At 63.3% G+C, this 110,489-nt stretch overlaps 13 protein-coding genes across 15 annotated transcripts; 9 read left to right on the forward strand and 4 right to left on the reverse strand.

Annotated features, from left to right (window-relative positions):
• The first annotated feature begins 21,944 nt into the window (after positions 1–21,944).
• On the forward strand, positions 21,945–23,153 carry SCGB1C1 (secretoglobin family 1C member 1). The gene is made up of 3 exons (XM_037518236.1): positions 21,945–21,999; positions 22,508–22,707; positions 23,121–23,153. The coding sequence occupies exons 1-3, from the start codon at positions 21,945–21,947 to the stop codon at positions 23,151–23,153; spliced, it is 288 nt and encodes a 95-aa protein (XP_037374133.1).
• An 854-nt stretch (positions 23,154–24,007) lies between these two features.
• On the forward strand, positions 24,008–26,820 carry ODF3 (outer dense fiber of sperm tails 3). Its single transcript, XM_037517306.2, is given in 8 exon segments — positions 24,008–24,117; positions 24,454–24,564; positions 24,726–24,926; positions 25,228–25,329; positions 25,495–25,616; positions 26,181–26,271; positions 26,274–26,320; positions 26,542–26,820. Coding segments are annotated over 7 exon segments (762 nt in total). The 5' UTR covers positions 24,008–24,117; positions 24,454–24,455; the 3' UTR covers positions 26,632–26,820.
• A 585-nt stretch (positions 26,821–27,405) lies between these two features.
• On the reverse strand, positions 27,406–30,292 carry BET1L (Bet1 golgi vesicular membrane trafficking protein like). Its single transcript, XM_037517307.2, has 4 exons — positions 30,237–30,292; positions 29,404–29,495; positions 29,137–29,193; positions 27,406–29,052 (listed from the first exon to the last, which is right to left on the reverse strand). Exons 1-4 carry the CDS (start codon positions 30,253–30,255, stop codon positions 28,885–28,887), a joined length of 336 nt encoding a protein of 111 aa, XP_037373204.1. The 5' UTR covers positions 30,256–30,292; the 3' UTR covers positions 27,406–28,884.
• A 256-nt stretch (positions 30,293–30,548) lies between these two features.
• On the forward strand, positions 30,549–35,253 carry RIC8A (RIC8 guanine nucleotide exchange factor A). The gene is made up of 10 exons (XM_037517308.2): positions 30,549–30,638; positions 30,766–30,813; positions 30,913–31,503; positions 31,813–31,904; positions 32,340–32,490; positions 33,226–33,321; positions 33,399–33,543; positions 33,615–33,759; positions 34,115–34,234; positions 34,504–35,253. Exons 1-10 carry the CDS (start codon positions 30,555–30,557, stop codon positions 34,619–34,621), a joined length of 1,590 nt encoding a protein of 529 aa, XP_037373205.1. The 5' UTR covers positions 30,549–30,554; the 3' UTR covers positions 34,622–35,253.
• SIRT3 (sirtuin 3) lies at positions 33,533–39,160 on the reverse strand. 3 transcript variants are annotated; one of them, XM_037517311.2, is made up of 6 exons: positions 39,028–39,143; positions 38,721–38,856; positions 37,570–37,670; positions 37,266–37,427; positions 36,963–37,172; positions 33,534–35,916 (listed from the first exon to the last, which is right to left on the reverse strand). In XM_037517311.2, exons 4-6 carry the CDS (start codon positions 37,416–37,418, stop codon positions 35,896–35,898), a joined length of 384 nt encoding a protein of 127 aa, XP_037373208.1. In that variant the 5' UTR covers positions 37,419–37,427; positions 37,570–37,670; positions 38,721–38,856; positions 39,028–39,143; the 3' UTR covers positions 33,534–35,895. The 3 variants fall into 3 exon arrangements, with proteins under 3 accessions (XP_037373206.1, XP_037373208.1, XP_037373207.1); XM_037517310.2 differs by having other exon boundaries at positions 33,538–35,916; positions 38,721–38,953; positions 39,028–39,160; XM_037517309.2 differs by lacking the exons at positions 37,570–37,670; positions 39,028–39,143 and having other exon boundaries at positions 33,533–35,916; positions 38,721–38,755.
• Positions 39,161–40,537: 1,377 nt separating this feature from the next.
• PSMD13 (proteasome 26S subunit, non-ATPase 13) lies at positions 40,538–49,973 on the forward strand. Its single transcript, XM_037517312.2, has 13 exons — positions 40,538–40,678; positions 41,591–41,669; positions 44,844–44,878; positions 45,223–45,278; positions 45,505–45,548; positions 45,664–45,750; positions 47,254–47,425; positions 48,119–48,198; positions 48,268–48,393; positions 48,495–48,557; positions 48,757–48,837; positions 48,981–49,097; positions 49,635–49,973. The coding sequence occupies exons 1-13, from the start codon at positions 40,584–40,586 to the stop codon at positions 49,728–49,730; spliced, it is 1,131 nt and encodes a 376-aa protein (XP_037373209.1). The 5' UTR covers positions 40,538–40,583; the 3' UTR covers positions 49,731–49,973.
• Positions 49,974–62,656: 12,683 nt separating this feature from the next.
• Positions 62,657–69,643, forward strand: NLRP6 (NLR family pyrin domain containing 6). Its single transcript, XM_037515648.2, has 10 exons — positions 62,657–62,778; positions 63,438–63,533; positions 63,997–64,277; positions 64,484–64,522; positions 64,727–66,168; positions 66,247–66,545; positions 67,235–67,330; positions 68,004–68,174; positions 68,239–68,406; positions 68,828–69,643. The coding sequence occupies exons 1-10, from the start codon at positions 62,657–62,659 to the stop codon at positions 68,964–68,966; spliced, it is 2,853 nt and encodes a 950-aa protein (XP_037371545.1). The 3' UTR covers positions 68,967–69,643.
• A 1,169-nt stretch (positions 69,644–70,812) lies between these two features.
• PGGHG (protein-glucosylgalactosylhydroxylysine glucosidase) lies at positions 70,813–76,229 on the forward strand. The gene is made up of 13 exons (XM_037517313.2): positions 70,813–71,267; positions 71,533–71,743; positions 71,813–72,248; positions 72,824–72,943; positions 73,277–73,408; positions 73,527–73,638; positions 73,849–73,921; positions 74,063–74,199; positions 74,279–74,412; positions 74,498–74,593; positions 74,683–74,780; positions 74,878–75,089; positions 75,174–76,229. Exons 1-13 carry the CDS (start codon positions 71,009–71,011, stop codon positions 75,269–75,271), a joined length of 2,118 nt encoding a protein of 705 aa, XP_037373210.1. The 5' UTR covers positions 70,813–71,008; the 3' UTR covers positions 75,272–76,229.
• Positions 76,230–77,064: 835 nt separating this feature from the next.
• Positions 77,065–78,098, reverse strand: IFITM5 (interferon induced transmembrane protein 5). The gene is made up of 2 exons (XM_037515649.2): positions 77,853–78,098; positions 77,065–77,388 (listed from the first exon to the last, which is right to left on the reverse strand). The coding sequence occupies exons 1-2, from the start codon at positions 78,096–78,098 to the stop codon at positions 77,176–77,178; spliced, it is 459 nt and encodes a 152-aa protein (XP_037371546.1). The 3' UTR covers positions 77,065–77,175.
• Positions 78,099–80,497: 2,399 nt separating this feature from the next.
• On the forward strand, positions 80,498–81,293 carry LOC119249820 (interferon-induced transmembrane protein 1-like). Its single transcript, XM_037517314.2, has 2 exons — positions 80,498–80,780; positions 81,067–81,293. The coding sequence occupies exons 1-2, from the start codon at positions 80,535–80,537 to the stop codon at positions 81,244–81,246; spliced, it is 426 nt and encodes a 141-aa protein (XP_037373211.1). The 5' UTR covers positions 80,498–80,534; the 3' UTR covers positions 81,247–81,293.
• A 1,274-nt stretch (positions 81,294–82,567) lies between these two features.
• Positions 82,568–83,760, reverse strand: LOC119250498 (interferon-induced transmembrane protein 1-like). Its single transcript, XM_037518237.2, has 2 exons — positions 83,435–83,760; positions 82,568–83,183 (listed from the first exon to the last, which is right to left on the reverse strand). The coding sequence occupies exons 1-2, from the start codon at positions 83,672–83,674 to the stop codon at positions 83,004–83,006; spliced, it is 420 nt and encodes a 139-aa protein (XP_037374134.1). The 5' UTR covers positions 83,675–83,760; the 3' UTR covers positions 82,568–83,003.
• Positions 83,761–91,724: 7,964 nt separating this feature from the next.
• On the forward strand, positions 91,725–93,743 carry LOC119250499 (interferon-induced transmembrane protein 1-like). The gene is made up of 2 exons (XM_037518238.2): positions 91,725–92,109; positions 92,391–93,743. The coding sequence occupies exons 1-2, from the start codon at positions 91,864–91,866 to the stop codon at positions 92,568–92,570; spliced, it is 426 nt and encodes a 141-aa protein (XP_037374135.1). The 5' UTR covers positions 91,725–91,863; the 3' UTR covers positions 92,571–93,743.
• Positions 93,744–100,361: 6,618 nt separating this feature from the next.
• On the forward strand, positions 100,362–109,959 carry B4GALNT4 (beta-1,4-N-acetyl-galactosaminyltransferase 4). The gene is given in 21 exon segments (XM_037515650.1): positions 100,362–100,512; positions 102,382–102,485; positions 102,632–102,679; positions 102,682–102,726; positions 102,790–102,885; positions 102,964–103,054; positions 103,146–103,246; positions 103,498–103,565; positions 104,279–104,357; positions 105,312–105,378; positions 105,458–105,592; positions 105,680–105,789; positions 105,866–105,966; positions 106,029–106,132; positions 106,216–107,113; positions 108,342–108,631; positions 108,705–108,858; positions 108,961–109,033; positions 109,105–109,258; positions 109,468–109,594; positions 109,839–109,959. Coding segments are annotated over 21 exon segments (3,117 nt in total).
• Positions 109,960–110,489: the final 530 nt, after the last annotated feature.

Genomic DNA, 110,489 nt, shown 5'->3' on the forward strand with positions numbered 1-110,489 from the left:
CAGCACTATCACCACAATGGCCCACAATAATACGGCCTAAGTTAGATCCCCAGCCAGGGAGCTAACCCACAAAGGGCACAGCAGACCTCTCCTGTATTACCACTGCTCTCCTGAGCAGTGTATTTCAGTAGATCTGTCTGCTCTGCTCCCCACTCTGTCTCTGGTAAATCCTCTCATCACCTCACACCTCTGGCCTGCACGCCAGGTCTTCTACACAAAAATAAATAAAATCTTTAAACAAAAAGAAAAACAAACTTTGAATTAGAAATTGGTAGAGTTCTTGTATGCATAAATAAATACAAATGCATAAATAAATAAAAATAAATCTTAAAAAATACCAATGATTCAAAGCAATAAAGCACAGCAATGTTACCATGATCCCAAATGTGGACAGTAATGTCCAGTTTGGGGAGCAAAGGGATCAGAGTGTGGTGGCAGGGAGTACTGGCTACTTCAATGCAGACACACAGATTTACAGCCTGGGGAAGAATTTCTCCAGAAGCCAAGTCATATGTGTTTCCTGTGCAGCTGTTCAATAGCATAATAAGAACTAAACTCCCTATTTTCTACTTACAACTGAGATTCAACCAATGGTATTTATAAGTTTTTTACATTTTTAAATGACCACAATAAATTTTAAAGATGCTGTGTGTATAGCCCAGTCCCTGGCAGACCGCAGGCACTTACCTAACCCTTGTTCACTACCTTGAGTATTCATAGCACTTTCTATGATGGAAAATAATATACACCCTACCAGGCCTCCCTGGTGGCACAGGGTTGAGACACAGACTATGAGGCTCTCCGCAGCCACTGCAGCACAAGTTTGATTCCCCCCGCCTGCCAGGGAGTGGCCCATATGGCGTGGCAACCTCTCCTGGCTCGCTCGCTGCTCCCCTCAGCAGTGTGTTTCAGTTGGTGTGCCTGTTCTGTTCCCTGCCCTGCTCTGGTGGGTCCTCTCACCCTCTTCACATCTGGACTGTGCCCAAGTTCTTGTATGCATAAATGAGTAAATCTTTAAAAAAATACACACCCTCCCATGCTGACATAACTGCTGAAAAAATAGTTATGTACAGACATCATCATTAAATTGAAGTCCACTTATCCAGATGTGTATTCTTTATTAAAACCCAAAGGATCATTCTCAGAAGTGTCTATAAAGGCACACCCCATCCTGCTTGCTTTGCTTTATCAGATACTGCTTTTCACAGATTGAAGGTGTGTGGCAACCTGGACTGGAGCAAGTCCAGCAGCACTATTTTCCCAAAAGTATATGCTCACCTCATGTCTCAGTGATATCTAATTAGGGTATTTTCTCGTTAGACAAAATACTATTGCACACTTAATAGACTACACTATAGAGCAAACAATTTTTATTCATACCAGGAAACCAACAAAAATGTTGTGACTTGATTTATGCAATATTAGGTTTGTTGTGGTATTCTGGATTTGAACCAACAATATCTTCAAGGTGTGCCTGTACCACCTTTTATTTGGTGCAGTGTAAGTACACCTATTAAAGCAAAGAAATTTATTTTGCTAAGACTGCTGTTTGGAGCTGGCCCTATGTCCACTATGGCAAACCGAATAAAGATGGGAGGCGATCACAGCCTGTGCTTGGATAGAGAAACGCTTGTCACAAAATGCTTAAGAACATGTGTCACGATGAAATAGACCTATTTTAACTCCATAGAATGTTTTTGTGTTTAGTTTATATCCAAAGGACAATATACCAAACATTTAAAGTGAAGGTAAGGGCCTCCCCGGTGGCGCAGCAGTTGAGCACTGGGCTGCGAAGCTGCCCGAAGCCTCTGCAGCGCCAGTTCGATCCCCAGCCACCGGCAAGGGTCCCACATGGCGCGCAGACCTCTCCTGCCATGCCCACTGCTCCCCTCAGCAGTGTACTTTGTCAGTCTGCCTGTTCTGTTCCCCGCTCTGGCTCTGGGGAATTCTCTCACCCTCCCGCATTTCTGACTGTACCCAGTGCTTGCATAAATAAATAAATCTTTAAAAAAATAAAAATAAAAGTGAAGGTAAGTAAAGGACAGTGCACAGACACCAGCTGGCAGAAAGAGCTGCAAACGCAAAAGGTTTGTGAAAAGAAACACCTGCACAGTCACAGGCAAGCAAGAGAGCTGCCTCGATCTCCAGGGCATTTTTTAAGTAGGACATACATCTTTACACTCAACTTTACATTTGGTCCATTGTAATGACAAAAATAATCAAAATCATTTCAGAGAATGGATGTGCGCTCTTCAATACTGAAAAAGAATTACTAAGAATGATATGCAAGAATCTAAACTTTATAACTATGTAAATAACTTTTTTAAATCTATTCACAAAATGACACAAGTTCACTTGTCACACAAGTTCACAATTGAGAAAATTGTCAACAGAAAAAACATGAATAACAAAACAATCACCATGAATACCAACATCCTGAGGACACTAGTCACTGCTTCTAGTATATTTCCCACTTGTATAGATGAGATAGATCTAAACATTAATAATTAAAGGGGGGCTTATCCTGAATAATACTGCAGGCACTGCTGAGGCATCACTTTCTTATCAATTGTTCTAGATATTCAGGAATTCCCTCTGGTAGGTACAGCACAGCAGCTAAGCCTGCTGTATAGGAATAATTACAGAAAAGTCTATTTTGAAATGCAGTGTCTTAAAAGTAGCAATCACTTTTGGGATTAGAGCTAGTTCTAAAACAATTTAGTAAATTATGTGCAACATTAAAGACAGCATCTGCATGTAACACAATGATACATTAAACTTTTGTTTTAACCTGAGGCTCCTTCCTTATGAAGGAGGAAACCCAACATCCATGGAGCTGTTCTGAGGATGGCCAGAGTCACCCACACTCCTCCCCTCCGCCTGGGCTTGAGGGGGTTTACAGTTTAGCCTCATTTGACAATCTCCGACTCGGACAAAAATATGGAGTCCAAAATCCCTGATCTTTCTCCATATTTGAATGATCTTAACACAAGTTCCTTGTCTCTTTTGGATCTTAGGATTTTCAACTATGGAGTAGGAATAATATCTCTATAGTGCCATCAATGAGATCACATAACTTAACTAATGAACTTGTTGCACAGGGTCAGGTAATGTCCAGCAGGTGCTCAACAAACATCGATTTCTTTCTCCTACCCTGAAGAGTTCAAAGCAAGCATAAAAGGTTTACAACGGAGCAGGTAATATCAGTTTAACAGATTCTAAATATTAAAAAGTAAGTAGATTATCCACAAAATGTCCACTTTGCAGGTGAATGAGTGATTGTGGCTTATTCACTCTTTAAAATAGGAGGGATCCTCTTAGTGCCAGGTATCAGTAGAGAAAAAATCTCAAGAGCTTAGGAAAGGGCCCTTCAGTGTCTCAGATGATTCCCCACAGAGAAACTTTCTGTCCCCATTGGTGATAGCACCCAGTTGACCCTGCTGTGGGAATCTCGGGGGTGTCCTTTAGTGATACAGAGATGGTCACAGGTTTCAATATACTGAACTGGTGAATACAAACCCATTTTTGAAAACCAAACATTGTAGACAGAGTGTGGCAGCCGTGTAGCTCTTGGTCATTCAACGCTCAGGAAAGTCTGGATTCTATTCAAGGAGTCTAAAGTTGCCTCCTGAGGCAGTTTCCAGGTGTCAAAGTTCCCTCTTCCAGGTTCTACATGGCCACATCGGCTGCACAACAGTAAGTGACGCCTCAGCCCTCAGATGTGGGCCCAGGACCAACATGGGCAGCCCCTCAGACCCCATGAGATATACAGAGCCCCAGGCACCATGCAACCCACTGGGTCAGAAACTTCACCCCAGGGAGACTGGGACACGACACTGCCCTCCTGCCTGCTAGATGGGGAAGGGAAGAGGATGTCAGCCCCAGAAAAGTTTACAATACGTCCCCCAAATTATAAGTCTACAGAAATAAAACACACAGATCAATGGAACAGAGTGGAGAACCCAGAAAACCCACCCCAGGGGTTGATCAGTGTAGCAGGGAGGAGCCAGGAGCAAACACGGGGGACACACTTTCATTCAGGGGTGCTGGGCACCCACGGGGTCACACTCAGGAATGACCTGACCCCCATGTTCCTCCAAGACACAAAATGACCCAAGCAGAGTTCTCCACAGCCAGCCCGCCCAGCCCTGGGTCCTCTCACTCACCGCTCTGCAGTCAGCCACCTGCAGGGAGATGTCCTCACCTTCCCCTCGCTTTGGGGTGGTTCCTGAAGAAACCAGGTTCCCCTAGGCAAGAACTTCATCCTGAGCCCCAAGCAAGTGTCAAGGCAAGCCCAGCAGCTGAAGAGGCAGGAGCCACGCGTAGGCGAGGGCTGCAGGGGCGGGGAGCAGGGCTGCAGGTGCAGGGGCGGGGAGCAGCAGCAGGTGCGTGGGGTGGGGCTGCAGGTGGTTGGAGCAGGGCTGCAGGAAGGGTGAGTAGGGCTGTAGGTGCGGGTGTACAGGGTGGGGATGTGGGGGCAGAAGCAAGCGGAAAAGCCCCGGGGTGCTCACGGGCCACGCCCGCCCGTCCTGCTGCAGCTGAAGTTTAGAAAATCAAACTGAAATACAGGTGAATATCCCACATCTCTGAAAATACTAACCTAAAATTTCCACGTCATTAAAACAGCAAATCGTGTCCATGTGCTTTAAAAACATGCTCAAGAATATTGACCCGCAACCACAGAGGGCCCCCAAAGCCCGCTGCTCACCCCACAGTGAGAGAAGGGGCGTCCTGCTCCGCCTGCCCGGCCTTTCCCGCCCCAGCGCCTCCTCAGGATTCCCCGCGAAGCCGCATTTCCCCGCCTCGCCACCAGGCGGCGCGCGCTCCCCTCACTCCTGTGCTTTGCCCCCGGGGCTTCTCCTTCCTCGGCCAGCGGGCCCGCTCCGCTGGGGTGGGCATTCCTGGCTTCCGTCTCTGCCACTTCCGCCCCCACCCCACGCGTCAGCGCGCAGCCCCGTGACGTCAACACGCAGGGGGTGTGGCGAGTCTGAGGAAGGAGAGGCTCGCGGGGGAAACCAGGGCCGGAGCTGCGGCGCGCGCCGCCTGGTGGCGCGGAGGGGCGGTGCGGCTGAGGCGGGGTAATGGCGGGCGGAGGCTCCAGGGCCCACACTGGGGGCCAGAGCCACGGCCGAGGGGCGGGTCAGCCGGGCGAGGGGAGACGCAGCCGCGGAGAGTGGGGGGGAGGCCCACGCAGAAGGGGAGCAGGAAGCAGGAGTGTGTGCTGGTGTGACGTCAGAGCCTTGAAGATGGGGAGACAGAATGACGTGGAGGCAAGAACCCGCTGAAATCGGGATTCTCGCTCTTTCGGAGAAGAGAACAAATTGGAATCACCCTTCTGCTGGGGAACTTTGAATTTAGATATTAGAATTTGGAATATTATCTATATGTGTATGTATTAAAAGAAATAGTAATTCAGGGCCTCCCCCGGTGGTGCAGCGGTTGAGCGCTGGGCTGCGAAGCTGCCCGCAGCCTCTGCAGCGCCGGTTCGATCCCTGGCCACCACGAGGGTCCCACATGGCACGACAGACCTCTCCTGGCACCCGCTGCTCCCCTCAGCAGTGTACTTCGTCAGTTTGCCTGTTCTGCTCCCGCTCTGGCTCTGGTGAATTCTTTCACCCTCCCATGCTTCTGACTGTACCCAGTGCTTGTATAAATAAATAACTAAATCTTTAAAAAAAAAAAAAAAGAAATAGTAATTCAATAGTAATTCCCAATAGTAATTGGGAAATGACCTAAGGAAATGATTTTGTTAGGGGGAAAGGATGTCCTAAGCTAATTCCATGCAGGCTTTGTGGACTCCACCCCCACTCCAGACCAAAGCCAAAAGACATTGGGAAAGACAAATCCTGTCACCACCAAAGGGAAGGTGGCTGGGACCTGAGGGTGGAGTTAAGCAGCCAGGTTTGGTAAAAAAAAACAAACACGTGGGCCTTGAGGGGCTCGCTCTCTCCCTCGCCTCCTGCCTTCACAGCTCCTGGCTTGCGGCCAGCTCTCAGAGTGCAATTTGGGATTCCAGATCGGCGGATCAGGTAGGATGCATTTAAAACTTTGTCTTCCACTTTTCTCTCTGAGTTGTACATTTCCTCATTTGCCCTTCCCTTGTAAATAAACCTTTTATTAACCTTTCGTGTGTGACAGCAGTAGCGTATTAATAAATCCTTTTAAGCGCATGGGTGAGGACCCACAGTCAGGCAACCTGTTTTGTATCGGGGCTGCCCTGTAACAGTTTGAACACAAATAAAAATCTTTATTTGTAAAATGCTAACCAGCATTTTCTTATACTAACAAATACTGGGAACACTCTAAACAAAACTCCAGGAATCACTAAAATATATTACACTATATACATAAAGCAAATGTAGAAATTAGGTACAATAATTCTGAATAGTTTTCAATAACTTGAAAAATATGTATGTTATAATGTTAAATAAAGGAAGAAAGATATAAAATTGTAGGCATAGTGTTATTCCAGATATAAAATAAACATAATATAATTTATTCAAATCTTAAATACCAGACAAAATTAAAATCGTGTGTTAAGTATGCATTTATTGATACACACTTATGATGAATTGTTAAGTATGCATTTATTGATACACACTTATGATGAATTGTCATGAAGGGCAAGGAAAATAATTATAATGACAGACACACATTCGTGCTTAATTAGTTAGGAAGATAATGATATAGTGTGGTTGTACATTTCCTCACTCAGCTAATGCGAGTTTATTTTGTAATTCTACAATTTCACGTTTATAGTCTTGGCCCATACACATGGGTCTTATAGTTCACAGTTCAAAATACTGAAAATTATGAGGAAAAAAGTAAGCTAACTCACAAAACTATCTCTTTTAAAAAGATTTATTTATTTATGCATACAAATGCTGGGGTGTAGGCCAAAGGTACAGCGTGTGAGAGGACTCACCAGACACAGAGTGGGGAGTACAACAGGTAGATCCACTGAAATCCACTGCTGAGGGGAGCAGCAGGGAGACAGAAGAGGTCTGCTCTGCCTTGGGAGTCAACTCCATGGCCGGGGATCAAACTCACATCACAGTAGTTGGCAATAGCTTGACAGCGCTGAGACTTTAACCCCTGTACCACCAGGCAAGCACGAAAAGTATTTCTCTTTTGATGAAAAATCACAGCTCACTGTTCCTCAGTGTATTTTATTCTAATGTTCAGATTTTCCACAATGTACACAACTCCTTTTCAGTTTCAGACCCAGCCAACCAAAACTAATTAAAAAATTAGTGCAATCAGTGGTTCAATTAGCCCCCTGTTCCTTGGCAGGTGAAAAGTAACCATAGAATATTTTTTAAAAACAGTCTTAAGAATTCTGTTGTGGTGGGCCTCCCTGGTTAGGACGCAGCCTGTGGAGCTGTCCACAGCCACTGTAGCACAAGTTCAATCCCCAGCCAGGGAGCTACCCACGTGGCAAGCAGACCTCTCCTGGTTCCCCACTGCTCCCCACAGCAGTGTATTTCAGTCAATCTACCTGTTCTGTTCCCCACTCTGTCTCTGGTGAATCCTCTCCCCCCACACACACACACTACTGGCCTGTACCCCAGACCTTATATGCATAAATAAATAAACCTTTAAAAAAAAGCATTCTGTTGTGGTTATGTGGCATGGTGGTGCCCAGGAAAGGGGGAGTTCCAGGTCTTGCCCCACCCAAGGGAGGGTGGAGCTGAGCAGTGAGGACAAAAGCTGGACAGGAGACTGGAGAAGGAAGGAAGCAGTGTGGAGAGCAAGATGGAGACCTGGAGGAGACACATGGAGCAAGGAGACATGTGAAAAACTGTGCTTGCCTTTTGGTCGTGGACTGGGTGAAACAGATGAGGGTGAGAGACCCGTGGGGAGGTGACAATGGCGGTTTTTGTCTTGATTTTGATTTTGTTCTTTTCCTCCCAGACTTGTCTGGCTATTTCTGACTCTTTCCTATGCGTCCCCCTGGAAGGTGCTTTGTGGCAGCTTTTGGGCCTTGCTCTGGGCCAATCCCATTTGGCTGGACTTTTGCCCAGAGGGGATGGGTAACTTTGGGTGATTAATTTAGAAATTATATTCTTTGTCTTTTCTGTATTGTTTACTAATTGTATTAAATTTCCTTTCCATTAAAGGTGTTATTTTTGTCTTGATGTGGCAGATGGCAGAACCTATGTAGAGCAGGCAGATTTGGGGGTTCTGGGGTACCCCTCTCCCTGCCCTGTAACAGTTATAAAAAATTTAAGGGTGAAAATATGGCATTCCTGATAGTAAAGCAGGGGTGGACAGAGCAGCTGCATGTCAGTTAATGTCAAGCTCACCTCGTTTTTGTTTGTGTTTTGTTTTCTGTTTTATTACTGAGGGGTGATGGATTATTGGAATATAAAAATTTAGAAAGGAAGATACTGTAAGGACAATTTATAAATCTTTATTAACCCAACCAGGGAACGTTCCAGCAATCTAAGGTGGGGTCAGAAAAGATGATCAGCCAGAGGTGGGAGCAGAGAGGATTATCAAACTTAGAAGACCAATCCATTCTGACACGAAGGCAATAATTTCCACAATAATTCCATCAAGGAACCTTATGAAAGAACGCCCTGTACCCTGGTAAAATGCGGCTTTTTTTCTTTCAGAAGCCTGTGTCTATGCAGACATCTCTCTTTGCTGTTCTCTTTTCTCAATAAACTTGATGCGTGCTAATGAAAAGGAACATTATTCAATTATTTGTCAGAGGGATCCAAGAAACCCCCCTATACTGAGCCCTATCACCTGAATTCCATCAAGGGTTTTCAATTTTTAGTTTGAACTGAGGCTCCTACTCATTTGTTGGTCCAAATGAACACATTTTACCCTTTTTCAATTTTTAAAATATTCATTGTGCTTAGTCAACAAGCTTCATATAGTTATAGGTAAAAATAAAAAAACGGTGAGAATAATAAGGCACTAATTCAAAGTCCAGAACCTTCCAGCTTTTGATACAAGATGCCTGGGGCCTCTCTCATGGCGCAAGGGGGTAAGTCTCAGCACTATCAAGCTCCTGGCAGCCACTGTGGCATGAGTTCCATGCCCAGCCTGGGAGCTGGCCCACATGCTGCACTATACCTCTCCAGTCTCGCCCACTGCCAACCTCAGCAGAGTGTCTCTGCATCTATGGCCTACAACCCCATCTTGTATGCATAAATAAATAAAAATTTTACAAAATAAACAAGTACAAGAGGCCTGAAACTTGTACAAAATTATGGGAAGAAAAAGACAAAATTTTGAATGGAGCAATGACATTTCATAAAACAAAATTTGAAATAACTAATAAAACCTTCCTGTGACTAGTTCATTGCCTTTAGAAAAAGAAATACAGAACATAATAGAATGAAATTCCTGTCTTCCAAGTCAACTTGTCACAGATCAATATAAATATTGTGTCCTACTGTAACAGGGTGGTCCCCAGGAAAGGGGGAGTTTCCAGGTTTCCTGTCCCACCCAAAGGAGGGTGGAGCTGAGCAGGGAGTAAAGAAGCTGCACAGGAGACTGAGGAAAGAAGGAAGCAGGATGGAGCCACAAGACCTGGAGGAGACGCAGGGAGCCAAGAGACACGTGAAGAAACTGTGTTTGCCTTTTGGTCGTGGACTGATTGACACACATGTGGGTGAGACCCATGGGGTGGTGACAATGGCAGTTTTTGTCTTAATTTTGATTTTGCTCTTTTCCTCCCAGACGTGTCTGGTTGTTTCTGATACTTTTCTGTGGGTCCCCACTGGAAGATGCTTTAGACTTGTGGCAGCTTTAGGGCCATGCTCTAGGCCAATCCTGCTTGGGTTGACTTTTACCCAAGAGGGAATGGGTAACTTTGGGTGTTTGATTTAGAAACTATAATCTTTGTCTCTCCTGTATTGTTTACTAATTGTATTAAAGTTCCTTTTCATTAAAGTCTCATATGTTTTGTGTTGATGTGGCGGATGGCAGAACATATTTAGAGCAAGCAGGTTTGCAGGGTCTGGGGTGCCCCTCTCCCTGGTAGGCAACACTACCAAACAGAGCACTTTCATTTTCTGTCTCATTCTAGAACTGAAAACCTGATTATTTCAGTGGAGGTTCCATAATAGACAAGAAATACGGTGATATCAAAATTTATATTGATTCATCCGTGAGTTCAACAGTGAGCCTATTTCTGGGTAAGCCTGCAAACCATACAAGGTCAGAAGCATCATAAATGAAGAGGGTGCTAAGGCTCAAGGAAAAGAAAGAAAAAATACTGGGGGGCCTCCCCAGTGGCTCAATGGTGGAGCACTGGGCTGCGAACCTGCCTGCAGCCTCTGCTGCACCGATTCAATCCCCGGCCACCGGCGAGGGTCCCACATGGCACAGCAGACCTCTCCTGTCTCACCTGCTGTTCCCCTCAGCAGTGCATTTCAGTCAGTCTGCCTGTTCTGCTCCCCGCTCTGGCTCTGGTGAATCCTCTCACCCTCCCGCGCTTCTGTGCTTGCATAAATAAATAAATAAATCTTTAAAAAAAAAACAACACTGGGAATAGCAAGAGTCATATGAGGAACCAAAGAATGCCAACAATATTTAAATCCCATTTTTTAAAAAGGAAATTTTATTTTTGCTAAAAAGCTACCCTATAAATGAATTTTGTCAACTGTCAATGAAAGTAAGTCACTAATACATAGCAGACAACTATTGCAATGTCTATCCGTGACTTTTACTATTTTTGACGGGGTGACTTTCAAAGTGGCAATGATAGCAACAAATGTTGTAGTCTCAACCCATTTGAGCAATGTGGAAATGGAATTGTGTACCGACCCACAACATGGACATCCTCATCAACATTTCCACCCAAGACGTAAAGACACTCGAGTCTTCCCCATCTATCTTAGAATTTTTAGATTGTCACCATCTTCGGAGGAAACGTGGGCTATTTACCTGTATCTCACTTTGAATTTCCACACCGTTATGATGCAGCAAGATCATCGGGTGGGTGTCGCCACCGTGAGTCCTGTCCTCCTTTGTCAGGGCTCTCCTAAGAATTGGAGTGAAGTCCCGACCTGGGCCACGGGTGCGTGAAGGTCTGATTGTTATAGGACAGGGAGAGGGTCAGCCCAAACCCCGCAAACCTGCCTATTCTAAATGGGTTCTGCCATCCGCCGCATCAACACAAAACATATAAGACTTTAATGGGAAGGAACTTTAATAAAACTAGGAAACAATACAGGTAAGGCAAAGAGTCTAGTTTCTAAATGAAGCACCCAAAGTTACCCGTCCCCTCGTGGGTAAAAGTCCATCCAAATGGGATTGGCCCAGAGCAAAGCCCCAAAGCCTGCCACAAGTCTAAAGCATCTTCCAGTGGGGACCCACAGAAAAGGGTCAGAAACAAGCAGACAAGCCCGGAAGGAAAAGAGCAAAATCAACATCAAGATAAAAGCTGCCATTGTCACCTCCCCATGGGTCTCACCCACATCTGTGTCACCCAGTCCACGACCAAAAGACAAGCGCAGTTTCTTCACATGTCTCTAGGCTCCATGCGCCTCCTCCAGGTCTCCTGGCTCCATCCTGCCTCCTTCCTCAGTCTCTTCTGCAGCTTCTCCTCTTCCTGCTCAGCTCCACCCTCCCTTGGGTGGGGCAGGGAACCTCCCCCTTTCCTGGGGACCACCCTGTTACAATCCCCCCTTTTAATTTTTATTCCACCATATCTATGGTGGCACAGATTTTATGGTGCAATTTTAGGAGACAGTGTTTTTTAGGGTTACAATGTGTGTAAGAGAAGCAACAATTAGTCAGCAGCATTGTCCATGAATGTCCAGTATGACAGTTTTTTATTACTTGAAAATAGTCCATTATTGGAGCCAAAAGAAAAAAAAATCTGGAGCATATCACTGTTGTGCTTTGAGTGCTCTGAGCAGAGGACTCAATGGAACAAGGTAAAAATGCACCATGGTCCACCCAGGAGCTCGCCCTGCAGCTATGTCCATCACACTATGGGTCCCGCTGGAGCTGGTCGCTGCCTGTGACAGAAGCTGCACAGACTCTCTGAGCACCTTCATCCTCCCCGTAGCCAGAAGCTCTGCCCTGGGGGTGCAACAACCACACCATCTCCTCACTGGCCACGAGGGATTAGCGCCTGCCTGGCAGTGTCATTCCAGGCATGGAGGCCCCTGACAGTTGAAAGAGAGGTGGGTAGGGCTGCTCCAGCACTTCCCCCTGCCCAAGAAGATGCCAGGTCTGTGCTTCCATCTACACTGAATAAGGAGAGAGAGGAGCTGACTGGCAGGGGCACCAAGACTACCCCCTCTTGTCCCGACCCGCGGGATACGTAGGCACGTAAGAGAAGGGCTGAGGATTGAAATGAGGGCCTTGAGACAACTTGATGCTAGCGCATGCTTCTTTATTTTCCCTTTTCCTTCTCTTACTTTTCCATGTCTTTCTTTTCCCTGTCTTTCTTACTTCCCTGGCCTTCTCTCTGCTCCTCTCGCAGCACTCTCCTCTCTCATGGTTCTCCTCTTAAATCTCTTTTCTTCTCCCGCTCTCTCCCGCGTTCTCCTCTTATATCCTGGTAGCTCCTCCCCCGGTACCTCCCAGTCTCATGTAATTTACAGGAAAAACCTGTGGTTCTCCGAAAGCGAAACGTAAAGCGAAACTTAACTCATGGCATGCATACGCAACACGGCGCATGCTCCGGACGGCTCCGGACACCCTCTGCTGAAATGGAAGGTTCTAGGCTCAGGCAGGCCCAGGGGGTGTAGGTTTTTCTTTTTGTGGCTCCAATACCTGAGCCACAGTTTCCTCATCTGTACAAAGGAAAGTATCTCCTCAACTCTAGAGGTGGACACAACCCCTTCACCTGTTGTTGCTGAGCGCCCACTGTCTGCTAGGTGCCTAGGACACGAGCTGAGCTGAACCCACAGCTCAGGACACCCTCACAAGCAATCGGGGACACAGGGAACTTCAACAGACACACAAGAATTCTGACGGGAAATTTGAGATACCACAATCTTCCCTGGAAGGGGCACCTGACACGCTCCTGGCCAAGGGGGCATCATGCAGGGCTCCAGCGGAATGACCCTTGAAGTGGACTCGGTCAGGTGAATGGGGTGGGGGAGAGAGAAGGAGGCTGTCAGAGAGGGGCCGCGGGCCTGAGACAGCAGGAGCAGATGGCAAGACTCTCATAAGCTTGTCTGGAGGCTTGGACTTTAGCCTGAGTGAGGACATGGGAGTCACTGAAGAGCTCTTTGAGGCTGTAAATAAATGACGTGACCCACAGGTTGTCTTGTGAGGGCAGCGAGGACCGAGGGAAGGACTGAGACAGCCCTCGGGAAACATCTGGTTCCTCCCTTTCCTCTCCCCAGGGAGGCAAAGATAGGAGGACGGGAACCAACCCACCCAAGACAGCAGCAAAGTGCCCTTGCTCGCCAGGTACAAATTCAGACCCCAGGCCCAGCTTCAGAAAGGACCATCCACGGATCAGTGGGTCTGGCCCTGCCTTGTCCAGTGGCGGGTGACCAGCCCGCAATCGAGGACTGTGGATTTTACAGACACACGTGACCAGAGACGTGGCTCTAACTTCATTATCAACTTCATGTTTTCCAGTTTCACGTTTTGAATTTCCTGACTTAATTCCTCTCCTTGATTCCTTTATAAAGCGTGCAAGTAAGTCACTTAAGTGCAGCAATTTCTCTGGTGGCTCCATGAAGCAGATGACAAAGGGATGATCTTACTGAGCGTTCCATCAGCAGAAATGTGGATTAATATCCTCATATTATACGATCAACAACTGGTCACCTATTCTATGATAAAATGCCTTCGCCTTTCCATCTGAAACATCCTTTCTTCATGTCTAGAGAACAGACCTACTTTGTCTGTTTCAGAAGTTATAGAAAATAGGGCCTCCCCGGTGGCGCAGCGGTTGAGCGCTGGGTTGCGAAGCTGCCCGCAGCCTCTGCGACGCCGGTTCGATCCCCAGCTGCTCCCCGGCCACCGGAGGAGGGTCCCACATGGCGCGCAGACCTCTCCTGCCGCCCGCTGCTCCCCTCAGCAGTGTACTTCGGTCCTTCTGCCTGCTCTGCTCCCCGCTCTGCCTCTGGTGAATTCTCTCACCCTCCCGTGCTTCTGACTGTACCCAGTGCATGTATAAACAAACAAACAAATAAATAAATAAATAAATCTTAAAAAAAAAAAAAACTAGATAAGCAGAATAAAATAAAAATTCATGCCTTGTGTTTAAAAAAAAAAAAAAGAAGTTATAGAAAATAACACCTTTTTAGAAATTACAGAAAATAACACCTACATTTTTTATTAACACTCGTTTTATGAATGTTCCATAATTGGAAAAATGTAACAAACCTAGATGCGACTTCCTATTTGTATGCAATTTACAGATTCCATGCAATTCCAACACAAATCACCATGGTGTTCTTCAATGAAATGGAACCAATAGGGCTCAAATTCATATGGCATCACAGCAACCTCTAGTAGCGAAAATTCTTCTGACTAAAAGGGTGGAGGAGAAAGGAGCTATTGTTGCGTTGGGCAACACCACGCTGATAAAGAAACGGGAGTCGGGAGTCGTGGAGCAGGCTACATAATGCAGGATGCTGCTGAAGCACAAGATCCTGGCCTTCTTATTGATCCACAGCATCGATTATAAGTGCGAGGAGCAAAAGGAAAGGGGAAGGAGATTAAGGGATAGGAGATGAAAGAAAGGGGAAGAATGTAGAAGATCAGGGATTGTGAGTCTGCCCTCCAGGCACTTCTCCTCTGCTGGATGACTCGGTATTGTCATGGAGGTCACTCCCCAATCCCCAGCCATGGTTCTAATCTTATCAACAAGGCTTCCACTGATCAGCTTCTGGGGTCCTTTGTTATACATCAGTCCTCAGCACCCCGTTCCCGGTCATACCTTGGTGATGTATAAGTCGGGAGTACATGTTATACATTGGTCCTCAGCCCCTGGGTGTTCCCAGTCATACCTCGTGATGCATAGCCTTCCCAGCGTGATCCAGCTTTGTGCTGTTGTTTGATTTGAAAGGGCACCTTGAAGGGTTGGGCTCTGCACCTAACTGACTGGGCCATCTTGACCTTGCTTAAAACTATAGGTGATAAAAACAATCCGTTTAGGAGTAGCAGACCCACAAGGTATTACACTCCCAGACATCAAAGAATACTACAAAGCTATTATAATGAAAACATTATTGGAATAAAAACAGACACAGAGACCATTGGTGAACTAACCTATGTCACAGGAGCTAAGACTATACATTGGAACAAGAATAGCCTTGTCCATAAATGGTGCTGGGGAAACTGGATTGCAACGTGCACAAGAATGCAACTAGACCACTACCTCACACCATACACAAACCAACTCCAGTGGATGAAAGGCTTGCATGTGAAACCTGGCACCGTAGAATACACAGAAGAGAACATAGGCAAACACTCCATGACATGATGCTCAGAAACGTCTTTGAGGTTTCTTCTCCAGAAGCAAGGAGACCAGGGAGAATGTACACAACTGGGGATACAGCTAGAGACGGTCATCAACACAGAGACACCCGCCGAATGGGGGAAAATAGCAGCACACCTATGACAGATAAGGGACTGATACCAAAGATCTACAAAGAGCTTACATGACTCAACAAAAACAAACAACCCAGTCCAAAAATGGAAATGCAAATCAAAACCACAATGATATACCACCTCACTCCAGTGAGAATGCCCCACGTTAAAAAAGAAAAACTGGAAACAAGAAATGCTGGAGAAGCAGAGGAGACAAAGGAGCCTCTGACAGTGCTGGTGGGAGCACAAACTGGTCCAGCCACTATGGGCAGATGTGTGGAGGGTCCTCAGAACACTGAAAACAGGTCTACATATGATCCAGCGTTCCACTCCTAGGAATCTACCCAAGGACAGAAAAAAACAGGAAACCTGAACTCCTGTGTTTATTGCAGCACTATTTACAGTAGCCATGGTATGGAAACAACTCAAATGCCACAAAACAGATGAATGGATGAAAATGTTGAGGTATAGTTACACCACGGAATATTACTCTGCAATCAAAAAGACAAATTCATGCCACTTGTGGTGATATGGATGGAGCTGGAAGGGATGATGCTAGCCACAATAAGGCAGGAGAAAGATAAATATCAGATTGGTGCAAGCCGGGCTACCCATGCTGTTTGACAGGGTCCAGGCAGGGGGGAAATTCCTGAAAGGTTGGGAAGCTCCGCAGCCAGCTCCAGCTACTTCCTTTCATTTGTTTATGGCAGTTTTCACAATCATGGAAATTTTCTATAAAGCTTTAAAATGACATTATAAGTATTGACGTTAATGCTTGTTTTGGTAACGCGCACTACAGCAGTTTAAAAAATGTACATTCCAATTGTATGGGGAATATAAAAATAAAATTTATTATTTTTTAAAAAAGCTAACTAAAAAAAATTAAAAAATAAAAAAATTTGAGTGTTTTGAGAGTATAAATAAATAAATAAATAATGTACATTCCAACATAATTGATAATGTGACGATTTCCAGTATTTCTCCATGTCCCCTGATTTGTAAATCACCTACCATGAGCAATGCTAAAATCTTCAACAAATCATGCTTGAAGGAACTATTGGAACCAAACCTGGTAGAAGTCCTCACAAGAGGAGGCACTGAGGCGCCCCAGAGACAAATTGGCCTGAAAAAAATGCACCACATACTGTTCCCACAGTAGGGGGACCCACTGTCCCAGCAAACTAGGAAGCTGCCTTCTGATCTTACAATGCCCGCTTGACCTTTATGTAGTTAACTAGCTTGGCCACATTAGTCATACTCTGTCTAGCTCTTGTTTCTAGTTCTGAGAAATTTACTTCACTTAAAGAAAAACTGTAATCAGGTTAATCATAGACGAGGAAATTTGAGTAAAGATTGTGCACAGTTAATAATTTAAAAATAACCTCTAGAGAATGTAAAAATAAAATCGCATGATTGCATGATTGCATGATAAAATAACAAATTTCCGATGCATAAATAAAACTCCGCTGAGGCTATCAGGAGGAGATACTTGTCACCTGATCAAGTGTCAGTGTCTCCTCATTCCCTCATTCCCGCTGACGCCTTCCTTACCTTCGTGGACCCTGCCTTGGCTGCAGTTGGACTCCAGCATCAGATGGTTTCACTTACCTGTGAAATATAGAGAAACAGAACAAAAGGTAAAGAAAAAGGCAACCCTAGCAGGCTGACCAAGAGCTGAGGCATTCAGGAGGGAGGGGGAGGGAGGGGGGTGAACAGAGGGGAGGGAAGAGCACAAGGTGATGGGTCATGGGTGCTAGGGTGGTGGGAGAACTATGGGGACCACCCCTGAGGGGAGAAACCAATAACTAGACAAAAATGAACTACTATGTAAGCAAAGATGAAAAGGGCCTCCTGGTGGTGCAGGCAGTTGAGCGCAGTGCTGTGAAGCTGTCCGCAGCCTCTGCAGTGGCGGTTCGATCCCCGCCAGCCGCAGATGCCCACATGGCGCGGCAGATCTCTCCTGTCTCCCCTGCTGCTCCCCTCAGCAGTGTATTTCAGTCAATCTGCCTGTTCTGCTCCCTGCTCTGTCTGGTGAGTCCTCTCACTCTCCCACATATCTGGCCTGTACCCTAGTTCTTGTATAAATAAATAAATCTTTAAAAAAAAAAAAAAAGAAGAAAAAAGAGAGATGCTCTTTAAGGACAGGGAAGACCCTAAGACAATATAAATAAATGAATGCTCCTAAAGGGGGTCTCATCCTGAATAATGCTGCAGGCACTGCCGAGGCATCCCCTCCTCACCAATTGTTCTAGATCTCCAGGAATTTTCTCTGGTAGGAGCAGCAATTAAGCCTGCTTTGTGGAAATAATTGGAAAAAGGCTGTTTTCAACTGCAGTCTCTTGCAAGCAGCAATCACGTTTGGGATGAGAGCCATTCTAAAACTATGAAGTCATTCACGTTCAATATTAATGACAGCATCTTCACGCAGTGGAATGAAACTTGAAAGTTTTGTTCTATCTTGTTTTAAGCTGAAGCTCCTTCCTTATGGAGGAGGACGCCCAGCACCCAAGGACCTGTTCCGAGGATGGGTGGGGGTGCCCAGATTCCTTCCCTCCCCCTGGCCTCCAAGAGGGTTACAATTTACCCTCATTTTATTTATTTTTTTAAAGATTTATTTACTTATTTATCCAAGCACTGGGTACAGTCAGAAGCGCGGGAGGGCGAGAGAATTCACCAGAGCCAGACCGGGGAGCAGAGCAGGCAGAAGGACCAAAGTACACTGCTGAGGGGAGCAGCGCGTGGCAAGGTCTGCGCACCATGTGGGACCCTCGCCCTGAGGCCAGGGATAGAACTGGCGCTGCAGAGGCTGCGGGTAGCTTCGCCACCCAGCGCTCAACCGCTGCGCCACTGGGGAGGCCCTACCCTCATTTTAAAACCTCCAGTTCAGTACAAAACACAGATTTGGGAATCCAAATATATCTGGCCTTTGATCTCAGAGAAGTTACTGATCCATTTTGGACCTCAGGGTCCACGACTACAGGGTAGGAATAATATCTCTATGGCATCATTAATGGAGATCACATAACTAAAGCAACGAACTTGTTGCTCCAGCAGGTGCTCAGTAAATGCTGATTCCTTTCTCCTATCCAGAGAAATTCAACTTCTCTCCAAAACAAGCATAACAGAGGGATTGGCAAGGAAGGAGGTAACATCATTTTAACACAGTAAAAGGTAAAGTGCAGCCTCCCCCCTGCCCAGTGGCCTAGGGGTTAAATCTCAGTGCTGTCACCACAATGGTCTGAGTTCAAGCCTGGCTGGGGAGCTACCCACATGGTGCAGCAGACCTCTCCTGTCTCGCCTGATGCTCCCTTCAGCAGTGTATCTCAGTAGATCCGCCTGTTCTACTCCCTACTCTGTCTCTGGTGAATCCTCTCACCCTCCCACACCCCTGGCCTGCACCCCAGTTCTTCTATGAAAAAATAAACAAAAACTTTTTTTGAAAAAAGATAAAATGGAGTATCTCCAAAATGTCCAGTTCCCACATGAGTCACTGTGGTTTACACAATCCCTGAAATAGGAGGAATCCTCTTAGCACCATCTATAGAGAAAAGATCTCAAGAGCTTAGAAAAGGGCCCTTCAGTGTCTCACATACTCCCCGTGAAGAAACTTTCCACCCTGATTGGTGACGGTGCCCAGCTGTCACTGCTGTGGGGTTTCTCGGATGCAGAGAGGGCCACTGCTTTCAATACACTGAATTGGTTAATAATAACCCACATCAGAAAACCAAAGACTTGTAGCCAGAGTGTGGCAGGCCGTGTGGCTCCTGGTCACTCAAGGCTCAGGAAAGCCTGGATTCTATTCAAGGGTTATTGTAAAGTCACCTCATGAGGCAGTTTCCAGGGTCAAAGCCCCCTTCAAGGCTCTGAATGGCCACATCACCTGCACGACAGGTAGTGATGCCTTGGCCCCCAGGCGTGGGCCCGGGCCCAGCACAGGTGGCATCTCAGACCCCATGAGAAATGCACAGCTCCAGGCGCCATGCAACCCACTGGGTCAGAACCTGCACCCCGGGAGACTAGCACTCGACTCTGCCCTCCTGCCTGCTGGACCTGGCGTAGGGGGGGGTGTCAGGCCCCCGAAAAGTTTACAATACATTCCCCAAATTATATCCTAAGTCCACAGAAATAAAATAAGTCCACACGCTGTTCAATGGAACAGCGTGGAGAGCCCAGAAAACCCACCCGGGGGTTGATCAGTGCAGCAAAGAGCAGCTGGCAGCAAACACGGGGGATGCGCCTTCATTCAGGGGCGCTGGGCACCCACAGGGTCACACTCGGGAATGTCCTGATCCCCATGTTCCTCCAGGACCCAAAGTGACCCACGCAGAACTCCCCACAGCCAGCCCGCCCCGCCCTGGGCCCCTGACGCGCCGCTCTGCATCAGCCACCGGCAGGGAGACGTCCTCACCTCCCTCGCTCTGGGGCCACTCCTGAAGAAACCGTGTTCCCACAGGCAAGGACTTCACCCCAAGTCCCGGGAAGTGAGTGCCACGGCGAGCCAGGCTGCTGGGGAGGTGGGAGCCGGGCACAGGGGCGGGGCTGCAGGTGCTGGTGTAGGGGGCGCTCCAGGACCGGGGTCGGGCTGACCCTGACCCTGAACCTAACCCTACCCTTGACCCTGACCCTGACCCGACCCTGACCTGGATCCTGACCCTAACCCGACCCTTAACCTCTAACCCCTACCCTAACCCCTAACCCAAACCCTAACCCCTAACCCTGACCTTGACCCTAAACCCTAAACTCTGACCCTGACCCCTAACCCTGACCCTAAACCCTGACCCTAACCCTAACCCTAACCCTAACCCTAACCCTAACCCTAACCCTAACCCTAACCCTAACCCTAACCCTAACCCTAACCCTAACCCTAACCCTAACCCTAACCCTAACCCTAACCCTAACTGAACCCTGACTTATTCTTAAATGGCTCCAGTTGTAGCTCTCATGGGTCCGGGAATTGTCTGGAAACTGGTGAATTGACAGGAATGCAAAAAAAAAAAAAAAAAGCTCACTTTGTAGCTTGCACCAAAACTCAAATTGTCCGCAGGGAATTTAAATGCAACGTCATAAGATGTGATACTCGATGTGCACATTCTTGAATTCACTATGATGAGTAACACATGACGCCAAATGTCGAGCCATAAAAGAAAACGTTATGGCCCTCCTGGTGCGCAGGGGTTGAGCCCCGAGCGTGATTCTGTCCACAGCCTTGGCCAGGGAGTGACCACAGGGCACAGCAGACCTCTCCTGACTCGCCCGCTGCTCCCCTCAGCAGTGGATTCCAGTGGGTCCGCCTGTTCTGCTCCCCACTCTGTCTCTGGGGAGTCCTCACTCCCGCGCCTCTGGCCTGCGCCCCAGTTCTTGTGTGCATAAATAAATTTTTAAAAAGAGAAAACATTATAGCAATGCTTTATAACTTAAAAGTATCTATTCTGCAAGACCGTCCAGAAAAGCAAAGGTAAGTCACAAGCGTCTCCACGGTGTCTACGGCGCTTTCCCTGAGGGCCGCCCTTTAACTGCTTCTCTCAATTTTTTTTTACTTTCACATTTAGGGTGATGGCGAGTTATAGGGTGTTACTGTGTCTTCCTGGGAACCTGCCATGTACAAGGGACTGGGGTCTGTGATAAACAGGGCCAGGTGGAGGCGAGTGAGGGACAGGGTGACACAGGCCGTGGAGACAAGCCCATGTGAAGCTGCCAGGGTGGGGTGCATGTCAGTGCCCAGTGAGGACTCCCCAGTGCAGCGCTGGGTGGGGCTGAGCCCTGTCCTCAGGGGACCCTGTGGGTGAGCAGCCAGGCCCTAGGATGCGATCAGCCACCAGGTGGCAGCAGGGGACAAGAGACCGGCAGGGCCATGGGGAGGGAGTCCAGCAGCAGTTACCACAGAAACCCTGCCATGCCCAGGGGTGGCCCAGCTCTTGGCTCCTCAGGTCCACGTTCCATCCCCTGGGCCGCGGCTGCCCATCGCAGGCCTAGCCCATCTCCCACCACCCAGATCCGCAGACCCCAGGAAGCCCCTGCCTGCTGCCCTGCTCCTGCCCCAGCAGTAGCTGCTGGGACCAGCCCCAGTGCTCAGAGCCCAGGGCAGACCCACGGGCACTGGGGGGTGGGGGTGAGCCTGCCCAGCAGCCACAGCCCAGCAGCTTGGCCGGGGCCTTGGAGCTCATCCCCGGTCCAGCCATCCATGCCCCAGGTGTGTCCACCCTACGCTGCCTGCCAGCTGGCCCTCCCACAGCACCCAAGCCTGCGTCCAGTTGGCACCCACCTGGCAGGCCAGGGGTGAGGACACACCCTCAGCTGCTCCACCTGCGCGCTCACCTGCCAGGTCCTGATGGGCAGGTCAGACCTGCCCTGGGGCCAGGTGAGGCCCCAGGGGTATAAAGCAGGCTGAGGCGGCTCCGAGTCCCATTGCTGCGGCCATGAAGGGGACCAGCACCCTCCTCCTGGCGACGCTCGCCCTACTCTGCGCCTGCGGTGAGTCTGAGCACCGACGGGTTTCCAGCACTCTCAGGGCGGGGTGGGGGGGGCAAGGCCCCGAGCCCCTGGCAGTGAGCAGAGCCTGCTCCATCTGCCACCCCTAAGGCCCTGCTGACCCCAGCCCCAGGCGGCCACCCTGGCCAGCAGCCAAGACCAGCAGAGCCCAGCCCCAGCCCAGCCCCAGCCCAGGCAGCCGGGCCCACCCTTGATGCCCAGGTCAGCCCGGCTGCACGGCAGCCGGAAGCCCCCACCACGCCAGGGGCTTGCCATCCCCAGCCCCCCGCGATCTCGGGGAGCCAGAGTGGACAGAGACAGACGAGGGTGGGGTGACGGGAGGGCCGGGGCAGGCAGCTGCAGGGTGCTCTGGAGGAAGACCTGGGCAGGGTGGAGGGTGGCAAAAGGGCCACCAGGCAGGCTGGGCAGTCTGGAGGCCAGTGGCTGGGGCTGGGGGGGCCTAGGGCCGGCTGGGACGGGCCCGCCCTGGGTCATCTTGTCCACCGTGCAGGGCTGGCCACAGGACAGGACACCAATGACTTTTTCATGGACTTCCTGCAAACGCTGCTGGTGGGGACCTCAGAGGAGCTCTACGAGGGGCCCCTGGGCAAGTTTGACATCAACGACGAAGCCAGGGCTGCGCTGACCGAGCTCAAGTCCTGCATCGACGGCCTGCAGCCCATGCACAAGGCAGAGCTGGTCAAGCTGCTGGTAGGGCGGCTGGGGGGCCCTGCTCCCTTCAAGACCTCGGCCCTAGCAGGACATAAGCCCTACTGCCCAGGCCTCTACCGAACAACCAGGGCAGCACCCCCCAGTTACCCCGCAGCCGCCCAGTCACCCAGAGTCACCCGCAGCAGCCTACAGCCACCCAGTGGCCCACAGCGGCCCCAGTCAGCCTACAGCCACCCCAGTCACCCACAGCTACCCAGTCCCCCACAGTGACCCAGTCACCCGCAGCCGCCCCACAGCTGCCCACAGTCACCCGCAGCCACCCGTCGCCCAGCCTGCCAAGCCAGCAAAGGCAGCCTGGCAGGGTCCCGGGCAGCTGTCTGCCTGCAGCTGGGCCTTCTTGCTGCCCCGGGCACGGCGCCCCAGCTGCTGGCCCACACACGTCCACTTTCCAGGTGCAAGTGCTGGGCACCCTGGATAGCTCCTAGCGCCCTGGGCGCCGCCGCCAGCCAGCACAGCACAGCCAGGACGGCCGACCGCCGCGGTTGCTCCCCAGACTGTTGGATCAATAAAGCCTCCTGCAGCTCAGGCTCAGCTCCTGTCTCCCGCACGCGCCCCCACCCCGCAGGGGCCCCGCAGAGCCCCTCCCCACGGCTGGCGCGGCGATGTGGCAGGGCAGGGCCCAGGGTGGCCAGAGGCCAGGTCCGCGGGGTGGCACGAGGGTGGCCGGCTCAGGGACGGTGGGACGGACAGGAGGGACGGCTGCCATGGCACTGAGGGTGCTCAGGTAGGGGAGCCTGCTCACCTGCAGGTCAAGGCCAGGAGAAGGGCAGCGCTGGGCGCCCGGGCCTGGGGGTGGGGGCTGCGGGGAGAGCAGCCTGAGAAAGGCCGGGCTGGCAGCTCCCCATGTCCCGCCAGACCTCCGCCTGAACCCAGAACCCAGCCAGCCAAGCCGGCCTGCACCTCAGTTTCCCCAGCGCGCCGGTCTCCACTGGGCAGGGCTGAGGTCAGCTCCGCCCACCCCACTCTCGCATGGCACCCCCCAGAGCAGCCCCTCAGCCTCCCACCCCGCTCCTCTGCCACCCTGTGGGAAGCCAAGCAGGTGCATCTCAGGTGGGAAGCCAAGCAGGTGCGGGGGTGGGGCCCAGGCAGAGCCCATTGTCCGTCTCACAGATCTAGAAGCCTCCTCCACACCTGGCATTCTAGAGCTGGGGCGCCCCTCCCAATTCCAGAATCCCCCAGGGAAAAGGACAGGGAGCGAGGGAGGAAGAGAGAGGGAGGAAGGGGGGGGAGAGAGAGAGAGGGGGGTAGAGAGAGAGAGAGGGAGGGAGGGAGGCAGGAGGGGAGGCCCTCTCCTCTCCCCTGTTCCAGACCCCCTAGCACCAAGGCCGGGGGCGCCTCTGAGGAGCTTGGTCCGCAGGGTGCTCTGGGGGCTGCAGCTGGACCCGAGAGGTGAGGCCCCTCCACGCAGCCCCTCCCTGCACCCCCAGCACAGCCTCAGCCAAGGAAGGGCCCCACCGGCCACTGCCCCCATCCTCTGAGCCCCTAGAGCCGAAGGCGTGGTCAGCGAGGGCGGAAGGGACAGATGTGCCAGGCGGGCCTCACGCCACCAGGGCAGGGGCCAGGGCAGAGCGGAGCCAGGCAGGAGCCCTCTGCCCCTAGACCCCCAGCGCCAGACCCCACTGTGGAGGGTGTGGCTGCAGTGCTGCCTGCCGGGGGCAAAGGCAAGGATGGGCTGGGGGGCTGGGCCCCGGCACCCGGTCACCTGCCCACCTGTGCACGTACCAGCCATGGCGGAGGATGTGTGGGTGGGCACCTGGAGGCCGCACCGCCCCAGGGGGCCCATCATGGCCCTCTACAGCAGCCCGGGGCCCAAGTACCTGATCCCGCCCTCCACGGGTAAGTGCCCGAGGCCGGGCGGGGCTCTGGGGCCTGGGCTGGCCTGTTGAACTTGGGGTGGGCGGGAGGGTGTGGAGACCCTGAGGGGCCCCAACTCCCAGCCGCGGGCCCTGGGCGGTGGGATGGGGTGCTCCAGGCCGCTCAGAGGCCCTGCCCCACAGGTTTTGTGAAGCACACGCCCACCAAGTGGCGGGCGCCAGCCTACAGCTTCCGGGGGGCCCCCATGCTGCTGGCAGAGAACTGCTCCCCGGGGCCCCGCTACAGCGTGAACCCCAAGATCCTGAGGACTGGCAATGACCTCGGCCCCGCCTACTCCATCCTGGGGCGCTACCACACCAAGACCCTGCTGACCCCTGGCCCCGGTGAGCAACTGGTGGGCCTCCGCGCTGCCCAGCCCCGCCGGCGCCACCGCACACCCCCCGGGGGTCCGGGCCCCCTCCCCCACGCAGGGGTCCCCAGTCGTCCCAGCTCAGCCTTGAGACCCTCGGCCTGGGTCAGCCCCGGGTCCATCCCCGCCAGCGGCCTGGGGCCAGGCCATGTCAGGCCCTTCCTTCCGTCTGGAGAGTAGCTGCGGCCCCACCCCCGTGTTTCCACACGGGTGTCCTCGGACCAGTCTCGGCCGCCATTCCTGGGGGCCTGAGGCGCCCCGCTCTCTCATCCCAGGGGACTACTTTCCGGAGAGATCGGCCAAGCACGTGCTCGACGCAGCGCCCAGCCACTCCATTTCCGCCCGGACCAAGACCTTCCGTGTGGACAGCACCCCAGGTCCACAGCGACGCTGGCGGGCCCCCCGCCAATGGTTGGGGTCCCAGCTGGGGCGGGAGAGGTGGGCAGCGAGACGCCTGGCCTCCCAGACGGGAAGGCCCCGAGGGAGGAGCGGGGGAGGGGGGGTGCCGCCCAGCATGAGACTCAGTGCCCACGCGCCCACAGGCCCCGCCGCCTACATGCTGCCCGTGGTGATGGGGCCCCGCGCGGTGGGGAAGGCCTCCCAGCCCTCCTTCTCCATCAAGGGCCGCAGCAAGCTGGGCAGCTTCAGCGATGACCTGCACAAGGCAAGGGCCACTGAGCCAGAGACGGCACCCCAGCCTGGGACCGCCAGCTTTACCCCCCTCCCCAGAGGCCACTCCTCACCGTGGGGCAGCCTTCGGGCGCCCAGCCCCCACCGGGCTACTGTCCTGTGGGGGGCAGGCAGTGGACAGGACAAGGAGGCCCCGGCCTGGGCGGGTGAGGGCCCGGGCGGGGCCGGGAGCCGGAGCAGAGCAGGGCAGGTGTGGGCGGGAGAAGACAGCGCAGCCACGACGGGAGACACGACGGGAGACGCGGGCTCTGCTGGGAACTGCCCTGTGAAGGTCCAGAGGCAGCCGTGTGCCCAGGGCCCGGAGAGTGGGGAGGCTGGCAAGCCAGGGCCACAGCCCCCCTCCTTGCCAGAGCAGCCAGCCCACAGGCCGGACACCCACCGGGCTGACCTCCCTACCTCTGGAGGAGTGAGCAGGGCCATGGAAGAGCAAGGGCGGAGTGGCCCCCAGCCCCGTGCAGCCCCCAGGCCCTGGTGCAGGACCAGGCCCAGGCCCGCCTCGGACCCAGCAGGCCCCATCTGAGCCCCTCTCATGCCGCAGACGCCGGGCCCCGCGGCCTACCGCCAGACCGACGTGCAGGTGACCAAGCACAAGGCGCCACAGTACACCATGGCCGCCCGGGTGGAGCCCCCGGAGACAAGACCCTCAAGCCAGGGCCGGGCGCCCACAGCCCCGAGAAGGTCTGGAGGATCATGGGGCGGGGGGGAAGCAGCAGAGGACGGGTCGGCCCAGGGGGGGCACAGCCGGGAGCGCAACCCCAGGGCTGGGGAGGTCTGGGAGGGGACGGCAGAGGGGGCACAGCCTGGCGGGGTGGGAAGGGTCTGAGCCCAGAGGCCGCACTGGCCAGATGCCTGACCTAACCGGGAGCAGCAGGCGGCTCCTCAGAGCCTCTCCTTCCCAGGTAACTGTCACCAAGCCCTGGGCCCCCGTCGTCACCTTCGGCATCAAGCACTCCGACTACATGGCACCCCTGGTTGTGGATGTGGAGTAGGTCCCGCTGGTCCTCCGCACGTCCCCGGGGCCTTCCCGGCCAGCAGGAGGCCCCGCTGGCCTGGCTGCAGGGCAGGGCACCTGCTGGGACACCGGGAGCAATTATTTTTTTCTACAAGGTTTTCCCACTTGCTAAGCTTCTTCCCTTCTGTGCCGACAGTCAATAAACCATGGACTCCATTGGTCTGGGGTGGGGGCCGAGCTTTTCCAGAAAGGGCGGCTGTGGGATTCCTGCTCCCCTGCCGGGCCCTGCCCTCTGCGTCCTGCGGACTCCAGGTCACTCCTGCCCCAGCGCTCCCTGGGGCCTGTGACCACACCAGGGCCACAACACAGCAAGCGGACGTGCCCCTCACCCCTATGTGAGGGCCCCACAGGAGGCGGGCGCGGCTGCCCACCAGGCCCACGGCCTGAGTGCACCCACAGGTCATCACAGCTGCCGTGAGGGTACTGGTCACATGTCAGGGGAAGCCCGGCAAACACCAGACACCATGGGCACCTGCACTGGCCTCAAGACGGGGTTACCCAAAAGCTGCGCTGGGCTCCACAGCAGGCCGAGCAGGGACTGAGCCTCAGCTCAGCCTTGGTGAGCGCTGGCCACAGGCAGGGCAGGCCAGGCCAGCAGCCACGGGGGTGGGTTATCAACACCCATTACCCACTGAGCCCCGAGACCACGTCACTCTCATGTCCGTCTGCATCCCAGACACGCGGCACGGGCAGGCAGGGGGCAGGCTGTGACCATGGCCGCCCGCACCCCGGCCGGCGGGGCCCCAGGGCCTAGGCCACCTCAGACAGGCTCTCCCGGCCCCAAGGGAACCAACACACCGCAGACCGTGTTTCTTTCATCCTTTCATCATGAGATTGTTTATTCCAAAGGCTTAAGTGTCTCACCCTCGGCCCTGGGGGTGATGCCTGGCAATCAGTCCCACTAGGCACGGGGCAGGCCCGGGGGCATCAAAGCATGCAAGGCAAGCTGGGTGCGGGCCCCACAGCACTGCTCAGCATGGAGGCGCAGGTGTTCTGCCCGTGCCTGAGGATGGGCTGAAGCCGGGTGGGCTGCATGAGCGGTGGAGGCGGGAGCAGAGGACACTCGGGTTGTGGCAACCCAAGCATTGCAGGGTGTGGGTGGCAAGCTGGGTTTCTGGGAAATGCTGGCCAACAGGCCTCAGCGGGCGAAGGAGCACGGGAAATGGGGTGGCTGCGCCCCCGCAGGGGCCGGGCCCACGGAGGTCCCCATGCGAAGTACTTCGCGCTGGAGCCTGTGTGTGAGCCCAGGGGAGAGGTGGGAGAAGGCACCGCCCATGGGGTGCGGGTGGTTGGCCCTCAGTGAGGAAGGGGCGTGCACGGAGGCAGATGACAGTCGCAAAAGCAGAGTTGAGGCCTCACTTCCACGGGAGTTTCAGGCAATGGGAGCGGACCACGGAGGGAGCCTCTGGTGGGCCCAGATGAGCTACCCGGCCCACGGTGCATGGGAGCAGCTGGGCGGGCCAAGGGCCAGGGAGGGGTGAGTGGGGACAGGCTCAGGACCCCCATGGGGTGGCTTGCTGTGGGAGGAGGGGCGAGGCCTGGTGGGGGTAAAGGCCCTTGCAGGAAAGCCCCACCTGCACGACAGCCCCCACCCCACTGACCGTGAAGTGGGTGGGCTTGTCCCTGCTGATCTGGCCCCCATCCGCCCTCCCCGGGGCATAGCTGCTTCCTGGGAAAACCCAAGTCTGTTCCTGGGTACGAGGCCACACGACCCAGAGGACAGGGCGAGGCCGCAGGCCACTCACCACATCCCTCGTCTCAGCCACAGGACAGAGGACACAGATCTCGGGGCCTTCAGGGGGCACCCAAGGGCTCTGGGTCAAAGGAATCGGCACTGCTTTGAACTTCAGAGCCACATCTGCATCCTGTGTCCACACCAGTCACCTCGGATACCGAAAGTGGCCTTTCCTAGACAAGGATGGCAGAGCCGCAAGGACCAGGAGAAGGACTGGCGGTCACACGCAGGCGGCCACGTCCAGGGCCCCCAGCTGCTCCACTCAGATCTGGCCCCGCTGATGCCTCTGCACCCAGCATGGCAGAAGGGGGCGGACCTGGCTTCCGGCCCAGCCAGCATGAGTGCACTGGGTCAGAGGCAGCCGAGGGCTCCCAGCCACGCAGGAAGAAGGCTCCTGAGCCACGACTGGTGTTTCAAAGGAGTATTTCGTAGCAGGTCCTTGGAACCCAACACACCAGGGAGGGGAGGGGCCCTCCGGAGCCCAGTCCCTGTGGCTCACGTCCGTGTCCTGGACACGAGATAGGAGAGGATGAAGAAGGCCACGATCAGGCCCACGGCCATACCACAAAGGAGTCTTCGGTTGTCACGTCCAGACCGTGCCATTGAAGAAAAGCGCTTTACGCTCCCGGTGAGCAGGCCCGTCACACTCGAGAAGTCCGAGTCCTGAGGGGACCAGCGGGGTCACATGGGGGCAGTCCCTCCAGGGTCCACGCGCTGACAGGGGGCGGGGGCAGAGCTGGCCCTTACCATGCCGTCCAGGTACCGGTTCTGGTCCTCTGCGTCTCTGTCGATGTCCAGGGCCAGCTGGTAGGGACAGAGAACTTGGGGTCAGGAACCCTGGGCAGCACAGCACCCCCACCTGGCGGCATCAGGGGCCCAGCCACCACCTGGCTCCATGCAGGCGAGCACGGCCGTGGGGACAGGGATAAGAACCACGCAGAGCCCTCCAGGCCTCTCCCCTCCCTCTGACCCCCACGCTGGGGAGCAAAGAAGCGGTGAGTGGACCCCACTGACCGACTTGAGCCTGGTGACCTTGGAGGCCAGGCTGTCGGCCATGCGCTTGTTCTCCCGGTCGAGGATCTCCTCAACAGCGCCAGGGCTCTGAGCTGCAAGAGGAGAGAAAGGCTGGGGGTGGAGCGGGGTACATCCCCAGGGACCACACACCAGGAGCCCCCCCTTTCTGGCTTCGGGATTGTCAGTCCAGCCCCACCTGGCCAAGGTGGCCCTCTAGGGGCCGGGCCCACGGAGGTCCCAGTGCGAAGTACTTCGCGCAGGAGCCTGTGTGTGAGCCCAGGCCCGCGTGCCGCCGGCAGGGGCAAAGCACCCCCGAGGGGTTCAGTTCAGCCTCCACCTGCTGACACCCCGGACAAAGCACACGCCTGCGCCGCGGAAGCCCAGCCTGGCCGGAGGGCAGCAAGCCTCCCACGGGGGTGGACAAACCCTGGAGGGCCGGGGCGGGAGAACTGGGCCCTGCAGGGCGACGGCCCCAGAAGGCGGGCGGAGGAGGCCCGCGGACAAGCCCCCAGACTGTTCCCGCCCCACAAAGCGCCTCCAGCGGCGCCCGCGCCGGCGAGCGCGGAGGCCCGGCCCGTGACTGGACACGCCCGGCGAGCTGGGGCTGAAGTCCTGAGCGGCCCCCCGGCGTCCCCGCTCACGCCTCAGGGCGCACAGCGGCCCAGGGCGCCGGGCACGGGCGTCCCGGGGGGCGGACCGCGGCGGGGCGCGTCCGGCGCGGCCACCCCTGCCGGCGCGGGCCGCGAGGCTCCAGCGACCGCACCGGCCCAGCCCGGCCGCCGCCGCCGCCCTCCCGGGGAGCGCCCCGCTCCGGGCGCGCGGCCCGCGCTCACCCCGCGCCCAGTCGGCCATCGCGGCCCGGCCCTGCCCGTCTCCGGCCGCCGCGGCGCCTCAGACGTGGCGCGTCGCGCAGGACTTCCGGCGCCCGGGCCCGCCCCTTCCGGCCGCGCAGGCGCGTCAGCCCAGGGAGGCCGCGCAGGCGCGTCACCGAGGAAGGCCGCGCCCCGCGGCCGGCGCCCCAGGCGGGGCGGGGCGGGGCGGGGCGAGCGGGGCGGGGCGAGCGGGGCGGGGCGGGGCGGGCGCGCGGCGGGGCCCGGAACCGGGAGCCGCGCGAGGACCCGCCCTTTCTCCGGCGCCGTCCCGGGGGCGCCATGGAGCCCCGGGCGGTGGCGGACGCCGTGGAGGCGGGCGAGCAGGACGCGGTCCTGGCGGCGCTGCGCGCGTACAACCGGGAGGTGAGGCCGCCGGGGGCGCCGGGGGGCGGGCGGGCGGGCGGGCGGGGGCGCCGCGGGCCGGGCCGGGCCGGGCCGGGCCGGGCCGGGCCGGGCCCGAGCGCCCGCTGAGCCGCCGGCCTCTCCGCAGAACTCGCAGAGCTTCACGTTCGACGCCGCCCAGCAGGAGGACAGGAAGGTGGGCGCCGGCGGGCGCGGGCGGGCGGGCGGGCGGGCGGGCGGGCGCGCGCGCGCGGCCCGGCCCGGCCCGGCGAGACACCCTGTCCCCTGCCCGCAGAGGCTGGCGGAGCTGCTGGCCTCGGTCCTGGAGCGGGGGCTGCCGCCCGCCTGCCGCGTCGCCTGGCTGCAGAGCGTGCGCATCCTGTCCCGGGACCGCGGCTGCCTGGCCCGCTTCGCCGGCCGCCGGAGCCTGCAGGCGCTGGCCCGCCACGCCGGCCTCTCCGCGCCCGAGGGCCCGGGCCTCGAGGCCCCCGACATGGACGTGGCGCTGGAGGCGCTCAAGTGCCTGTGCAACCTCGTGCTCAGCAGCCCCGCGGCGCAGGTGCTGGCGGCCGAGGCGCGCCTGGTGGTGCGGCTGGCCGAGCGCGTGGGCCGGAGCGGCCGGGGCGGGCTCCCGCACGACGTCCGCTTCTTCGACCTGCGCCTGCTCTTCTTGCTCACCGCGCTGCGCACCGACGTGCGGCAGCAGCTGTTCCGGGAGCTGCAGGGCGTGCCCCTGCTGACCGACGCGCTGGAGCTGACGCTGGGAGTGACCCCCAGAGAGAGCCCCCCCGAGCTCCTTCCCCCTCAGGAGACTGAGCGGGTCATGGAGATCCTCAAGGTGCTCTTCAACATCACCTTTGACTCTGTCAAGAGAGAGGTGGATGAGGTGAGCGCTCACCCGCCGGTGGTAGGTGGGGCTTAACGCAGCGCAGTTCCTGGCCCTGCACCCCCAGGGCTCCTCCGCTCTCCTGGGGAAGGGCCTGCGAGGGCTCCCCTGGTCCACGGCTCAGCGTGCGCGTGGAGGCCATGTGCCACACCCCACCGCGAGGTGGCCGCCAGCAGAGTGTTCCCTCACCCTGGGATCTCAAAGGTGGGAGGGATGGGAGGGCCAGGTGCGTCCGTGGGGCTGCCCAGCGGGCCTTGTTCCTCAATGGGCACCTGTGGGCCTCTCACCGGAGCCCTTCTCTCTGGTCAGGAAGACGCTGCCCTTTACCGGCACCTGGGGATCCTGCTGCGCCACTGCGTGATGGTGGCAGCCGCCGGGGACCGCACAGAGGAGCTCCGCGGGTGAGGGTGGGCTGGGGCCACCAGGGCTGTGGACCACGCTCCACCCACGGGAGTCCTTAGCACTTTCTGGGTGGGGCGGACATCAGTTTTCCAAGGAGCACTGAGTACTTCTAATATCTATCGGGACAGGAAGGCATCCCAAGGTGCTTGGGTAGTGGCAGTGGACAACACAGTATCCACTAATATGGACGTTCACCCCATTCTCAGCAACTCAAACCTGCTGAGCCCTGGTTCCCCAAGCTCACCTAAGGCACTGTGCACTGAGGGGGCACGTGGGGTGCCTGCAGAGCGGTCACCAGGGACCCACCCCCAGCATCAGCCCCGATCCCTGGTGTGCTGTCAGGCCCACGCGCTCACGTCCCGTACGGCGGACGGGGCCACCGGCTGCAGGTGCTGGCAGCTGGCACTGACCCAGCCCCTCTCATCTGCCCCCAGGCACACAGTGAACCTTCTGGGCAACTTGCCGCTCAACTGCCTGGACGTCCTCCTCACCCTGGAGCCACACGAAGGCTCCCTGCAGTTCTTGGGCGTGAACATGGATGTGATTCAGGTTCTCCTTGGCTTCTTGGAGAAGCGTCTGGACCAGGTCAGTGGGAGCCCGCACAGCAGGCTGTGGGCCCTGGGAAGCCTGTGGGCCCTGTCCACCAGTGGGGGGCGGTGGTCTCACCTTGGTGGATCCCAGCAGAAGAGGTCTGCAGGCAGCAGGGTGCTGTTCTCCGGGTGTCTGTGCCCTGCTCGGCCCCGAGAAGCTGCCACCCCTGCTTGTGACCCTAGATCCTCAGTGTCACTGCACAGGCAGTTTCGGGGACACGTGTCTGCATCTTTGGCTTCTCTGAGGGGACAAGACCACCAGAAGCCTCCTGCCAGAAGCTTCCGGTCCCCGGGCTGCTCCACGGGGCGTTGGCTGATGGGTGCTGGGCAGCCCCTCCAGGAGCTTCCTGTTTCCCCACAGTGGGTGGGGCTGGGCGGAACCCTTGGGACCTGGCATCAGGCCAGAGGGCACTGCTGCCTTCGCTGATGGCGTCGGGCCCCAGGGGTGCCAGGGAGGGTCAGGGCCCTGGCGCTGTGTCCCTGAGGCCATGTCAGGCTTGGCTCTGGCTGGTCGCCTCGGTGTAGAGGCGCGTTTGGAGTGGCTGTGTGGTTTCTCTGCGCCCAGCACGCAAGTAGCTGCCTGAGTCAGGGCCCACCCCATCCCTCTCGAGGCTCGCCTGGGCACCGGCTGAGCCAGCTGACTGCAGCAGGTCCTGAGCCCCTGCTGCCGGGCTCTGCTGGTTGTGTCGCCCGCCGGAGGCCAGCCCAGGTGACACAGGCTGCTCCGCAGACGCACAGGCTGAAGGAGAGTGTGGCCCCCGTGCTGAGCGTGTTAACAGAGTGCGCCCGCCTGCATCGCCCTGCCAGGAAGTTCCTGAAGGCACAGGTAGGGCGGAGGGCGGGGCTGGGCTGCATCCCAGACCCAGCCTCTCTGGGCTGGGCTGAGGGACTACCGTCTCCCAGGTGCTGCCCCCGCTGCGGGATGTGAGGACCCGGCCTGAGGTCGGGGAGCTGCTGCGCAACAAGCTCGTCCGCCTTATGACGCACCTGGACACCGACGTGAAGCGGGTGGCCGCTGAGTTCCTGTTTGTCCTGTGCTCCGAGAGCGGTGAGTAGGCACTTGCCCTGGGCTGGCCCTCAGCAGCCACAGCCACACACTGACCCCCACCTGCCCCTCAGTGCCGCGCTTCATCAAGTACACAGGCTACGGAAATGCTGCTGGTCTCCTGGCCGCCCGGGGCCTCATGGCAGGGGGCCGGCCTGAGGGCCAATACTCGGAGGACGAGGACACGGACACAGAGGAATACAAGGAGGCCAAGGCCAGGTGTGTGCCTCAGGCCCTTGCCGCATGCAGCTCTCCCTGCCGCACACCCATAGACCCGTGTGGGGTGGACAGCTGGCAGGCCGTTCCCACGCCAGGCTCCCATCCCCACGTCACACATCCAGGGGTCACGACATGTTGGAACAGAGGTGGGCAGCTGGGGCGGTGGGGCTCGCCCAGATGGCGGGAGCTATGGCTGCACCCAGAGGCAGGGCCCTCTTCCTGCGGCCAGGCGCCTCCGTTTTCCCCAAAAATGGCTTCTTGCCAGGTCAGCCCATGCAGGGGGCAGGGGTCACCCGTTCCAGGCAGCCCCTGTCCTAGAAAGTCCCTCACGTACCCACCCCTCCCTGGGAAACAGCATCAACCCAGTGACCGGGAGGGTGGAGGAGAAGCCACCCAACCCCATGGAGGGCATGACGGAGGAGCAGAAGGAGCATGAGGCCATGAAGCTGGTGAACATGTTTGACAAGCTGTCCAGGTAGGCCGCCCGCAGACCCTTGATAGGCTGTCCAGAAGGACTGCCCACAGACCCCCGCCTGCACAGAGCGACCAGAGCAGGGCAGGGCCTCGGGAAGCAATCAGGCGGCCCAAGGTCTGGAGCTGTGGGCAGTGGTTACGGTTGAGGCCTGGTCAAAGCGAGGTCCCACAAGGGGCCCGAGTTACGGCCGGGGCTGGTGGTGTGGGCTGTGTGGGCGGCAGCGGGCGGGAGCACCAGGACCCTCAGAGCCCGCCCTGCCTCTCCTGCAGACACAGAGTCATCCAGCCCATGGGGATGAGCCCCCGGGGTCAGCTCACATCCCTACAGGATGCCTTATGCGAGAGCGTGGAGGGGCAGTTCTCGGGCCCCGACTCAGACCCCGACTGAAGACGGCTGTTCCGCTGCACCCCCTCCAGAACTGGTGCTGCTTCCGGAGGTGTCCTTGGGTCTCTCGCCAGGGAGCCACGCCCCTCCCGCTTGGAGACCCCTTCCTCCCATGTTTTGTTAATGACCTGCCTCTGGTCCAGTACCTGATCTCTAGGCCTGCAAGGGCCTCGTCCTGCCAAAGCTCAGCCTTGGCGTCTGCAAGGGAAGCGGACCCTGCCCAGAGGGGCTGAGCAGGCTGGGGGCCTGCGGGGCTGCCTGTGATGTCAGAAACCCACCTCCACATTTGCTTTGCGGTCCGTTCCTACCAAGTGCAGGCTGGGGGCCCCTTCTGCACGCCCATCCTGGCTTAGCCGCTGGCCACTGCATCCCCAGCCCCAGGGTCCCGCCAGGTGGGACTGTTGAACCTCAGTCTCCATGCTGGCTTAGACCATCGGCGTGTAAATGGAAAAGTCCCTCGTGAGCCCATTCATCTCTGTCTTGTGTCACAGAAACGCCAGCCGGAATAAAGAGACTTGAGCAAGAGTGTGTGAGCCCAAGCGTGAGTCATCCGGGCGCGAGCAGAGTTAGGAGTTGACTCCATTCTGCTCCGCACCAGCACATCTCGCGTTATTCTTGATAAATGAGGCCACCAGGCACCTTCCAGGTCCTGCTCAGCTAAATTTGCTGAGCAAGCGCCAGCCAGGCAGGGCTAGAAGGTGCCGGCAGGGCGGCCAGGGTTGGGGGCCAGTTAGGGCGGCCTAGTGCAGAAGGGGGGTGGTCAGCGCCCAGCCGGGACATGGAGCCAGGGCCTCCGGTCACCCCAGCAGAGCCCACCGAGATCCCTTTGGTGGGGTCCCTGCACTCCCTTGAGAAAACAAGTGAAGGGGTCCCCACTTCTTACATAAAAGTTTATTTTGTGGTAAAAATGAGAGATAAGGTTTCTCTCAAGTTAATTTTTCTCTAAAAATAACCTTGCCGAGGAGGCCAACGTGGCACTGCTGAGACCCAGGGGCAGCCCTGGGGTGGGGGTGGCTGCCCAGCATCCATCTGCCCCAGCTCAAGGGGGTTGCTGTGGGTGAAGCATTGGCACTGAGCTTGCGGAGTAGCATGGGCAGTCCTGCTGACCAGCGAAACCCACCCAATGGCACGGGGCTTGTGCTGGGGCCGCCAGCTCTGCTCCGGGCACCTGTTTCCACTGGGCCAGAACCCTGCCGAACTGCGTCCTCCAGGAGAGGTCTCCTCAGTACAGGCTGCTCCCCCTGCAGCCACTGCCGGACCGGGCGGCCACCGCTCTCCTAGCCGTCCCGTCCGCCCAGCTGGAACACAGGAGAGAAGGAGCCGGTTACTCCAGGGCCGGCCTGGGCGCAAAGGTCCATAAAGCGGAAGCTTTCCTATGTGGCAGTGCTGCCACTGGGCCTGTGAGGGTGCAGGGCCGGGGGGGGGGGGTAGGTGTAGCCATGATGCCCACAAGCTCACAGGTAGCTCAAGCCAGGGCTGTGACTCATCCCCCAAAAGTCAGTCCTGAGAGCCACGCGTTTGACATTAGAAATGCTGGTGTCTGGTCCCAGAGGAGTCCCGCCCACAGCCCAGGGCCACGCAGCTCAGTCCCGCTGCTGCAGGGAGCAGCCGACCTGGCCCCAGGAGGTCCCCGCTGCCCAGGAGCACAACCCTGCAGGAGGCACCGCGCATGCACAGACTTCACTGCCCTCCACGTAGCGAGGAGAGTGGTTCCACTGACGCCGTGGCCCGAGAGCAATGAGGTGTGGGTTAGGGTGAACCCTCTTAGGGGGCTCCTTGGCTCAGCGGAGTGAGAGACCAGGCTGCAGTCAGCAGCTGGGAGGCTGTGGCCTGGGGTGAGGGCTGAGGCCAGCAGGGCGCCCCGCACAGACAGACGCCGCTTGGAGGTGGCTGCGTTTTAGGAGCTCGATGCCTGGATGGACGGGGCTATCCTCGGTCGCATGGCTGCCCAATTCTCAGGGAGACCGCCTGAGCAACCGCCCGTCACCAGGCTCAACACCTGGGGCGCGGCAGGCCCAGTGACCACGGGGGCCGCAGCCTCACACCAGTGTCCCGGGGCACCCCTTAGCACAGGGCCCCCCACCCCCACCCAGCTCAGATGCCCACACCAGGCCCTGCCCTCTGGTGCCTCCTGGCTGTGGGGAGCAGAAGGCCATGGCAGGGCCCAGGCAGGCCTCCATGTGGAGGTGCAAGAACCCCGACGCCGGACCAGCAGCACAGACGGCCCCAGTTGGCTGCAGAGGCGCATCCACCAACACCTGCGTCCTGTCGCTGCTTGGGCGCTCAGGGTCTGCACTGAGCTTGCCAGGCCGGAGCCCCAACAGCCGTGCTCAGCAGACTCTACCTTCCCCATCTCCCTCTGGATGAGGTCCTGCAGCTCTGCCGTCCATCCCAGAAGCTCCACCAGCATTTCCACGCCCTGAACCACGTCCCCCAGCTGCACCACGTCCTGGCTGCGAGGGCTCCAAGCCAAGGACCCCACCAAGTCCCGGTTGATGAGCAGTCGGGGCACTGAGCTCCGCACGGCTTCAGACAGGCTGGCAAAAGGCTCCACCTGAAAAACCACCGTGGTGAGGAGCTCGGGACACTGCACGCCACAGCCTCGGGGAACAGCAGCACCCCAGCCTGCACTGCCCCACAGATGTACCTCCAGGGAGGTCCCGAGGATGAGCAGCAGGTCTGCCATGGGGAAGTCCACCACGTGCAACAGGAACCTCTGGGGCAGCGGCTCCCCAAAGAACACAATGTCGGGCTTCACAATGCCGGTGCAGACCGGGCAGCGGGGGATCCTGTCCGCCATCACGTCCGCCTGGACGAGACACAAAGCAAGCAGATCTGACTTGCGTTAAAACCAAGACATTGTCGCTGCTGTCCCATGTTTCCAACATGACACTCATCAAATTCCTCTTTCCCAGGCCTCGCCCTCTGAGAAGGGCAGAGGGACAACTCACCCAGAAGCCCTCCCCTGGGGAGGGTCTTCGGCAGACGGTGCAGGTGGCAGAGGCGAAAGACCCGTGAGCTTCCACCAGCTTGGAGGCTGGGATGCCAGAGGCTGAAAGGCAAGGCCGGAGCCGTGCTGCGCCCCAGGGATGGGCTCCGGCCACACCCAGAGAGGGTGCCCCCATCAGGAAAAACATGGCAAGTAAAATCATTTAAAGGCCATCAAAGGGCCCCCCTGGGGGCCGGAGGCTAGTCTCAGGCTGTCAGTGCTGAGGCCTGAGTTCAATCCCCAGCCAGGGCGCAGCAGACCTCGCCTGTCTCCCCGCTGCTCCCCTCAGCGGTGTATTTCAGTGGATCCACCTGTTCTGCTCCCCACCCTGTCTATGGTGAGTCCTCTCACCCCGCACCTCTGGCCTGCACCCCAGTTCCTCTACACATAAAATATTTTAAAACAAAATTAAAAAGATGATCAAAATAGCACCAAAAAATTAGACATTAGTTTAGAAAACTATAGCCATTCATTATCTGGGAAAACATTTTCCATTCCACAGATAAGTAAAAACAAAAAAATAATATAAATGCGATAATTTCCCAAACAGGAGCTGGTTACAGGGCCTGTCTGGCAAGAGCCCGTGGGCTCCTGCCTGGCTGCGGGTGACAGTTGCCGAAGGAAGGCCTCCCAGGGCCAGGACCCCCAGACTCGATACCAGGGAGACCCCACAGGTGCCCCTGAAACTCGCGGAGGACATTTTTGCAGACAAAGGTGTTAGGAGTTGGGCGCACAGCAGTCACCAGGTTGGGGACAGATGAGCACTGGGTCCCCAGGCCACCTGGACCCTGCAGACAGGGGCAGGGGGGCGGGTGGTGGCGCGGAGGTGGGTCTGGGCGGGAGAAGGGTGGGGCGGGCAAGTGGGGAAGGTGGTGTGCAGGGCACTGGGGAAGCTGTGGGAAGGCAGGGGCGAGGCAGGGGAGGGCCGCAGTGTGGGCACCGGAGGGCAGGGGCGGCGAGGTGAGGTGAGGTGGGGCAGTGGGGGGCGGCGCAGGCGGTGAGGTCGGTCGGGGAGGCGGGGGTGGAGGGAGGGGGGCAGTGCAGCGAGTGTGGTGAGGGGTGGGGGGTGCGAGGGCGGGAGCGAGGAAGGGGCAGCGGGCGCTCCCGGCCCACCTCGCTCCAGCCCGTCGATGTTCTGCGTGTAGAGGCGCAGCAGCAGCCCCTTCTCGTGCAGCAGGCGGAGGAAGTAGTGCGCGGCGTTGGGCCGGTAGTGCCCGGGGTTCAGCTCCTTGGCCAGCGTGAAGAAGGGCTTGGGGTTGTGAAAGAAAAACGTGAGCTCGAAGATGGCCTCGGGGTACGGGAGGTCGTACTGCCGGAGGTTGCTGTAAAGGCCGCTCCCGGGGGACCTGCCGGAGGGGGCAGGAGGCTCAGGGCGGGGCAGAGGCGGGCGGGGGGCGCGGGGCGCGGGGCGGGCGGGCACCTGAAGTCCGGGATGCCGCTGGGCGTGCTGATGCCCGCGCCCACCATGGCCACGACCCTCCGGCAGGCGCCGGCGCGCACCCGCTCGGCCACGTCCCGCAGGCAAAGCTTCCGCGTCCCGCCGTCGCCCCCGCTTCCACAGACGGGCCTCCGGCCCCCGCGAGGCTGCGGGCGGAGGAGAGGGGCGTCGGCGCTGGGGGCCCCGCCCGCGCGGGCTGGCCCGGAGGCGGGTCCCGAGAGGCTCAGGCCCCGGCTGCTGCGGCCCCGGGGCCGGGGAGAGGGGCGGGGGGCGGGGGCGCCCCTCCAGACGCCGGGCGCGGCGACACCCCGATAGGCCGACGGCCGCTGTCTCCCCCGCAGGAGCGAACGAGACACGCCACGCGCCCCCGGGCCCCGCGGGCTGGGGCGGGCGGGCGTCGGCGCCGGGCGGGCGGGGGGCGGGGCGCGAGGCCCCGGGCCGGAGCCCTCCGCCCAGCCGCGGGCCCGAGGGCGCGGAGCGGGGAAACGGGGCGCCGCGGGGCGGTCGCGCGCCCCACCCGCGCGCGGGGGCGGCCCTGGCCCCCGCAGAGCCCCGCGCGCGCCCCGCGCGGCCGGAGCGCCTCGGCGGCGGGCAGGGGGCGCCCGCCCGCGCGGCCCTCACACAGCCGGGCCCGCGCCGCGCCCCGCCCCGGGCCACGACGGCGGCGCGGCCGGCCGCGGAGGAGGCGCCGGGTCGCCGGGCGCGCGGCCTGGGCCCCGGGGCCGCGGCTGCAGCGGGGCGGAAGCCCAGAGGGCGCCGGAAGGCGGGGGCGGGCTCCAGGCCCCGCCAGGGCGCCAGACGCCCGCGGCCCCGCCGCCCCGCGCCGCCCCGCGCCGCCGCCCGGACCCACCGAGCCAGGCCGGCCCGGGCCCGCTCCCCGCCCGGGGCCCAGGGGCGGAGCGCGGGGGCCGCCAGCCGAAGACTCGCCATGTCCCGCGCAGCCCGGCCCGCGACCTCGTCCCCGACGGTCACGTGCCGCGGCCCCGCCCCGGCCCCGCGGCCCCGCCCCGGGCGCTCCGCCCCGCCCCGCGCGCCCTCGCCCCGCCCCCGCGGTCCCGCCCCGCCCCGCGCGCCCGAGCCCCGCCCCCGCGGTCCCGCCCCGCGCCCTCGCCCCGCCCCGCGCGCCAGGGCCCAGGTGACGGGGGCGGGGTCCGCGCGCGCCCCGAGCGCCGGCCTCTCGCCCCGGAGACCAGGCCGGGATTCGGTCCGCGTTCCTGAGCTGCGTCCGACGCTTTTTCAGTCGTGACGGTGACGTTCGCACTTCCCGAGCGCTCCCCGCGGCCAGGTGTCCGCGCGAGGCCCCACGCGGGAGGCACCGCCATCACCCCCCCACCGGCGACGCCCGCCCCTCGGCGGCCGGGCCGGGCCCCGAGGGACGCGCCGCGCCGCACGCCGTCACCCTGACAACCGGCGGCGCCGGCCGCGGCGGCGCTCCCAGCCTGCCCCGCGCGACGCCGGGCCGGAAGTGAGTGCGCACTTCCGGCGGCCGCCGATCCCGCCGACTGCTCGCGCGCCGCGTCCCGGGTCCTGCCGCCGCCATGAAGGACGTGCCGGGCTTCCTGCAGCAGAGCCAGAGCTCCTGGCCCGGCCAGGCGGCCGTGTGGCACCGTCTGGAGGAGCTCTACACGAAGAAGTGAGCGCGCGGGCCGGCGGGGAGGCCGGGGCGGGGCGGGGGGCGCCGGAGGCCCGGGGCTCCAGGGGGCCGGGCCGGGGACGGCGGAGGGCCGGGGGGTCGGGGGGGGGGGCCGGGGCGGAGGCCGGCCCTGCCTTGGGACTGCCGGGGTCGGGGCCTCACCGGCCCGGGCTGCCCACCGTCCTCGACAACCGGCGCTGCCGTCCGTGCGCGGCCCGTCGCCGGCGGTCTGGCCGGTGTCCACCCGGCGACGGGCTGCGTCCGCCGGGGACACTTCCGGGGTCCCTGCTCGCCGCGGCGCTTCGCCTTGGCCCGGCCGGGTGGGCGCGCGGGGTTGCTCGGAGACGCCGCTGCGGGGCGGCGGGGGGGCCCGAGCCTTGCCAGGCTGTTCTGCGACTCTTGCTGGCGGCGGTCTCGGAAAGGAAATTCTTGTGCTTGGCAAAGGCTTGCTTCTGTTGGATATCACCTTGTGTTTTTTAAGCTTCTTTTTTGCGTTCTTAAAATTTTTGATTTTTCATTTCACGTGGGGTTTGCCCTCGTCTTGGTAGTCCTGACGTCTCCCACCACCCTCTTCGCAGAGGGGGAAGCTGGGGCTCAGCTCTCGCCCCTGCCTGCGAGTCTCACCGATAGAGAGCCGGGGCTCCGTTAGACGTGTGACCCCAAAGTTCCCGTTTCCTTCAACCTGACGCTAGACTTGGGATAGTCTGGAAGAGCGTCCCCACGTGAAGCAAGAGAGTCTTAGAGAAATTTGGTTGGCTCAGGCCCCAGAAGCCCCTGGCGGAACCAGGAGGCCTGGGCGGTGGGCCGGGCCTCAGTGGCCAGCAGGGTCTGCCAGCGTTGGTGTGATGAGCCCACGGTCGACGCTGTGACTGGACCTGTGTTTGTGGGTCTCAAGGGACTTGTGTCTTTCAGGCTGTGGCATCAGCTGACACTGCAGGTGCTTGATTTTGTGCAGGATCCGTGCTTTGCCCAGGGAGATGGTCTCATCAAGGTAAGTCATTTGTCACGTTAGATCAGGTTGTGTAAAAGGACTTAAATATCAGGTGTTTCTCTTTAGCAAGCTACAATCACTTTGTGTCAGGCACTAATCTAAGCATTTTGCATATTCATTCTCTGTGCCAGGGAGGCAATGCTGCTGATGCCCTGTGTTTTGATATAGAAGCAGATGCTGAGAGGTCTACTTGCCATAGGTTGCAGCTAGTGAGTGACAGAAAAAGATTCCACTACAGGCATTCTGGTTTCTAAAACTCCAGCCGTGTTGTAGCTTGTCCCTGTGTCTTAGCGTTCATAGACTGTTTTCTTTTTTTTAAGTGTTGTGGTTTTGGGGGAAATTGCTCAGAAATTGAAAATTTAGAACCTGAGGGGGGAGGGGTAGAGAATTATAGAGGTGGATCACCTGACACAGCTTCTAGGTAACTGCCAACACTCCTCTCCCCTCACCCCCACTGATCCTGCTCGCCCGCCCAAATCTTTGGTCCTGTGCCGCACTTGGGGTGGGTGCCCCATAGGGTACCTCTGCAGTAAGCACTTCCAGAATTTTGGCGACAGAAAAATAGAAACCACACCCTGCCCCAGCCTTCCCCAGACCCTCTAAGAAGCTCTGATGGGTCCTCTTAAGCCTCCCTGGCAGCCTATGCTCTGACACCTTGCTCTTGGGCCCTGACTGGATTGGGCTTGACACCTGCACTGGCCTGTGTGCACACAGCGAGCTTGGCCGCTTCCTTGCCTCTCCATGTGGCCTCCCAGGAGTCTCTTGTGGTTTTCCCCTCACTTTGACATTTTACTAATGGAAGGAACTTATCATAATCTGTAAACCTGTAGATTTTGTTGGACATTCTGTGTTTTGGATTCTGTGGAGAAATGGTAAATTAGAGATGTTTTAACATATGTTCCCTAAGGTTTTTGATCATGGTGGTAGCTAATGTATAATAATTCGTTTCTCTCCTTTGTTTTGTGTTAAAAATCACTGTCTACATATAGCAAAGTAGTTCCTAACCTTGTAAGTAACAAAGTATTTGGGTTGTCCACTTCAAGGTTACTATTTCTGTGGCCAAGGTAAACCTTTAAAAGTTGTTGGAACTCGGCCCACAGAGGACCCATGCAGAGAGTGTTCATGAATCTCCAGTCACTGGAGTGCCTTTGAGGGTTGGGCTTGTGGGCTTTTTCTTTTCTGTAATTGCATACGTTACAGTAGATATCAGAAGAGTTGAGACCTCACCACTTAAAGAAGAATCCTTTGAAATAGTCCTCTGTATTTGAAAAAACCACTTTATTTAAAGGCTCTTGGACAGGTGTGAGCTTTAAATATCATTTTTTTTTTTTTTAAAGATTGATATATTTATGCATACAAGAGCTGGGGTACAGGCCAGAGGTGTGAGGGGTGAGAGGATCCACCAGAGAAAGAGTGGGGAACAGAACAGGCAGATCCACTGAAGCATACTGCTGAGGGCAGCAGTGGGGAGACAGGAGTGGTCTGCTGCGCCATATGGCTAGCTCCCTGGCCAGGGATCGAACTTGTGCTGCAGTGGCTGCGGACAGCTTCATAGGTTGCATCTTAACCCCTTGTGCCACCAGGGAGGCCCAGCTTTAAGTATCTTAACTGGCTCCCACAGAGATTTTTTTTTTCCAATTTTATTGTGAAATTATTGACACATAACATCGCTTTATTTAAGGTGTACGGCATGGTGACTGGAGATGGATATGTGTGTGAGATGATCATCACAGGTTACACCAACATCTGTCATCACACACACATTTTTTTTTTTGAGAAGAACTTTTAAGATCTGTTTGCTCAGCAGCTTTCAGTATGCCCTGAGTGCTCTCAGCCGCGGTCACTGTGCCCAGTACTGGCCGAGCTTGACGCTGTGGTTCCTGCCCGTTGCCCGCCCTGAGTGGCCTTGCCTGGCAGCCCCAGTCCGTGCTTCCTTGAGCTCAGCCGTGGAGCCCTTCCGCACGCAGGAAGAGGCAGCCTTTCCCTCTTCGTGGTTGAGGCGTGCTCCGTCCTGTCTGTGTAGCCATGTCTGTTAGTGCCTGCAGTACATTCAGAAGAGCGTGTCATCGTGTGATTGCTTGTCGTTGCACAAACGTCGTGGCGTGTGCTCACAACCTGGACTGGCCCGCTGGGGCCACTCCCCTGTGGGGTCCGCTGGTGACCACAAAGCCACGTTAAGTGACACGTGACTGTACAGCACGTGTCCTGTCACGGAAGTGATTCCATCTTCACACCGCAGAGGAACCTCAGATTCTCCTTATCCCAAGTGGACCTCAGTTGCCCAGTCACCTCCTGTGACCAGCCCCCTCTCTCGAGTCGGGTCCAGCTTACCAGCAGGTCCTCCACTCTTAGTCCTAGTAGCTTTACCCTTGTCCCCTGCTGCCCTCTGCCACCAGTCACTCTAAAATAGAAGCGTGGTCATGTGCTGTGCCGATTCACCCCGCCCAGGCCAGAGACCGAGCCCCGTTGCTGCCCACTCTGCCCTTCAGAAACACTCCAGAGCTTTGCACCTGTTTGCTGTCATCTGGGGTGGCTCCCAGCTGACTCTTCTTCCACGCCATGTCTGTTCTCCAGCTGTGCTGCTTGCCTTAAGTCTCAGCAGTCGTCCTTTCCGGAGCACTTTCTCGGGGATGCCTCCCTTGTCTGGTTCGCCCTTGTGCTTTTTATCCCTTGCCCTTCCTTCACACCCTTGTGAGTGTGCGTTTACAAGTCTGTCATCTGTGCGAGGGACAGGAGCTCCCCAAGAGCCCCGCCTTTGTCTTCTACTTTGTGTCTGTCTAAAGCATCGGAGTCAGTGGGCTGACCAGGGAGGAATGTGGAGATGGGATACGACTGGCCTGCATCCTCCTAAAACCTGAAGGAACTGCATTCTGTCTGGCCAATGAACACTTCTGGCTGAGTCTGTTTTACTTTGGGGCGGTCACATAGGAAATTGTCTTCAGCAGATCTGCATAGAACAGGGTTCTGAGTCCCAAAGCCAGAGGAAGTCCCCCAGCTTTCTTCAGTGACCCGCTGGTAACTGTTTGTGAGGACTTGACAAGCCCAAGCATGGGCCTTGCATCACCTGGCAACCACTGCTGGTGCCTGCTGGGTGATAGGCTGTGTGGGGTTGAGGGTGCAGGTCTTGCAGCATGAAAGTGCCCTCTGACGACTGTCCATGTTTTGGCTCTACAGCTTTATGAGAACTTCATCAGTGAGTTTGAACACAGGTAAAGCTCTTCTCAACTTCAGTTTTTTTTGTTTTTAATGATTTATTTTTATTTACTTATGCATACAAGAACTGGTGCGGGGGTGAGAGGATCCCCCAGAGACAGTGGGGAGCAGAGCAGGCAGATCCACTGAGATCCACTGCCAAGGGGAGCAGCAGGGAGAACAGGAGGGGTCTGCTGCACCTTTGGGTCCCTCCCTGGCCAGGATTGCACTCAGGCCACAGTGGCTGTGAGAGCTTCACAGCGCTGAGACTGACCCCTGCACCCCAGGGAGGCCCCCGAGTTCACTTTAGCCCGGCACACGCTGATGCTCTCTGGCCCTCAGACTGTGGTTTATCTTTCAGGGTGAACCCCCTGTCCCTGGTGGAGATCACCCTTCATGTTGTGAGACAGATGACGGGTGAGTCTCCCTATGGTTGGAAAAGGAGTGATTCCGAACAGTGATTAAGATGCTTTTTCAGTTGAATCATTGCCTGTCGGTAGGAAGTGTCAGGTTCTAAACTCTGTTCTCGTTGTACTTTACATTCTGACCCGAGAGATCGCCCTGCCAGAAGCGCCTGTGGGGGAAGCCACGCTGTGCGGAGACCCCACTGTGGTTCTAATGACTGTTCTTTTTTTCCCCCTAGATCCTAACGTGGCTCTTAGTTTTCTGGAGAAAACTCGTGAGAAGGTAAATACAAAGTCTGCATCAGAGCCTTGCTGTCCACCGTGCTGGCTGCGCACACGTCCTTCCCAGAAGCTCCATCCGCCTCTGTGCTCATTCAGCGCCGCTTGTCCCACCCCAGGTGAAGAGCAGCGACGAGGCGGTGATCCTGTGCAAGACGGCCATCGGTGCCCTCAAGCTGAACATCGGGGACCTGCAGGTCACCAAGGTAAGGCTTCAAGGTGGTCGCGTTCAATGGCTTGTTTAAAACTGGAGGTCTCGCTTTTTCGTGTTAGTGTTTTTAAAAATAATTATTTCTCTTATGTTTAAATTATAGAAAAGTTGCAAAAGTAGCACAGAGCGTTTTGCCACTTTGCACAAGTGTGTGTGAAAAAGACAGAGAGAGATTTTCTTGGCCCAGTTGGAGAGAAAGTTGATGGTACAATGATTGCCCGCCTTAACACAGAGCCCCCACCCGAGGCCGCCTGCCGTGGCCACGCCTCTGCCACGCCTTGTTCCTGTGGTGTAATGTTGGAGTCAGCTGTGGAGATGGTGCGGACTGAGGTGGTCGGTCCCCTTGTTTAACTGGAGACCACGTGTTTGTTTTGCTTTGGTGACCAGAGCACTAAAGAGGGCACTCAGGTGTCTTGCACTTGCCCTAAAAATCGCCTGTCCTCTCTGCCTCCCCAGTCTCGACACGTGCACCCTTGCCGTGTGTGTTTTTGGTTTTGGTTTTTGGTTTTTGTTTTTTTAAGATTTATTTATGCATACAAGAACTGGGGTGCAAGCGTCAGAAGTGTTGGGGTGAGGGGACTCCCCAGAGACAGAGTGGGGAGCAGAACAGGCAGATCCACTGAAATCCACTGCTGAGGGGAGCAGCGGGGAGATGAGAGGTCTGATGCGCCATGTGGGTAGCTCCCTGGCCAGGATCGAACTCATGCTGCAGAGGCTGCCGATAGCTTCATAGCGCTGTGCTTTACCCCTGAGCCACCGGGGAGGCCCACTTGCCATGCTTGTTTGGAAGCATTTATGACGCAGCTGAGGAAACTATAAGGAGTGCTGTGATGGCCACGGCCCTGCAGTGAGGGTGCCCTGGGAGGGCTCCCCACACATACACACACCGCGTTCCATGGCCCTTTGCTTGCCCGGGGCCTCCCTGGAGGTGGGGGAGTGACGGCGGTTTCAGCCGGTTGCCGGGATGATTGGCTTACGTCTTCCTTCCTGGTGCCAGTGACCCGTGAATCTGGGGGAATGTTCCACAGCCTATATGTCCAGCCCCCGTTGAAGGGGCTCGGGTTTGTTAGCTGCGGTGCTGTGCCTGTGTGAGGGGCAGGCGAGGCTGCAGGGGTGAGACACACACTCTCCGCCTCCCCGACCTTGCAGAGCATTTCTCCCAGCGACCCCACCCAGCACCAGGTGGGCATCCAAACCGCACTGTGGCCCGTGGCCCTTCCAGGCTCTGCTTCTCACCCCCAGGTGGGGTCCAGGCTCCTGGCAGGCTGACCCTCGCCCCCGCTACGGGGGCCACACTCTCTTCCCTTGTCTTCCTGTTCTTTGCTCCATGCCGCCGGGCACTCTCCCCTCCAGTGTCTCCTCGCCTAGCTGGCGCATTCATTTCTGCGTCTGGTGCGCTGTAGCCGTTTCCAGGCTATGCCTTGGCGAGGGCATCTTATCATATGTCACCTTTAAGGTGCTTTAAGTCACAAAGAAAGCTGGCTGTGCCTTTCTGCAGGAGACCATCGAGGAGGTCGAGGAGATGCTCGGCGCCCTCCCCGGGGTGACGTCCGTCCATAGCCGTTTCTACGACCTCTCCAGTAAATACTACCAGACCATCGGGAACCACGCCTCCTACTACAAGGACGCGCTGCGCTTTCTGGGCTGCGTGGACATCAAGGACCTGCCAGGTAACGGCAGTGCCCAGTGTCGCTGAGGCGCTGTCCACGCTGCATAGAGACGCGGCGGGAGGGATGCCGTCTGGGCCTGAACATCTGCGTTCTTTCCCCTCAGCATTGGGCTCAGGTGAGGTGCAGTCAGCTCCTGCCGGCCTGCCCCACCCCCTCTGCCTTGCCGGAGCCTCTGTCAGAGGCACGGCCGGAGGACACCTGACGCTACAGGTGGGGGTGCTCTGAACCCCACGCCTGAGACGCTTGTCCCAAAAACTGGAGCAGCTGCCCAGTGGGGCTGAGTCACAAGGCCTTTCAGGGGTTGAGGTGGAAAGGAAAGTGACCCATGAGTTTGGGGGGAAACACAAGAAATACGTGTCTAGACGGGAAACCAGCGTGTCCTCACAGGACAGCGCAGAGGGTGAGGCCCGGAACCACACGGCTGGTGCGGGCTCCTTGCCGCGCTCCAGGAAGCGTGTTGGGAAAGAGCCGAGGGCCGGGGCGAGGAAGAGAAGTGCCTTGTGAGCAGAAAGCAGGTCAGGGCTGTCTTCCAGGGGCTGGACAGGCCCGCGGCACAGGGCCACCCACCCCGCACGGCCCAGGGTCTGGCAGAGCTGACGCCGAGGGCGGTCACTTTCATTTCTCACATGGGCCGTTGGAAGCCGCGGGCCCCGCTTCTCGTGGGCGGGCTGTGACCCGGTGTCTTCGGCCTAGTGTCGGAGCAGCAGGAGCGCGCATTCACGCTGGGACTGGCGGGGCTCCTCGGCGAGGGTGTGTTTAACTTCGGAGAGCTCGTGAGTAGACTTGGGTGGGGGTGGGGGGCGCGGGGGGCCGCTTCGCCCGCCAACCATCTGCTGTTGCAGCTCATGCACCCGGTGCTGGAGTCGCTGCGGGGCACCGACCGGCAGTGGCTGATCGACACCCTGTACGCCTTCAACAGCGGCAACGTGGAGAGGTTCCAGACACTCAAGAGCGCCTGGGGGCAGCAGGTCGGCGGGCGGGCGGGCGGGCGGGCAGGCGCAGGGCTCCGGGTTCTGTTTGGTAGGGACTCCAAGTCCGGGTCAGGTGACAGTGTCCCTCTGCCTCCCAGCCTGACCTGGCAGCCAACGAAGCCCAACTGCTGAGGAAGATCCAGCTCTTGTGCCTCATGGAGGTGAGCCTGCCCCCCCGAAACTGCCCTGCAGTCAGACCACTCCCTCCTCGCCCTTGTCCTCACTGAGAAGCGTGACTGAGCTCGGAGGCGGGGCACTGAGGACAACTGCCTCTTCCAGCAAACACTGACAGAGACGCCCTTGTCCGTGGTCTGACAGCTTTTGTTTGGAAGAATTATTATTATTTTTTTTTTTTTTCAGATGACTTTCACGCGGCCTGCCAACCACAGGCAGCTCACTTTTGAAGAAATTGCCAGAAGTGCAAAAATCACTGTGAACGAGGTACAGTTCTCAGACTCAGGGTGCTGCCCAGTGGGCTGGGGCTCAGCGCCCACAGAGGGACCCCCAGGTGCCCTTGAGCCTCAGGGCTGCCACCGTGGCGCCTCATGCCGTGCTCCCGTCTAGCCCGTTCTCTGCACACACAGGTGGAGCTGCTGGTGATGAAGGCGCTGTCCGTGGGGCTGGTGCGGGGCAGCATCGACGAGGTGGACAAGCGCGTGCACATGGCCTGGGTGCAGCCCCGTGTGCTGGACCTGCAGCAGGTGATGGGCCGTGAGGTGGCTGCCTAGGAGGGTTTCCCTGGGCCCCCCTCCTCCCGTCTCCCCCACCCGGCGTAGGTGTCCTCGGGTGTGTCTGAGTCTTGTTTGGGTAGAAGCCACTTCGGGAGACAGCATGGGTCTTGAGTTCCTGCTGTGGGGCTGAGGGTTTCAGAGTCTCGTTTAACGTGAGCCTGGGCCCGGCCCTGCATTTTAGAGCTTACGGAGACAACGGCGCCGCTTGTGCTGCTGGTGCCTTTTAATCCTGAAATTGGTGCCTGTGCAGACACGTTCCTGGTCCTGTGATTCGAGCTCAAATCCCTCTTGTCCGTGTTTGTTGGGAATCTAATCCTGTGGTTTCCTCCATCCTTGCCTGTCGTCTCGCGTGTCTCTCCAAACCCCCTTGCGATAAGAGCTGCCGGGTAATCCCGCCTCCCCCCGCCCCCAGCTCTGGTGTCCTCAGTAGCACTGCCTTGACCTGAGTTGGGACCGGGGAGCCGCCTTGGCCCCAAGCACCTAACCTGTGTCCCTCTCCGCTCGCAGATCAAGGGGATGAAGGGCCGCCTGGAGCTCTGGTGCGCCGACGTGAGGAGCATGGAGATGCTGGTGGAGCACCAGGCCCACGATATCCTCACCTAGGCCACCTGCCCAGCCTCGCAGCGGATGATCCTGACCACCAAGATTTGCATTTGGGGGGCTGTCATTGATGGGGCCCGGCCACAGGGAGAGGCCTGCAGGAGGGAGGGGCCCCTGCAGGCAGGGTGTGTAGATGCCTGAGCGCTGCCTCCCCAGGCTGCTCACCCTTGCACCCACCTGTGTGACGTTCCCAGCCGCCTGCATGTCTAATAAACGCCTTGGCTTTGTCTCTTTCCTTTGGCTTCTCTCCCAGGACCTTGGAGGGTCTCCCCTGCCACAGCCACCCTAACCCTCTGGTGGGGTGGGGGGGGCGGGCAGCGCACACAGAAGACTCCGTAGGCAAGCGGGTGGAGGGAAGGGTTTAATAGGTTAGCAGGGCCGCGTCCTGTCCTGGAGCAGGGCGGGAGCCTCACGCCGAGCCGCCATGCTTGTAGCTCTGCAGGTTGCCCAGGACCCAGCCTGCGGGGATCAGGAAGCTGAGGAAGATGACGGAGAGCCCCACGGCCTGCTCCTGGTTGGGGGGGGGGGCGGGGGATAGAGACCTGTGAGTCCTTGGGCCAGGACTGTCCCAGGCCCTTGGAACCCAGTTGGGTGGTGTGGAGCTGGTGAAGGCCTGCAGGGGCTGCCTACAGTCATGGTGGACGGGGGAGGCCTGAACCCCCACCCCCGACTCGAGCAGGCCCCTGACGGGGGCCCAGTGCAGCTAGTGCTCTGCGGGCAGTGGGCTGCAGCTGGTCCAGGCACCAACTGAGCTTTGCCTCTCCTCGCGCCCCCCCCCGGGGCTGGCCTTGCGCCCTCAGACCTGAAGCCCAGTCAGGAGCCAGCCTCTCCTCAGGCTGCTGATCCCAAGGGCCAAGGACAGCTCTGGCCTGGCACAGAAGCTCCTGCTCTTCCCCTGTCGCCTCTCCGGCTGTGTGACCTTGGGCAGTGACCTAGAGCCCGGTCTGTGTTTTAATCTGAAGCTGACCTGTTCTCCCACAGCAGCTCTCTTCCCCATGGAGGGGCGGAGCCTGAGGGCCCTTGTCTGCTCGGAAACCCCTGGGGCCTCCGAGCAGACCCCAGGCCTGGCAGCTGCCAGGAGGCCCCGGGAAGCTGGCTGCAAGGGCCCCTCTGGGGCTTGGCTGGCACCAGGGGTGCTGGAGCCTCAGGCCACTGGGCACAGTGGCAAAGGCTCTGACCTGTGTCCTGGCCAGAGAGGACGTCCCTTACCCTTCAGCAGCCTGGCCCTCTGCGTCCAACCCACACCTGAGGCCCCCGGGGACCGTGCACCCTCCCGGTCAGGTCACTCACTGCAGCAGAAGTAGGCGTCCTGGCTGGCTTGTCTGAGATGTGTGCCCTGGGGACCCCCCCAGCCCTCAGGGGGGCTTGCAGCCGCCGGACAGCAGGGACCAGTCTCAGCATGGTGGTCAGGTTGAGCTCCGCCCCGAGTCCCGCCGTGGTGTGTCCTCTGCACGTCTGCTGCTCGCTTGGCCTTTTATAGCTCAAGGGGGAGCGCAGCTGTCCTGTGACTATTTGGCAGGAGGGGTGTATGCAGGGCAGGAGAGCCTCACACTGCGCCCTTCTGCAACCTGGGGGCGCCAGCAGGGCTGTGCATGGGGCCTAGGCGTCCACACAGAAGAGCCAGAGAGAGCTGGTAGGGAAGCGACCAGGGTCCAGCTGAGGACGCAGGGATGAGACGGCTGCAGCATCCGAGTGTCTGCTGGGGGCAGCACGCAGAAACCCCCCCCCCACCCCGGGGCTGCCAGCCTGTCTGGGCTGCGGGCAGTGCAGGCAGGACCAGCCTGAGCCTCTCCTCTCCGCCACCCCATTGGCCCAGGCCCTGCATCTCTCCCTGGCTGTCGGAAGCTGAGCTGGGACCCTCTGCCACGTTGTGCAGGCTCCTGACCCCTCTCTGGCCGGGCACCTGGTGCTCTGGTCACCTCCCCCCGGGTCATTGCCCCTCCCGTTGGCTCATGCCACATTGCACCAGCTTTCCCTTCCACCAGGGGCATGTGTGCTACCCCAGCCCCGCCATCAGCACCCCACTCGGCCCCCAGCCCCCTACGTGCCCCCACCACACACAGGCCAGCCTCCCACTGCCTCTGTTCAGCCTCCTCACCTCCTTCCCAGCCCAGGCCGCCCCTGGCCAGCTCCCATGCCCAGGCCCCACCTGCCAGGGCTGGCCTCCCTGCTGATTTGGGGGTCCTCGGGCCAGGCCCTCGGGGCGGCCCAGGCGCAGCTCCTGTGGAGGCCTGTGGGCGGCCTTGATCAGCAGACCTCAGGGTCCAGGTAGCGAGCACCGAGCCCAAGACCGGCTCAGACCCCAGGGACACTGAGGCAAGTCAGATGTGGTAGAATACTGCATCAGGACGACCCTGAGACCACCCGACCGAGAGCCAGGCCCAGCCCCGCTCCAGGCCACTCCTAGGCCCTGGCCACACCAGCACCATCCTGGGCTGGCCAGGCCAGTCCTCACCACGCGCCCGTCAGGCCCTCAGGGTCTGCCCCACAGAACTTCACTGTCCTGCGTGGGGAACCACACAGGCCCTCAGTGTGAGGTGCACCTCTGGGCTCCCTGCCCCACACCAGGGCCAGACCAGACCAGCTCCTGTGACTCGGTTTCCCAGAGGGGAGCCAAGTCTTGGGCCCAGAGGAGGCTGCCCTGAATGTTATCTCCCCTGCGCTGCCTCAGGCCGTGGGGGGCTCTCTGTGGTAATCCCTTCCGCCTGAACCTTTAATTATAGCTTTGGGTCCCAGCTGGGGATAAGGCCTGCAGCAGAGATCAGTCCTGAGTCACGGATAAGACTCACCCCCCAGGGCTGGCGCAGAGAGGGCCTCCACCCTTGGGGGGGGAGGGGTGGCAGTCGGTAGCCTACTGCACCCCAAGGCCTCATTTCCAGGCTTCCAAATGAGCCCTGGCCAGCCCAGCCCTGGACGTGAGGCCTGCAGAATGCAGGCCCCCGGCCTGAGACCCCAGTGCCACCCCTGCCCCCTTCTAGGCCATGGGGCTCCTGCGGCATCAAGCTCCAGCCTCAGCCCCGCTGGGTCTTCATCCCCAGAACCACGTGATCAGGCTGAGGTCCACACACATCCCTGCTGCCCCCACCCGACTCTGAGGCTGCCCCACCACCCCCAGGCCAGCCGGCCCCACACAGGGCACAGCCCGTGTGCTGGACTGTCCTCTACTGGGTCTCCTTCTAGGAGGCCAGGAGGGCCCAGGGAAAGGGATGGTGGTCAAGTGGGGGGTCACACTGAACCAGGAAGGAAAGGTCCCAAGGGGCTAGGTAGGGGGAGTGCCCTCTGTGACCGCCAGAGAAACTGAGGCTTGGAGAGGCGCAGGGCCCAGGGCTCGGGCGCCAAGCCTGTTCTGGGCAGTCTGGGACGGCATGGGCAGCCGTGGCCAGGGCTCAGGTGGACAGAGAGGCCTGGTGCTGGGTCCTCCCTCAGCCTTCCTCCTCCAACACACGCAGTCAGCTCCCGTTTCCTCCTGCCGGTGCCTACCCACGGTGGGAGCCCCGGCAGCCGCCCACAGGCCACCTGAGATGGACACTGTGGGCAGGTGGCGCCACCTGGTGTCCATACTGGGGACCATAGGAGCTGCTGCAGCAGCCAGCGGCAGCCCAGACGCCCACCCTGCTCCCCTAAACAGCAGTTCCTCCCAGGGCTGCCGGACAGCAGCACAGTGGGCACCGCCCAGGAGCGGCCAGGAGCTCGGCCTCTGCGCCAGGGCCGTCACAGGAGGCCGTGCCCCTCCTCACCCCCGCAGGCGGCCACATCCAGGGAAATTGGTTCCTTTCTTTTCTCCAAAAACGCACCTCAACGAGGGCCATGTTAGGGTTAGCAGGATTCACTGAAATGAGGCCCAAGGGCAGCGGCCAGGAGGCGGGAACTGTCCCTTTCCACCCCGCGCTGGCCTCGGGCTTGTGTCCCCTCCCATGCAGAGTCCGCCCGCCCTCAGGTTTGCTGGTGTGGGGGTTCGTTTCACCCGGGACATGCGCCCAGATATTTGTTCAGGCATTATTCTGTGACAGTGACTCGACGAGGTGCTTGGGGTAGGGACGGCCCTGCGGTGTGGGTGGCCCCTGCTGCCCACCCGGGGCCCCGGGCCAGGAAGACCCCCATGCAGCCACACTGGGGGTTTATGGCCTCCTCGAGGGCGCAGCGTCCTCATGAAAACTGTTTAGAATTCACCTCCCTGAGGGCACAGGGGTCAGTCTTAGCCCTATGAAGCTGTCAGCAGCCCCTGAGGCACGAGTTCAGTCCCCGGCCAGGGAGTGACCCACATGGCGCAGAAGACCCTCTGTCTCCCAGCTGCTCCCCTCAGCAGTGTGTTTCAGTGCATCGCCTGCTCTGCTCCCCACTCTGTCGCTGGTGAGTCCTCTCACCCCTGCACCTCTGGCCTGTACCCCAGTTCTTGTATGTATAAATAAATAAATCTTTAAAAAAACACTATTTAGAACTATTTTGCAAGGCAAATTTTCCTCCCATTTATTATTATTTATTATTTTCACCATTACTTATTTACCCACTAATTATTACTTGTAAAATCATTCACATGAGGGCCTCCCCAGTGGCACAGCAGTTGAGCACAGGGTTGCGAAGCTGCCCGCAGCCTCTGTAGCGCCGGTTCGATCCCCGGCCGCCAGAAAAGGGTCCCACATGGTACGCAGACCCCTCCTGCCGCGCGCTGCTCCCCTCAGCAGTGTACTTCATCTTTCTGCCTGTTCTGCTCCCCGCTCTGGCTCTGGTGAATCCTCTCACCCTCCCGCGCTTCTGACTGTACCCAGTGCTTGTATAAATAAATCTTTAAAAAAAAAAAATCATTCACATCAGTGTGGCCACACGGATACTTGTCTTAGAGGTGGATTATAATAGCTACTGGATTATTTTTCTACTCAGATTTTTTGTCAGCAGTGTATTTCGGTCTGTCTGTCTGTTCTGTTTCCCACTCTGTCTCTGGTGAATCCTCTCACCGCCTTCCCACCCCTGGTACCCCAGTTCTTGTATGCATAGATAAATAAATCTTTTAAAAAAAAAAAAGAATCCCTTCCCGCCACGTCCCAGAGGGTTGGCTCCCCTGGGCTGCCTGGGTCTCAGTGGTCACTGGGCATACCGGGTCAGCCAGGCACTCCCAGGCGCTGCTGTCCAGAGCGGGGCACACGGAGCACCCCTAGGCACACTTCCAGGTGCTGCTGCCCAACGGTCCCGGACAGACGTGGGTGGCCAGGGAGTCTGACCACAGGCACAGGGCACGGAAACCCCAAGGGCCCAGAAAGCTGGAGGGGCTGTGACCTCAGAATGAGTCTGTGCATGGAAGAGTCAAACCCCAAGGGAGCGCGTGGCATGCATGGCACCTGACCCCGACCCTGACCCGACCTCGGAGCCCAACCCCGACACTGACCCTGGCGCCCAACCCTGACCCCAACCTGGTGACCTACCCCGCGGGGCGCACTCCTGGAGGGTGAGGCCTCTTTTCAAAAACTCTGGGGAATGGAGCATACCGGCAGTTGCCGAAGGCAGAGGGTGGGGGTGGGAGAAACAGACACAAGGTGCAAGCTTCCTGCCATAAACTAGATGGCCGAGGGTGTTACCGCAGCAGCTGGGCGGCGGGCAAGGCTTGTGTGTTCCAAAGTCGCCAAGATTGCGGAGGCTTCGCCCTGGGCCTCGGGAGGGGCTTCAGCGCAGCAGACAGCGCCCCACTGTGGCCGGGCTTGCGCTGGGGCCCGCGTAAGGCGTCAGCTCAGATGCCTGGTTCACCTGATGGGCCCAACCACACCTCTCTCCGCTGCCCCTCCCCCACGCCGGTCATCCTGGGCTGTGGCTGTGGTGGCCTGTCCTCTTGTTCAGGGTGGGAGGGTGAGGCCATGCTGCCACCGCTGGTCTCTGCCCTCAGTACTTTGTTCTCGGGCCAATGCCCTCTTGCCACATACGAGCTCCCTCCCATTCCGAGCTTCCTGGGGTGCACCTGTGCGTTCCCCTCCACCCGCTGGTGGACACGCCTGACCCCCAGGACTGGCGGATGCAGGCTGGGCCCCCAGGGTGACTGATGCAGTCTGACCCCCAGGCTGATGCCCAAGCTGGCCCCTTGGCTGCCGTTAGCAGTGCTGCATGGGCCTCGTGGAGGAGGCCAGGACTCCTGCTTCCGGCCCTTCGGGGTAGTTCCTGCAGAGGCCCACGCCAGCCAGGAACAGGCCCAGCTTCTGGGCTTCCCAGCACTTGCTTCTCTCCATTAAAGCAAATGGGCGGCCGGCCAGGCGATCAGCCCGGTGGACGCGGTGTGGCTCTCTCCAGGCTCCGTCTGCATTTACTGCGGGCAACTTTGGGCCATCTTCCCGGAGGGGCATTCCTCGCCCTGCTGCGGGGGCGTGCTGTGCGCATCCTGGCCATGACCCCCATCTGTGGGCAGTGGGTCCTCCCAGCATAGGCCCCAGCGCAGCAGGCCTGAGCCCAGCACACCAACTTGTTCTCTCATGGCCCATGTTTCATGCTGTGTCCAAGCGTCAGCCCTCGTGTCCAGACGTCCCGTGCGCGTTCCCAAGAGCCCTACTCTTAGCTCCTAAATTTAAGTTAAATCTCAATTTTGAGTCAGACCTTCCTGGTGGAAAGAGCGTCCCGGGCTCCTCCCGAAGCCTCAAACCGCATTTGGCGCAGTGAGTGGCAGCTGCAGACAGCAGGTCCTGTGCATGCACAGGGGCCAAGTGCCTGCCTGGGCCCCACGATGTGCAGGGGCCGCAAAGCTGGGAGTCTGGCCCCCATGCATGGCCTTTGGGGACAGGCATGGGTGGAGGTCCTGGGGAGGGGCAGGGGGAGGGGCAGGGGGAGCCCTTGGATGACATTTGAGCAGAGGCGACAGGGCAGAGCCACTCATGCACCAGAGGGCCCTTTGGTCTCCTGGGAGAGGACACAGGAGGGGGCCGTGAGCTGCAGATGCGCCCTGGGCACATCTGAGCACCACGAAGTGGGCAGGGCCCTGAGGCCGGGCCCCACACACAGCAAAGGCCTCAGCTGCCCCCTGCATCCAGCCCGTCCCAGGGCCTCAGTGACAGGAGAGCCCCCCAAGAAGTTCCTGCAGACACTGGGGTTCCAGGCCCTGGGAAAGGCATCTGCATGGGGACCCCCCCATATATCTGGCGCAGTCACACGATGGGTCTGTGCCCCACAGCTGAGCACCCAGCCCGTCTTTGGAAGGAGAGCCCCACCCACCCGCCATGGCCTTCGGCAGCCCCCTCGGGAGGCTCAGGGCGAGGCGCCAGGTCAGCAGGAGCCCATGCAGGGTGAGGGCTCCCTGGTGCTGCCGTGGCTGGGTGTACGAGGGCCTGGTGGCGGCCACAGCCCAGGGAGCCTGGGCCAGGGAGGCAGGTGTGGGTGCCCACACCTGGGGTGGTGCCCCAGTGCCGTGAGCCCAATAAAACTTAACAGCCGCCCTCCCAGGGGGGCCTGGTCAGCCTAGGCCACCAGCTAGCCCTCGGGGCGATGTCCGGCTGGCCCAGCATTGCGCTGGTGACCCCTCGGGCTGAGGCAATGGCTCTCCTGGCCTAGCGACCGTATGGAGCGTCGGGGACGGGTGAGCTCCCTCAGCCATCTCTGAGCGGGCAGCTCAGGCACCCAGTGCATCCGTCCACCTGGCTGTGCTCCCAGAGCCTGCCGTGCCCCGAGTGAGGCCCAGGCCCTGTGCCACCCACCCCCAGCCCGCAGGCCTGTCTGAGGCACAGGGCCCACAGGGGTGGCTTCCCCCTCCCTGCCGGCCCCGGCCTATGTCTGTGCAGGACAGAGGGGAGGCCAAGGGCCAGAGCGCCCGGTTCCCTCCCGGGGAGTCAGGTCTCACAGGAAACACTTCACTGACCCACAGGCCTGGCCCTGTGGCCGAGGCAGGGCCTTGGAGACCTGGCTACGTGGCCATGTTGCTCCACCCGGGACCCTGAGGCTCTGGGGGGCTGAGAGGGTGCCTAGAAGTGGGGGCTTTGGAGAAACGAAGACAAAGGAGAGGGTCATGCTGCTGGGCCCCATGGGGTGTGGATGTGAGGGCAGGGCGGATGGCGCAGCTGGGTGAGCAGCAGGCCCAGCCTTGGGCACAGGCCTTGGCCATGGGCCCCACCTGCTCTGGGGTTGGGTGGTACGGGCGAGGGACTGGGCAAACAGATCGATGGAGCAAAGACCAGCACTGCGAAGCTGGGCGGCATGTGGCCAACGGTGGCCCCTATATGACTGTGCCATATAACCTAGGCGTGCCCGCTGGGCCTCAGATCCATGCCGCGGTGGCCCCAGAACCCGCCCCCTCACGGGGCCCTGAGTGCCCGGCCAGGTCCATGCAGGAGAGGCCAAGTCCCCCGATGGGGGCTGACAGGGCAGTCCCTGTGGGCACCAGGGCCTGGCCCAGGTAGCAGGAGCTCCTGGCTCCTTCCAGGAGAGCCACGAGGCTCCTGGCCCGGCGGCAATGTCCTAGCCCAGCTCCACCTGCCACGGAGAAGGGACCGAGGGGAAGCTACTGCTAAAAGAGCAAAAGGTCCCCACGGGGAGAGGACATTCGCAGAAGACGCCGCTGATGGATGACAGGACACATACCACCGGCTCAGGGGAATCCAAGACCAGAACCTCAGGGGCCAGGCGGGTGGCCAGCGAAGGGGCGGCGGTCCCCAGGAGGGCTCTGGGGTAGGGCAGCCGCCAGGCCCGACTGCACGGAGGGGCTTCGAGTGAGCAGGAGCGGGGACAGGCCTGGGGGCTGCAAAGTAGTGGCCCTGACTCTAAGGGGCCCGGAGGCGGAAGTAGGCCCGCGGTGGGGGTGGGGACATGCGGTGCCTGGGGCGTCTTGTGGCCGGGAGGCTGGGTGACCTGGGCACCGCACACTCGGAGCAGATGCCAAGGCCAGCCCTCCGGCCTGTGCACTGAGGCCCTGGCCTGGCGTCGCTGCCGCATGGAGGCCACCGGCCCCGGCCCCCGCAGGCCAGCGGCTCCCTACACCTCCCAGGAGCTTTCTCTGCCACCCTAAGGGGAGCGTGGGGCCAGGCTGGGGAGACGTGGGCAGCGGGCAGCGGCGGTGAAAAGCGGGAGCCAGGGGTTGGGGGACCCAAGGGTGAGGCCCTCATGCAAGGCAGCTCCCTCTCGGAACGCGAGGACGGGTCAGGCGGCCAGTTCCAGGGCTCTCCGGGACATGCAGCCGCCTGGACCCCAGCCGACGGCCTGGGCAGGTCCAGTCAGCCTCCCGCGCCAGCCCCACTCTTCCTGTCCACTCGGGCCAGAACCCCACGGCCCCAGTGGCCCAGGAGGGGTCTGGGTGGACGGGGCTTGGGCCACGAGCACAGACGGCCCCTGTTCTGGCCCCCAGCAGGCAGGGCGGCCTCAGTGCCAGGTGTGGCCAGGGCTGAACTTAGGCTGGGGACCCTGGTGGGTCCCCCCAACAGAACCCACAGGCCTGAGAGCCCAGGACTTGAGGCCGGGCCAGGCCGGCACCTCAGCTGCAGTCCCCCAGCCGCCCACGGTGCTGCCCACCCCGCCGTGGCCTTGGGTCTGGCTCGGCGGCTCCCTCCCAGGCAGGGCCGCCCTCCAGGGACTCTGATTGGTCAGTTTTATGGTTTTGCCTGTCCTGACCGCCCCGGCTCCTCGGGCGTGCGCATCACCTTTTTGAGGCTGTAATTTGATTTCCAGTTTCAGCATCCGCTGCTGGTGCTCAGGGAGCCCGCGGCCTCCACAAATCTGCCTGGTGTCTCGAGGCCACCCCCACTCCGCCCCTGCATCCACCTGAGCGCTGGCATCACTCGCCCGGCACTGACCCGCCGCGCCGTGTCCGCTGATGGGCCCGTCCGGAGACACGGGCTGTGTCCAGGAGGCCAGGGCTGGTAGCTCCCTGCAACCGCAGATGCTGCCTCCTCCGCAGCACCGGGGAGCTCCTGGTCAGCCGTGGCTGCCACTTCATGGCCACGAGGTAATGAGAGGGACAGGGACAGGAATTCCCAGGAGACCGCACAGCCACTGTCAGGATCGTCATCCACCAGGGAGAGAGAAAGTTCACGTCTCTGGAAAAGAGACCCCACCATGTCCCCTCCGGTACAAGGGGTTCCCTCCCCGGGCCTGGGTCTGACCCCCACGGCACCCCTCCAGCCTGGACATGGGAACCGGGAGTAAACCCGACAGTCGCCCCGGCCCGGCTCCCCACCAGGCTCCCTCCAGCAGCTGCTCTGGCACCAGGTTCTGGGCTGCCTCTGGTCCCTCCAGTTTCCAGAGACTCCAGGCCGTGACCGCAGTTCTCCGGGGTCCACGGCAGCCTTGCGGGGCCTGGAGCGGGCTCCGCTGCCCAGGGCGGGCAGGCCGGGGGTCCTGACCCTGCAGGGTACGAGCTCCTGGGCTCGGCAGCCTATAGCCGTGGTCGCAGCCGGTCGCGGTTGGGTCCCTGTCGGGGTATGTTCAGGTTGAGTTTGTCCTCAACACTGGGGTGAGCCCACCATCCGCCCTGTGCTGTGCCCCTGCCACCACGAGTCCGGGGCAGCTTTGGGCGGATGAGGCAGCTCAGGGACAGCACAGCAGGGCTGCGGGACAGGGAGCAGAGGCAGCGGAGACAAGGGCGGAGACATTCAGGAGGGTGGATGAGGGCAGTAAACTTTAGGAGACGTTGGCCAGGGGAAGTACAAAGAGAAACTCAGATAAGAGCTGGCAAATGGCAGTCTGCCTCTGCGGAGGAGTGTGGCCCGGGAGAAGAGCCCCCCGGGGGATGATTTAGGAAAGGGCTCACTCGCCTCCTGAGGGCAGTCCCTGGGAGTCCTGGCTTCCGTCCTCTCCATAAACTGTTCTTCGCTTTCTTAAACAAAGTTTGTCTCTCTGCTCACTTCTCTGCCATGCCTGCGAATCCTTTGCTGGCTTCCTGGACAAGAGCCTGCGCTGGTTCAGGGCTGAGTGAGCAGCACACACGGCGCCCCCGTACTCTCGTGTCCTCACAGCGAGCCCCTGGCTTTATTCACTCCTTTTCTTTTTTTTTTTTTTAATTTACATATTTATAAGAGCATATAAGAGCTGGGGTACAGGCCAGAGGTGTGGGGGGTGAGAGGACTCCCCAGAGACAGAGTGGGGAGCAGAACAGGCAGATTGAAACACACTGCCGAGGGGAGCAGCGGGAGACAGGAGAGGTCTGCTGTGCCCTGTGGCTTGCTCCCTGGCCGGGAGTCGAACTCATGCTGCAGAGACTGGCAATAGCTTCATAGGTTGTGTCTTAACCACTTGAGTCACCCGGGAGGCCCCCTATTTACTCCTTTTCTTCTGTCGCTTGTGGTTTGGGACCAGAGAAGCCGTGGCCTGACCCAAAGCTGCCCCGGGGCTTCCTCTGGCCGCTCCCACCCCTTTCTGAGCCTCGCAGGGGCGAGGTTCAAGATCTGCCTGCGCTAATCTGAAGGCCTTCACTCCGTCTTCCCGCCCAACTCCGCGGCCGAAGCACCGTCCAGCCAGTGGGGCCAGCCACCGCGGGCAGGGTCCGGCGGGTGGCCGCCTCTCGCCCTCATGGCCGACAGTTGTCAGCCGCTGAGGGCTGGGCTGGGGGCGGCTGCGGCGGCCTACCTGCTTCTGCGCAGAGGGCCGCTGGGCCGCCCCCTTCTCTGCAACGTGTGTGGCGCTGGTGGACCTGGTGGACCCGGGATAGCCCCAGCCGGCCCTGGCCTTCGCAAGCGGGCCCACCCGTGCTGAGGGCTCTGCGTGTTGCCGTGGCCGGCTCTGGTTTCCTGTGAAGCGCTCGTCGGTGCTGCAGTCAGGGCGCGTGGGGACGCGGCCCCACGCCCACATCTCTAGGGACTGGTGAAGAATGGACGGTCTGCTAAATGCGCAGCCTGGGGCAGCCTTCATGGCGCTCAATTTGCCCCTGGTCTCCCCTCACCCACACCTCAAAAATAGCTCGTGGCACCTTCAAAGGCTCTTCCTCCGAGGTCAAGACGTGAGAATGGGCGCCGGGCGAGGGGGCGCCAGGGGCCTGGCTGGCAGCTGCCATGAGGACGAAGCGTAGGGCTGTAACAGGGTGGTCCCCAGGAGGTAACAGTGGTGGGTTTTGTCTTAATTTTGATTTTGCTCTTTTCCTCCCAGACTTGTCTGGCTGTTTCTGACCCCTTTCTGTGGGTCCCTGCTGGAAGGTGCTTTAGACTGTGGCAGCTTTGGGGCCTGGCTCTGGGCCCGTCCCGCTTGGGTGGGCTTTTACCCCCGAGGGGCGGGTGACTGTGGGTGCTGGGTTTAGAAGCTATGTTCTTTGCCTTTCCTGCATTTACTAATTATATTAAAGTTCCTTTTCATTAAAGTCTCATATGTTTTGTGTTGAGGGGGTGGATGGCAGAACATATTTAGAGCAGGCAGGTTTGCGGGGTCTGAAGTGCCTTCTCCCTGACCCGTAACAGATTGAGGAAAAAACAGTCAGGACTTCCATGGGGTCCTGCTGAGGAGCCGCGTCCCCGAGGGACCCCCTGGAGTGACAAGCCCACGTTCCCCTTTGCAAGCAGCCAGTAGGTGGCACAGGCTGATGAGCTGGCATGGCCCGAAGGGGCTCCCCACCCGTCCGTCCCTGTCTTTCCCTCACTCCCTCCTCCTGGCCTTCTCCACAGCTGTGCCCCTCCCAGTCCCCACCTCCTTCCCGTCCACAGGGCGGTCACACCCCCCAGAGAGGGCCAGAGTGCTGTTCCTCTGTAAGCACCTTTTCCAGAGCTGGGGCCAATAGACAGTGAGGGTTTATGGGGCACAGAGTCCACCGAGGGAAGGGAGGCACCTTGGTATCAGGCCAAGTCCCTGCCCGCAGCCTCTGGCTGCATCCTGCAGGTGCTTCAATGAAACTGGGCAGTGCAGGGCTTGGGGAGGGGAGGCAGAATCAGAACTGGAGAGCTGGGGAAGGGGTGTACCGTTGGTGACCCCAGAAAGCTCAGCTCCAGAGGGAGCAGCCATCACTGAGGTGATGGGGCCTCGCTGACACCCTGGGACCCTCGGCACCTGTGGCGATGGCTGCAGTCGCCCAGCTGTCGGACACAGGGCCCCAGAGTCTGGCCCCAACAGTCCTCGAGCCGGCAGCCTCTGTCCGGCGCGGCAGCACAGGGCCAGCAGGGGCCGAGGGCCTGCTTTTGTGGGGTGTGGCTGCCTGTGGGCTTCTGGGCCTCAAATAGCCAGTCTGGGGGGCGCCTCAGGGTCACATTGGGGGTCAGTGAGGGTGCTGTGAGGGCTGCAGGGGGGCCTTGCAGGGCCTGGGGACTGCCCATGCATGGGCCAGGGGCTGCCCTCTGCCCTGTGGATCGCAGCTCTGGCCCGTGGGGGCCTGAGGGGGCTGAGGGGGTGGGCCTGTGGTCTCATGGTCACCACAGGGGTCTGCCTAAGCCCTGGGGCGCAGGTTTGCACACAAGCAGGTTTGCTTGTGTGCAGAGAAGGGAGTGAGAAGCACCCCGTGTGTGCTGGTGGGGCCCAGCCCTCCCTCACTCAGCCCCGCCTGGCCCTCGTCACTCCTGACCTCGGAATTTAACCCACTGAGGCCTGAGGGCCAAGGACTGAATCAACCTCCTCTGCAGCAGCCCACCCTGCCCTGCAGCACTCGCACCTGCCAGGCCACACCCCTGTGCTCAGGGCACTGAGTCCATAAAGGACCAGCAGCGATCAAAGGTCACTAGACAGTCCGCTGGTTGCACAGCTGCTGTGGGGCCCTGCTGGGAGCTTGCTGACCGCGGCAGCATCCCAGGGCCAGCAGGGCTGGAGTCTTTGGGCCTGGCTCACGTTGAGCCTGGACACCCCTAGCCTGGGTAGGGCCACCTCTCTGACTGCCCCCTGCTTGATCGCTGACCCGGGGCAGTATCCCATGGACAGGGAAGAGGCCTCTGGCTGCCAGGGCAGGTGAGTGATGGCCCCTGGGGGGGGGGGGCTCTAAGCCACACCCTCACCACCTAGGCCAGGCATCCACAGTCTGCCTAGGGGTGTCCTGGGGAATTCAATGCACAGTGTGCAGGATGGCGCTTCTGGTGCCAGGTCTGGGTGGGAGGAGAGTCTCAGGAGTCTGACCAGCCCGGGGTGTGAAAGGGGCCGGGCGGGAAGGGGGTCTGGAGCAGGAGGGAGGCCCAGCAGCGGGTCAGAGGTGCTGGCTGCCAGGAGGGACCCCACTCCGGTGACCCCCAACGGTTACCGGGCGTGCACCGCTCCACCGCCAAGCCCCAACCTGAGTCCTGGGAGGGGGCTCCCTCCCCGCAGAGCCGCCCAGAGAAGGGCGCTAGCATCCCCGCCGGGCATCCAGGGCGGGTGGCGGGGAGGGGCGCGGAGGCGGCCAGGGCTCCGGCCGGTTGACCTGCCCGCCCCACCCCAGCGTGGAGTCCCGCGCCGCCGCCGCCCGCGAGCTGCTCCTGGCGGCGCTGGAGGACCTGAGCCAGGAGCAGCTGAAGCGCTTCCGCCACAAGCTGCGGGACGCGCCGCTGGCCGGTCGCAGCATCCCCTGGGGGCGGCTGGAGTGCGCGGACGCCGTGGACCTGGCAGACCAGCTGACCCACTTCTACGGGCCGGAGCCCGCGCTGGACGTGGCCCGCAAGACCCTGAAGCGGGCGGATGTGCGCGACGTGGCCGCGCGGCTCAAGGAGCAGCGGCTGCAGCGTAAGCGCAGGGGCGGGGTCCCGGGGCGCCCCCTTACCCCCACTTGGCCAGAGGCCGGGTCACAGGCCGCCCTCCTCGAGCCACCCCAGAAAAGGCGCGCTTTGCCCACCAAACCGCAGGCCCCAGGGCTGGGGTCAGAGTGTTCCTGGGAGCGGCCCCAACCGCCAGCTGCACCCCCGGCGCCTCACTGCTGGTCTCCCTTCCAGGGCTGGGCCCCAGCTCCTCGGCGCTGCTGTCCGTGTCGGGTAGGTCGGTCTGTCTCTCTGGGTGGGAGGCAGGTCTCCAGCTGCCCAGCCCACCTCGGAGTCCATGTCCGCGCGCCGCCCGGGCGCGGGAAGCGGGTCGTGGGAGAGGGCTGTGGGACCGCGGGGGGACTGAGGCCTGTGCCGCGCGACGGCGAGGGGCCCGGGGGTGCAGCTGACACCGCCGGCCTCTCCTCGCCGCCCCAGAGTACAAGAAGAGGTACCGCGAGCACGTGCTGCGGCAGCACGCCACGGTGAAGGAGAGGAACGCGCGCTCCGTGAAGATCAACAAGCGCTTCACCAAGCTGCTGATCGCGCCCGAGGCCGCCGTCCTGGAGGACGAGCCCCTGGACCCCGCGGACGAACCCCGGTCTGAGCGCGCGCGGCGCTCGGACACCCACACCTTCAACCGGCTCTTCAGCCGCGACGACGAGGGCCGCCGGCCCCTGACCGTGGTGCTGCAGGGCCCGGCGGGCATCGGCAAGACGATGGCCGCCAAGAAAATCCTGTACGACTGGGCGGCGGGCAAACTGTACCAGGGCCAGGTGGACTTCGCCTTCTTCCTGCCGTGCCGCGAGCTGCTGGAGGGCCCGGCCACGCGCAGTCTGGCCGACCTGCTCCTCGAGCAGTGCCCGGATCGCGGCGCGCCTTTGCGGCAGATCCTGGCGCAGTCGGAGCGGCTGCTCTTCATCCTGGACGGCGCGGACGAGGTGCCCGCAGACGCCGCGCCCTGCACAGACCCGTTTGAGGCGGCAGGGGGCGCGCGGGTGCTGGGCGGCCTGCTGAGCAAGGCGCTGCTCCCCCAGGCGCGCCTGCTGGTGACCACGCGCACGGCGGTGGCCGGGAGGCTGCAGGGCCGCCTGCGCACGCCGCAGTGCGCCGAGGTGCGCGGCTTCTCCGACAAGGACAAGAAGAAGTACTTCTACAAGTTCTTCAAGGACGAGCGGCGGGCGGAGCGCGCCTACCGCTTCGTGAAGGAGAACGAGACGCTGTTCGGGCTGTGCTTCGTGCCCTGCGTGTGCTGGATCGTGTGCACGGTTCTGCACCAGCAGCTCGAGCTCCGCCAGGACCTGTCGCGCACCTCCAAGACCACCACCTCGGTGTACCTGCTCTTCATCACCAGCATGCTGACCTCGGCGCCCACTGCCAGGCCTCAGGTGCGGGCCGAGCTGTGCAAGCTGTGCCGCCTGGCCCGCGAAGGCGTCCTCGCGCGCAGGACGCGGTTCCCCGAGTGCGACCTGGAGCGCCTGGGGCTGCATGGCTCCGAGGTCCAGATGCTGTTTCTCAGCAAGAAGGAGCTGCCCGGTGTCCTGCAGACCGAGGTCACCTACCAGTTCATGGACCAGAGCTTCCAAGAGTTCCTTGCCGCTCTCTCCTACCTGCTGGAAGAGCAGGGTGCCCCCGGGGACCCCGCGGACGGTGTCGGGGCGCTTCTGCGCCGGCACACCCATCCGCTTGGCCACCTCACACTCACCACGCGTTTCCTCTTCGGGCTGCTGAACGCGGAGAGGATGCGCGACATCGAGCGCCACTTCGGCTGCGCCGTGTCAGAGCGCGTGAAGCAGGACGTCCTGAGGTGGGTGCAGGAGCAAGGCCCCCCCAGAGCGGCACCAGAGCTGCCCCAGGAGGCCGCAGGGCTGGGGAACGCTGCGGCGCGGGATCAGGGGGCGCAGGAGGCTCCGGAGGAGCAGGGGGCGCAGGAGGAGCTGGAGGAGCTGGGGGCGCAGGAGGAGCCGGAGGAGCTGGAGGAGCCCGAGGAGCGCAGCTTCCCGCTGGAGCTGCTGTACTGCCTGTACGAGACGCAGGAGGCCGCCTTCGTGCGCGAGGCCCTGCGCGGCCTCCCGCGGCTGGTGCTGGAGCGCGTGCACTTCAGCCCCATGGACGTGGCGGTCCTGAGCTACTGCGTGCGGAGCTGCCCCGCGGGACAGGCGCTGCAGCTGGCGGGCTGCAGACTGGTCGCTGCACAGGAGAAGAAGAAGAAGAAGAGCCTGATGAGGCGGCTGCAGAGCGGCCTGGGCGGCGGCGCGTGAGTCTCGGGGCGGGCGGCTGGGCGCGGGGCCTGCCTGGGGGCGGGAGCCTTCCCGGGCGCACGCGCCCGAGTGTCCCTCCGCGCCCGTCTGCTCACCCCACGAGAGGCGGGACTCGGGGCTGGTTCTGCCCACCCCATGCCAGGCGCCTGCCGCTGCCCATCCTCTGCCCCAGCTGTCCTCGCGCGCCCACCCCACGTGGGTCACACCCCAGGCGAAGCCCCAGCATGGCACCCGCCTGGCCCGCCTGCCCCCGGCCGCCCCGCCCCATGCAGCTTTCTCACAGGTTCCAGGCTATCCCCGTGCCCGCACGCACCCCCGCCGTCCCCTCCGCCCCCTCCAAGCCCCCGGGCTCCCCTCACGGCCTGCAGCCCCTCGGCCCCTCGGCCTGAAGTGACCCCGCAGTGCCCGTGACACCTGCAGCTCTCCGCAGGCGCGACCCTCCGCTCCCCCTGCCGGGGCCTCCCCGGCCGCCCGGGCCCGGGCAGGTGCTAGGTGTGAGCGCAGAGCGGAGCGCGGCCAGGGCCGGGGACGCAGAGCCACTGCCCGGTGCGAGGCAGCGCGGAGGGACGGCCCCGGCTGGGGCGCCGCACGGCAGGGCGCAGAGGGGCGGGGTGGGGGGCGGCCCGGAGAGGGGCTTCCCCGAGGGAGGGGCTGGGGCGGGGCCTCACTGCCCTCTCTCGGCCAGGAGCGCGCCCACCGCCGCGCGGAAACCGCAGGCCTCCCTGCTGCGTCCGCTCTGCGAGGCCATGACCGACCCGCAGTGCGGCCTGAGCAACCTCACGTGAGTGACCACCCCGCCCCTTCGGGTCAGGCTCGGAGCAGGCGCCCGGGCGGGAGGTGTGGGCCGGCCTGGGCGGCGGACAGGCTGAGAGCCCGCGGGCAGGACGTCCTGGGCGGGGTGGGGCGCGTGGGGCGGGGCGTCGCGCGTGGGGCGGGGCTCCTGGGCGGGGTGTCCTGGGCGGGGCTTGGGGGGCCCGTGTGGCGGGAGGGGTCAGGAAGGCAGGGCGTTTCCTCCCCAGCGAGGCCCCAGGCGCTGCTGGGACCCGGAGCCTCTCTCCACGCCTGGGCCTGTAGGTCCGTTTTCGCCGTCCAGGGTTGACGTGAGAGTCGGCGAGGCCACGTGTTTCTCAGTCATGGTCAGAGCTGGGCCAGCTGCCCCGGGTCAGCAGGAAGTAAGGGAGCCACAGGACTAGTTCTTGGGGGGTGACCAGGCCTGAGCGGGGCCAGCTGGTCTCCTGTCAGCTGCGCAGCAACTGGAGGCCCGCAGATGCGCCCTACGGTGCTGCCTGGAAGGCAGGGCGGACTGGAGGGGCACCCACGCTCCGCCCCACAAAGCTCCTGGGGTGCTGAAAGAGAGGGCAGGGCTGGGGCCTAGCAGCCTGCAGGGGCCTCTGCCCAGGAGGGGGGATGCGGGAGGTGGGGCTCCAGTGACCCCCCCTGCTTCCTGACCACAGGCTGGCCCACTGCAAAGTCCCGGACCTGGCCTGCCGGGACCTTGCTGAGGCCCTACGGAGGGCGCCCTGCCTGGTGGAGCTGGGCCTCCTGCACAATGCACTCAGCGCGGCCGGCCTGCGAGTGCTGGGCGAGGGCCTGGCCTGGCCCCAGTGCCGGGTGCACACGCTCAGGTGAGACAGGTGGGCCGGAGGGGTGGGTGGGGACACAGCAGCGTCTGACACCAGTGCCCCCCAGGATGCAGCAGCCCAGTCTCCAGGAAGCCCTCCAGTGCCTGCTGGGCGTCCTCCACCAGAGACCGGCACTGACCACCCTGGACCTCAGCGGCTGCTGGCTGTCGGAACCCACGGTGACCTGCCTGTGTGCTGCCCTGCTGCACCCAGCGTGCCGCCTGCAGACCCTCAGGTGCAGGAGGGGGTGCTGGGGACACAGCTTCTCCCCGGGGGTGGGGGTGGCCTAGGGCCTCGCTAGACCCCAGAGAGGAGCCCCTCCCGGGCCCTCCCAAGCACTGCCCCAACCCCAGCCTCAGGTCTGTCCTGAGGAAGGAAGCTCTACCCAGCCCAGGCAGGCTCTGGTCAGAGAACTATGTGCTGCCTGCTGCCCCGGCCAGTCTGGGCCAGTGACCCCCACAGCCTTCCATTCCCCTGAAGGCCCCGGCCCCTGCCTCAGCCTCTGACACTCTCTGACTGGCCACCTGCTGTCACACTGCTCCTCTGGCACAGCCCAGGCCCCTGCCTGTCCACCACGGCTCCCCTCCCCACCTCTCCCCACCCTGCCCCCTGTGACACCCCAGCCTCACGGGCACTGTCCTGCGCCCGTGCTGCAGGCTGACCTCGGTGGAGCTGAGCCAGCTGTCGCTGCAGGAGCTGCAGGCTGTGAAGGCTGACCGGCCTGGTCTGGTCATCGAGCACCCAGCGCTGGACAGCCACTCAGAGCCTGAGCTGGGGTTGAGCAGCACCCTCTGAGGCCCTGGGGGCCAGAGGGGGATGGTGGGTGCAGGCTCCAGTGACCGGCAGAGTTGACCTCCCCATTCCAGGGGGAGAGGGTGTGCTCTCTGCCCTGGGCCTGGACAGGCTTCAGGCGTGACCCTCCCCCACAGGTTATGCCTGTGTCCTCCACAACCTGGCTCCTCGCCCCAGCCCTGCACCCGCAGGCGCCCCCCTGGTGTGCATAGCCAGACCAACCCTTTGCCGGTCCCACCCGTCCGCAGTGCGGCCCCTCGCCCTGCACCTCTGCCAGAACTTAGCCTGAGGTGTCCACTCATGTCCACAGTCATCAGGAGTGGAGCTGGAAGAGTGGCCGGCACTGGGCGGGAGGTGATGGCCAGGTGGGTGGCCTTCGTGCCATAATAAATTCTCCTTGGGGAGCCTCCCTGGTGGCGCAAGGAGTCAAGCACAGCACAGTGAAGCTATCAGCAACCTCTGCAGCAAGAGTTTGATCCCTTGGCCAGCCAGGGACACCCACATGGCACAGCAGACCTCTCCTGTCTCCCCCCTGCTCCCCTCAGCAGTGTATTTCAGCTGATATACCTGTTCTGTTCCCCACTCTGTCTCTGGTGAATCCTCTCACTCCCTCTACCTCTGGTCTGTACCCCAATTCTTGTATGCATAAATAAATTTTTACAAATAAATGAATCAATGAATTCCCCTTGGGCCTGGCCTTGGTCAGCTTCTGCTGCACACAGCCGGACGCTCCTGCCCGCTGGCCTGGAGCCCCACCTCACTGGGGGACAGGGAGCTGGGAGGTGAGGCCAGCAGTGGCAGCCCCCAGACATTGCTGGGCAGCCAGCACCTGAGACCCCGGCCCAGGTGGGAGGCCCTGGAGTCAGCCCCTGCCCTCCCCAGGGGAAAGCTCCCTCCATAACCCACCCTCATCCAGGGGCGCATTCCACAGGCCCCTCTGGGCAGGCGTTCTGGGCGGGAGTCACCAAACCCACAGCCTCACGGGCTCTGGCGGCATCAGGGAGTGCAGGGGCCTGGAGGCTGACCGGGTGGACGCAGGCGGGCGGGCGGGCGGGGCTGGCGAGAGAGGGGTGTCTCCGTGCAGGAAGGCTGGGGAGCGCGCGCTGGGCTCTGGCGGTGGAGGGGGGCGTAAGCCCGGGGTCTCGGACAGAAGCTGCAGGTGCCAGGCGGGGGTGCCAGGGGAGGGCGGCGGCTCCCGGGGCAGCAGCAGGGGCAGAGCTCACGTCTCGCAGCTCTGGGGCTGGGACCCGAGATCAAGGTGGCCGCCATCGCCGTCTGCGGAGGCCCCTTGGCCCCGGCTCTGCCCTCCAGGGCCCAGCTCCCTGGCCTCCCGGCCGCTCTCCAGGGCGCCCAAGGCCTGGTCTCCAGCGGGCCCGGCGCGGGCGGGAGCGCGGCGGGAGGGGCCGCCCGCGGGGCCCGGGGCTCTGCGCGCGCCGGGACCGCGGGGCAGAGCGAACGGGGCTTCGCGGGGCGGGGCCGCGACACTCAGGCCTCCCGCCGGCCGCGGAGCCCGAGAGGCGCGCGGGGGCAGGCGGGGCCGCGGGGGGCGGCGTCGCCCCTCGGAAGGGGCGGGGAAGCGCCCCGAGGCGGCGGGGGGCCAATGGCGAGGCCCGCGCAGCCCCGGGGCGGGACCCGGTCGCCGCCCGCCCGGCCGCCTCGCGGGGAGCCGGGTCTTCCGCCCTCGCGGACCCGCCTCCCGCCCGCCCTCGCGGGGCCTGCGCGACCCGACGGGGCCCGGCCGCGGTGAGCCCCAGGGCCGCCCGCCCGGCCTCCCCCACAAGCTTCCGCAGCTCGGGGCCCGCGGCGCCCCAGGCCACGCCCCTGCGCGCCCCTCCCGGCCCCGGCTGAGCCTCCCGCCGCCTCCGCACTTCCCCGGGTCCTGGGGCCCGGCCTAGGCGCAGCCGCGGTGACTGGCATGCAGGGGCTGTCGGGGGACCATCAGCCAAGTCCCAAGGGGGTTTGGGGGCTCACAGAGAAAAGGAGCCCCAGCCGGTGGGGGCTCTGACCCCTCCTTTTGTAGGCTCCCTGACCGAGCAAGCCTTTCCATGGAGGGTGCTGGCGAGGACCCCACCATATTCAAGGCCCATTCCCTGCCCGGTGACCCCCGGCTCTTGGCCACGGTGACCAGCCCATACCTGGGCACACGTGTGTACAGCGCCACCCTGCACGTCAGCGGGGTGTACAACGGGGCTCAGGGGGACGCACACCGGGCCGTTCTGCCCAGTCCCCTCAACGTGGGGCTGGAGGCCCCTGCAGGGGCCAGAGAGCAGTTGGTCAGCACCTTCATGCTGGACACTAACACAGGTAACTGTTACTGTCCTGCTGCCCCGTTGGTCCAGGTGAGGGGGGGCCAACAGCAGGGCCTGCCACCGCCTCTGACTGGGCACGCCCGGCTCACCAAGAGGAGTGGGCCTGAGGCCCCCAGACCCCCGCCTGGCTGGCTGCTGGCTCTGGCCCAGACGGCCCCAGGCAGGGTCATGGGGCGCAGGGCCTCTGCTCAGCCCAGAAGGCAGGTGGCTGTGCTGCCCCGCTGGGCCGCAGGGACCAGTGTCTCCCTCTCCTTTCCCAGGCTCCTTCCTGCACACCCTGGAGGGCCCTGCCTTCCGGGCCTCCCAGCGCCTCTACGCCCACCGGACCCTGCCACACGTCCTGGCCTCCAGCGTGTCCATCGCCCGCCGGGCCCCGGGGCGCGGTCTGGTCACGGTGTTGTTGCGGTCGGCCTTCTCTCCAGAGAGCCCAGACCTGGCCCTGCGTCTGGGCCCTGACCACCGGGGAGCACGGTGAGAAGCGTCCCGGGGGCCGGGGGGGGGCCCGGGGGGCCTGTCCTTGAGACCGGCTGTCTCTTGCAGGTACCTGTATGGCCACATCCTCACTCCCGAGCAGCCCGGGGGGCCGCGGCAGGAGCTGCACATGCTGTGGACCCCAGTGCCGCCTGCCCTGACCCTGGGGGCGGGCGAGGAGGAGGGCACCTGGGAGTTCCTGACGGTGGTGGGCGGCAGCCGGGCAGAGGCCCAGGCCCGCCTGGACGAAGCCCTGAGGCTGCAGGAGGGGGGCGCGGTGTACGGAGTGCATGTCCAGGCCTGGGCCCAGCTCTGGGCAGGCTGCGGCCTGGACGTGGCAGGGCCCCTGTGCCTGCGCCAGGCCCTGCGGGGGGCCCTGTACTACCTGCTCAGCGCCCTGCCCCAGCCCGGGGTCCCGGGGGGCGCCTGCCACGGCCTCAGCCCCGGGGGCCTCTCCAACGGGAGCCGCGGCGAGTGCTACTGGGGCCACGTCTTCTGGGACCAGGTGTGACCCCCACTCGTGTCCTGCCAGCATCTGCCACAGGGGGGCGGCTCCAGGGCTGCAGGCCCCCCCAGGAAGGGCTCGGCTGCCGCCTCTAACTGGGGTCTCCTGGGCAGCCCCTGCCACAGCTAGGAGGGGACACCTGAGGTGGGGGGGTGTTTCGGCCACAGCGGGGAGGTGTTTGGTGAAAAAGAGAGATGCAGGCCAGGAGACCAGCAGGCGCCAGAGGCCCGAGGCATCTACCCTGGGCCTGGCTCGAGAGGCGGAAGGCGTGCGGGAGCCGGCGCCATCAGCTGGGGAGCGGCGTGGGCACACATGTGTGTTCTGGGAAGGCCCTGCTGCGTGGGGTGTGGGCAGGGCAGGCGGACACTGGCCTGAGCCCCTGGGGACACTGGTGGGACAGAGGAGGGAGGCTCCAGGCCTGAGACCAGACTAGGACGCCAGAGCAGTGCCAGGGCTGGAGATGGGGCAGCCCCAGGGGGCAGCATGGAGGAGGCAGTGAGGATCCCCAAGAAGCTGCCAGGTGTGTGGGGCAGGTGCCGAGAGGGTGGGCGCAGCAGGGCCTGCTGTGCCCCCAGGACCTCTGGATGTTCCCGAATGTGCTGATGTTCCACCCTGAGGCCGCCAGGGCCCTCCTGCAGTACCGCATCCGGACACTGGGCGGCGCCCTGGAGAACGCCCGGAAGCTGGGCTGCCAGGTGAGGGGCCTGCATGTGCACCCTGTGGTCATCCCTGCCCCCCCCAACCCCACAGCCCCACACACACCCCCACCCCGGCCTGCTCGGCTCCCTCGGCGGGGCCAGGGCCCCCAGGATTCTCACGGGGCTCAGCCACCCGCAGCCTGCACTGCACAGGCGGGAGCGGCGTCTGGGCCCTCGCAGCCGGCCGGGTCAGCACACGGTGGGACCCACGTGACTTCAGCCCAGCCACCCCGGGAGGGCACCGGGGCGGGGGACAGGGGGTGCCCTCAGTGTCGCCTGGGGGGTGGACTAAGGCCAGGCGCCCGGTGAACAGCCAGTCTGCCGCCCTAGGGAGCCAAGTTCGCCTGGGAGAGTGCGGGCTCCGGCCTGGAGGTGTGCCCGGAGGGCGTCTACGGGGCACAGGAGCTGCACGTCAACGGGGCCGTGGTCCTGGCCTTCCAGCTGTACTACCACGCCACCCAGGTGTGAACACCAAGCCTGCCCACCTGCTGAGCATGGGCCGGCTCTCACACTGGGCACCTGGCGGGGTGGACCCGGGCAGCGGGATCCGGGCCCTGGGTGCCATGGCCTCCATCCCCAGGACGTGCAGCTCTTCCGGGAGGCTGGCGGCTGGGACGTGGTCAGCGCGGTAGCCGAGTTCTGGTGCAGCCGCGTGGAGTGGAGCCCCAAGGAGGGGCAATACCACCTGAGGGGTGAGGGCCACGGCGCGTGGGCTGTCTCGGGTACAGGGGCGGTGGGTGGGGGCGGTCTGGGGGCCGCAGGCGGGGGGCATCTTGGGCAGTGGCGGGGGGCGCAGGTGCTCACTCGGGCTGTGATGTACAGCACCTGGTGTCTCTCGCCTCGCACTGGCTCAGGGTGCGCCCTGACACTTGCACTCAGTGCGTCTCACCCTTCGTGCCCAGGAGTCATGCCCCCTGACGAGTACCACTCAGGGGTGGACAACTCGGTGTACACCAACGTCCTGGTCCAGAGCAAGTTAGCGCGCCCCACCTTGTCCTGCCCCCGCACCTCCGCGCCCCGCCCTGGCCCCCCCACCCCCCCCACCGCGCCCCCCACTGCACACCCCCAGCCAGGGCCCTGGGAAAGCTCTCCTGCAGCCTCCCTGCCCCTCCCCAGCCTGCGCTTCGCTGCCGCCCTGGCCAAGGACCTGGGGCGATCGGTGCCCAACCTGTGGCTGCGGGTGGCTGAGGGAATCAAGGTGCCCTTCGACCCAGAGCGGGGCTACCACCCGGAGTTCGACGGGTATGAGCCGGGTAAGTAGACATGAGCTCCTTCCGGGCATCTGTCCTCAGCCCCCTCCCAGCCACCCTGCTCACAGGCCTCTGCTTCCAGGGGAGACAGTGAAGCAGGCGGATGTGGTGCTCCTGGGGTACCCGGTCCCGTTCTCCCTGAGTCCTCGCGTCCGCAGGAACAACCTGGAGGTCTACGAGGCGGTGACGTGCCCCCGCGGCCCGGCCATGACCTGGGTGAGGCAGGCGGGGTGCGGGGCTGGCCTGCGGGGTGCGGGCTGGCCTTCTGGCCGCAGACAGGCCTCACACCCTGTCTTCCCAGAGCATGTTTGCGGTGGGCTGGCTGGAGCTACAGGACCCGGCGCGCGCGCGCGCCCTGCTGGACCGAAACCTGGCCAATGTCTCGGAGCCCTTCAAGGTCAGCCCGGTGGGAGCACACACCCGCGGGGCCAGGGCCGGGGCCAGAGCCAGCGTCCTGGGGTCCCACACGCACGGCGCTGCCTGCAGGTGTGGACAGAGAACGCAGACGGGTCGGGAGCTGTGAACTTCCTGACAGGCATGGGGGGCTTCCTGCAGGCAGCACTCTTTGGATTCACCGGGTTCAGGTGACGGGGGTGGCAAGGGGGCAGGCGGAGAGCCGGGGGGGGGGGGGGGGGGGGGGGGGGAGGCAGGAGTGGAGTGCTTACAGAACCCCACCCCCAGGATCACCCAGGCAGGCCTGACCTTCGACCCCGTGTGTCCCGAGGGGGTGTCAGCAATGAGTGTCCGGGGAGTGTCCTACCTGGGGAATAAGCTAGACTTCTGCTGGGCCGCGGGCTCCGTGACACTGGAAGTCACAGCCCCGGGGGACCCCAGCGCCCCCCGACTGGAGGCCGAGCTGTGGCCCTCGCAGGCTCGGCTCCCCCTGCTCCCAGGTAGGCATCTGCTCCAGGTGATCGTGGGGCGTGGGCCCTGCAGCCCCTGCTGCACCGCACCCCAGGACACCCCTCTGCCCGCAGGACACAGGGTCTCTTTCCCCTACTCAGCCGGCCGGGTACAGCGGGCTCTGGCCCAGGGGGCGGCAGGCTCCACGCCTGCGCCTGGGAGCACTTTCTGAGGACGTGGACAGCTGCCCTCAGAGCCTCTCTGGACATCCCACTCCAGCCCCCAGGCTCCTCCCTGCCCCGCTCAGCCAGGCTGCTGGCTTTAGGAGTGTCTCTCGGGTCCTCGCCACAGGCTGCACCCACCTCTTTCGGACTCCCTCCGCCCGCCACCCCAGAAGTCTGCTCCCGGCCCAAGGAATTAAAGTCCTGACTGGAGCGCGGTGTCCGGGGTCCATTTGCAGACCAGGCGGGGGGCTGTGCCCTGCCTGGGAGGGGTGAAGCGCTGGAGCGCGAGCCTGTGCAGCCCTGCCCTTGGCATCCACGTTCCCTGGACGCAGACACCCGCCCATGCACTGACAGCGTCGGGAGGCAGGGGGAGGAGGTGGCAGAGCTGAGGCCGGTGGCTGTGCGGTCAGGCAGACTAGTCTTCCAGCCCCGGCGCTGGCATCAGGTGGGCAGCCCTGTACCCACAGGCCCCAGGTGTCCTGTGCCCGACAGCGAGCAGCGCCTATGCACCAGGGCCTCTGCACACAGTGGGGCAACTTGAGGGACCATGGTGGGCAGCTGCTCAGGGGCCCCCACTTGGCCAGGAGGCTGGGCCAGCAGCAGGATATGGCTGCCGGTGACCTTTCCTCCTGCCTATCAGGACAATATCTGCATCCCTCATCAAATGAGGGGCTGGCAGAGCTCCCCACTTTGGGAGATGCACCCAGCTCCCAGCTGCAGTGTCCACCAGGGGTCACCCCTTTTGGGGCCAGAGCTCAGGCTGGCAAGTCCACATGCTGGCCTGCGGCCCCTGGCTGGGTCCAGTGTGGCCTCAGTGACCACTAGGGGCCAGCGTGCCAACCGGCGCACACCTCTGCCCCAGGGCCACATGGGCAACAGGCCTGTGGGGGTGGGGAGCTGGACCCCCGGCACACAGCCCGACCCCATCTCTCCTGGCTCTAGGGGGTGTCTGGGTTCCTGCAAGTCCAGACGCCTCCCAGCCCGGGCCCGGGGCGGGCCCAGGGTGCCCTGGGAGGGACAGGGCCTGGGCGGTGCCCCCAGCCTGGCCTGGCCTGCAGCTCGGCCTCTACAATTAGCTGGCCCTGTCATTGGCCCGGCCACGCGGGGCGTGTGCGTGACCACAGGCCTCTGTTGGTTCCTGGGGGTCGGACCCCAGAATGCCCAGAGTCCATGTGTCCCCGCCCTGCTTGTGAGTGGGCAGCTGGCACCAGCACAGCAGCCCCTGCTCACGGGGTCCAGCCCCATGCCAGGCGAGGGGGCCCTGTGGGGACTGACACCCTCGAATTAAAGGGAGATGTGGGGCCTCCCTGGTGGCGCAGGAGTTAAGTCTCAACACTGTGAGGCTGTCCGCAGCCTCTGCAGCCCGAGTGCGATCCCCAGCCAGGGCCAGGGAGCTGCCCACAGGGCGCAGCAGACCTCTCCTGTCTCCCCGCTGCTCCCCCCAGCAGTGTGTTTCAGTGGATCTGGCTGCTCTGCTCCCCGCTCTGTCTCTGGGGAGTCCTCCCCTCCCACCTCTGGCCTGCACCTCAGCTCGTGCGCGTAGATAAATCTTTACAAAGAAAAAAGTCTGGGTTCCCACACTTCACCCTAAGACACTCAGTGCTGGCGAGGGCCGCCGTGGGCGGAGGGGGGAGGGGTGTGCCCTGACAGGAAGACAGCCCCTACCCGGCAAGGGGCCAGGACAGAGGCACAGGAAACACCTTCTAGAACCAGCCGTTTTAATCGAGAACTCACGCCGAGCCTGGTGAGGGGACAGGGCAGCAAGGGGCCTGGCCTGGGCAGGGCTTGGGGGAGGGGACCCAAGTCAGGGTCTCTGGGGTCACATGAGGTGCCCAGCAAGCTGAGGCTTCGGGGTGGCGGGGGGGGCGTCCTGCGCTGGGGTCCTGGGTCGGGCCAGGGCCCAGCCTTGGGGTCAGTCGTAGTCTGAGTCGTCAAACTTGGTGCTGAAGAAGGCGGCGGAGTCCTTGGCCAGCCGGGACAGGTGCAGGGCACCGGTCACCACCAGGGCCAGCAGCAGCAGCGGCGGCACCAGCGTCCACATGGCGGCCAGGATGTTGTAGCACTTGGCTCTGGAGCCGAGACGCCGGGCCGCCTCCAGGTCCCCCGCAGCCTTCTGGTCTCGGGCCTGGGGACCGGGCAGCACAGGTGTCCACCTGCGCCTGGGGCGGGCGCGGCCTCTGCCCCAGTGCCCCAGCGGGGAGTGGGCTGGACAGGACATCTGGACGTAGGGATGGGGCGTGGGGGCTGAGGCACCCTCTCCACTGCCCCCAGGTGGGGCGGACACCGCCCCCCACCCAGCTCTGGACCCCGTGGCCATGCCATGCCACGGAGGTCTCCAGGGCCTTCTGTGGGTGGGGAGTCCTCTGGGTGTGGAGACCCCCACCCCACCGCGGGAGCGGAACCAGGGAGGCCCCTCTGGGAGCGACCCAGGACAGCCCCTCCCTCTGGGGGGATGGCACCCCCGGCAGAGGGGAGCAGCGCTGGAGGGCAGGGCTGGAGGACACCCTCTAGCTCGGGGCGCAGCTCCTGGGGAGAGGCCTCCCCCGCCAGCGCAGCCGGCACCCCAGCACCCCCACCCGCCGGGCCCACCTTGATGGAGTGGGCGAGCGCCAGGAAGCCCAGGCAGCACAGGTTCGGGTAGAGGGTGCTGAAGGCCGACCAGATCAGGGGGTCTCGGGGCGGGGGGCGCGGCGCCCCCAGCGGGAGGCCCGTGTGGGCCGCGCCGTGGGCCCGGGGGGGCGCCGGCGCCCGGGGGTCCTCGCGGGGACACGCCGTGTCCCTGGGCTCCAGCGCCGTCTGCTGCGCGGCTGCTCGCAGGGTGGGCCCCGGCCTCATGCCCGCCCGCCCCGCGGCCGCGCTAAACAGACCCGCAAATTACAGCCCCGGCCGCCCCGCCCGCGCCCAGCCCCCCAACGCCAGCCCGCGGCCGCGGGGGGCGGGGGGGGGGGGCCCGCGGGGGCGCGGGGGGAGGGGCGGAGGAGCCCCTGGACCCGCGCGCTCCGGCCTGACCTGCGGAGGGCGCGGGGGAGCAGCGGGCGGACGGGCCGGCGGGGCCGGCGGGGGGCTCCGGAGCTGGGGGGCAGGTCTTCGCGCGGCTCCTCTGACGCTGGAAGCAGACCTGGGGGTCGGCAGAGGCAGCAGACCCGAGACAGCTGCCCTCCCCCAGCTGCGGGTCGCCCCCTTCCTGGGGGCTCTGAGGGTGCTGGAGGGTCCGCTTGGCTTGTGGGTTCAGAGAAAAGGCCCTCCCCCTTGGGGGTGCTCCTGCTCCCCCTGCTCCAACCCCCGCTGGCCCCCATGTGCCGGCGGGGCGCAGCCGCCCACTGCCCAGGCCCAGCACCCCAGACCCCAGAGCCAGGCCCAGTGGGCGGGCAGAGGCCCTCCTGGGCCCAGCGCGCCTGCAGCTGGGCACCTGGCACTCAAGGGTCTTTGGTGATGACAGGGGGTGCCCGGGCGCCCCTGCCCTCAGCCCCGCCTGCCCTCAGCAAGTGTGGGCAGCGCTGGGCCCTGGGACCCCAGCAGGGCACACAGGACCCCCACAGCGCCAGTCCCTGCTTGGACACGTTGCCCACTGAGGAGTCGTGGCTGCCTGGGCTGTCGCTCCGCCTGCTCAGGGTTGTTGCGAAAAAGACCCCGACGGTGGGGTGGGGAGGGCGGGGGGTGCCCGCCACTGGGGCAGGTTCATGGGCACTGTAGGGGCTCCCAGTTGCTCTGCAGCTCCCCCAGCCGGGGCTCTCTGCCATGCCCCGTGAGGCTGTGGCGGCCAGCCTTCACCTGCCCCCTTTCTGCCCCCTCAGCGGGCACCAGGCCGACGGGGCCCAGGCGCCCTCAGCCCTGCGCCAACGGCCAGCGCCCGCACATCAGCTCGTGAGCACAGGGCAGGGCTCCCACCGCCCCACAGCCACGCTCTGGCCCTGAACTCAGTGGCCAGCGCTGGACCCACTCCAAAGGGCTCAGCGGGTCCTGGGCAGCACCAGTGCAGGGGAGCAGAGGCTGGTACCGTGCGGGCCGGGGCGAGGTGTGGGTCTCCCCAGCGGGTTCTGAGTAGAGGGCTTGGGAGCAGGCCCCAGCCCCGCGCCCGCTTAGCCCTGTCCCCCAAACCAAGAGCAACCAGATATTCACCACAAAACGGATTTCCTTGAAAACACAAAGTCAGTTTGGATTGTGCAGTCTAGGGTGACTCCAGTCTCCTCTGTCTCCCGCGGGGCCCGAGGGCGCTCTGCTGATGGCTCTGCCCTCCGCCCCCCAGGGGGCCCCTCTCAGCTCCCACAGCCCCGCAGCTGGCCAGGCCAAAGACTGGCCCTGCAGAGTTGCTCACCCGGAGACATACCACTGTCTCCTCAGGGCACCGGGCGGCGGGGTGGCTGGAGGGAGAGGGGTGCTGGCCCAGGCTAAGCTGGGTTGGGGGGCGGGGAGCTGTGGAGATTCAGATGAGGCTTTAACCTTTAAAATGTTATTTTACGAATAATATTCGGGGGGCCTCCCTGGGGGCACAGGGGTTAAGACCCAGCACTATGAAGCTGTCCGCAGCCTGAGTGCAATCCCCAGCCAGGGAGTGACCCCCAGGGCGCGGCAGACCTCTCCTGCCTCCCGCTGCCCCCCTCAGCAGTGTGTCTCAGTAGATCTGCCTGTGCTGCTTCCCACTCTGTCTCTGGGGAGTCCTCTCACCCCGCACCTCTGGCCTGCACCCCAGCTCTTGTGTGCGTGAATAAATAAATCTTTTAAAAAATAATAATAATAATATTTGGGTACCATAAAGGCTTTCTGTTAGCGCCGTAATCAGCGCTTACCCTGACTCCATCCCTGGCTTCCCAGACTAATGGCACAGTTACTGCAGCCCAGGCCTGAGGAGAGAAGGCCCAGGCTCCCCAGGACCCCGCCCCTGGAGCGCCCTCAGGGCCAGGGCTGAGGGGTGGCCCCAGGGGCTGGAGGTGGCTGTGCAGAGGGGTCCTGCCGGCTCAGGGCAGGCTGGGGGAGGCCAGGGGACTCCCAGGCGGGAAAGGTCCCCAGAACCCACCCAGAGCCCTAACAGAGGGTGGGGGGGGCCAGCTGGACCAGCCCCCTGAGGCCCGGGGATGGAAACCCCCCAGGACCTGGACCCACCCCTGAGTAACCTGACACTGTCTCCGGTCCTCCCTCCCCACTCCCAGCCAGTGAAATCAATTTACAAAATTCCAGGAAATAAAAACCTCAGGGAAACAGAAACTGCTCTACAGAGACACCCGCTGAACCTCCACCAGGCTCTCAAGGGACCAAGCCCACTTCCCCAGCAGGATGCACAAGGAGGAGCACGAGGTGGCGGTTCTGGGGATGCCCGGCAGCCTGGCCCCGGGCATGGCTCCCGACAGCCTGGCCCCGGGCATGGCTCCGGACAGCCTGGCCCCCGGGGCCGCCACCACCACCGTGGTCACCATCCAGCCCGAGACCGCCGAGCCCGACCACGTCGTGTGGTCCCTCTTCAGCGCCCTCTTCATGAACTTCTGCTGCCTGGGCCTCGCGGCCTTCGCCTTCTCCGTGAAGGTGCGTGTGCCGCCCCAGGGCCCGGGCCACCTCGGGAGGGGCAGGCGCCAGAGCGCGCCTGCTGGTGTGCCCGGCTGGGGACCGTCCCCCTGGCTGGGAGGGCTGGGACGACATGGGGTGGGGGGCCAGGCCCGGGGGGGGGTGTGACCTCCCGGAGGCTGAGAGCCCGTGAGGAGGAGCCGGAGGCCCCAGCGGGACACCGGGATGGGGAGGCTGGTCCTCAGCCCTGGGCAGGGCAGGTGGGGCCGCCCCGGTAGAGCCCTCATGAGCCCCGTCTCCTCCCCAGGCCAGGGACCGAAAGATGGTGGGCGACATCCTCGGGGCCCGGACCTACGCATCCACCGCCAAGTGCCTGAACATCTTGGCCCTGTGCCTCGGCCTCCTCCTCAACGCCGGCCTCATCGCGCTCCTGGTGATCGCCGGCATAGCCGTTTATACAGCTATCCAGGAACGCAGAGGCTACTAGTGTCTGCCCTGCTCACCTGCCCCTCCACCCCGGCCTCCTCCCCTGCGCTGTCCCCTGCCTGTCACAATAAAGACCGCTCGCTGTATCTGATGGTGCCTGGTGCTTCCTGCGGCCCCGGCCCAGCCTCCTGAGACGCCCCCTCACGCCTGTGTCCTCTCCCTGCGGAAGCAGCACCTGGGCCAGGCGGCCAGGAGGAGGGGCCCTGCCCCTCGTGAGCCCTGGGCGCTCGAGGTGTCCCCAGCTCACTGCTGTCCTGCTGGCAGGCGGGTGTCCACACACGTCCATGGAGTGGGGTCCTGGGGGGCATCTGTGGGCCTGGCCCAGGGTGGTCCAGCCACTGCCTGACCGCTGCCGCCGCCTCCAGCCCCAGGCTCTGCCTGGCTCCAGGGGAGGGGTGGCCTGGCCAGAGGCTCTGCAGGCAGAGTGCAGGGCTGCAGAGCCCATGCCACTTGGAGCCCACACTCCAGGGTGCCCTGTGAGGGAGCCTGGCCTAGCACCCAGAGGGGCTGCCATCCTGTGGCCCCTGCACACCCAGGCTGCAGGCCGGGGTGGGGCTGGTCAGCTGCACTGGGGGGCCCTCCAGGGCGATATATGACAAGGATCTGCAGTGGGTCGGTGCCCAGCAGCTGGGGACCCCTCTGTGCCCAGTGTCCATGTGGCTGGACGCCCTGGCATGGCTGGAAGCCTCGGCTGCTCTCAGGGAGGTGGTGTGGCTGAGGAGACGGCCCAATGGCCTTCTCAGGTGCAGAGTGGTGTGGAGGGGCGCGGGGGGTCCCCGGGGGTGGCCTGCAGAGAGGAGCCTGTCTGGAGGGCATGGGAAGCGTCTCTGCCTGCATGGCCCGCGGTGAGCCCTGGAGTGGAAGTTTGGGCCAGACCCCAAGAGGCCCAGAGCACCCACACCCTCGTGGGAGGGGTCTGGGTGGGGCAGGACTGAGTGCCCCTGGTCTGCTTCCCCACCCCACGCTCCCCCCCTCGCCAGGCCAGTGCACCTCTCGGGAATCCGCAGACTGAGGTGTGTCCCTCCAGGAGGCGGACCTGGGCCCTGGCGGGGAGGCTCCCTACTTGGGAGAGCCAGCCCCACCTGCTAGGGACCGCGTCGAGGGCCACGCCGGCCACCAGAGCAGGCTGCTCCCTTGGAGCCAGATGGGGGCAGCCAGGGCACACTCAGCCACCCAGGTCTCCGCCAGTCGCACCTGGGCAGGTAGGAGGGTGGCGTGCAGGGCACGGTAGGGCTCCATTTCGGGCAAGCACGGCCACTCAGGAGGAAGGGGCTGCAGGGGCCCTGCCCAGGCACAGCTGCCTGTGGATGCTGCAGGGCCAGGCGCCGGGGTGTGGGGAGCCGCCAGGGGAAGGCGGTCAGAGCCGTTGCTGCAGGGCTGATTCCCACTCACATGTCCACTCCCCCTGGACCCGGTCACCTGGGGTGTCGGCTCTGTGGTCGCCCCGCGAGAGGCAGGGGAGCAGACCTGTGTCCCCCACGGCACAGGGGCTATGGGGTGTGGCTCTCCACTGGTGTGGATGTGGACTTGGGGCCCCTGTTCTGGGGAGAGCCCCCCTGTGTCTCCAAGGGACGCTGGGTCCTGCCGCGGGCTGTGCCGCCCCCGTGGTGGTGGGGGGGTGGTCTGCTCTCTAATGCCAATGACATGCCGGACACAGCCTGTGGATGAGAGGCATTTACTGACTTGGTGGCCACAGGCCCGTCTTAGAATGGCAACCGGGCACGGCCACGGTGAAAGGGCTGGTGGGCCGGACAGCCGCTAGTAGCCTCTGCTGTGCTGGACAGCCGCATAAACGGACAGGCCGGCCAATACCAGGAGCGCGATGAGGCCGGCGTTGAGGAGGAGGCCGAGGCACAGGGCCCAGATGTTCAGGCACTTGGCGGTGGACGCGTAGGTCCGGGCCCCGAGGATGTCGCCCACCATCTTCCGGTCCCTGGCCTGGGGAGGAGACGGGGCTCACGAGGGCTCTACCGGGGCGGCCCCACCTGCCCTGCCCAGGGTCGGGGACCAGCCTCCCCATCCCGGTGTCCCGCTGGGGCCTCCGGCTCCGCCTCACGGGCTCTCAGCCTCCGGGAGGTCACCGCCCCCCCCGGGCCTGGCCCCCCACCCCATGTCGTCCCAGCCCTCCCAGCCAGGGGGACGGTCCCCAGCCGGGCACACCAGCAGGCGCCCTGGGGCGGCACACGCACCTTCACGGAGTAGGCGAAGGCCGCGAGGCCCAGGCAGCAGAAGTTCATGAAGAGGGCGCTGAAGAGGGACCACACGACGTGGTCGGGCACGGCGGTCTCGGGCTGGATGGTGACCACGGTGGTGGCCCCGGGGGCCAGGCTGCCGGGCGCCCCCAGCACGGCCACCTCGTGCTCCTCCCTGAGCACCTCACAGCTGCCCCGGGGGAAGCCGGGCTGCAGGGGCTGGGACATGTGGTTCATGGCTGGGGTGAGGCCGACAGGCTAACCGGGTCTGGGATCCCTGGACTCTCCTTCCTGAGCAGTTTCGATTTCTCTGGTTTCCTTTTCCTGACTTTTGGGGGTTTGGAATTGGCTGAGAGCCGGGAGGGAGGGAGGAAGGAGGCTGAGAGTCAGGTTACATGGGGGTGGGGCCGGTCCAGGTCTTGGGGGGGTTTCCTGTCCAGGGCCCTCAAGGTCCTGGTCTCAGCCTGCCCCTCCCTGCCCTCAGCCCTCAGGTGTGGGGGGTGCTGGGTGTAGGTCAGGACCCTTCCGAAGCCCCTGGCCTCAAGGTGTCTCCCGGGGTTTTGGGGCTTCTCCAGGGTGGGCCTGTGGCAGAGGCATGACAATGGCCTTTCCTCCTGGGCTCCCCAGGCCTGGGGGCAATGGAGGGAGCTCTTGAGCAGAGGGCTGCTGTAGGTGCCCCTGCTAGCCAGTGCAGCCAGAGCTGGGCCTTGCCCTCCCTAGGAGAGGTGGGGTTGGAGCCGCTGCCTTTGCCCTGAGGCCCTCGGGGCCCAGCTCCAAGCTGTTTTATTAAAATTTAAAAAGTTAGGGCCTCCCTGGTGGCTCAAGGGGTTGAGCACAATGCTGGGAAGCTGTCCGAAGCCTCTGCGGCATGGAGAGCTGTACCCACAGGGCACAGCAGACCTCTCCTGTCTCCCCGCAGCTCCCCTCAGCGCTCTGCTCCTCGCTCTGTCTCTGGTGAATCTTCTCACTGCCCCCATCTCTGGCCTGTACCCCAGCTCTTGTATGCATAAATAAATAAATCTTTAAAAAAAGTTTTTAAAGGTTAAAATAATCCCCAAGGCCACCAAAAGGGCAGGAGACATGCGAAGTGCAAAGTCCTGTTTCAGGCAGTCAGGCCGTAACTGAGGCGCAGAGAGGAGGTGAGGCAGACCCGCCTGGAGAGGGGCAGGGGCTGATCTTATCCATGATCCTGCTGAGCTTCAGGAAAGACTCCCCAGAAGACGGGCAGGCGAGGGGGTAAAAAACAGTGGACCCAGGGGTATCGCAGGCGCCTGTGGGTCCCAGGTACGAAGGGGTAGAGAATGAGGGTGGGTCTGGCCCCGGGGTGGGCAGTGCGAGTGGGACACAGAGGCACAGTGGCCGTCGGGGGGGCGCAGGGGCCGGTCTGGGGATCCCGAGTGGCAGGGCCTGGGCAGCAGCTCCCGCTCTGATGGGCACTGGCTGCTGCCCCAGCGAGGGTCCCCGCCGGACATGTGACCCACAACTGGTCCCACCTGCCCTTTTCCACGGACTTGCAGGTAAAGAGCTGAGAATTCTGGGCTCTTCCCCAGACACCCCAAAACAGGGGTGAGGCACACTCAGGGCCTCGCCAAGCCCTGCTGTCGCGAGCATGATTAATTGGCTTCAGTTGGAAGTTGGCTCTCAAAGAGAATTTTATTCCTACATTGGTCACACACGTACACTTACGTCCATACAGGTGAGCCAACCCCAGTTCCCAAGGCACCTCTGACTGAAGACAGCAGCCGGGACGTGTCTTAGCCGGGCCATCCCCCGGGTGGGAGTCCTCCGGCCATGGAAGGCTCTGGGCTTGAGGGCCCGCAGTCCGGACAGCCCCGCGGGATGCTGAGCTGAGAGGCAGCCTGTGCGCTGTCGGGGAGCAGGCTGTCGGGGAGCAGGCTGTCGGGGAGCAGGCTGCCAGTTCGCGGGCGGCAGACCGGGGAGTGCAGGTCCTGTCACAGGGTGCGGGACCAGAGCCAGGAGGGGACCAGAGCCAGGAGGGGTTCCCGCGGGAGGGCAGTCTGAGTCCAAGGGGGCAGCGAGCTGGGCTCTGGAGGAGTGTTAGGGGGAAAAGGATGCCCCAAAGCAAATTCCATACAGGCTTTGTGGAGTCCACCCCCACCCCAGGTCAAAGCCAAAGACACTGGGAACTCCATATCCCATCCCCACCCAAGGGAAGGTGGCTGGGACCTGAGGGTGGGGTGAAGCAGCCAGGTGGATATAAAAGGCAGACACGTGGGCTTTGGGGGTCCCCCATTTTTGGCCCTCGGCCAGCTCGCAGCGTCCGGCCAGCTCTGAGAGTGACTTTGGGTTTCCAGGTCATCGGATCGGGTAGGACGCATGAAAGACTTTATTTCCCTATTTTCTCCCTGAGTTGTGCATTTTCCTTATTTCTTTTTCTCTTGTAAATAAACCTTTTATTAACCCTTTTGTGTGTGTCTGCAGTGGAGTATTCATAAGTCCCTTTAAAGCGCGCGGGTGAGGACCCCCAGCCAGGAACCCGTTTAACATCGGGGCTGCTCTATAACAGGAGCGGCCGGCGTCCAGGGCTGCTCCGAGCCGGCCTCCGGCAGGGGCTCCCCCTGCACATCCTTGGAGGCTCGGGGCCTCTGCCTCGCCCGCCTGCCCCCGGGTGTGCCCAGCGACCTCGCACCTTCCTGTTTTTAGTTTTACTTGTGAGCTTTGTGTTCCCGACACCTGCCCTGAGGGCGGGCTGTGGCTGCGGGCGGAAGCAGGGGTGCCCCCTCCCCACCCGCCCCCGGCAGCGCCCCGTGGGTGGAGAGAATTGGGCGCCAGGCCCGGGCTGCATCCGGGGGGAGTCGGGGTCTCTGACGCTGACTCGGGGCTCCGGCCTCTGCCGCCTCCCCTCACCCTGGCCCCTTCAGCCCCCCCCCCCCCCGCCGGACCCCCGCGCCCTGCACCCCGAAGCGCCTCGGCCCCGCCCTTCCCAGCCGCAGGGGCCAGGGCTCCGCGGGGCCGGGGCGCACCCCGCCTCCGGAGGGGTCACGCTGGGCGCCCGAACCCGCCTTCTGAGGGCCGCACCCCGCCCGGCTGCACCCCACTCGCGGCCGGCCCCTGACGGCGGGGGCTGCACCGGGCTCGGGCAGGGAACGGGGCGCCCGCGGGGAGACTTGGGGAGACTTGGGTCGCCGCGGGGAGGCCGGGAACCCTGCGCGGAATCAGGAGACATCGGCGGGGGGCGGGGGGGCCCGGGGCCCCCCTTTACAAGGCCGCGGCCGCGCGGCTCCACCCCAGGCCTGTGGGGCAGGGCCCGCGGGTGAAAAATGGCCCAACCAGACTCCGTAGCCAACAGCCAGCCCGTCGGCGGCGTCGGGGCGGGCGCGAAGCGCGCGTCCCGGGTCACGGACGGGCCAATCAGCGCTGTGGGCTGCGGGGCCAGCGTCCAATCAGACTTGGGGGCGGGGCGCCCTGAAGAGGATATGAGCGGGGGGGGGGCGAGCGGGGGCGGCCGGGGGGGAGGAGGCCCCGCGCCCGGCCCTGGGGCAGCAGGAGCCGCGCCGGCGCCCCGCACGGAGCCCGGGAGCCGCAGACCCCAGCGGGGCGGCCCGCCTGCCCCCGACGTCGCCTGGGGGGAGCCGGGGCGGCAGCGGCCGTCTCCACTGGCCGGCGCTGCTGGCGGCCTCCGCCGACGCCGTCGGGCGAGGCCGCGGCCTGTGTGGGCGCCGGAGCCGCCGCCTCGTCCGCGGGGCGGGCCCGGGGCCCCGCGGCCGCCCTCGCCGGCCCTGCCCCGGTCAGCTGCGGACTCCGGGGCGCGCTGGCGGTCCGGACCCCGGGCGGCGGCCGCTCCCTCCTGCCCGCGCCCTCAGGAGCGCCCCCGGCGTTCCCGGACACGGCCTCGGCGGGGCGCCGGCGGCGGGTGGGGCGACGGGGCAGCGGGCAGCGCCCGGGACCGGCCGCGCGGGGACCAGGGCTGCAGGCCCCGGCTGCGCCGCCGGCCCCTGCCGGGACGAGCGCTCCGCCCGGGGCGGCCCGTGCGCGCGTGTCCCGGGGCCGCCTCCCCGGCGCGCGCGCAGGGCCGGGCCGCTCCCAGACTTGACGCCCAGTCAGCTTTCATCATTTTTCGGATGCTTGTCTTGGCGCTTCCTCCACCGCCACGGCCAAGAAGCGGGAAGGCCGCGGGGAGAGACTCAGGCTCAGACCCCCCTGGGAGGCGGCTCCAGGCCGACCCAGCCTCGGGGCCTTGACCCAAAGCTGCGCACCCGGCAGGCGCGCACCCCGGCAGGCGCGCACCCCGGCAGGCGCGCACCCCGGCAGGCGCGCACCCCGGCAGGCGCGCACCCCGGCAGGCGCGCACCCCGGCAGGCGCATCTGCAGATCCCGGAGGAAGGCAGGCGTGTGTGGGGCGGCCTTTGTGGTGGCGATGCCTGCTCCCCGCCCCCACCCAGCACCCCTCTTGCAGAAGAGCTGCCCGTTCTCTCCAGAGGCCAGGGACAGCCACAGGGGCTGGTCAGTGCCCCCGGCCTGCCCGTATGTCATGCCCCACTGTCCCCGCCTGGGGCTCGGGCGCTGGCTGTGCCCCGCGGGAGGGAAGCAGATGGTGAGTCTTCAGAAGGAAGCCCTGAGCAAAATGAGCTGGTGCCATCCCAGCAAACACATTTTGGATTTTATTTAAAAGAGGTGCAGCGCCCTCTGTTTCTAGCAGCACTGTTTACAACAGCTAGGCTTCGGAAACAACCCAAATGCCCAAAAATAGATGCTGGATCAAGAAGATGGGGTGCATATGCAACAGGGTGGTCCCCAGGAAAGGGGGAGGTTCCCTGCCCCACCCAAGGGAGGGTGGAGCTGAGCAGGAAGAGAAGAAACTGCAGAAGAGACTGGGGAAGGAAGCAGGATGGAGCCAGAAGGAGACCTGGAGGAGGCGCATGGAGCCTAGAGACACGTGAAGAAACTGCTTGTCTTTTGGTCGTGGACGGGGTGACACAGATGTGGGTGAGACCCGTGGGGAGGTGACAATGGCAGTTTTTATCTTGATGTTGATTTTGCTCTTTTCCTTCCGGGCTTGTCCAGTTGTTTGTGACCCTTTTCTGTGGGTCCCCACTGGAAGATGTTTTAGACTTGTGGTAGACTTTGGGGCCTTGTTCTGGGCCGATCCCATTTGGATGGACTTTTACCCACGAGGGGACGGGTAACTTTGGGTGCTTCATTTAGAAACTAGATTCTTTGCCTCACCTGTATTGTTTCCTAGTTTTTATTAAAGATCCTTCCCATTAAAGTGTCCTATGTTTTGTGTTGATGCGGCGGATGGCAGAACCCATTTAGAATAGGCAGGTTTGCGGGGTTTGGGCTGCCCCTCTCCCTGTCCTATAACACATATACACCATGGAATATTACTCAGCATTCAAAAAAGATAAACACATGCAATTTGCAGCAACATGGATGGCGCTGGAAGGGATCATGCTCAGCGAAGTAAGCCAGAAAGAAAAAGAAAATACCGGATGGTCTCACTCATAGCAGGAATCTAGAAAACCTAAATAAGGGACTAGGAAAAAGAATAGCTATAAGAAAGTGAAAATCAAAATCAACAAGCAACTATGAACCAGAGACACTCTATGGGGGGTGGGGGGTGGGGAAAGGAGGGATTGGGGTCAAAATAAGGGGGGTTGCAATTGCATGGGGAATATAAAAATAAAATTTAAATTTAAAAAATAAAACAGGTGCAGCATCTGAAGCATGGTGCTCCCTCCTGCAGCTGCCTGGGGCCCAGCTGCAGACTCCTCTCTAGAGTGGCCCTGTGGGCTCCCTGAGGAGGGGAGGACCTAGGGAACCCAGACCCATCAGCCCATTGGCCCCACGCCAGCCATGAACCACGTGTCCCAGCCTCTGCGCTCTGGTGCCTGTCCCAGCAGCCCCAGCTGCTATGAGGAGGCCTGGTAGCTAAGAGGAGTACAAAGTGGCCGCGCTGGGTCGCCCAGCAGCCTGGCCCCCACGGCCAGCACCATAATCACCATCCAGTCTGAGACCTTCATGCCCAGCTCTATCATCTGGTCAGAAAAGAACCAGGTGGAGCATTACAAAGTCATCAAAAAGGAAGGACTGAGGACCTCCCCTGGTGGTGCAGCGGTTGAGCGCTGGGACGAAGGTCCCACATGGCGTGCAGACCTCTCCTGCCGCCCGCTGCTCCCCTCAGCAGTGTCCTTCGGTCCTTCTGCCTGCTCTGCTCCCTGCTCTGGCTCTGGTGAATTCTCTCACCCTCCCGCGCTTCTGACTGTCCCCAGTGCTTGTGTAAATAAGTAAACAAATAAATCTTAAAAAAAAAAAAGAAGTGCAGCTTCTTCACATGTCTCTCTGCTCCCTGTGCCTCCTCCTGGGTCTCCATCCTGTTTCCTTCCCTCCCCAGTCTCCTTTCTAGCTTCTTTAAAAAAAAAAAAAAGATTTATTTATTTTTATACAACAACCGGGGTACAGGCCAGAGGCGCAGGAGCATGAGAGGATTCACCAGAGACAGAGTCGGGAACAGAACAGGCAGACTGAATAAATACACTGCCGCAGGTGAGTCAGGAGCAGACGAGAGGTCTGCTCCGCCATGTAGGATTCTCGCCGGCCGGCCAGGATCAAACCCACGCCGCAGAGGCTGTGGACAGTTTCACAGTGCGGCGCTCAACCACCTGAGCCGCCAGGAGGCCCCTCTTTTCTAGCTTCTCCCAGCTCAGCTCCACCCTCCTTTGGGTGGGGCAGGGAACCTGGAATTTCCCCTTCCCCTGGACACCACCCTTTACAAAATCTTACCTGAATAAAAAAAATAATGTGACTTTAGAGGCCAACAAATGACTGCAGAGCAGCTGCAGCCCTCAGGCATGTGGCCGGTGCTCAGGGTGGCTCCATCCCGGCCATGTGGCCTCAAGAAGGGCCTGGGGGCAGGTGCCAAGGCCCCTCCGAGGCTGCACGGGAGGGGCATGGCTCTCTACACTGACCTGGCGGCTCCCTTCAAGGTTTGGGGCACAGGGTGCCAGGCTCAGAACGGGTGCAGACAGGTTCGATGGAGGATAAGAACAGAAAAACTGGAAAGGAGGCGCCACAAGACCAGAACGCTGGCTCACACAATGCCAAGTGCTGGAGGTGGGGGTAGGGGGATTAGCATAGCCCTTAACCAGCTACCGGAACTAGGATCCTCAGGCGCCAAAGCCCAGATCACAAAGCCCAAGACCCAAGCAGTGTCAGATGCTGCAGGGGGCTTCAGGGGCAAGACCTGAGGGTAAAGATATGGAGATTGAGGCCATTGTAGAAATCTGGCCCCTTTCAAATTCTACATAGTTTATTCAAAACAAACCACTCCACGAAGGAGTGAGCCCCTCCCAAAGAGCGGAAGACAGTATCAGGGCAGCCTCCGCCCTGGCGCTGGGCAGCCGTCTGTGATTGTGCTGGGGCTCCTCACCAGCTCTCTCCTCTGCAGGGCAGCAGCTTCCTGCCTGTCCGAGACCTGGACCAGGCCGGGGCTTCTCTTCACTGACCTCCTTCAGCAGAGGTAGCGCGGCTCAAGGCCGCCAGCTGCAACCAGGCCAGGCAGGCGTCTCTCAGCAAACCTGTTCCTTTCAGGGCAGCTCTTCCTGCCCGGTGGGGTCCATGCAGGTGTCCTCTATTCTTCTGTCCCTTTCTCTAATAAACCTGTTCTTTAAGGTTTCAATAACGGCCTTTTGTTTCCCTTATCAATTCAAGGTTTTATGGCCCATTCCTATGGCAACATCCTGGTTCCCCCAGTCCCTTCAAGCCTCCCAAGCTGCCTTGGGGAGCAAAGTGCAGGGGCTGAGTTTGCATACCCCCAAGTGTCACCCCACTGACCCCCAACAGCAGAGAGCCCTTCCGGGTGAGCTGCTGCCACCACGCTCCAACAAGGACCCTCAGGGTGGCCAGGGACAGGTCCACACGGGAGTTCCCACTACTAGGAGCCCGGTCCAGGCCCTCACTGACCTTGCCACAGAAGGCATGGATGGGCCCTATCCTTTCCTGAACGCCAGGGGGCCAGCCCACCTGAGTCCCCCTCAGGGCCAGGGCAGACGGGGGCCTCAAGGGGCCTGGAGCCCGGTGGGGGGGAGTGGCCCTGGAGGTGGCTCATCTGGGGCTGGAGGTGGCTGTGCAGGGGGGGAGGGGGGGCAATGGCTCAGGGCCGGGCTGGGGGAGGACAGGACTCCCAGGCAGGAAAGGGTCCCCAGAGCCTACCCACAGCCCTCACTGAGGAAAGGGAGGGGCCGGCTGAGACCAGCCCCCTGAGGGCCCTAGACAGGAAACCCCCCCAGGACCTGGACCCGCCCCCATGTAACCTGACTCTCAGCCTCCTTCCTCCCTCCCTCCCGGCTCTCAGCCAATTCCAAACCCCCAAAAGTCAGGAAAAGGAAACCAGAGAAATCGAAACTGCTCAGGAAGGAGAGTCCAGGGATCCCAGACCCGGTTAGCCCGTCGGCCTCACCCCAGCCATGAACCACATGTCCCAGTCCCTGCGGCCCGGCACCAACCCCGGGAGCTATGAGGTGCTCAGGGAGGAGCACGAGGTGGCCGTGCTGGGGGCGCCCGGCAGCCTGGCCCCCGGGGCCGCCACCACCACCGTGGTCACCATCCAGCCCGAGACCGCCGTGCCCGACCACGTCGTGTGGTCCCTCTTCAGCGCCCTCTTCATGAACTTCTGCTGCCTGGGCCTCGCGGCCTTCGCCTACTCCGTGAAGGTGCGTGTGCCGCCCCAGGGCCCGGGCCACCTCGGGAGGGACAGGCGCCAGAGCGCGCCTGCTGGTGTGCCCGGCTGGGGACCGTCCCCCTGGCTGGGAGGGCTGGGACGACATGGGGTGAGGGGCCAGGCCCGGGGGCTGACCTCCCGGAGGCTGAGAGCCCGTGAGGAGGAGCCGGAGGCCCCAGAGGGACACCGGGATGGGGAGGCTGGTGCCCGGCCCTGGGCAGGGCAGGTGGGGCCGCCCCGGTAGAGCCCTCATGAGCCCCGTCTCCTCCCCAGGCCAGGGACCGGAAGATGGTGGGCGACATCCTCGGGGCCCGGACCTACGCGTCCACCGCCAAGTGCCTGAACATCTGGGCCCTGTGCCTCGGCCTCCTCCTCAACGCCGGCCTCATCGCGCTCCTGGTGTTCGCCGGCATGGCCATTTATGCAGCTGTCCAGAACGGCAGAGGCTACTAGTGTCTGCCCTGCCCACCCACTCACTCCTCCACCCCCACCCTCCACACGGTCCCCTGCCTGTCACAATAAAGACCGCCCGCTGTATCTGATGGTGCCTGGTGCTTCCTGCGGCCCCGGCCCAGCCTCCTGAGACGCCCCCTCACGCCTGTGTCCTCTCCCTGCGGAAGCAGCACCTGGGCCAGGCGGCCAGGAGGAGGGGCCCTGCCCCCTCGTTCAAGGTGTCCCCAGCTTGCTGCTGTCCCGCAGGCGGGCAGGCAGGTGTCCACGTCCATGGAGCGGGGTCCTGGGGGGCGTCTGTGGGCCCGGCCTGACGGCTGCCGCCGCCTCCAGCCCCCAGGCTCTGCCTGGCTCCGGGGGATGGGTAGCCCGGCCAGGGCTGTGCGGGCAGAGTGCTGGTCTGTGGGGCTGTAGAGCCCACACCATCTGGAGCCCCACTCTGGGCTTCCCTGGCTGGGAGCCTGGCCCAGAACCCAGAACTTTCAAGACACCCAGCTCGCCCCCTGTGTGTGTGTGACCCCCACGGCTGTCCTCGCTGCACCTCAAGACTGTGCTGATGGCCCATGGACACTGCTTCTTGGGCACCCCCATTTTATGGAGAAGTAGCCCATGTGGGAGCCTCCCTGGGGACCTGGGGTTCAGTCTCAGGCTGTCACTGCTGAAGCCTGAGTTCTATCCCCGGCCAGGGCGTGACCCACATGGCGCAGCAGACCCTGCCTGTCTCCCCGCTGCTCCCCTCAGCAGTGTGTTTCAGTGGGATCCGCCTGTTCTGCTCCCCACTCTGTCTCTGGGGAGTCCTCTTATACCCCTGCACATCTGGCCTGCACCCCAGTTCTACCCAAAAATAAAATCATACCAAAAAAAAGATGCAGTCCTTGTGTGTACACAGGCCAGTTATTCAAAGGTGAAAAAAAAAATTTTTTTTAAACATTTATACAAGAACCGGAGTACAGGCCAGATGCGGGGGAGGGTGAGAGGATCCACCGGAGACAGAGCGGGGTCCTCTGTCTGTCATTGATAATAGCTTTTGTTGGTTATATTGAGGTGTCTGGATGGATTAGTTCAAATATACTAAATAATGAAAACTACTGTCACCCTTTGGCTTTATTGAAATGTAGCTACTGGCATGTGTACCCGAGGTGTCCCCACTCAGCCCTGGGTGACCTGCAGGCAAGGAAGGGCTTGCAGCTGCCCAGCAGGGCCTGTCAAGGTGCCCAATGGTGCCTGTGTGGCCCTCCTGTGGGGCTGTGCCTGTGGGTGCAGTGCTGGGACCCCGATCTGAGGCGGGTGCTGGGCCTGGCTCTGGTACGCAGCCCTGGAGCCCCATGCGGGTGCGGGACCTTCAGGTACAGGGTTTGCCCCAGTTACTTTGGTGGGGGGGAGGGCAGTGCAGTCTGGGCACCACCCCGAAACTCCTGCCTTTCCTTGCAGGGAGGACCAGCGGCACGTGGCCCTCCAGCTCCTAGGGTCCAGCGGGCCTCCCAGCTTGAGACGTCAGGCGAGGCAGTCCCGGCAGCGCCCCTCAGAGAAATAGGGCAGAGCAGGAGGCCTCACAGCCGTGACACCCATCACAGTGGCCCTTGAGCACTGGGCCCCTCAGCAGGCCCCCACCTCTTGGGCTGGTGACCCAGCAGTCAGGAGCGCCCCCTCTGCCCTCAGCGCCTGCCAGCCTGTGCCAAGCGCCCAGCTGCGAGGCAGGATGGTCAGGACGGCCGGCGGGTGTGCTCAGCGGTGAACAGTGGCCCACGTGCCCGCAGGGCAGCCCCATGCTGGGGGGTAGGGGCGCTTCCTTCGAGGGCCAGCGTTGGCCGCCCCTGCCCGGCAGGTGCATGTGGCCTTGGCCGGTGGCTGGAAAGCAGGGGAGCCGGGGTGCAACCCATCGCGTTCGTCCCCACAGCCTGAGAACGACAGAGTCTGGGACGCAGTTTCTGCCCCCGTCAGGGTGTGCGTGGGGTGCCGCTCGCGGGCGTGGAGGGGTCACAAGCTCAGGCCAATCCCAGAAAGACCAGGACAGCAAGGGCTGAGGGGGTGGGCTCCCCTTTCATTGGGCTCCTGGGGACTCGCTACTGGGGGGTGCTTTCCCACTGCCTTGCCTTGTCTCATCACCCTTTGTCACCCAGGGCTGTGAAGCCCCCCAGCTGCTGCTCTCCCCGCCCTGCCCTGCGGCCACCCCCACAGGCGCACCCGACCTCCTCCCTCCAGCCCCCCAGGTGTCCAGTCCGGCCCTTAGGTGCTTCCAGGTCACCCCTGCCTAACAAAGGGCTTGGGGCGCGGGAGTCGGGAAGCGCAGAGGGCGCTGGACGCTGGGGCTGGCAGGGTCACCTGGATCCCCTCCAGGCCGCTCCAGGGCACATATCGCTGCGCTGGAGCCACTTTAAGAAGTTTCTCCTCAGCGTCCACTTCAAATTTAGCAAGAAAAGGGGGTCTCGTCAACCACAGCTGCCACTGTGGTGCGGGCCCGGGACCCCCTGGCCTGGCCCCGGTCCAGTCATGGTGCCACAAGGAGACCTGCGCGCCTCCGCTTTAGAAGAGCCCCTCACCCCGCCCAGAGGGCAGGCGGAAGATGGGGTGCCTGCCTCCCTGTGGGGAGTCCCCTCGCTTCCCACCCCTCCTCCCTTCTCTCCCCGCCCTCCCCTCCCCCTCCCACTGCCCCCTTCCCGGGCCCCTCCCCAGCAGCCTCTCTCCCTCCCAGGGTCCGGCTGTCTTTGTTCAGCGACTACCGTTGCACTGAGTCCCAGGCTTGAGTGTCGCTGGGGCTGGACGCCTGGCAGGCGCTTTGCTGGCCGGGAGGCAGCGGCTTTAATGTGTATTTCTCCAGTGACGAGTGACTTTTAATTTTCTGTTTGGAAGCCGTTTTCTCTTTTATGGAAACGGCCTCTTTTCCTCACTTTTCCTACTCAGCGCCTAAGATCTCCTGCCCCAGGAGGCCAGCGCTTGCCCTGCGCTCCCCACTGGTCAGCGCTTGCCCTGCCCTCCCCAGCTGCCCTGTGCTCGGCCGGGCTCTTGTCACGCCAAGCCGGCCTCTGCAGTCAGGCTCACCCCCCTCTTCAGCTGTGGCTGGATTTCAGACCCCGGAAAGGCCCTTCCCGGAGAGGGCGGGCTGTTCCCAGTGTCCGCGGCTTCAGCCTGGCCTTTGGACCCCAGCCTAACTTGGGGTCTGTGCAGGGCCTGGGCCTCCGGTGGGCCCCGGGTGTCGGCTGACTGCACAGACCACGTTCCCTCAGCTCCTCCTGGCTGGGGGTGCCGGGTGGCTGCTGGGCAGGTGCTGGGCTTACTTGGGGGCTTCTGGGGGTGCTGGGGAGATGCTAGGGTGCTTGGGAGGCACTGGGGATGCTGGGTGACTGCTGGGGAGGTGCTTGTTGGTTACCGTAGCACTCCTCACTGCAAGCAGATGGCACAGGAGAAATGGAGGCCCTGGCCAGTGAGTCTAGCTGTAGCAGTGCTGGGGCTGCTGGCAGGCTCCTGGGGTGTTGGGCAGCTGCTATGCAGGTGCTGGGGGCACTGGGGGTGCTGAGGGCTTCTGGGAGTGCTGCTGGGGGTGCTGGGGGCATCTGGGAATGCTGGGGGCCCTGGGTGGGTGCCGGGGGTCTTCTGAGGGTGCTGGGCAGCTGCTGGGGGTGCTGGGAGCTGCTGGGTGGCTTCTAGGGGTGCTGGAAGCATTGGGTGGCTGGCTGCTGGGGGGGCTGCTGGGGGGGCTGGCTCTGCTAGCCACTAATCATGCCTTTGTGTCCAGATGCAGCGGCCGATGAGGTAGCTGCGATGCTATGCAGGCGGCTGGCTGCTTCCTCCTCCAGTCTTGGTGTAAGGGAGCGGCTCTTAGTCAGTGGGTGCGGCTGTCTCCAGGCACCGGGTGGGGGGACACTTTTCTCCAGCAAACAGGAAGGCTCCTGTGCACAGAACTGGGGGCCTGCGGCCCGCAGAGGTGCTGGCCAATGGGCAGCTCCCCTTCCTTCTTCCCACCCCTGGTCTCTGCTGGTGGGGGCCTGGGTTTTCTCCTCAGGAAGTGGACAGTTTCCAAATGGCCTGCGTGCCCTGGTCGTGAGGGACCACGCAGAGCTGGACGCCCTGGGGCGGAGCCGCAGCGCCCCAAGCAGAGCCCCGCTGAAAAGCCACCAGCAAGACCACCCTTTGGGCCGTGACAGCCAAGCCCAGGCTTGGGGGGCCAAGGCCCGAGGCTCCCTGGGGAGCCGGCCGGCGCCCGCCCGCCTTTGTCTCGGAGCCGGTTCCCGGGCCTGGGCTCTCCAGGTCAGCGCCCGCCCTCGGGCTTGGCTCGCGGGGAGGGTGCCGCGGCCTGGGGGCCACACACGCCCTGGCCCACCTGCCACGGTCGCCCCTGAGAGAGACGCCCTGCCCTGGGCCTGGGCGCGGACCCTGCGGGGCCAAAGGGTCAGGCCGGCAAGAGGCGGGCGGCGACCCCGCCCAGCGTCTCTGGGGCCTGCGGGCCGGGGGCGGCGCCGTCCGGTGGGCAGGCGGCTCGAGAGGCCGCCGCCGGCTTTCCGGGCCGTGGGACCGGCTCCGTCTCCCCAGGAGCGCCGGGCGCGCAGGCCTCCCCCGCGGGCCGGGCGGACCGGCCCGCTGAGCCCAGGCCCCGCCCGGCGCAGGGCCTGTCAGGGCGCAGCGCCTCCCGCGGCACCTCGGGGAACCGCGACGCCCCCGGAGCTCCCGCCCCCGCCGTCCAGGCTGCCCCCTCCGCCTCCGGCGCACCCCACCGGGGGCCCCCACCGCCCCGCCCCGCCCCGCCCCGCCCCCTCCCTCCCACCGGCCCGGGCCCCGCCCCCGCGCGAGCGGCCCCAGCGCCGACCCTCCCCCGCCCGGCTCCCCCGCGACCTGGGGGGTCCGGCTAGCGGCGCGCAGGGACCCCCGCCCCCTGGACAGCCTCCCGGCCGCCCGCCCTGGGGCAGCAGGCGCGCTGGCCCCCGCGAGTCAGGAAAGGCGCCGCCCTCCCAACACCCCACACACAGCCCGGGGCCCCCCGCAGGCCTCGCTGCGGACCCCCGCGGCGCGGCCCCCCCAGTTCTGGCGGGGCGCAGGGCCTCCCGGAGCGCGGGCCTGCGGCGCCCCCTGGCGGCCCCCGGCGGAACGCGCCGTGAGCGGAGCGGGGAGACCAGGCGGGTCGCGCGGCCCCAGCTTTGTCCAAACCCCCAGATCAGTTGTTGTCTTTAAAGGTTTATTTATCTATGCACACAGGAACCGGGGCACAAGCCAGAGGTGGGGGGTGAGAGGACTCCCCAGAGACAGAGTGGGGGGCAGAACAGGCGATTCACTGAAGCACACGGCCGAGGGGAGCAGCGGGGAGACAGGGGGGCCCACCAGGGAGGCCCAAACCCACAGATCTCAAGGGCGCAAAGCTGAAGCGCATGCCTGGAAACCCAAAGTGGGCTTCCGGCCCGGGGCCCGCAGGGCCAGAGGACACTGTCAGGGAGCAGGGCCCGCGGGCGGGACACACCTCTGCAGGGTGGGGAGCGGTGTCCGCTGTGGGGGAGCAGGGCAGCACCCGGGGATGCAGGCGCCGGCAGGGCGGCGGGGATGGGGGTCACCCGGAAAGGCGTGAGGGCTGCGCGTGTGACCACGGGTGTCACCGCGGGGGCACCAGCCTGGACCTCTTGTCCAGGACCCTGTCTGGTCAGAGCCAGGCTCCCGCGGAGGAGGGGCACCCTGGGCCGGGCTGTCAGCTGGCAACAGTGCAGGGGAGCAGGCCCAGAGCACCGGACAGGGCTGTGCCAGGCAGATGCCCACGCCACGGCTCGTCCCGGCACGGGCTGGCGGATTGAGGAGGGGGTGCAGACAGGACTCCCCGCAGAAACTTCCAATGGGTTATGTATGCCCCACCCAAAGCGGGGCGCAACACCGGGTGCCCAAAGCGTGGCTGGGGAGTGTAGGACTTCGGGGGCCCCTCACAGGGGTGTGAGGAAATGGGTGGGGCCCTCTCAACCCAGTCGCCCGGTCCCATCAGCAAATGCCTACAGCCCTGGCGACCCTCAGTCTCAAACCTGGTGCCAGAGGGTCCTGGACAGGGTCCCGGGCAGGGAAAGCCAGTGGGGGGAGTGCGGGGAGTGAGGGCCAGCAGTGACACTCACCTCAGTGCCATTCAGGGGGCAGCTGGGCCCTGGGGTGGGGGGTGGGCCTGTGGCTACCAGCTCAGCATTTCCATGAGCTGGAGCCCGAGGCTCGTGTCTGGATGCTGACCAGGCTGCATCATGTGCCCCAGCGAAGGCAGAGGGGACACGGAGCGGGGAGGCTAGGGGGGGCCGACACAACGGGCCCGGGGCTAAAACACAAGGAGGGGAGTTGGTGTCCAGGGGCACCAACTCCCGGACAGCCTGTCCCGCCCCACCCTGCGGCCGTGGTGACAAGGAGCCAGAGCTGCCTCTGCAGGGTGTGTCTCCCTGCTGGGTGACCACCCCGAGGCAGGAGTCCCCAGCCTCCCCCGGACACACACACCCTGGGTCAGGGAAGGTGCCGGCCGCCCCTTGGGCCTCCTGCCCTGGATGCGAAGGGCTGGCGGCCTGGAGTCGGGGCCACCACCAACGTTGGGCTGGTATGGGACGTGGGCAGGGAGGCAGGGCACAGGGAGGCAGGGAGAAGAGCACTGGCCGGACGCCGGGAGGGCACGTGAAGTGGGCGAGTGGATCACACACCCGCAAGACAGCTCCGCTCCTGCCCAGCTGACCCCTAGGGCCCCCACCCCGCTTGGCTGACCCCAAGTTCACCATGGACCCCAAGTCAGGTCCAAGACTAGAGAGCTGGGCTGAGCACCCCTCCTCCCGGGTGCCCAGATGTCCTGTACTCCAGCCCGCCCAACTCTGTCCTCAGAGGCCTCCACCTTGCCCCTCTGCTGCCCTGTCCAGCTGGCAGCCAGGTGAAACCCTGGCTCGCCAAGCTGAGGCCCTTGGGCATTCCTCATCCCCCTCAGGGGAAGCCGTGGGCTTTTGAGACCCTCCTCAGCCTTCCTCCCTCAAGCCCTTGACCCCTGCCCCCACTCGTTCCCCCAAACTTCCCTCCTCTTGCCTGAGTTCAGTCCCGCGGGCGGGGTTGTCCTGTGGGCAAGAGGCCCCACTCCACGACTGGGCTGAGCCCGTCGCCCGCCTTTCCCACGCCCCAGGCTTCGGCGCCCCCATCACCGCACACCTGGTTGTTGGGTCCGGGTTGTTCTTGCCCCCTAACCCCATGCAGCCCGGACCCTGCGTCCCTCCCCGTCCTGCGCCCCTCTGTCCCCGGTCCCCACGGCCAGGGAGGGTCCTCACCCCCCCCCCCCGCACCCAGCGCGGCGGGCCGGGAAGCCCAGGCGGGCCCCTCCGCGTGCCGTCCCTCCCTCCACCCCCGGCCCGGCCCGGCCCGGCCCGGCCCGGCCCCGGCCCGCGCCCCTCGCGCCCGCCCCGCGCCCCCGCGGCGCGCCCAGGTGGATGCGCGTTGCGCGGAGACGACGAGGGCGCGCGCCCCAACGCGCCGCCCGCCCCGCGCGCGCATTGGCTCCCCGCGGGCTGCCGGGCCGCGATTGGCCGGCGCCGCGCGGCCGGCCGGGCCGCCCCACGGTGGTGGCGCCGCAGCGTGGATGCCGCCCGCGCCCCGCGGCCCCCCAGCAGCGCGCAGCCCGAGCGGCCGGGCGGGGCCGGGCCGGGCGCCGCCGGGAGCCGCTCCGCCGCCCACCCCGGGCCGCGGCCGAGGGCAGCGGGGGGCGCGGCCGCAGCCGGTGGCCGCGGGCGGCGGACAAAGGGCCATGCGGGGCCGCGGGGCGCGGCGCGGGAGCCGGGGGCCGCAGCGGCGCCGCTGAGCGCGGCCGGGCGGGGCGGCGCGATGCCGTGGCTCCCGGTGAAGAAGCTCCGCAAGCAGGTCAAGCTGCTGCTGCTGCTGGTGCTGCTCACCTGCGCCGCGTGGCTCACGTACGTGCACCTGAGCCTGGTGCGCCAGGGCCGCGCGCTGCGCCAGCGCCTGGGCTACGGGCGAGGTAGGGGCGCGCCCGGCGGGGGGCGCGGGCGGGCGGGCGGGGTCCCCAGGCACCGGGCCGCGCCGTGGGCCAGGCCCGCCCGGAGGCCCCGTCCGCGCCCCCAGCGCGCAGGTATCGGGGCGGGGGGCGCGGCGCGGCCGGGCCCGGACGCCCGGTGACGTCATCAGTGACGTGCGCGACCCTCCTGGGAGCGTCCCCGCACCTGGGCGGCCCCGGAGGGGGGCGGGGGGGCCCGCGGCGCGGTGCGCGGGGGGCCCTTGGGGGCCCGGCTCGCCGGGGTTTCCTGGAGGCCCGGGAGGGGGGAGCCTCCACCAGTTGCCTGAGTAGCGGAGCCGCCGGTTCCCCCGCTGCTGGGGAAGGCTGAGGGGCAGAATCCTGCACCCCCACCCCCCACCCCCCCCCCCCCCGGGGCAGGGCAGAGCTGACCTGCCCTGGAGCACCTGCTGGAGGGGACCCCGCTAAACCTGTGACCTCCTCAGAGACGGCCATGGGGGGGCACATAAGGCGGCAACCGGCAGCCCCACCACACAAACCCTCACCCCCACAACAGCCTGCAGTGTCACCTCCCAGGCGTGGGAGCTCCCCTAACTCTGGCTGGGACAGCCCTGAGTCCACAAAGCCAAGCCCGTCCTGCCCAGCGCCGTGGGGACGTCTGCTTTGGCGAGGGGGCTCCTGGAGGGGCTCTTGAGCTTGTGGCCTTTGACTTGCCTTTCGGGAGGAAAGGCACTCATGAATTCTTGGGGTGCGAAAAGGAGGCAGGGCCCGGAACCTAGGGGGGATGGGAGAGAGGGGAACACCTCAAGGCAGAATTAGATGCCCAATGGGTCCCCCTCCCCCCTTCCACCTGCTGAAGCCCCCCCTCACATACCTGCAGCCCCAGGTCCAGACACCCCAGAGTCCTCGCACCTCAGAGCCAGGGGCTCCCAGCATCCCTCCGTGCCTAAAAGAAGTCCCCCAGCTGTCAGCACACCAGGCAGGCAGGACCCCAAAGTGTGACCCAGTGACACAGAACAAAACCAGTCCCCCCTCAGCTGCCTTTGCAGCTTTCCAGGCAAGCCCAGTCCCGGCCAGCCTGACCAGCAGGTCCAGCTGGGCATCTAACTCAGCAGCTGGGGGCTCAACACCCACCTTCCAGCCAGACAGAGGCCCTGTGGTGGGGAGACCCCAGGAGGGCTGGCAGCCACGCAGCCTCTCCCCAGGAGCGGCCCAGCCAGCATGCAGGCTGCTGGCTCCCGAGGGTGCCTGCAGTGGCCCCGGGGAGAGTGGCCGTGGGGGGCACCAGCAGGCACCGCACTGGGTAGTGAGTCCTCCTGCTCTGAGGCTCAGACCAGAGTGTGGATCCTCCTCGGGGGGCAGCGTGGGATGTCCAGGCCCCAGCTCGGGGAGGGGCCTGGAGAGCTGGGACAGTGGGTCAGGCATGGTCTGCTCCAGGATAGGGCTGTGGGACATGCAGGCTGTGGAGATTGCCTGGGAGTGTCCCCGGAGGACAGCCTGCCTCCAGGCTGCCCTGGCTCCAGGTCCTTGGACTGTGTGCCTGTCCCCCTGCCCAGGTGCTGCCCAGCGCCCTGGGCAGCTGCAGCACACTCTGTGGGCTGGCCTCCCTGGCAAGCCCTGGCACCAACCCACAGTGAACTCGTTCCGCATGGGCAGAGTGCCCTGAGGGCACAGAGCAGGCCAGGGGGCCTTCCTGGAGGTGGCGCCACGGATGAGCATGGCCAGATGGGTGTGCTGGGCAGGAGGTGGGAAGAAAACCTCCAAGGCCGGCCTCTGGAGCTCCAGGGAGGCCAGGGGAGGCTCGGCAGGGCACACGCCGGCCTTCCTCCACCCCAGCCCCGTGCTGCGGCCCAGTGACGCCCCGCGCCCTCGCAGATGGAGAGAAGCCGAGCGGCGTGACGGACGGCGGGGGCGCGCGGGCCGCGGGCGCCACGCAGAGGGCAGAGGACTCCAGCGAGAGTCGCGAGGAGGAGCAGGCGGTGAGCTGGGGCGCTCGCCCGCGGCCGTGGACAGGGCTGGCCCGCGCGGACAGCCGGCGCGCTGGGGCGGGCAGGCCCTGAGGCCCTGAGGCCTGCCCGCCGGGGGCTCCTGATGGGCTTGTCTCCCCAACCCCCTCCTCTCCTAGCCCGAAGGTCAGGACCCGAACTCGCGCCTCCCCGGGAGGGCAGGAAGGCCCCCCCACCCAACCTCACGCAGCAGGCGCCGCCGTGGCGGGAGGAGGTGAGCGCGGGCGCGGGGGTGGGGGGCCCCTGCTGAGCGGAAGCTGAGCCCCCTTCCCCCCAGTACAAGGGGCAGGTGAACCTGCACGTGTTCGAGGACTGGTGCGGGGGCGCCGTGGGCCAGCTGAGGAGGAACCTGCACTTCCCTCTGTTCCCGCACGTGAGTGCCCGGCGGAGGCGTGCGGGAGGGACCGAGGGGCGCGGCGGGGCTGCCACAGCGGAGGTCACTGCCCCGCAGACGCGAACCACCGTGAAGAAGCTGGCCGTGTCCCCCAAGTGGAAGAACTACGGGCTCCGGGTCTTCGGTTTCATCCACCCGGCGCGAGATGGTGCGCGCTGCCCCGGGCTGGCCGCGCTGGGGTGGGGGGCGGCGGCCCCAGCTGGCCCTGAGCCCGCCCCGCGCCCTGTCCTGCGGCCTAGGAGATGTGCAGTTCTCGGTGGCTTCAGATGACAACTCTGAGTTCTGGCTGAGCCCCAGCGAGAGCCCGGCAGGCGCCCAGCTGGTGGCCTTTGTAGGCAAGGTACGCCGCCCTGACCCAGGACCCGCCCTCCCACCCAGCCCCTGCCCACGCCCCCGGCTGCCCTCACCCCTGGCTGCCCTCGCCCCCGACCACCCTCGCCCCCGACCCCCCTCGCCCCTGGCCGCCCTCGCCTGGCTGCTGTGGCCTCGGTCACCGTCTCCGCCAGCTCCTCAGGAATGGGGAGCTCGTGGGCTGGTACCCCAAGACGGGGGGTACCAGCCACCCCACTGCCCCTCTGTGTCACCCACCAGACCGGCTCGGAGTGGACAGCACCTGGGGAATTCACCAAGTTCAGCTCCCAGGTGTCCAAACCCAGGCGGTGAGTGACTGCGGGTGTGTGGGGGGCTGGGCAGGCGCGTATCTTCACCTGCACACCCCCTCCACACACACCCGCTCCACACACACCCACTCCATGCACACCCACTCCACGCACACCCGCTCCACACACACCCGCTCCACACACACCCGCTCCACACACACCCTCTCCACACACACCCGCTCCATACACACCCGCTCCACACACACCCGCTCCACACACACCCTCTCCACGCACACCCTCTCCACGCACACCCGCTCCATACACACCTGCTCCATACACACGCCCTGCACGCACACCCACTCCATGCATACCCACTCCACGCACACCCTCTCCACGCACACCCCCTCCACGCACACCCGCTCCACAAACACCTGCTCCATACACACCCCCTCCACACACACCCCGTCCACACACACCCCGTCCACGCACACCCTCTCCACACACACCCGCTCCATGCACACCCACTCCATGTACCCCCTCTTCACGCACAGCCCTGCCACGCATGCCCACTTCACGCACACCCTCTCCACGCACACCTGCCATGCACACCCTATCCACACACACCCACTCACACCTCACCGTGCACCTGTCATGTCCCACCAATCCACAGTCCACCCTCGCCCAGGGGCCAGCCCTGAGCCAGCTCCTCTGGGCTCTCCGTCCGTCCGTCGGACTCCTGGGCATGGCGGGACCCCCGACTCCTGTGTCCCCAGGCTCATGGCCTCCCGGCGGTACTACTTTGAACTACTGCACAAACAGGACGACCGCGGCTCGGACCACGTGGAAGTGGGCGTGAGTGAGGCGCCCGAGACCCTCTGTCTGCCCCCCTGAGGGGCTACGGAGTGGACCCTGCCCTGGCGAGCAGCACTGCTGGGGGCTGGGCAGGCTCCGCGGGGATGTGGGTCTCGGGCAGCTCAGGGAGAGGCCGTCACGGGAGCGCGGGGACCAGAGAGGCTAGGTGGCGCATCCGGTGCGGCCCGGTCTGACACGGCCGAGGCAGCACTGCCCGTCTGTCGTCCTTGGGAAGCTGAGGGCCCCGCGGCCAGATGGGCCTGTAGCGCTCCCTGGACGGCTAGGGCTGTCCCAGGGCCGAGCCTGCTGGGTTTGCGTCTTAACCCGTGGTCACTGAGGAGAGGCCAAGAGGCTCCTGAGCCAGGGAGGTGGGACTGGAAGAAATGGGGAGGGGCCACAGGGCGGGACAGGCCTGAGCCCTGGGGGGGGGGGGGCGGTTGTCTGGAGGGCCGTGCTGGGCCACTGTACTCGCTGCTGAGTGGGGTCGCCCTAGTGCCACTTGGTGGAGGGTCCTGGCTGGAGACCGTGGGCACCGAGAGGGTGGCCAGGAGGGTCCCGGGTGAGCAGGGGACAGAAGGTGGTGTGAGTTGGCCCCCCAGAGCCCAGTCTGAGGGGGTGGGAGGGGTGGTATGTCGGGAAGATTGGGTGGTAGCCAGAGTGAGGCAAGGGCACCTGGGAGGGCCAGACTGGAGCAGATGAGGGCAGAAGCCAGAACCTGCTCTGGAAGTCAGGAGGGCTGGATGGGGCTTGGGGACCCCAGCATTCTGGTCACCCCTCAACTTCCCCGCTACCCCTACTCGAGGCCCCAGGGACTTTGCCACCCACCCGCCAAGCTTTCTGATTCCTCCAGAGGGTTGGCCACAGGGGACCCCCGCCCTAGGTCAGGGCCGACCGCTCCCTGGCCGGGGGAGCTGCCCCAGCCTGCCCTGACCCTGCCGCCCTCTCTGCCCCCAGTGGCGAGCCTTCCTGCCCGGCCTGAAGTTCGAGGTCATTGGCTCTGCTCACCTGTCCCTGTACACAGGTGCCTGGGGGGGGCTTGGGGCTGGGCTCTGGGGAGGGGCCTCTCGGCGCCCCCGGCCACCCACGCCTATGTGCCCTAGACGAGGCGGCCCTGAAGATGGACCAGGTGGCCCACGTGCCCCAGTCTCCGGCCAGTCACGCGGGGGCGCGTCCGCCGCCGGGGGAGTCCGGCGCCGACATGCTGCGGCCAGACCCGCGGGACACCTTCTTCCTCAGTGAGCGGCGGGAGGGGGGCGGGGGGCGGGGACCGGGCGCGGGGGGGCGCGGGGGGCGGGGGGCGCCCCTGACCACCGCTCCCGCAGCGCCGCGGCTGGAGCCGTCGAGCCTGGAGGACGTGCTGCCCCCCTGCGCCTACGCGCCCACCTACGTGGTCAAGGACTTTCCCATCGCGAGATACCAGGGGCTGCAGTTTGTAAGCGCCCCGCCCGCCCGCCCGCACCCCCAGACCCGCGCCCGCGCGCCCGCGCTGAGCCCTGTGCCCGCCCCAGGTGTACCTGCCCTTCGTGTACCCCAACGACCGCACGCGCCTCACGCACATGGAGACCGACAACAAGTGCTTCTACCGCGAGTCGCCCCTGTACCTGGAAAGGTGGGCCGGGGGGCGGGGGGCGGGGCCTCCGCGGGCCGGCGCTGAGGCTCCCCGCCCCCCAGGTTTGGCTTCTATAAATACATGAAGACCGACCGGCCCGAGGGGGCCGAGGGGCCCGAGGAGGAGGAGGTGCAGCGCCGAGCTTTCCTCTTCCTCAACCCGGACGGTGAGCGCGCGCCCCGCCCCCCCGCCCCCCCCCGCCCCCCGTCCCTGTGAGCGGGGCCCCCAACCCGCCCTTGCTGGACGCAGACCTCCTGGACGACGAGGACGAGGACGAGGGCGAGGGCGAGCTGCTGGACAGTCCGGAGCCCACGGGGGCACCCCCGCCGCAGAGCGGCCACCTCGTCCCCGGCCCGGCGGCCCCCACGGAGGCCGAGGCCGGGGCCTCCCCCACGGCACCCACGCCCCCCAGCCCCCCGGACCAGCGGGCCCCCCGGCGCGCCCGGGCGCTGAGCTGGGCCGCGCGCCCCCGGCCCCTCCTCCTGGGCCGCGCCCCGCCCCCGCGCCCCGCCCCGGAGCAGCCGCCCCCCAAGGTGTACGTGACGCGCGTGCGGCCGGGACTGCGGGCGCCCCCGCGAGCCCTGGCGCCGCTCGGCCCCCGCGGCCCGCCCTGGCCGCCCTTCCCGGGCCTCTTCCTGCGCCCCCGACCGCTGCCCCGGGTGCCGCTGCGGGCGCCCCCGCGCCCGGCCGCGTCGCGAGGCCGCAGGACCGGCGGCCCCCGGGCCACAGCGCCGAGGCCCCCGACCCGGCCGCGGGCCACGCCGGGACTCGAGGCGCCCACGGCGGACTTGGACTCGTCCGAGGCGCGGCCCGTGACCTCCTTCCTGAGCTTGTCCCAGGTGTCCCGGCCGCAGCCGCCCGGGGCGGGGGCGGGGGGCGCGGAGGGGGCCGCGGACGACGAGGGCACCCCGGGCGAGGCCGCGTCGGAGGACAGCGCGGAGGCGGCCGGCCCGGCGCTGGGCCGCTGGCGGGAGGACGCCATCGACTGGCAGCGGACCTTCAGCGTGGGCGCCCTGGACTTCGAGCTGCTGCGCTCCGACTGGAACGACCTGCGCTGCAACGTGTCGGGCAACCTGCAGCTGCCCGAGGCCGAGGCGGTGGACGTGGTGGCGCAGTACATGGAGCGGCTGCACGCGCGCCACCGCGGGTACGCCCTGCCCAGGGCGCGCGGCCGCCTCCCCCAGGAGCGGAGGGGCCGGGCTGGTCCACCCAGGGCCCCTGCCCAGTGCTGGGGCTCCCCAGACCCCAGGGCCGACTCCCAGTCCTGCCCCTCCCCATCTTGGGCCTGAACCGGCACGGGCCGGGTCAGCCTGGCCAGATGCCCCCCCCTGGGCCGGGCCTTCCAGGGCCACGCTGACCTTGGTCTCCCTAGACCCAGGAGCCAGTTGTGTTTCCACCCCACGTGGACGGGACAATGGGGGGGCACGAAGGGGGCACAGTCTGTGCAGACAGCCCCCGACAAGGTGTTGGTGGGAGGCAGGTGATGGGCGGGGTGGGGGTCTGTGACCTTTACAGCCAGGCCCGGGACACTGGGGCAGACTCAGCAGAAGGGGGGCCGGCCTGTCTGGGTTGAAGGTGGGTCACTTAAGAGTGTAGGCAAAGCCCGAGGGGGCATGAGGGGCAGGCTTGGTCAGGTGGCGGTGAGGGGGCCCAAAGGAGCCCCCCCACCTCCAACGCATGGACGGTGGGCTGCCCAGCAGCGTCAGCCAGAGAGCCAATGGACACCCAAAGCTTGGGGGGCGGCCCTTGACCTGGAGAGCATGGTGGGCAGGGCGTGCCCTGTTTCCGAAATGAGGAGAAGCCTGTGCCAGAGGGCACAGTGGGGGAGAGGAGTGGGGTGCTTGACAGGGCTGGGAAGGGGATGCAGGGCTAGGAGGGGCTTCCAGCCTTGGGATTCAGCCCCTGGACTGAGGGGTGCCAGCAAGGCAAAAAGGAGACCTCTCAGACGACCAGATGAGCTACCCAGGGCCCTGGAGAGGAGGGGCTGGGACCCCCGAGACAAAGACCCCTGGGAAGAGGACGCTAGCTAAGCTAGTCCAGTAGTCCCAGGCCAGACACGGCCTGCCCCCCCTGGACTGTACCTAGGACGTTGGACCCTGCCGCGGGCAGCCAGGAGGGGGGGTCCCCACGCTAGTCAGATGTGACTGGGCAGGAGTGGCCCCCCCAAGGAAGGGGTCTGGACTCAGGAGGGTGCTGCAGAGGGTGGGGGCAGCCACCGGGAAGGGCCTGAGGGGTGAGGAGGCAGCAGCTCCGCGGGGTGCTGGGACGCCCCACTTGGCTGAGTCCAGAGCCCTCCTTTCGGGCTGGCGGCTGCCTGCGGGGCGAATGCGGGCAGCGGCTAAAAGCCCCAGGGACTGACCGGCCCCGCCTTCCAGGCGCTTCTCCCTCCTGCGCATCGTGAACGTGGAGAAGCGCCGCGACTCGGCGCGCGGGAGCCGCTTCCTGCTGGAGCTGGAGCTGCAGGAGCGCGGGGGCGGCCGCCGGCGCCTGTCCGAGTACGTCTTCCTGCGCCTGCCCGGGGCGCGCGCGGGGGACGCGGACGGCGACGCCGCGAGCCCCGAGCCAGGCCCCGCCGCCTCGCCGCGCCCCGACGGCCGCCCGGAGCTCTGCCGGCCGCTGCGCCTGGCCTGGCGCCAGGACGTGATGGTGCACTTCATCGTGCCAGGTGCGGCGCGGGGGGCCGGCGGGGGGGCGGGTGGGCCTCTGGGCGCCGGGCTCAGCCGCCCACCCTCCTCCAGTGAAGAACCAGGCGCGCTGGGTGGCCCAGTTCCTGGCCGACATGGCCGCGCTGCACGCGCGCACCGGGGACTCGCGCTTCAGCGTCACCCTCGTGGACTTCGAAAGCGAGGACATGGACGTGCAGCAGGCCCTGCGCTCGGCGCGGCTGCCCCGGTAACTGCGCCCCCCCAGCCGCCGGGGAAAGCGCCCCTGTGCTCCTCGCGAGGGGGTTCCCGGTCGCCCCCAGGCGTCCTGCTCGCTGACCCCTCCCCCCAGGTACCAGTACCTGCGGCGAAGCGGGAACTTCGAGCGCTCGGCGGGGCTGCAGGCGGGCGTGGACGCGGTGCAGGTGCGCGGGCGCGTGCGGGGCGGGCGCGGGGGTGGCCCGGGGAGCGGGGCTCACGCCGCACGCGCCTCCAGGACGCCAGCAGCATCGTTTTCCTTTGCGACCTGCATATCCACTTTCCCCCCAACATCCTGGACGGCATCCGCAAGCACTGTGTGGAGGGCAAGCTGGCCTTCGCGCCGGTGGTCATGCGCCTGGGCTGCGGGAGCTCGCCCGAGGACCCGCACGGTAATGCCCCGGCCCCAGGAGCTCCGGGTCCGCCCACGCCCGCGGGAAATCTGGGGCCCGGGGCCATGCCCGCTCCCGGGAGCCGCCCCCAGCACTGCGGCCAGGTGGGGAGCCCCGGGTGTGGCCCGGGATGGAGGGGACCCCGTGCCAGGCCCCTGGGGTCGGGGGTCGCCTGCGGGGTCGGGGTCACGGGGCCGGCTCTTCCCCAGGGTACTGGGAGGTGAACGGCTTCGGCCTTTTTGGCATCTACAAGTCCGACTTCGACCGCGTGGGCGGGATGAACACCGAGGAGTTCCGGGACCAGTGGGGCGGCGAGGACTGGGAGCTCCTGGACAGGTGGGGCGCCGCGGGCCCCCCTCGCGCAGCCCCTGCACCCCGGGGCCCAGCACCGGGCGGACTTGCCCCGCTCCCACCGGGCCCTCCCCGCCCCCGCCCCCGCCCCCCAGCCAGCTCGCACCCCGCTCGCCCTGCGTCCTCACCGCCCTGCCCCGTCCTCACCGCCCCCCCAGTCCTCACTGTCCCCCCGCCCCGTCCTCACGCCCCCCCAGCCAGCACGGCCCCCTCGCCCCCTCGCCCCCAGGGTCCTGCAGGCGGGACTGGAGGTGGAGCGGCTCCGCCTGCGCAACTTCTTCCACCACTTCCACTCCAAGCGCGGGATGTGGGCCGCCCGCAGCCGCCGGGGCCCGCGCGGCCAGCCCTGAGGACGCGGGGCCCGCGCGGGCGGCCTGGGCCGGACCGGGCGCCGGGCCGCGCCGGCCCATCTGCGATGATTTCTGTGAAATTTACGGTAGCGATGACGTTGTTTTCAGGATTTCCGAGCGTTTCGTCTGTTCTGTTTTTTATTCAGAATGAAATGAAATATTTTTTTTAGTTCTGACTGGTCCTGTGCGCCTGCTTCCTTGGGAGGACAGAGCTGGCCTGGGGGTGGGGCCCCTGAGGTCCCAGAGACCAGCGCAGCGGCCAGCAGAGAGCCTCCCCCTCCCCTCCCCCATCCCCTCCCCTCCCCTTCCTGGGCCTGGCAGACCCAAGGGCGGGCGTTCGCAGGGGTCAGCAGGGACAGCCCACGGCCTCCCTTCCCTTGGGCTCTTGGGGCTGAGCTGCCCGCCAGGCGCTGGGCTCTGCTCCATGGGTGGCTGCGGGGCAGGGCCCTCAGCTAGAGGGGCCTGGCTGTGGGCCCAGAACCAGGGCTGCCCTCAGAGGACCCACCTGAGCTTGAGGGGCCGGACCATGT

The sequence above is a fragment of the Talpa occidentalis genome, unplaced genomic scaffold (genome assembly GCF_014898055.3).
Source record: "Talpa occidentalis isolate TD23 unplaced genomic scaffold, MPIMG_talOcc4v2.1 talOcc4.17, whole genome shotgun sequence".
Lineage (NCBI taxonomy): Eukaryota > Metazoa > Chordata > Mammalia > Eulipotyphla > Talpidae > Talpa > Talpa occidentalis.

Excerpts from the sequence above, each read along its gene's own strand:
- NLRP6 (XM_037515648.2), top strand. The coding sequence starts at position 62,657 with ATGGCTGCAGTCGCCCAGCTGTCGGACACAGGGCCCCAGAGTCTGGCC. Across the intron at positions 68,175-68,238 it reads TGCCGGGTGCACACGCTCAG|GATGCAGCAGCCCAGTCTCC; the intron begins GTGAGACAGGTG and ends AGTGCCCCCCAG. Across the intron at positions 68,407-68,827 it reads TGCCGCCTGCAGACCCTCAG|GCTGACCTCGGTGGAGCTGA; the intron begins GTGCAGGAGGGG and ends CCCGTGCTGCAG.
- SCGB1C1 (XM_037518236.1), top strand. The coding sequence starts at position 21,945 with ATGAAGGGGACCAGCACCCTCCTCCTGGCGACGCTCGCCCTACTCTGC. Across the intron at positions 22,000-22,507 it reads CGCCCTACTCTGCGCCTGCG|GGCTGGCCACAGGACAGGAC; the intron begins GTGAGTCTGAGC and ends TCCACCGTGCAG. Across the intron at positions 22,708-23,120 it reads CAGAGCTGGTCAAGCTGCTG|GTGCAAGTGCTGGGCACCCT; the intron begins GTAGGGCGGCTG and ends TCCACTTTCCAG.
- RIC8A (XM_037517308.2), top strand. The coding sequence starts at position 30,555 with ATGGAGCCCCGGGCGGTGGCGGACGCCGTGGAGGCGGGCGAGCAGGAC. Across the intron at positions 31,905-32,339 it reads CGCACAGAGGAGCTCCGCGG|GCACACAGTGAACCTTCTGG; the intron begins GTGAGGGTGGGC and ends ATCTGCCCCCAG. Across the intron at positions 33,322-33,398 it reads GGAAGTTCCTGAAGGCACAG|GTGCTGCCCCCGCTGCGGGA; the intron begins GTAGGGCGGAGG and ends ACCGTCTCCCAG.
- LOC119250498 (XM_037518237.2), bottom strand. The coding sequence starts at position 83,674 with ATGAACCACATGTCCCAGCCCCTGCAGCCCGGCTTCCCCCGGGGCAGC. Across the intron at positions 83,184-83,434 it reads CCTTCGCCTACTCCGTGAAG|GCCAGGGACCGGAAGATGGT; the intron begins GTGCGTGTGCCG and ends TCTCCTCCCCAG.
- LOC119249820 (XM_037517314.2), top strand. The coding sequence starts at position 80,535 with ATGCACAAGGAGGAGCACGAGGTGGCGGTTCTGGGGATGCCCGGCAGC. Across the intron at positions 80,781-81,066 it reads CCTTCGCCTTCTCCGTGAAG|GCCAGGGACCGAAAGATGGT; the intron begins GTGCGTGTGCCG and ends TCTCCTCCCCAG.
- SIRT3 (XM_037517310.2), bottom strand. The coding sequence starts at position 39,074 with ATGGTGGGCGCGGGCATCAGCACGCCCAGCGGCATCCCGGACTTCAG. Across the intron at positions 37,428-37,569 it reads CCCCAGGGGAGGGCTTCTGG|GCGGACGTGATGGCGGACAG; the intron begins GTGAGTTGTCCC and ends TGTCTCGTCCAG. Across the intron at positions 37,173-37,265 it reads TCCTCGGGACCTCCCTGGAG|GTGGAGCCTTTTGCCAGCCT; the intron begins GTACATCTGTGG and ends GTGGTTTTTCAG.
- PSMD13 (XM_037517312.2), top strand. The coding sequence starts at position 40,584 with ATGAAGGACGTGCCGGGCTTCCTGCAGCAGAGCCAGAGCTCCTGGCCC. Across the intron at positions 41,670-44,843 it reads AGGGAGATGGTCTCATCAAG|CTTTATGAGAACTTCATCAG; the intron begins GTAAGTCATTTG and ends TTGGCTCTACAG. Across the intron at positions 45,751-47,253 it reads GGGACCTGCAGGTCACCAAG|GAGACCATCGAGGAGGTCGA; the intron begins GTAAGGCTTCAA and ends GCCTTTCTGCAG.
- LOC119250499 (XM_037518238.2), top strand. The coding sequence starts at position 91,864 with ATGAACCACATGTCCCAGTCCCTGCGGCCCGGCACCAACCCCGGGAGC. Across the intron at positions 92,110-92,390 it reads CCTTCGCCTACTCCGTGAAG|GCCAGGGACCGGAAGATGGT; the intron begins GTGCGTGTGCCG and ends TCTCCTCCCCAG.
- IFITM5 (XM_037515649.2), bottom strand. The coding sequence starts at position 78,098 with ATGAGGCCGGGGCCCACCCTGCGAGCAGCCGCGCAGCAGACGGCGCTG. Across the intron at positions 77,389-77,852 it reads CGCTCGCCCACTCCATCAAG|GCCCGAGACCAGAAGGCTGC; the intron begins GTGGGCCCGGCG and ends CCCGGTCCCCAG.
- BET1L (XM_037517307.2), bottom strand. Across the intron at positions 29,194-29,403 it reads AGGTCACCAGGCTCAAGTCG|CTGGCCCTGGACATCGACAG; the intron begins GTCAGTGGGGTC and ends TGTCCCTACCAG. Across the intron at positions 29,053-29,136 it reads ACCGGTACCTGGACGGCATG|GACTCGGACTTCTCGAGTGT; the intron begins GTAAGGGCCAGC and ends TGGTCCCCTCAG.
- PGGHG (XM_037517313.2), top strand. The coding sequence starts at position 71,009 with ATGGAGGGTGCTGGCGAGGACCCCACCATATTCAAGGCCCATTCCCTG. Across the intron at positions 73,639-73,848 it reads GGGGCAATACCACCTGAGGG|GAGTCATGCCCCCTGACGAG; the intron begins GTGAGGGCCACG and ends CTTCGTGCCCAG. Across the intron at positions 75,090-75,173 it reads TCGGCTCCCCCTGCTCCCAG|GACACAGGGTCTCTTTCCCC; the intron begins GTAGGCATCTGC and ends CTCTGCCCGCAG.